Source organism: Epinephelus moara, chromosome 6, assembly GCF_006386435.1.
Source record: "Epinephelus moara isolate mb chromosome 6, YSFRI_EMoa_1.0, whole genome shotgun sequence".
Classification (NCBI taxonomy): domain Eukaryota; kingdom Metazoa; phylum Chordata; class Actinopteri; order Perciformes; family Serranidae; genus Epinephelus; species Epinephelus moara.
The window spans coordinates 17,390,468-17,534,646 of record NC_065511.1 but is presented as its reverse complement, the minus strand read 5'-3'; the positions used below and the strand labels follow the sequence as shown (position 1 = coordinate 17,534,646).

The window sequence follows — 144,179 nt, the reverse complement described above, 5'->3', positions numbered from 1 at the left end:
TTGGGTACTGTATCTACATAAACTTGTATAGTATTCATTAGTTGTCAGTTGACTTTTCAAACTGTCTCTTAGAAAATGTATTCATATACTTGTAATTTGCAAAACAAAATACAAGTGTAACGCTGTCTGGTTTATGTTATTTCAGAGGGTAATGTCGACAGGTCAATTCCCTATAGCTCTGTTTAAGTACTGTACTTTACCTCCATGTGGTAACTGTATATCTGAGTTTCAAGTTTCTATGTTTTCACAATCTAATTGCATATAATAGTGAAATCATTGTTTCCGAATCACCAAAAATATATATATTGCTACTAAAATTACATTTTTAAAAAAAAAAAAAAAAATAGTAAATCCCTGTGCACAGCAGCGCAGTGCTTCTTCTAGGTGCCAGCTGGTGCAGGATAAATCACAGTCAAAAGTTCAAAAACTTCCGGCGCACACTAGAATATCAGGATTGACACAGAGTTTATTCAAAAATGTTTAAAAACAAAAAGGAGCGAACAACGCGTTTCGCATGTTGCTTCATCAGATTCGCTTTTGATTGTCATCAGGTGTGTGCTTAAATAGTCAGGGCAAGTAACAACCAGACAATCAACCAGACAATCAATCAATCAATCAATCAATCAATGAGAAACAAATACAAAATACATAACCTAGCTGTAATATTAAAGGGAGAGTTCATACAATATAAACAGAAATAGATATCAAAACAGTGATACAAGAAAATACTTTACAATTGCACAGTTCATCATCTGACAAGCCTCAACTCTAATTTTGAGGTAGAGTGTGAACCATATAAATAGTATAGATCAAAAAGGAAGAAAAAATGTTTTTACATACTAGTTAAGACCCATTGCAATAATGAGATATAAAAATGCAAAATACATAATCTGGCTGTACCAACTCATATAAACAGGGGAGAGTGAGTACAGTATAAATAGTCAAATAGTCAAAAAAATTGTTATTATTTTTTTTATTTACATTTTTTTAGTTGGTTTACACTCACAATATTTTTGTCTTACTTTGTGATGCTTACTCTTCCCTGTCAAGATCAATTCTTCACTGTCTGACAGCCTGAAGGAATCAGGTAAGTTAAAAAAAAATCCTATCTGCCCACCAGTGATGGCAAGTACTGTAAGCTCACTGTAGTGTGGCAGGTCAGATTCATGTTTTGTGTTAGTTTTGGCGTTGTTCCCTCTGAGGGGGAAACTGAACCTCTGTCAAAGTGTCACATTCAGGCAACACTTGTCTTGATCAAAGCTGGCACCCGCCTGGCCCAGATGGTTCGGATGCGCACACACACGTACACACACAGAGTACGTGATTAGTGCATGTACACAGATGTACATACAGTACATCCTGCAAAACATAAAAGCACATACACATACATGCACAGCAGACAGCAGGCGAGGACATTAGCACAGGCTTCACCAAACACGCTCACATGCACAAGTTTGCACCGACAGACACATACTGTATAGGCCATATATATCTAAATATACATGCATGAACACACAGACACACACACTGAGAGAGGAATACCTTTTGGGAGAAGAAAAAAGGGAAGCCTCTCCTCAGCATGTTAATCCCCTTTGTTGTTATCGATGTTAATTGAAAGAATGAGCTCTATAATATGGCTCCCTGCTGGGTCATTACTTACCCCAAGCATAGCCTGGCACGATTCATAAACACTTCCAGGAAAAACTGAATTACAGCCATTCCCTGAACTATCACTTTTAATAAGGTTGCAAACCCCCCCTGTTTCATTTGGGAGACCATGTTTATTTGAAGACACTGATCTGTTCAGCTGCAGGTCTTCTGTCATTTGAGAAACAAGAGATTTTAGAGCAACAGAAAGACAGAGAAAAGGAGTGAAACAGGGAGAGGAGAGGAAACAGAGCGACTGACCTCTCTCTTGGATTGACCCATATTCTCACTGGCTTCTGGGTCAAGTAGAGTTCAGTGACCGTTTACACGCAGTGTCAGTTGACCCCTGAAGTAAAAGTCATCCAAGGTCTGTGTAATTTTTGTAGTCCTTACACCCTCTCAGGTCTTATAGGACATATGGCTGGAACTTCCCCAGGCAATGCAAACACAGCTGTAGGTCCAGTTTCTACTTTTGGAATGTTCTCCAACTGGTCCAAACAATTTGATCTCATACTAGAGATATCTATACTAGTTTGCCCACTAGGTATATATATGAAGATGGATACTATTATAATAAAACAAATGAATGAAATGTATGCATTTCATTTCTGTGTATCAGTAAAAATGTTGGAGAACTCTCAAATTTAGAATTTAGAGTAAAAACAAAAATCAACTAGGAAAGATTATGGTAAGGCAGCCAAGAGACTCAACAATTCTCGTGATTCCAGCAGACGCAGTGCAGCGTGTTTCAGAAGTGTCAGAAGTTAATAAAAAAACGGAAAAAAGCCAGAAATCTTTGATCTATTTCATTCATAACTGGACTTATAACTTTGTCTGTAGGCTACAGTTCAACAAAATAAGAAATAATAACAATAAGCACAATTAAAACAGACAAAAAAAGAAACCATTTAGCCTACGTACGTACTTATGTACCAAATCAACAAAGTCTGGCGGGTGAAGCGCTCTGCTTCTGAAACGCTCCTAGTGTGGCGACACCGTAGACAATACCGGTTTGCAGGCGTGGCAGCTGAAGCGCAGCACAGTGGAATTGTCCCTCCCAGCTCCCATACAGTAAAGATGGTGGTAAAGATAACAAAAATTGGGATTTATTCATCTCTTACCATGCTTAACTGTAGTGGAGCATAACATGATAGGTATGGAATTATTCTGCAGATGATTCAAACAAGACCAAACTTTTCTACCAATGTCAGTTTCTGAGCCACGACAAAGGCTAAAATGTGGCCTGTAACAGACTAGATAAGTCTTATTGTTTTTAGCCAAGACAATTTGCAAAAAAACTTGAGGCTCTTACTGGTCAGCTGAGAAGACAATCGACGAAACAGATTTTCACAACTGTGAGTCAAAACAACCACAATAGGTCCTTGAGTTATTAATGAGCACACAAAATATTTGGCTGATTGGTCCAGTATTGTGAGATTAACTGCAGACAGTCAGAAACACACACTCACACAAGCACACGTACACACAAACACAACCACAACCAAATACATGATCACCTCCAGAGGTGAAGATGATGAAAGTAAAAGTGTGAACTTGACAAACAAAAACTTGTGGTAATGTAAAGTGTTTTGTGTGTGAAAAAGCACCAAAGGAAAAAAAAACCTGTTTTGAGCAATTTGAGGAAATAAGTAAAGATTGATGACTATTTCTATCACTGATTGAACTTTGTAAAGGAGCTTCCTTGGCATGCGATGACTGGTGTACAGAAGTGGCAGTGCAATTGTGTACATATTTCAAACTTTAATGACCTGAGAAAGATTGCACCGATATCCGTTATGAGGCTTATATTTCTGTGGATGCAGCTTTATGTGCACCCACAGGGAGCCTTATGTGGCTCCAGGGGGCTCTCAATGTAAGAACAACCCCTGACCAGCTGTTCACAGGATCTATAGCAGAAATGGAAGGCATCTTCCGCTGCAATTTTCACCTCATGGACTGAGCATGTGTCACACACAGGGAGAACGGTGCAGGGATTTCCCCCCATTCAGCTCAAATTGTTTTCTGGATTTCTCCTGCTTCCTTGGGGGAGTTTGATATTACCAACACATTAACCCCCCCCCCGCCCACTGTGAACAGTGAATAAAACCGCTGCTACGTGCTACAGGGGAATAGATACCGCCCTGGCAGTAACCAATCAAATGTACTGAAGAAATACCAGAGCTTAAATAACCTCAACACAAGTGGATTTTAATGTTTAAAATAGGGGAATTGAGGATCATCACACAGATAATCACATACTGTAGGTCCTGCTGTAATGAAATAAATGTTTAACCTAAAGAAGTACAATTTGGAACAGCAAAGGCTTTCAAATGCCAGCAACAACTGTAAACATCATTCAGGAATAATTCATTCTCAGCATTTACTGTAGGTGTTTACGCCCTCTGGTGGCCAGATGGTGTACAGCTACAAGACTCTACAGGGATATAAGTATATATTATCACAGATAGACACACATAAGCAAAAGCACAGTACAGAATGCACGCACAAACTGCTAATGTGTGACTGATGATTGACTTGCCCTCAATTTGGCTCAAATATCAAAACCTCATCAATACTGCACAGATTTAAATGCCAAAGTGGAAATGTTTTAACAGATAAGTTTACACCAAGGGCTTGTTGCATGCATTATCACTAATCTCGAAACTGCACATGCAAATGATATGCATACACTGTGCACACATGCTTGACATCTAAGCAGGTGCAGGTCATTCATCTTGTCAGTCTTTTTTAAGTACAGCAGCTCTAATTATGCTACAATCACAGAACAATATTTTCTCCTTTGAAAACAAAATTACAGCCCGTCTCTCGTTTTCAGTCATTATGGAATGCGGCCTTGGCTCTTTGAGTGTGTGTGTGTGTGTGTGTGTGTGTGTGTGTGTGTGTGTGTGTGTGCGTGCGTGCGTGTGCGTGCGCGTGTGTGTGTGTGTGTACGTGTGTACATGCCTTATACTGTATGACCGAGCACAGAAAGAGAGGCTGTCAGTCTTCAAACATTTGGCGCAGGCCCTAGATATGTTACCATCCTAATTAGGTTGATTGAAATGCACCCTTGGATTATCACGTAAAGGTTTCCATTCATTAGACAGAGGTTGTTTGTTGCAGAATGAAAGCATGAAATGTGGTTCTTCCATCCTAGTTTCCATTCAGTCTCTCTACAGCACGGGAGGTAGAGGAACTGCGTACTTCTTTCACTCATTTACCCTTTTTGTAAAATAGGAAATCTAACTGCAGGAAAAATATCTATACACATGATACAATATAACGTAGCCCTACATTTCTTGTAATTATATTATATAAATGTCCATAACTTTGTCTGGGAGTTGTATTCATAGTTGCTAATGATTACCCAAAAAATAAATACCACCTATCTGCTTACAGTCTAGTTTTGACTTGTTTCCTTTCTTACAGCACACATTTTCATACTACAATCTAATACGACATTTATACATCATGTGGAAGCTATTGTAATTTCCATCCTCAGACTAGTAATTACCATTCCTGTGCCGTTCTACTGGAAAATATGACTATTTGATATTCCTTTCATTGGTTTTACAAGTCTGGAGATATCCAGATGATGGTAGCCCACCATGCAAGGTAACCAAATCTTTACTTTCTGTTTCAGTTTCATTTAAGGATATTGTATTAAAGTTTTGTGATGTTTGTTAAGTAAAATTAGAAGACGAGTTGCAAATGCTCTAACCTGTGGTCAACATGTCAAGGCAGACAAAGCTCATACTCGTCAGCTCCAACATTAAGCCTATACTATCAAAAACGTGGAGGACAACAAAGACCACAACAACAAAAGTACTAACATTCATCAACAACTGCCTGAGGCAGATCTTGAGAATCCACCGGCCAGACACCATCAGCAGCAATGATGTCTGGCAGAAAATGGGCCAACAACCTGTGGAAGAGGACATCAAGAGAAGTCAATGGGGATGGATCGGCCACATGCACTGGAAACCCAATGCCAGCATCACCAGGCAGGCCCTTGGATGGAGCCCCCAGGAACCAAGACAGAGAGGCCAGCTCTAAAACACCTGACGCAATGATCTCAAGACAGACATCAAGCAGAGCGGGATAACATTGAAACAGCTGGAAAGGAAAGCCCAGGACAGAAGACTCTGACGAAGTTTGGTCAACGGCCTGTGCTCCATGAAAAAGGAGCAATAACGAAAGTAAGTAAGTTGCCAACACAGAAATGGAGCATAGCAACCTATTTTAGTACACTCATGTTTGTGCTAAAGTTTAATGAAGCAAGTATTTTTGCTTGCATGCTGCACATTCATAAACAACATTTTATGTTAAAATAGTGAAATCAATAGTTTCTGTTGGCTATGAACTGACTTTGAAGCCTGCATTGTCCTTGCTAGCAGTGTTGTTGCCTAGTCCGTCAGGAGCTCCACGTCTGTTGGCATTAGGCTAATTGGTAAATGACTGTGATATCACCACTACTAACTACTGTTGCTTTTCAAATAGTTTATGCTTAACTGACCAGTGCAGATAATCTGTTTGCCACAATACCAATGCACTGAAAAAATCCTGGCCGTGGGCAGCTGTATCCTAACAAACTGCGTTTCATGTAGTAAAGTTCAAAGCCTCGGCTACTGGGGAATGACTGGATTAAAACATGCAAAAGCCTACCTCAGACAACCTTTCCTGATTTGTAATCAGCTTAGTCTAATGATGTTTTCAATAATGACTAATGAGCTGTAACAGCTCTGAAAGTCACTGATTGATGTGTCTGAGTGGGCAGCTTTTTATAGTAAGGGAAGAAGGGTGGGTACCTAAACAATGTAAGAGTGATTGACGAGATGTTTTGAATACCATTTGAGCCCAGTTGGTCCTCAGCATCTCTTTATTTCTCCGTTTCACACTCTCTTCTCTTTTTTCCTCTCTCTGGGTCATTAAGTTACTTTCCATGGGGGATCTCCAACGCCCTGTCCAGTCACACAATAGTATGCCTAAACCAGGACTTTCGCTCTTTCCCGATACTCTCACACAAACAAGAATAACTCTAACGCACTTTTCTCCCATCAATCCACCCTCACAGTGCCACTTCCCACAACCTGCCAGTCATTGAGGAGCCTTGGTCCTGACAATGCCAGCCTTTGTCTGATAGTTGAGGTTAATGAAACCTGGCACAGGTGAGCAATTCCAGTGGGCGCCAATGGAATAAGACTGAAAAGCATGATAGTGTGAGCCTGTACAGGGGTCATTTAGAGGCAATAAAGTGGAATTAGGAGAAAAATTTGATGCAACGTGCCACTTACCAAGACAGACTGTGCTAAAAGAGGGAATGTTGGGGAATGTAGAGTGTCTCTCATGTATGTGTTTGGTATGTGATAAAGCCAGCAATCAACAAAGGCTTGGTTTCTTGGACAAACAAATGGATTTTTCATTTATTTAATGAGTGAATTAAAACCTTTTCTGTACATTTCAATGCAGACAGCTATCATCTCATCAATTGCATAATGATAGGTCTCCAGCAAAAAAAGTTCAAATTTGGAACTGACTGAACATTAAGTGCAGCAGCAAAATGTGAAGTCCAAGCAGCATGCAACACCAAACATAGCGCTGCTGCAAAGTTAGGGTTGATTTTAACTTACTGGTTACATGTAGATAACCATCACAAAAAACACCTTGCATTCATAATCTAACAAAAGACTAAACGACCATCATGTATGTAACCAGACAGTAAATGCATAAATATAATATAATAATAATAATAATAGGTTCTGCCGTAGGTGCTGACTTCGGACAGCAGGGTGCGTAGTTTCACCGTCTCTCAGAGCAGTGTGCTTGTTGAGAAGTTTATTTTGCCGAGAATGGCTGTTGTTGGCAACAGGTTGCTGATGCTCGTTATCCGTATCCTTTTTATTTGAAAAATACCTGCTTATTTTTGTAAATTGAAAACCAACTCCTTCAGTGGAAGCCAAGCTTTACTTTAACCAGTATTTGAAGTCTTGTGTGAGATTGATACTGGCTTCACCTATAAAGGCCAAGACACACCAAATCGCTCTCAAAGAACTAGCAGCAACATAGGTCGGCTGCTGCATCGCTCGACTGCACCTTTGTCTTGGCCAAGAAACTGCACCTGAGCACATCACAAAGACATCATTCAACGCCCAAGTAGCGCCTATGTGCAGCGTCTGCATAAGAGGAAATAACTCTCCATACCAGCAGGCAGAGGTAATCCGACTTCATCGTTCAAAAAGGGAAACCAGTAGACCGACAGGATAAATTCAAGAAGCTAGTTAGCCATTCAGCAGATTAACCACACAACCTGATGTTAAAACAGAACAAAGGATATTTAGCGTGCACTAGCAAACAACAACACAGAGCATTACAAACCATTTCTGCACAAGGTGAAATTATTTTACCTCATATAACAAGTTTGTTTTGATCTCCCGCCCTCTTGACTTCAGCTGTTTTTTTGAATTCTTCACTTCCATTTCTCTCCTCAAGCACTGAGTTGAACTGCCAATCTGAGATCCACCATCTCTGATGTCAATTCAACATGCTGAATCAGGCAAAAAAGGGACAACAAAGTCAACAATTTTCCACAGTGTGGGAAACACTACCAAAACTGGGGGGACAGATGCTCACAGCCTGCCACTTAACAATGGCCAGAGCCGTTGGCTTGGTTTGCCAACGCCCTATGATTTTTTGACTGAAGCCAGGTCTCACTTTCGGAGCGTAATATGGGCTCTGCAAACTCATTGAAAAAGTAAAGACATGGGGTAACATATTTCAAGACTCAGTCTGTTTGTGGGTAAACTTAACTTGTTCAAAAATCCTCACAGTATCATAATAGAGGTGAGACAATGTCAGAGTGGATGGAATAAAAAGAAAGGTTAGGAGGGTGGAGATGACAGCATTTAAAGTAAGCACTGTGGAAAAATGGGAGACTTGAAATGTCTGTTCATGCCATCTGATGAATGAATAATAGGTGGCTACAGCTTTACCCCCTGAGATCTTGGTAATAGTGATATGGGTTCAAGTACAAGGTTCTGGCTGGTGTACAAATCACCCACTGTTCCACAGCCACCAATCATCTCCTAAAACATCTGAAATTATCATTTATGTTTCTGAGCAAACTCAACATCGGACACATCTTATAGAGAAATCTCCATGCCTGATAAATCAACATTCTGAGCATCAACAGGAATAAGAAAAATTTGAGCAAACACCTGTTAAGACAAAAGATTCCTTTTGATAACTGTCGAGTGGCTTTAGTCGTCATAACAGGTGTCTTTTGTCCAAAACCTTTTCACATGGCTCGGCTCTTCTCCCAAAGAAATGTAATGGGGAAATTCAGACACTTGCTAAAAAACAACTGGTGAGAAAGCGCACGTCATTTGGTAAGTGAAGTGTGAATCAAGTGTGACATACATCAGAGAGAAACCCATTCCTTCCTGAGTACATCAGTCGAACTGATGCCCATATCAAATCTACAACCCACCATCCAGGACGGAAGCAAAGCCACTTTGTAGTGACAACTGCGCTCTTGAAAATACGACTGACGTAATACAGGATGCTGGAAAGTACAACAATGATCCCTAAAGACATTTCTTTAACACAAAAACAGCAGGGGTATCGATGGAAGACAACTAGCTGTGCAAAATACACCATTTGTTTGCCTATGAGTAAATCATCATTATTATTATTATTATAACAAATAATGAAGAACGGGCAGAATATTGTTGACTGTGGCTCATCATTTTAAGACTCTTCATCTGATGATAACAGCTCTACTTTCTCATTATCTCGTGGAAATTCTTAATAAAATTGGGACATAAATGCTATAGCCTTTAACCCTTTGCTTTTGTGTACCCTTGTACAAAATGGAATCTGCTTATCCGCACAGACTATTTTTAATGTCACATGCCAACCAGAATATCAGCCAAAGTATGTCACAGTGCTTCCTGCAGTGAGACTACATGGTGGAAGTGAACGTGAGATGAAAATTATCTGTTTATAGACACGCAGTAATTCTTTGGAGATGAAGACATTGCAACTTAAAAAAATCCTCTAGGTATGGTGACAGGTTGTGCTTTGCATTAATCTTCAAATTAACAAGCCTCAGCCTCTGTCCTCATGGAAACTCATTTGTTAATGTCATAACATGGCAACTGAATAATTTTATAATCATTATCACCACAACAGCATATAGTAAGACAAGGAGCGCAGCTCCAGAAATGACTAAATCGTGTCTTTGTTGACCTCTGTTTATTTGGCTTTAGCTAGCTCTGCATTCAGCATACTTATGTGCTCATGACAAAGTAATATCTGACTCCAAATTGGAATGGACGAGTGCTAACGTGCCTCTGCTGCAACGTAGTCAGGGCAGCTGCTACCAAGGAGGCTGTTTCCAATGAGAGGGATTAGTGAAAACCAGTTGTCAGTGGATAAATGAGAGCCATGGGAGCAAAAGGGTCTCCCCGAAACAGTGAAAGAAAAAAAAAAGGAAAAAAAAAAAAAAAAGACATACACAAAATTTACATGAGCACATGCTGGCACCATGGAACAGAAGCATATGTTTAACAAGAGACCACATACATGCACACAGAGTATTTTTTTGACTTGGTAGAGAACAGTGCCATAACTTCCAATATGGACTTACAGTATTTTAATCACAGTTAACATTTTATTCTTACTGTCAGGCCAAATGCAGGGACAAAAATCTAAAAATTTACAATGTCCATGCAATATTACAATGTGCTTTACAAGTGAATGGAGCATCTAGTCCTCCTACACAGAACACAGGAGTTTTCAGTCCTCTGTTTTTTTGTTATAAATAACTGTTGGTGGAAAACCACAAAAATATCTACAAAAATGTTTAACTTTAGGGGAAGTACCGATAGCCAAATACCATTTTGTGACCCAGGACTGAATCGACCTTTGCAGAACATGCAGTTGCGTGACAGCAGATCAGACAAATGTCAGTGACAATGGCTGTGCTGTCATGCACACTCTACTGAAACGCAACATCCATGATCACAGTTGGCCCATTATCATTGCTCACATTGGGGAGAACTGATCTATTGGAAAATCTGTGGGCTGTCTCTGTGAATGTAACCATTGAGATGGCATAGAGTTACAATGCATTCAGGAGTAAATCGTCTCTTTGATCATGAGGACAAACATCTCTATTCCTGAGCTTTGGTCACGGAGTTTTCCAATTAAATACTTTATTTTGCCCATAGATTCTACAGTGTAGTGGAGCATTTTATCATCACTGTGATTTGTCACAGACCTAAACACAGGACAGATTTATTCTCAGTGTCTTTTTCCCCCCTCCCCCTTTTTTCCACCCATGTTAAAGGTCTCATTTTTCTCCACTTCTCACATTGCTGAATCTGCAGGCTTCCTTTATGTGAGATCTGCAGTGAAAGGCTCTTCATGCCAAGAGACTAATGGTCTGCCATTTTCAGATAATGGGCTTTTAGTTGTCTCAGCTATATGGACAGAGTGACAACTACTTGGGGACTGCCCTCACAAAAATCCTCTGCCTTTCACGCGAGGACAAGCTTGTGGGAGAGCAAATTGTTTGGGGACTGCTTTGGTTGACTGACTGACTGACTGTCTGGGTCTTGTCTGGTTAGACTCTTTGTGTTGAAGTTTGCATTGTGTCACTTTTAGTGAATGCAATATTGGATTAGACAAATGCTCACACAAACAGTACTGTAAGCAAAACAACAGAGGCCTGACATCTTGATACACAGATGAAATAATAGGGGGTTACTTGAAGTGAACAAGATGTAATTCTTTCACTGGTGAAGGGTCGATGATTGAGACACACCTGGTCCCCCAAAGCAGTTTGGGATTAGGACTACAGCTAGCAAAAAAATGAATGAACAAATGATATCTACTACTAAATGTTTTCTTCTAAGACTACAAAATAGGCTACCTCCTGCTTACTGAATTGCCTTTATATATTCCCAAACTAATTGCCAGTGACTGAAAGGTAAGTATTACAACCTTGACAGGTATACAAACTCAGTTAGGACTGTGTGGGTGACACTTTTACTCCTCAGGGCATATCATAGCTGTATACACCTGCTGCTGAGACTGATCAGCACAACAGTGTCCTCAATTAAACCTGACACCAGTCTGCTACTGTTGAAAAGTCCTGTACAGGCTGAACTGTTATCCCAAAGTATACAGAAGATGACACATAGGAACTCCGAGGTTCATCAGAATCGGTTAGAACCCCCAATTCTTGTTAAAGCCTGTGACTTCCTGTGGATTTACAGGTCTACAGATCTACAAAATGGACACAGAGGTAGCTCAGTCTGTAGAGACTTGGCCTGATAACTAGAGAGTGGCGGGTTAAAGTCCAGAAGTACAGCACGCAACACGTTACAGAGTGTGGACAGGGAGCTGGAGAGGTGACAGTTCACCTTCTAGGCAATGCCAAATTGTCTATGAACAGTAAAGTCAATGTGATGGCCTGTGCCAACATACCATCATATCTTACCTTAAGTAAAAGTAACTTTCTTCTTCGTGTGTGGTGTCTAAAAGGGTGTCTTATTTCCCCAACGAGGAATTAACAGTGTGAAAGAATATTATTGCAACAATACTGATCCAAGCTGATTAGATAGAAGCAAACAGATGATAGTTGTAACACAGCAGCTGTGACAGGTAGAAGGAAAGATAGATAACACAGAGAGTTCTCTCAACCAGCTGGTCCTGAGACTCACCTCCACTAACTGTACAAGGCCTGAGGACAACCCTCACACAATCCAGCCCAACCAAATTAGAGCTAAAGAAAAAGAAAACTGCATCAATTATTGGACATCGACCACAAAAACCGAAAACAAACTTGTGTGACTGTTATTATTTATTAAACTGTTATTTGGCCCTAAACAGAAAGTACACAAAGGCAAACTATTGGTCTACTGTGACAGATAAGAAACTGAGAAAGACACTGACTATGTACAGACTCAATGATCACAGCCTGGCCATAGAGACTAGCAGACACAGGCAGACCTGGCTGTCCAGACAAGACAGGCTGTGTTAGCTCTGTCCTCAGAGACAGGTGGAGACAGAGCAACATTTCCTGCTACGATGTAGCACATATGAAGACATCAGGAAGTTCTTTACCAAAAATTAAAATTAAATTCTAATCACTTTTTGACCAGACTAAATGCAACATGTACTTAGAGAAAACAGTGTCAGTGCCATAGAAGCAGCAAGATATGTCAGTGCACGTCACAGGCTAAGAGACAACCAACACAACAGCATATAGCCCATCTCATCACAGATAGATATAGATAGGTAGTGAGATGAGGCATTGATAGCGTCAGAAGGACGGGCGATAGGTAGAGATATGGCACAGCGGCCAGGTAGGTGGGCATGGCAGTCAACCAAGAACACAATACATTTAAAGGAAACCAAAATGACACTTAGCTCTCACATGAGAGATAGAGAGACAGATAAAGAGATGAGCGATAGACAGAGAGATGAGGGATAGAGAAATAGTAAGATAATCATTGCACAGCGGCCATGATAGATGATCAAACACAATGGTAGGCATCGTGGCCAACCAAAAATCCAACACATTTAAAGACAATAAAACTGATACTTATCTCTCACACTGCATAAATAGTGAGAGGAGGGACATAAAGACATATGACAGAGATAGAGAGATGGTCATGGCACAGCAGCTATAAAAGATAATCAAACAGACAGGCAGGCACGGCGGCCAAACAGCAACACAACACAGATTCAAAGAAAACCAAAATGACACTTATTGAGATGGATAGGGCTAAAGAGAGGGGTAGAAAGACAAACAGAGAGATGGGGGGTAGTTAGATAAACGAGGAATAGATAAGAGAAATGACACTTACTTTTTGCAGATCCAGCTGGGGCAGCGTTTGCTCAGTCTGTTGGAAATTGCCATGCCAGGTTCAAGTCCAGACGTCAGGCACGGACCATAAGTGTGGACTGGTAGCTGCAGAGGTGCCAGTTAACCTCTGCGGAGGGGCCCTTGAGCAAGGCACTGAGGCCCTAACTACTAGGAGCACTGACAGCCCCATTACTATGGCATTTCTCTTCATCTAATGTATGTCTACAGGTCCTTTGTGTGCATGTGTGTATTTCAGGCGTGTGTGTGTGTGTGTGTGTGTGTGTGTGTGTGCGTGTGCGTGTGCGTGTGCGTGTGCACCAAATAATATAAAACAAAGTGTTAAAACTGTATTTCCCCAAAAAGGGATTATTAAAGTAAAAGAATATATTATTGCACCAATATTAATCCAAGCTGATTAGATAGATTAGCAGTCATGGCACAGCAGCCATGAGAGATGGAAAGAGGAATAATGAAATGTGGGATAAAGAGAGAGACAGATGAGAGATAGATACAGAAGCAGTAATAGCACAGCGGCCATGATATACAATCAAAGAGATAGATGGGCACGGCGGCCAACCAAAAACACAACACAGGTTCAAATAAAACAAAAATCACACTTAAACAGGGAGGGACAGAGATAGAGAGATGAGGGATTGATGGAGAGGTGAGGAATGGAAAGATAGCGAGATAGTCATGGCACGGCGGCCATGACACATTAACAAACAGACAGGTAGGCTCGGCGGCCATTCAAGAACACAACACAGACTTTAAGAAAATAAAAATAACACTTACTAGGCCCTATTTGTAGATCTAGCTGGGGCTGCACTTCCCCAGTTTGTAGGCAGTTGCTGTGGGAACCAAAGGGTGGTGGTTCAAGTCCAGAAGTCCAGCACAGACCAAGTTAGGGAGTGCGATTGGTAGCTGGAGAGGTGACGGGTAATAAAAAATAATAATTTTTTTTTTTTTCAATCTTAAATACAAATTGCTATGCAGATTAAAAGATTTACGGAATAAAAATAAAACATTAGAAATACATGTAAACCCCCTATAACACACAAAAACTAAGAAAATGAGAGCACATATATCAAACAGCACCAAACCCATACATAAACAGATTAAGTAAAATGTGGATAAGAGAAATAAACTCATTAAGCAGGTAAAATTTAAGTACAGGACATAACCATGTACATAGACAGACAAGAAACAAATACAAGAGATGGTCTCACATAAAGCAGACAGGATGTCAATAAAAACACAAACTATTGTATTTAAAACTGATAACAGTACAAAATATATGGAAGTGCATATAAAATAGTGACATGATGAAACAGAAACAAGCACTCTTTAAATTTGTAATGACAATAAAGTGAAACACCAATAAATAATGTTAGGAGCAGGCCTTATTGGAAATGTGATTTTTGAGGAGGCAGTGAAACAGATGGGTAAAAGATAGACATGGCGGCCGTGATAGGTAGAAAGACGGAGAGACAGACTGTTAAAAAGATGAGATAGAGAGAAGGTCATGGCACAGCAGCTTACCAAACACAACACAATATCTTTATCCAAAGGCCACAACTACGCTAATATACACACCTGCTGTGTTTACTCATTCGACATATCGTTAAAAAGCTAAGACTCTGATTTAATTGATGAAAGCTATTTCAAGATACAGCGAGCACGGCAGGTGCAATTACCACCTGCGTCAGACCACCAACAAACAATTACAGCTCACCTTGGAAGCCTCAGTGTAATCCACCGATTGATAATTTTCGGAAAAAAACCGCCCTGATACTTTGGCAACGGTCCAAACGATCCAAATCCGGTAAAATACTCACTCCACATCAATAATTACATCTGTAAACAACCACACACTGCTGCTGCATCATCATATTAAATGTTCCTCTCCACATAATCTTAACTCCCGCTGCACTCAGGTATTTTGAGTGACACCGCATCTTACCCAATAGGAGCTCCCATGTCCTGTCCATGGACAAGGAAGTGCCCGCCCCTCTTTCTTTGGGTAAGCCAATAATTGGTTGGCAGCCAATAGCAACCTGTAGTACCAATTATTGACACTTCTTGTAGCCAATAAAATGTAGATATAAACAGGCATGAGGGCCTAGATTTCAACAGAAATATACATAGGCCAGATGTATATATATATATATATATATACACTTGATATATCCACTTTTTTAGTGATCATCAAGTGTCTTCTATAGTGGAATTTACATCATATTATGCATGCACACTCTTATCGTTATGGCCCACCAGCAGATGGAGACGTGATAGAATGCTTATCAGTGTATGTAATATTCATTCATTGTGCAAGAAGTAAAAGCATGTTGGCCGACTGTGATAGTTCATTTTAAAGCCAACATCACCCAATACCGGTAACGACCCAATACCAATATTATCGTACATCGCATTCCCTATATATACATACATATATGAAATGTCCAATCAAATGTATGTATACATATATTTAGATATATTTACAGTTTTAGAGCATATGCTATATATTTAGTTCTAGATTAGTTCTATGCTAAGTCTGTGAGTTTTACTGTTTGTACTTTGTCAATTTGTTGTTGTAATAGTCAGACATAGCTCATAGACTTGACATACAAACATCAGTTTGTTGCAGGTGTCCATGTTTTCCTGAGCAGATGCGCTGGGATGCATTTAGATCAGATACTGTATGTGTATTGGTGAAATCCTGCACAGGTAGTCTCTGGCCTATAAAACCATGGGACTAAAAGTCGAGCCAATAAAACTATGTAAAACATTTTCAAAAGTCTGTCTTTGCTATCTCATTGGTTGCCTCACATTTAAACCCTGTAACAAGCGAGGATGACCCTTGTCCCATCACCACACTCACAGGCTCATGAACTTTAAGGTGCGTTCCTGACAAGTGCATTAGGGCTTGGGCTTGTCCCACTGTCAAACTGTCAAGTGCATGTGGGCTCTACCGCAGACATTTTGAGCCTTTTAACTTTCCACAAGTCTGCATCTCTACAGGTTTTGCCTGAGGGAATTATCTACACATCATGTAGCGCTGTGACGTTACAACACTGCGTTACCAGGGGAAGCCCTAACATGTATTTAATTTTTTTAAAAAAAAATCTGTAAACACAGTAGACTGGCACATGGATTTTCGGCCTGGCATATCAGATTTACACAGAAACACTACATTAACATACATACTTAAAATTGTCCATAAAAACACATGAAATCAGAAGAATTCAACCACACGCTGTGTTTTTAAGCATTTCTTTTGATTTTGCATATGATGCTGTTTTGACAAAAACAAACACCTCTTGTCCATTCTGTCAGGCAAGAGCCTGGAAGATGTTCAAACCAGAAACCAAACCGTGAAGAGCATTGGACGTGAAGAAAGTGCAACACATAACATTTCTCGCACTCAGACATTTACCAGGTGCAACAGTTAAGTCCCTGAGGGTTCAGGGCTTAAGGCCTTAGGGGGGACATTGGGGATTGGGCCGATACCATTTCATCAGGCCTCTGACGAGCGCTTGCTTGGGTACCCTGGTGGCTTCGGGGTTTAAGGTGTTGACCCTGAACTGCAAGGTTCACGGTTCAAGTTGTTGCATGTCAGTTTCTGTTATTTGTCATCTTGCAGAAACAGGTGAAAGCTTGCCTTCCAAACAAATGGAAAGAACAGCAGAACTCTGTTGTCACAGTTGATTTGAGACTAAAAACTAGATTTCCAACAAATGCCCCAAATGTGGAGACTGCATTAAGCCTAGCTGAGGTAATGAAGCATGCAGCTGCAGCAGTTATAGCTGCTGTATGTATAGAGACATAAAGGTATCACTGGGTCCATGTAAAATCTCCACAAACTTAGCACCATACATGATGCTAATAAGGCTGCTAAATTAGCTGATTGTAACGCAGCTGTGAACTAAACAAATATGACCTCTGGACATCTGATCCAGATATAATTGTAAGCGGAATTGGAGCGCAGACAATCCAATCTAATTAATTTCCTTTATATGTTTCTACAAGTGTAAGCAATTTTTACATCCCACAGCATTTACCCAGATATCTGAGGTCTGCATATTTTTGCCCCAGCTGGTGATAGAAAGTGACCCCTCTGTTTACTGTCTCCTTTTGTCTCCAGAGAAGTGTCTTACTGAGTGCTCCTAATGTCCACCAAATGAAGAAGGTCAATATGTGATTATGGGTGACTTTCACAGTCCATTTCCATGAATAAATGCTCTTGTCAATTTGCCTGGTTAAATATTATCTAATACATTAAGTCAGTATAAATGCTTAAGCGCAGTGGATGCATTTTCTGCAGTGAGAGGCACTTTCTACAGATTTTATTTCACTGATTTCAACATTTTAGCTTAATCTGTCTGCCTGGATCTTAAAAAATAATGTGCCATGATCACTCCAAGTTGCATTATGTTTACAAGTGGAAAAACAGCCTTTATCACCATTTCTTTTCTCTGTTGTCCAGAGAAAACATAGAGACTGAGCTTTTGATGCTTTTAGTAAACAGAATAATGGTTGATCTGTTTTACAGAATTGTTGTGACCTAAGGCGGATTATGAGACAATGGGCCCCTGGGCTCAGAGACATTAAAAGCCCCACCATCTCTACCACACAGGAGCAAAACAAAGACTTTTTGTTGTTTGTGTGTGTTTATAGTCATCACACATCTTTTTGTGATCAGTTTGTGTCCCCCTGAGGTAAGATTGCATCTGTTTTGGTTGTTTTGTGTCTCTTTGTGGTTGTTTTTGCCTTTTTTTTGTAGTTATTTTGTGTCTCTTTGCAGTTGCTTTGCATCTTTTTGTGATCATTTTGAGTCTCTTTCTGGTCAGGACCTACTTATTTAGGTGACATTTTGCATGTGAAGCCCAGGGTCGCCCCTGAAACTTGGGGACCCTGGACCTGTTCCCGGTAGGCCCAATCAGTAATCCATCCATGGATGTGACTTGGAATAACTGTGGAGAGTTTTTGTTACTGGACAGCCACCAGAATGTTCAGCAGCTTACTTACCATTAGGGTTTGACAAAGCTCCTATGTCTAAAAGAAACTGAAGCTATAGTTATTGAATGCAGGCAAGTATGTGTTAAATAGCGAGGATCTTAAATTTTACAAGCCGTAGCAGGGCAGATACCCACTGAGAGCAGTTTCAAAAAGATAAAAGACTCCCTCTGTGCAAATTGTGTGACAGAGGCCAACAAAACAAAAGCTTGCCTGAAAGAGGGACAGGCCTTCAGATATCTATGACATCATGTCATTATGTCACCGGCAGCAGTCAACTTTGTGGCTGCCTATCAACAGCAGGAGGATGCCTCCAGCACTTCTTCTTATGCAGGAACCTCTAAATCAAGACAGAGCAGTGCACTTCACATTTAATGCCCAAAATGCGCTTCCTGTGTGACTGTGCGTCAAAACAACATACATTAAATGTTCCCAACAGAAATTAGAGTTAAGGTGGATATAAACAGTGGTTGGAAATCAACTAAAGAAAGGACTAGTTCAAGAAAGCACAGATCGAGAGTTGGTGCAATAAATTAGTTGACATCTGTGTGTCATAATGTATGGTTATATTTTATTGTGTAGTTTTTTTTCCACCGGCCGTCCAAAAGAAATGTTGTCTCTGACCGTCAGATCTGACTCGCCTGTCAGCATCAGATCTCTTGCATGTTTTATCTTTGACCCAGATCGAAGGTAGGAATGCGGTTTTTACTAGTGGAGACATGGATACGCAAACTCCCTGCACTACGGGGTCAGAGGGCACGAAACATTCCAAAGAAAGCCCTTTTTTAAAGTCATACTTGTGACAGCAGAAACATATTCATGAAGAATTTATGGCCAAGGGTTTTATTTCTTATTGTTATGCTGAAAAAAATTAACTACTTTTGAAGCATTTCAAAAGGGAGATTTTATAGTTTATGGAAATACCAATTTATTTATGAGGTTTGGTGGGTATGTTTTTCTTTCCTTCCAAAGCTGTTTGGTTGCACTTCATAACCCTGCATGTATTTATTTCCCTAATATGTTGAGTTTCAAGTAAATAAATTAAAAATAAATAAATACACTGAGAAGAACAAATGGTGCAAACTAATCCACCCTTTAATGTAACGACTAAGCAGACATATTTTCTACAACCATAGTTTTCACCAGTGGGTTTCTCTCAGTGTTTGATGGTTCCAAACAAATATTTTCAGGTTCAGTGACACAGCCACTCTGGCAGCCATGACAGCTTCTGTCAACTTGCATCTCAGGACCTCTGACCTCACAACCAAAATAAAGCTTTGCTCCAGCTACAGGTGGTCACCTATTCTGTCAGTGACGCGGACACATGCTGACGGAGGTGGTGACCTGTGATGAATTGTCCGGTTGCATGTAGAGTGTTGTTGTTGTTGTTGTTGTTGTTGTTGTTGTTGTTTGTGTGAGTGCATGTGTGATAAGTGACCCAAAGGAGGTTACTGTTAGAGACTGGATGAGCCACTGGGATGAAGGTGTCTTCAAATGCCTTCTTTCCACTCATGTTTTTAAAATGTGACTATGTGCAAACACACACAGACAAACACTTATTGTTTTTTCTTTCCTTTATAAAAAACCAGGGTAATGTCTGTTCTCTTTTACACACATTCACACCTGGAAGCTGCTCAGTACAACAGGTAAGGATTACGTGGGTCAAGGGCACCTTAGTTCTGCTCTGTCACTTTCCTAGCACAGATTTATCCTAACAATTTGAGGATTGAGCCTGTAACCTTCCAGTCATAAGCTTGCAAGACATACATGAGGACACTGGCCACTCATGTCTCATAAAATTCATTTTAACTTTAGCATCGAAATGAGCCTTGTTTAACTGCAACACTAGTAAAACGGTAAATTCTGTCAATGGAGCTTTGCAGGACTTTATATTTTAATTTATTTTTTTTTAATTTTATATACTTTATTAATCCCCGAGGGGAAATTCAATTTTTCACTCTGTTTGTCAATTACACACAGGTCCGAATACATACATGCACAAACTGGACCTATACATGCACTAAGTGGAGAGATGTCAGAGTGGGCTGCCCATGAACAGGCGCTCTGAGCGGTTGGGGGGTTCGGTGCCTTGGCACCTTACCTGTATTCACATTTAAAATGATATTCAATTGTCCTGCTCAACACTCATCAGTTATCTTAAATACCAAATAACTATAAGTTTTCACAGTGTCAGTAGCTCAGTAGCATGCATCAATGCATGACCTCTCTTGATGTTTTATTTATTTTCACCTCTCTTAATTAATGATCCTCCTTCGCGGCCTTATACATCACCTGCTGTAACTCTTAGTGCCTCATTCACGGACACTAATTCATTGCTGTGAGTAAACCTCAGCTTGAATGCCCATTAGTATAATGCTGTTCAGCTTGTCTGCACTTTGAAGAAATTAAGCATTACTAAAAAAGAACAAAGCAGGCCCTTCATAGGGGAAGGTGGAGGGTTCCTGTGACCACACAAGGCAGTCCCCTCAGCCATGGCTGAAAATTTGCTGTGGATGGGAGCCATGGCTTAAGAGTTTAAAAACACAGGCTTGGCATCTTTGTGGACGGTATTTTTACTGTCAATTAAGCAATTGTGCCACCCAGCAGACTCCTATGTGTGTACAGTGTGTGTGTGTGCATGTGTAAAAGTGTGATGAAACTTTCATATTCCCCACCATTACTCTCATATTTTAGTCTGGAGCTGTTGCTAATTTCTCAAGACTTTGTGGAAAAATACAACTTCACATTCAATCTGCTTCTGCACCATGCAGTGCCCGTGTGTGTGTGTGTGTGTGTGTATTCATGGGTGGTCTGTGAGATTTCCATACTTTGATTATCCTGGGGGGTAAGACGTGTTGTTGGTTTGGTGACTGGCGGTGAATTACAGTTTGTCAGCATTATATGCCAACGAAGGAAAATTTTAATCCATATCAGCCAGTTCAGCAAGTGCAGCCTTGAGGCATGCTGTGGTGCAGCTCATTTGTTCAAATACATGGTGCACAAACATAGTCACTTAGATCAGGTGAGTAACACATGTGAAGTATGCCGGCACAATGTGGTTAGTATCCAGGAGCTGATTTACCCATCGATGTCTTGACCCTTTGTTTGGAACTGAGCTGTTAATACTGAGTCAGTTGGCCCTTTTCATACTTTGGCTGACCCACATTGGTACCTGGAAACTCCAGGGGTTCGGTGGAAGTTACTGTGGAAGCTACTGTATGAGCCCACACACACTGTGCTTGTATTTTTTCTCTGGGAAGTGAATCAACTGTAAAGTAGTGCTGAATAAGTGCAGCAAATGTCTATTAAGTATGTAGACAGATGGTTATCTGATTCAATTCTTAATGGAGATTCTCCATTGAGTTTAAGGGGAGAGGTCAGAGGTCAAGTTTTTGTTAAATGCCCCTTTTTATGTGTGAAATCTAGATTTTAATACCATTAAACAATAAACCCCTTGCAGCACATTTCTTTGCATAATCTACTATATGCTAATAGATATATTGTCAGGTTTTATTAATTCTACTTGAGCCAAGAGGAATAATTTTGCAGTATGAACATTTAGTTATAGCCTACATCTAAATGAGGGCTGCTGTTCTGTGCCTCATCTCCCTGCCAGCAGGTTCAGTTTGACACCACACTATATGGACACTGGTGGGTTGTGTGGATCAGACTCTTGGCCAGACATCGATTCCCACAGGGTGAAACCCCACATGCAAATGTCTGAGTGGCGAGAGAGAAACACTTTCCTATGGGTCTGGCAGTGTAAAATAGAGCTACTGTACGTGCAGAAGTTGAGACTGGCAGTGTTACTGAAACTGGCATCTCAATTTTCTGAGCTTTGTGCAAGATTCAGGGAAAGTTCCTAGAGATGGAGGCTTTTTATGAGAATGATTAAGTCAAATTTACAGCACATCCTACACATGTATTACTCATGGAAGGATGCTGCAAGTCATATCCAACAAAAAAGCCTTCAAACAGGCTTTACAGTCTGCCAAGATGAAGGCAGTTATTATTACAGGACTGCTTACACAATACAGAGGTGGTGAACTTTAGCAGGCCCTCACCCCTGCAGAGTGTCATAAGACTAGCCACTTTGTTTTTAGGTTTCACCCCTCCAGAGATGCTCTTTCTGCCCCAGCGATCACATACAGCTGACTACCAATAATTAGCGCAATTCTTCAGCCCTTCATTTTGGGCTTTCAACCTAAGAGAGAGGTGCTGTAAGGGCTTCACAGAATACAGACGCAGTAAAGTATACAACTATAAACAGAAAGAAGACATAAACAAATACAGATAACACAAAGTGTGTTAGCAAACTGTGTTAGCAAAACTGTGTTAGCATATTGCTAATATTGCCTCTAAAGTTAATGTAAGGGAGCACCTTGTAAAAAGAAAAGAAGTAAAGTTGCAGTTATGGGTTTCAGTGGTTTGTCTCATAAAATAAAAGTGAGCATAATTATCTTAATAACTTACAAGGCAAAATCTGTGACCTAAAACATTAACTCTGCTAGCGCACTAATTAAACAACTTCACGCACTCAAAGCGTAACCAATGTTTTGATAGGACACTTGTTGCCGAAAATAATGTACAACTGATTGGATTAATAGCCTAAACCACTACTTGGACAGCAATAGAACAACATGATGATTACCACTATAAATCAGATTAATCAGCAATATGTCAGCTTCATCCAGTATCGTGTCCCAGTGTGAACCGTTACTGCTCACATGATCAAACAGAGTCAGACCAAGACCTCCCACACTGCAACACTTCGCGGGCCAACTGATGCAGAGCACTGACATCAGCACAATAACTTCACTAATCACTGGTTATTATGAAGAATAATGCTTGCGTCGCTCAGCCATGTCCAATATATTATCTAGTTCAGTGGAAGCTATTTGAAAGGGAGGGGTGAGGCAGTACAGTAACGTATTCCAAATGCAACTTTTCCACTGGAGTGCTGGTGAACCTGCCGAACCAACAGTCTGCTGTTTTGTGCTAAATCATTGAAACTACCGAGCCTTCATGATGTTACTGATTGCTGTTGTGACCCACAAATAAAACTGACCTAATTTTAAAGTGAGCCAGAGAAACACTTCCACAGTACGATTGTTTCTTGAGACCTAAAGGAGCTGTGTTATTCAGCGGCATCTTGCTGTGAGTATTGCAGATTGCAACAAGATGAAACTTCTCACACGTACCAATCTGAACTTCTGGTTAGGATTCCTTCAGTGTACATTGTTCAGGAGGGTTTTACCAGGAACCAGATTATCCACAGAGGTCTCTTCCTCTCCAAAACAAGCGGAGCAGGTGATTTAAACCAATAAAAACACTGATTAAAGCAGTTTCACAATACAAATCAGTGTTTCTCCGATGCTGTTCGGCTTGACGCAGACAGGCCGCTAGCCAAGCACCTGCTAATATGTGCTCACCTTTTTTGTCTGAAAACTAAGATTCAGGTGTTCAGGAGGTTTTTACAAGGAGACGAATTATCCACAGAGGTCTCTTCCTCTCCAAAACAAATGGACCCGGAGATTTAAACCAGTAAAAACACTGAATAAAGTAGTTTCATGTAAAAATCAGTGTTTTTTTCAATGCTGTTCTGCTAGTTGTGGAGGGGCTGCTAACTATGGTGGCCGACATGAAAACACAAATGGCCCTATCTAGAGCCAGTGTTTGGTTTGTCCATTCTGGGCTACTGTAAAAACATGGTGTTGCAACATGGCCGACTCCGTGGACAAGGACCCACTCACTTGTAGATATAAACAGCTCATTCTGAGGTAACAAAAACATGACAATTCTTATTTTCGGGTGATTATACCCAAAAGAAAACATACTAATTATATTATATTCCATTTGTGCCAGTATGCCCCCCCCATACTGGAAAAAACAAGTTATTTAGTACTTAAAAGAAGCAGACAATGTGGCAGCCTGTGTTCAGCCCGTCACATACAGTAAGATATGTTGTTGAAGAACAATATGCATGAACATTTTTAGTCATTCTTCTGAAGGAAAACTGTTGTCATCATTTACAGATTCAAAAATTTAGTTCAAGTTTCAAGGACAGAGATTGTCTTGTCCTTTGTGTTCCTTCACACATCTGAATGCACAACGCTCATATGTATCCAGTATCCAGTTTGGCTGCAGTCACACTGCTAAAGACAAACCATATGTAGGGAAGCACAAGGCTTTGCTGAGACAATGCAGATGACAGGAAACACTGTGTATCTTTGTTTGTGGGCGCTACAGTAGGTGATGTGAGGATAGGGCCGTCATCGTATTAAGAATCTGAGAACTGTTACTGGTGAAAATGTACTGCTGACAAGTAGGGCTGGCACAATATCAGATTTTCAGTACATAGTTATGGTGTCCATCAGTCAAGTTCATCTTTAAGTTTGTTTATTGTGCATTTTGTCTCTTTTTTGGCAAATTAATTACACTCAAAATCTGAGAGGAGGGAGGCAGAGAGCAAAAAGAGCAACTACACTTAATGGGTAGTGAAAAGGCAGCCAGATGGCGTCATGGGAGGGAGACAAAACAAGAACATAAAGAAACAGAAATCATTTAAGAGGCACATTATCAATTACATAATATTATTATATGTGTATTAATAACAAAATATCAATAAGTATTACAGTAATCATCAATACTGATAAATTACAACACCCCTACTGCCAAATTATCCTGAAATGACAATAAGTTAGTGGAACAAATTCAAATAAAGCACTGTAGGACATTCACATGCAAGTTTCCCAGTATTGCTCATGAACCCGAGCATATCATTGAACCATTATTTTAAATGCTACTGATTGTTCAATTGTCTTTCAAGTTGATTGCATCCTCAAAAATGAGAGGACTTTATGGGCTCTGATTTATTTTAATAACACTTTTATATAGTGGATTTCTCATTTTGGAAGGCAGCTTATATTGGAAGTTTTGCCATCCCACCAGCATCCAAACCACCTAATCTGTCACTCCTTGTATTTCCTACAGTGAGGATTCCTGTTCAGTGCACTGCTTGCTTTTCCAAAGTAGAAATTATAGGGCTGAAAGTAAGTCTTCCACTGTTCCCTCCACTTACTCATCTGAGCCACTTTGGCACAAAGCAGCCAAAACTGGCACTACCCAAGCTCTTATTGCATACATGGAAATGCATCCTCTCTGCTAATATTATGTCAGAATGTGAAAACTTTATGTTATAATCTTTTGTCCAACTCATACAAAACAAAACTGGAATAGGTGTACCTTAAATAATTTCAAGGTTTTATTTCTAAATTGTAAATTTGTGAAATGTTCCAAACACACTGTTGTTTGAAAGTAGTTTACATAAGTTGCAATTTGAAAAAAAGTAAGTATTATTCCTCTAAAATATAAAGTAAGATTGATAAATGGATAACTGGGAATAGGTCCAGCAGTGGCCAAAAGCCAGCTCAGCACCATCTGCAAATATTTAGGGGAAACAGTTGTTTTACTCTGAGCTGATACATCCAAGGTGTATAGGTTACACTCGATAAGGTCAAGACAATAACAGTAAAGGCATCAGTATTCTTCGACAGCAGTACTGAATTTCTGCAAAGCCTGACTAAACCTTCAATCATCAAACTGGCTGGCAAGCACCGTCTCCCCGTGCTCCAAACTCACCTTCATCTTCCTCTCCCACCTCCCTCCACTCTTGCTCCCTGTCAGCTCCCATCAGCCTCCCCTCTGTGATGCTCAGAGAGGAATTTTACAGCCTTACTATTCATACACACACATAAGGACCAAAACACACATGCACACGCACAGATGCATGTACAAGTTCATACCCTCACAAACGCACAAAGACGCGTGTAAATAACATAAGAGATTGTGCACACCAGCTCACGTATGCTCACCACAAGCATACACTCTTGTGCACTCTCACACACATGTTGCCCTGATGACAGTTTTAGAGAGCTAATTAAATTAGACCATGGAGTGAAAACTACCTGGAGAGACTGAAACTTTAGAGCAGACCTATTATGCTTTTCTTCATTTTCTTTCAATGCTACAATGTCAGATGGTCATATTAAATGTGTCCATGGTTTCAAATAATGTAAAAAACATATGTAAACATAATCCCTGTGAGCGAAATCTTCAGGCTTCAGACCGTTCTGAATACTCTGCCTCCAACATCTTTTTTTTTCTACTTTCAAGACAACTTGACGTCAGCACATGATGGATTTCTGCATATGGTCACCTGCTTCAGGCACCTTACTGCAAGTGTTTACATTACATACCCCATACTGCTACATGTAGCTACATGCTAATGTCATGTAATCTTGATTGTCGGTGTTGTTAATTTCAGAATCAGAATCGGAATTAAACTAACAACATTGACAATCAAGCTGACATGTTTTCATGACATTAGCATGTAGCTACATGTAGCCCTGTAGTTTAGTAGCAGTAGCAGTGTATTTCTCCCTGATTTTGGATACAATTCCTGGTGGAACATGTCTGGTTTGGTTTAAAAACTTTAATTGGTGATTTTTTTTTAGGGTAGATAGTGACACTATACTTTATGACAGTTGTTCTCCTGACTGCAAGTGCACTGCTACATGTAGCTACATGCTAACATAAGGGAAAGACGTAACCTTGGTTGCCATTGTTGCTAATTTCTCCCCAATTTCATATGATATTCCCACTGGAACATGTCCCGTTGTAAAGATTTTGGTTTACAGTCTTTTCTCCAGCTGCAAGCAGCCTACACTGTGACATGTAGCTACATGCTAACATCAGGGAAACATGTTATTGTAGTTGGCGATGTTAATGTGCTCCCAAGTTTGTATCAGATTCCCTTCAAAAACTAAAATATGAAAATGGAAAATTTGCCATTTTAATGCCAAATTACAGTATGTCTTGGCTGGGTCCAGCAACCTGTGGATACTCCAGTTACTGACATTTTTACACCACACATTTTGGTGGGGATTAAACAAACATATGTAATTAGTGAGCTTTAGAGATGCTGATAGAGGCAAATGTTGCAACCTCTGGATAGAGCCAAGCTGGCTGTTTCCACCCATTTCTAGCCTATGTGCTAAGCTAAGATACCCAGCTCCTGGCAATAGCTTCATTCTTAGTGTATAAACACAAGAGTGGTATCAATCTGCTCATCTAACTCAGCAAGAAGGCAAATAAGTCTATTCCCAAAATGTTGAACTTTTCCCTTAAAATCCCCTTGCTCCTACAGCAGCAGCCAGAAAGTTACACAAAGATTTAAATTCTTGCAGATGTCTGTAAAAAAAAAAGATAATTGTTTTACTGCATGTATTGTTTTTGACCAGTATGCAGATCAAACTCCTGTAGTGAACAATAAACTCGTATGAATGTTTGCATCTTTCCTAATGTAAACTGATATACTGTATCAGTGTGTGTGGAAATGCATGTGATGGAATAAGCTTCCTCCATGTGCCAGCTATTTGCTTTTGCACATCTGCAGATGACACTGAAGACAGTCAGACAGTCAGACAGACAAACAAGCAGTCACACAGGCAGCCAGACTGAGAGGCACACAGGAGCTCGGGGCTTCAGAGGTCAAATCATTCATTGCAGCCAGCTCAGTTCTGACTTCTCCCAATCCAATCCAATACAGCATCTTCTCTTTACTTCTCAGTCAACTGTACCTGCACACCCCCCACAATGTAGCACACTACAGTCAGACTGTTCCATAGTCTTAGAATGCAACACAGTCAGGCTGTTTCAGAGTTTGAAAACTTTCCAATCAGCTGTGTGCATTTGCTGAACAAATATAGAAAACTGACTCGCACAGAAATATGCGAGCAGTATGTTTTCAGGTGCAGAGTGAGTATTGTGTTGCAGTGTGTGCACACATTTGTACAAGTCAGGGTAGTGTGTGTGTGTGTGTGTGTGTGTGTGTGTGTGTGTGTGGGTAAATGCATGAGGAGAAGGAGGGGCAATATAACTTCAGCAGCAGCTGACACTAAAGATTTCCCGAGCCTCCAAACATATGGTAGGAATTGTCTTCATGATGGCATTTTATCACTGATTGAATCCAGAATTGGCGAACTTCGGCAGAAATCTGGAAGTCAGTTGTGTATATGTATCAGTTTTATAGGCTTAGAGCATAATACTCTCAGGATGACAATGTTCTTACATCTACTTTTGCCCACTTCTTATCTGTGGGGGAGCTGCTTTTAGGAGACAGTTGGTCATTCTGTTGTCTCATTTATTCCCTCCCTGTCTTTGACAACAAATGAATCCTTCATGTGTGACACTATCGCTAACCAAACAAAATAGAGCGTTTGGAAGATGCTTCAAACTCAGGACAGTGTCATAAAGAGCTGAAGTCCTGTCCCACTTTTTCACTTAGTGTAATTTATCAAAGAGGTCTTCTTTCATCACTCTCCCTAAAATGCTGAAACATGATACTAGGGTTTGCTTTCCTTATCTCAACCTAATGGCTATTTGTTAGCGTTCTGAACACCTGAATGTGTGGCTAAGACCTGTCATATGCTCAACTGTAATTCAATTTTTCTATTAATCTTAAGATAAAGACATAAACCCGTATGTTTCAGCTGTGTAGAAATAAAAGAAACCTATAAAAAACCTGCTGCAGACAGACACTTGTGGAACAGTCTACATCTTACAATCACCTCTGATTCCTCTCTCTCAGATCCAGATATTCTGACTTAGTGCCAAAACAGATCACACCGTAAACCGTCACACATTTATTTCTCCTGCAGCACAGCAGAAAACTCATCTGGTTTTCTTTTGGGGAGGATGAAATGCTCCAGAATATGAAACAAGCGCTCCCCGATCTTTTGGCTCCCACACTCCGAAGCACTTCCATGAATGATTGTGGGGAGTTTAGAAATGTTGGCACGCTGCCTATCAGTGCAGCTGCGGAATACGGGAGAGATGGGAGAATGACGAGCGGATTAAACAGGGTCAAAGGTCAAATTTCAGACCTAAATCCATCACAAATTACTGATTACCTGCTTCGGGGTGTAGCCTAATCTCCTGATCACATTTGGGTAACAAAACCCAGACTACTGAATTCAAATAAATATTTTCTGTTTTATGCTTTGAAAAGGCTCATCAATTTCAAACTACCTGATGTGGAACAGACATAACAAACACTTGTTATTGCAGTCTCCTTACAGGGCATGTAATAGGGAAATGTAATTACTTCATTACCCTGGAAGCAAACAGAGCACAGGTTTCTTCTGACTCTGTCCTACATCCTCCTGCAACCTGAGAGATGGACACAAACCCCATCTCTCAGCGCAGGTGTCAAATGTGATTGGCTACAGGCTGCACTTACCACCCCCACCCCCACTCACCCACCCACACCCACTCCTCAAAACACACAGTATACTCAGCAGCTTTGCTTTCAGTGCTCCCTCGGTAGGCTCCCGGGGGGGAACAGATTCGGACTCAGTGCGACTTTCATAGAAGTCTGCTATTGCCAAGACGAGACGCAGCCTATTTAAGACAATCACATGATTTCACTGGGAGTCAAAATGGTCCGCGGGGGTCACTGGGTAGAGAGAGAGACAGCGGCAGAGTGAGTGTGTGTGTTAAAGAGAAAGGGGGAGAGAGGAAGAGGGAGACTTTGGATACTGGTCGGACTGTCTGAGTGGAAAAAAAGAAAATGACTTGCCGGGAGAGAGGACTTGAGCTGAAGCGATTTGCCGCATCGGAATACTGCGCTTGGAAATGAATGGAAACCAAAGTGGCACAAGTGAAGAAGGCTGCATCTGAAACTCGTTGATGCCTCATTCAGCACAAGTTCTGCAGAGCTGCAGCGGCTGGTTGGAGTGCTTCACTGGAGCTCTTTAGATTGCTGGCAAGCGGCCGTGTGATTTAGGCTTCAGGTTTTGCGTAAAGGTGACCCACGGAGATGGCTTTTTTGAGGATTTGCGCGGAGTGGAGAACCTGGACGCGGCTCGTTTTCTATTTCTTTTGCCTTTTCACTCTGAGCAAAGTAAGTCAGTTGTGTTACCTCCGCTGCGCCTGTACGCACATGCATGCAGAGCTCATAAAGTTGTCAACACTTCAAATGACAAAGTGCCGAGTTATTTTCCGTGTTATTTTGCAGGATGCGCAGCCCAAGTCATATTTGCATGTCTTTCATTACAGAGCGTGCTTTTGAATAATGGTGCTGAGTCTCATCAGGAGGCATCTGCTGTGCTCCGATCCCTCAATTTACCTCAACATACAGGTAAGTGTTAAACAAGACGTCTTGCAGATTCAATCAATGTTTCTGCGACTTTGATGACATTTTTGAGTGTGGGGAAAGTGCATTATAATCCATTATGATTCATGTTTTGCTTTTTGGCACTGTAAGATTAAAAGCATAGTCATCCACTGCATCCCTCAAACGGCCAGCAGCATCAAAAAGCGCTCACCTGCGCTGTGTGTTGCCTCTCTTCACCGCTGGGGGGCGACCTGCACCCTGACACAGAGCCATCAGTGTCTGCTGCAGCAGTGGAGCTCAAATTGGGATCCAGAGCAGAATAAGAAATAGTTTACTTTTGTAAAAGCTGATTTCATGAGTTACTCGAAAGGGAACCCTAAATTCTGATCAATCAGCATTAATAGAAAAGCATCAGTATGTGACATTAATCTAATTGCTGACTAGATCAATGGTCCCCTTTTATTAGCACACACTGGGGAGTCACCAAAAGCTTTCAATGAAGTGCTGCAATAGCGGCTTAGTCAATGCAGTAATTAGTGCAAGCAGTTAGTGCACGACTTTCATCTGTTCTTTGTTTTGTAGATCTAACCCCATGTGGTGTGCTGAGTCAGCAACTGCGTTGGCTGTGCATTCTCCCTCAGATCCTTTGTTGTTTTTTTTTTAGTTACCATGAAAAGCAGACAACAAATAAACATCAAAACTCCTTTCACCGAGCACATGTGGTGATGATCTGAAACAGAAGTTAGGGGAAGCCCTTACTTCTGTTTCATATCATCTCGCAGCCAACACGACTATTGCTCAGTGTTAATGTGTTTAACATCCATACAGCTATGTCAGAGCGGCTCAGGGAAGAGTTCGTATGTTCAATCTTTTGTTAAGTTTAAGCCCAGGCACCCATTGGTCAGACTCCCTATCAGTACTAATGGCACTCAGGAGCCACTAAACCAACAAACTAACCACCGCAGGATTTTGTCTCAGTCCATCAGACAAGATGTGTGTGTTTGTGTGTGTGCATGTGCTCTGTTCCCGCAGACTCTTTGTTTGTATACTGTCAGACACGGGTCACTGCAGCTGGTTTTTGAGTTAAGGCGGAACAAACACAGTCGACTAGGTGTAAAAGTGTGTGTGTTGGGGGGTAGGTGGTCAAAACACCAAAGATAGAGAAGTCCATTTTCTGGTTGGTTCCTAAGTGCTTTGGTGTCTGCACAGAAAATGTCTGAGACTTGAAGTATGTGTTTGCTCTTTGCGGTCCTGTAACTCTCTGAGTAGATCTCGGTTGTAACACTTCAACGGTTGGAGGTTTGCTTCCCACTCTGACCACCCAAGCCAAAACGTATGCAGTCATGGTAATGCAAGGTGCTTTAAATAAATGCATCCACTAATAAGCGTATGTCATGTTGTGGGTAGGGGCTTTAAGTCCGCCTCAAGATGCACCAAATAGCCAAGTTCAAACCTCAGGCATTCACACTGCCAGTGATGACACACTGTCTGTCACCCTGCATGCTTCTCCCACTGCCAAAACATGTCTGTCTCTGTGCTATATTTACTCATTATTCGGGCTTGCTAAAGCAGGTCATACTGTACAGTAACTGAGACTGGCTCTTGTTGACTGTAAGTCCAAGGTTGCTGTTATTTCTGTGCACTTTAAACTGATAAAGTCACCATGTATTGCTTTCCCATGGCAGGACTAAACACATTTGCTATGAGCATTACGACACTGCAACAAAATCAACAATGGCACTGTTTTATTTGTTTGCTTGGTGGTTACTCATAGACACTAAGTGTATCAGGCACATAATGTTTCAATGTGTGTGTGATGGCTTTAAGCACCAGGAACTTTCTATTACGACAAAGACTGCACCACAGTAACAAAGGCTAATATAAAACCCTGTAAAGTTTATCCCACAGTTAAAGGCAGAGGTATGGACTTAAGTCACATGACCAGGAACCGGGTCAGATTACGTCACAGATTTGATGGGTTTAGACTCGACTTCACGAAATCACAAAAGACTTGCAACTTGATTTTAACAAGAAATTCCACAGCAGTGACTTGTGATTTCAATCGTACTTGAGCTTTTTGACTTAAAATACTTAATACCCTCTCCCAAGACCAAAGATTAAAAAGTATGTAAGTGTGCCATGCTATTTAATGCTATTTTGTTCCGGCGAGTCTACAATTAATTTCCCAGATCCACTTCAAACCAATCTGACAGCATCCAATCAAGTTGCAAGAATGGTAAATGGACTGCATTTGTATAGCGCCTTTCTAATCTTCTGACCACTCAAAATGCTTTTTACACTACGTCACATTTACCCGTTAACTCATTCACACACTGGTGGCTGATCCACCTGCTACTCAGTAAGCATTCACACGCTCTCACACACCAATGGAACAGCCATCAGGAGCTGTTTGGGGTTCAGTATCTTGCCCAAGGATACCTTGACATGCGGACTGGAGGTGCTGGAGTTCGAACCGCTTCCGATTAGTGGACGACCTGCTCTAACCTCTGAGCCACAGCCACCCCGTAAGAGAAAACTAATTAAAAACTAATGAAATGTTACTGAGTGCCAACTGGAAAAATATACTAAAGATAATTTTGTTTGTGTACAAAAACCATGCGATGGTCAACAATAAAGTGCATTATGCAAAACGTGCAGGTTATGAATTCCAGACACAGACGTATCGACTTCTAACCTCATTGGGAAGGTAAGTCAAGGCTACAATTATGATAGCAAGCTAATGCTTAGCTAACATTATTACTCTGTTGTTCTTGAAATGGCATCACATATAACACATATATATACTCAGCATTTGCCTATCTTGACCTGGGACTTGAGTGCAAAGACTTGAGGCTTACTTATGACTTGCAAAAAAAATGACTTCATCCCACCTTTGGTTAAAGTGCAGGATTTTCCTGGAAAAAAATGTGTAGACTGATACAAAATTAAACCATTTAAGACCCCTTATGTCTCTGTGTTTGGGATATTCCTGGGCTCAGCATGCAGGTGAGATCTGGATGTAATAAAAAGGTGTTAATCATGTAGTAGCAGCATGCATCCAAGAGGAGGCTCCGAAAATTGCTGACACAGCTCCGAAAATCCATATATAGTGAGTCTGGGGTTGGCTTTCAATTTCACTGGTGATACAACAGTCCTGCATAGTTTACATATTAACAGAAAAAAATCCACACTTTCATAACATTTGTGCATGCAACAGGCACAGTCTCCAAAACCCTGTATCCCTGTATCCAAATCCTTGAAGAAGATGACATGCTTCATCCCTCACACAGGATGCTTTGCTTTAGTAGGTCAAGCTATTCTTACTCACAGGATGGACAGAAAAGGCATCTACTGTCATGATTTCCTTTTGGAAAACCAATTTCAGTGCGTCTGAAAGAGTCAGCTACTCTGACTTGACCTTTGGAGGAGAGCCCGTTAGTTTCAGTGGCCACTGCGCCATTAGATATTTAACTGGTCTAAGAGGCCAGGCCAGTGACCTGCCACCATCTCCCTTTATGACCTGCAGTTATTCAGACTGAGCTGTAGTAAAAACTGTAGTAAAACACTAGGTCAAACGTGATTCACTCTCTGCTGAAGGGTCTGTGTTGGAATTGTCTAAAACCCTTCCTCTTCTTGTAACTCTTTCTTGACCCTGCCAGCAAAAGTATATGAGGCAGGTCAAGGAAAATTTACAAAACAGGGGAAAAGGTTGTAGCTTTTATTCAGTCTGTGATGTAACCAAGGTAGCAGCTGACACAGCATGCGCTGTATCACAGTAAATCATGCTGACAGACCAAATTAGTCATGGACTGACCAGAATGACCACAAGGACAATGTATTTAATTTTTGTTAGGTTGCATCTCTAAGGTATAGTTTATGACATCATAGCTCTTTCTCGGCAATCTCTCCCACCACTTGATCCCATGACATCTGTGTTAATCTAATATATCAAAAGAGTATATTTTCTCTCTGTATTTGTTCTCGTTGCATTAAAATTCAGTGTTTCACCCAAAAGTCTCCTCATTTTCAATTTATCTCTGTCTTTCTTTATCTCTCATCCAGAGTATGAGATTGTATCTCCCTACGAGGTCAACCACCAAGGCGTTTACATCTCTCACGAAGTGGCCCACCACCAGCGCAGAAGGCGACGCAGATCCCTGACCCTAGATGCAGGCTCATCAGACACTGACGGCAGCAGCGAAACAATCCACTTCCGGCTTAGCGGCTTGGGGCAGGACTTCCACATGGAGCTGAGGGAGGCTTCGGAGAGCCTGATTGCACCTGGCTTCACCATCCAGGTCCTGGGAAAGAACGGCACCAAGAGCCTGAGGGCTTACCACCAGGACGACCTCTGCTTTTACCAGGGGTCGCTGAGGTCAAGGGTCAACTCCTCGGTGGCACTGTCCACATGTACGGGGATGGTGAGTCTGAACATGCACAGAGTCGGGTTGCGGGAGGTTTTGGATGATAACGGGGGGAATAGATGAGTCTGATGAGTTGGAGTGTGTTTTCATCAGTGAAAAGGACTCCAGGGTCAGTTAATTTGAAGTATGTGTCTTGGACATTTTTATTGTATTTTAATTTTGGCAGCATTTGGATTGATCTACCAAGTGAGTATTGTAATTACACTCAGTGACCTAGAAGAAATTGAGCCTTTGAGCCAAATTTAAGAAATTTAGCTCATCCTGGGACCACTGATAATATAAACACAGCGTGAGTGTTCTTGTCATGCTGATTAGTGTGGAGACCAATTGGAAGTAAATGGCTGAAGCAATACATTGTAATTTTGGGTTAGAAGATATTAGACAGTAGATGCCAGTCATGGACCTAAAGGAAAGAGTAAGAGGGGAATTCAGTATGAAAAAAGGAGAAAAATCTGATAACAGCCAGCCAGTAAATCTAGATAAAACCTTTTTTCTTTCTTTGTAGGGCACTGTCCTTTTCTTTGACACACACACAGTCATCAAGCAGTCCTTTCAGTATGCTTCTGTGAAGCTGCCTTTCACACAGCACTAGAGTCAGTGCACTGTCTGGTCTGGTCTGGTCTGGTCAGAAAACCAACTTGTGCTTGACTGAAAACCCAGTGTCTAAGTTGGCAAGTCATGCACACAAGTTTCTTCCTCCAGTCTGCCGCGCATCATTTGCCCTAGCTCATTCCTTGTCCATGACACTTTTGCCTAAATCAGCTAATGAATAACTAATGAATGGAAAAGTCAAGTCTGTGAACACCAAAGACTGTTTGGTCAGTTGGCCAGGAAAATCCCCAAAACACGTTCGTGCCAAACATGCCAAAACAATGTTTTGGTGGTATTTCATAGTTTAATTTAGCATGCAGTATACTGTTTCATTAGCTTTCATGGTCAGCACATGCAGTACATCTCACGGTTATAAATGTTTATTTTGTATTTATTAACCTTGAGTGCCATCTTTTGCATGGATTTTATTAGGTTCTCAACTCATGGGCAATAGTTTTTGCAGATCTGAGACAGCTGGCACCATTGGCAGGGAACTGTCTGCGTGCAAATTGCAAAATACAGTATATGGAAAATTTAATGAATGTGAATTGTGTTGTTTAGAAGGGTGGGGTGCAACTTGGTAGCAAGCATACTTGTTGGTAATGTTCATATTAGCATGAAATACAACACACTGAAAGCTACACCATGAATAAGCTGGTATCCAAATCCAAAATTAATCAGATTTATGATGCTGAATGATCGGTTCATAACAGAGGTACATGGTGTTTTTGTGTGTGAACCAAAGACGAGCTCTGCATTTGTTATGGGGGTGTTGCGGGGTAATTTCAGTTTTGTTTTATGGATATTTTGCTAAATGTACAAATGCTTGTTGGTACGCTTGGACTTGTTTGTGTTCTGTGGAGAACTTTGTCTGAATTTCAGTGCTTGCCTTGGTGGTCCTCCTCTTCTGCTTGAACATAAAGGAAACATTACTGTAAGAATGACATTAAGTAAGCCTGAGTGAAGTAGTTCCACCCCAGTAAGACCCCAAGTGTTATACTTGCCCCTCTTAACAGTCTGGACTGGAGAACAAAGGACTTTATGAATACTCACTAATCCTCTCAGTCTTGAGCTCACATACAGACATATTCATTTAGAACTAAACAATCACTGGAGCCACAGTGCGGCAATTTGGCTGTGGTCAGAGAGACTCCTGTAATGTTAATTATTTGTCCTTAAATGTGAGAAAGGGGACCGAGTCTTGAAAGCATTCGAGCTTGCGGTCATATTACTTCTGGAGGACCTTGTTACAGCAGAAAGGAAAATGAAATATTGCCATTAGAATTTGCTGTCTTTTCACAGTTTTAACCGAAAAAATGCCTTAAAAAGTAATATGACCACAAATCATCTCTGCATGGCTTTTTGGTTTTTTAAAAATATAATAAATTCCTGGTCTGTCTGTGCTAGTTTGTTGTTTATATTTCCATTGTAGAGGTCTACTGCTGTGTCTGAGAATCGCCCTCTGAAACTAAAGTCAGAGAATGGCCAGAGAATGGCACATCTCCAGGGATGCTTCTTCTTCCCTGTGTGTGTGTGTGTGTGTGTGTGTGTGTGTGTGTGTGTGTGTGTGTGTGCGCCCGTGTCTGCATTACAGACCAGATCCCAATAAAAGATTCAGCCAAAAGGTCCGGGGTTGCTCAGACTGTAAATGTGGTTCTCACGACTGAGGCTGGCCAGGACGGACTGGGTCAGTGCATCAATGAGAAGTTGACATTTTTCTTGTGTGAATTAGGGAGTTGCATGCAAAACTACATCAGCAGACTAAGTTATTTAGACTCCTGGGGAACACTAAATATAGATCAAAAGTGCTGAACTGCATTTTACAACATGACCTGAATGCTTAATGTAAGAGGAAGCTTTACATTTATTCCAACATTCAAACATAATAACGTTGGTGTTACATATATCTATCTTTGATGTAGTGTAATACTCAAACTCATCTACCCGTGTTGTGTATGTGTGTACCCACAGTCGTTTACACATACTGTGTTTTGTTTGCTCCAGATGTTCTAGTTTATATGCCGACAACTGGTCAGAACTTGGTAACAAAGTTCACTGGGCCACCTGAGGGGAGACCTTGCACTTTGGCCAAGCTCTTATTTGGCAGGAGGGAGGTAAATATTGACCATAGCAACATAGATCAATAGCTGTATCAGAGAGAGGCCTCCAACTGCAGCATGATAACACTTAGATGAGATCATTCTATCACCCTTATTTGCTCTGTCATTGTTTGGGAAAATTTACTTGACAAGGAAATTATTTTCTGAATTGAACCTGACTTAGAAATTACATAGCAGAATCTAAAAGGACAGCTCCTTTCAATACAAGCCATGTTTTTCCTCCCACTTTGCATGTGTGGCACAAATGCGGGAGTGTGATGACCATTTTGGTGTTTAGTGTCAAAATTCATCTGGAATAGTCTGGCCTGTTCATTTTGTTAATGTATGTTGTCATTATGTTTATATATGCAGCATGGGTTGTTTGTGTTGAGTGTGATTGTGTTGTAATAAGTCTCTGCAAACAAAGGAGGAAATGACTCATTTTGCTGTTCATTTACATTGCTATCAGCCATTTTGTATTTACATTCATCAAGATAGTTAGAACTCACTGAGATAATGTAAACATACATTCTGTGCATTGTCACTGTTGGTCATTTGCGATAACTGCTTTGGTTGCTGTAAATAAGGGAAGCTTTTAATATTACAAAATGTTAGTGTTTTCTCAGGCTTGGCGGCAGAGATAGATAAAGAAACAAAGACAGAGATGCGGCATAGATGAAGGCCATAAGGCTCATTGTTCCCTCCCTGGCATTTTGAAGTGCTGAAAACCCCCTTGTAAGGAGTGTTACGTTGTAAAGCTTATATATAAGTTGCCTTTTCAACTCTCCTCTTCTGGCAGCCCATATAGTGGTTAGCCTGGCTTTGATGACAGTAGGGAGTTCAACCATAAAAATCTCGTCCTTACAAGCAAGGAATTGGTGGAATAAAAGAAGCAGGCCAATCCCACTGACTCTGTTCACCTGCCAAATGGTTCGAGACTCTGCGCAGTGACACACATGTGGAAGAGAGGATCATAAAGCAGGTCCCTCTCTGTGTCGACTTTATGCTGCGGCGTAATCCTCTTTAGTCTGGATTTTATGGGGGTGAGGGAGTTGAGGGGTGAGGAGGGTGCCATGCAGGCATTGTTTAACTCTGACACGATGAATCATTATTTTTTCCCCCCATATATGACATATTGAGTGATTTTCAGCCATGCTAGCAGTATGGCTCTGGGGATGGCCTTATTGGTCCGTCAGTTCACTGCTTTGGTCTAGACAGAAATATCAACATCTAGTGGACGGATTGGAACTAACTTTTGAACAGACATTCCTAGTCCCCAGATGATAAAGTCTACTGACTTTGGTGATCCCTCAACTACTTACTTATTTAGCGAAATAGTCAGGTCAGAATTTCAATTTGTATACTTTTGTATGACTTTTACTTGCAGACATTCACCTCAGCCTCAACTGTTTTGTTTAGTGCTAATCAAGGCTATTGAATTAAGACTGGGACCGTATGGGAGCTATGTGGTATTACACATGCACGATGTAATTGGTGCTGTGGTGTTGGAGGGTTACAGCAGAAGATGCTAGAAATAAAGGGATGGTGACCACTCAGGTGCTCTCTGGATGTGCTCTTTTTAGCCTCTGTGGGTGCACTGGGTGCGCGAAAGAACTTTTTGGGTAGGCTCCAATGGGTGGCGGCTGAAATGCTGTAAGCTGCAATAGAACTTTTACATGGAGAGCATTTCATGATTGTCTTTTATTAAGGACCTTTTCGGTAATTGCAGAATTGTAACTCTAAACCATATATATATATATATTTCTTTCCGTATAAAATACTGAACTGTCGTCAACTGAGGACGCCTCAGTAACACAAATCAATCAACCCCGTGTTCTATGATAGTGTACCAGCTATTGAGCCTTTTGACAAGTGCAGACCAGATTTTACCGTGCATGTGTTGTACAAGTGGTCGAAATGAGTGTCCTCTGTGGGGTGGCTGGGCTTAGCCTTAGCTCGGACATCCAGAGGGTCAGTTGAGGTAGTTTGGGCATCTGATTAGGATGCCTCCTGGGCGTCTCTTGCTAGAGGTGTTCTGGGCACGTATCACTGGCAGGGGGGGCCCGGGATAGACCCAGAACACGCTTGAGGGACTACATATCTCATCTGGCCTGGGTACACCTTGGGGTTCCCCCAAGAGGAGCTAGAAAGCATTGCCGGGGAAAGGGATGTCTGTGGTGCATTGCTTGGCCTGCTGCCCCTAGATAATCAGATGAAAATGATGGATGGATGGATGGATGGATGGATGGATGGATGGATGTGCTGTACCCCAAATACATGATGCAATATGACACTGTGACTTCTCCTCTTGTCAACCTTCTTGGTGCTATTTAGCAAATGTTGCTAGATGGTGAACATGGTAAACATTATGCCTCCTTAACTTCAGCATAGGATCATCTTTGTGAGCATGCTATCATGCTGACATTAGCATTTAGCTCAAAACATCACTGTGCTTACAGTAAGTACAGCCTCACAGAGCTGTACACAGCTGTAAATTCTCAGTCTTGTTAAAATGGAGTAGTCTGCCGTGCTACCGCAAACTGGAAACAGTTACTTGCTTTAATTACTCAATAGACTAGTAAACATTATTTAAGAGCATCTCAAACTTTAATTTGGTCTGTTTTTGCCTGTAAATGTACATCATTGTTCTTTACACTGAGCTTCACATCAGTATCTGTTTATCTAATTTTACCCAGACTTCTAATGCACACCTTTCTTTTGTACCAAAGGAATATGCTAAACGTCCTCCCACTACAAATCACTCTGAGATCATGTGTTTTCCTCTTGTAAAAGGGCGGGTGTGTTTCTTGCCTTGGGCCTTGTAGTAGTCTTTATAATAGAATGTTGCACACTCGTCCCACCTCTGGGATTTCCAAGAATATATGAGGGATGGTCATTGATGTGACGATGCTTTGAAAAGCAGGCAGTGTGGTCTTGGCAGGTTGCTATAATCAATTTTCCAAACATGCAGTGAGATCAGTCAAATGATCTTAAAGGATTGTTACTTGTTTTATCATTTGCTAACATCACTCATGGTTTTCTCAGCTGTACAAAGTAGGTTGGGTACTCAGCCATGTGTCACAGAGACTGGGATTGAGCCAGTTTGGAAGGTTTGTTGTTTCCAAATTGATAGAAATCCCGTTGGTGTAATGGGCTCTGGACAGCTCGCCAACAAATGACTAAGGTACAGCTTGAAGTGAAATCGCTAATTGATTAAGAAATGGTGTCTGGTACTGAAGTGCAACGTCAGAGTATCATTCCCAATTTTCCAATAAACCCTGTCAACATTGAGCCAATGCTTGAATCCATGCCCTCAACTGCTAGAAATGTAGCCATCATGGAACCAGTTTGCACACACCAAACACAGCAAAGACTTTTTGTTGCACATTGATCTGCCAAAAGAAAGGTTGTTTGGAAATTTGCTTTTGAAGAATAGATTTGTGATGCCAGCTTTTCTTTATTTCATTTACTTTTTTTCCCCCGTAAATTCTTGGGTTGCTGTTTTTGCTTGGTTGTGTGTTTTGTGTGACAATACAAAAACTAAGGATACTTAATAAGTCAATCTGATTATTACTCTTAGATACTGTATTAAAATGTCTAAGCTCTCAAATGTATGTACTTCTCATATGCTTGGACTTAAGTAATAAATATGAACTTTTAGTTAAGTACAGCAGTAGGGTTTTGGTCTCTTTCGGGCACTATCAGAGAGAGCAACTTAAAGAGAGGTAGACAGAGTGAAGGAGAGAACCATATACTACACACCGTCAGGTGCACCTTGTAATGCACTGAATGCTTCCGTTCCGCTTTCCAACCCATACCCCCCTTTTCCTGTCGGTGCATGTCTGGATGCGTCTGACTCCAAAGGGTCCAGCTGTTTGCGCCCTCCCAAGTAGTGTTTCAGCATTTTATGACTGCTATTTGCACCTCGTAGAGCACAGCGTGTAATCTGATGACTTTGGCTATTTAGGAAAGGCAGTAGTTGACCTAATCTCTTAACATAGTGACTCGCATACACACATACGCTGAGGAAGCAGCAGATTCATGTTGTTTTTTGTGATGCCAAGTTTAGAGACTGTGCAGAGTTTACAGGCTGAAGACATCATAAGAAGATTATCTGTGGGGTATGTTGGCTGACAAAGCGGACGCATGTTGCTTTGTTGAAGACAGTAACATTTTGAATTCATTGTACAGACAGTACACAGCCATTACATATGAGTTTCTGTACAATTTCTAGTCTGGGTTCTGCATACAAATAAAACAGCTTGTTCTACGCTCTAGATATAAAATTTCCATCCTTTTGAAGAACAGAGAACCTACCAACACAAGTTAAAAGTTAAACACAACATTAACATCTGGAGTGAATATCTTATGCACAGGACAAAAAGCATAAAGACAAAAAAAGAGGCACTGATGTATCTTAAGGGGAAACATTCTATCCAGAAAGTGTGACAGCAGATGTAGATGGGAGGAACTGAAGCGATGTGTGGAGACTCGTGCTTCTCCTTATGATGGAGCCTCAAACATAAGCCATACCAGTAGCTCATCCCTGAGCATGAAAACCCTTAATTTGACAACAACTTTAACAAGTAACCAAGATTTGAGAAGACAGGGGTTGTTAGAAACAAATTTGAAGTTGTATAGAAATACACATTACTGCTGGGAGCGTGGAATCACAGATCTACTTAGATTTCAATACATGCAGTACATCCATATGTTGGCAGTATGCGGTTGAAAATAAGCTCGCATAGTGATCTCCATAAATCCCTTAATTTGCTGAGGGATCCTGGAATTGGAGCCACAGAAACTGTAGATGTAACATATGCTTGCGGTGCTGTTAAGAGACAGAAGTGGTCGTCAGAGAGTGAACATGGTCACCATGAAACGCAGTCATAGCCATCATGACTTTCGTGGTTGTTGACATGCCTCATGTGAATAGTTACAAGGCTTTGGCTAAGGTTGCAGCATGTTTTTAATTACTACCTCTGCCTGATTCTCCTTTGAATTATTTTCCACATACATGCATATATAGTGTATCTGCATACCGCTCTGAATAGTTCAGTGTCGCATGCAGATATAAACAACAGTGAAAGCAAAGCCACGTTTGGGAATTTCGTAGCACGTGAGTCAGGTGGAGTTGGCAGTATGCGGTTGAAAATAAGCCTACTGTAAGTAATACAGCTCGGCGCATATCTCCACAGTAAATACATAGTTCTTTAGACTGAATGTCAGCCAGATGACCCTGTCAACTCCAGACTACTCTTTGATATATATCAGAACATGGCAGTTTCTAAAACAACTCCTTGCTAAACAGTCCAGGCTGCAGGTGTATGTCCTATGATGTTGTCTTTCCATCGTGGATTTCCTCTTCTTTATCTTTCCCATCTCCTTTTACTGCCATTGGAACGGATGGACCAAAAATAACCCCTCATGACAAAAACATTTTATTTCCCATCCTCTAAAAGCTTCAACCAAATCACCATAAACCTTTCTCATAAAAAAGTATTTCACTGCTGGAAAGATGGTCTTTTCATAAAACTAGGCTGTCTGTGCAGAAGAAAGATGCAAATACTTTTGAAATTTATGCTACATGACCAGAGGGAAAAAAGGAATAGAAAAAAACCCTACAACTACCAGCATGCACTGCGACACAACGGACCAATAAACGCTCCCAGTGGTGGGTGGCGTAATATGCGCCTGGCTGTTTTTCCATTGTTTTCCACAGGAAACAATATGGCAGCTAGTTGGTAATAAACAAACTCGAATTACAGTTGAACAGTAAGCTAAAATGTGTTCCTTAAAACATTTGAGGCAAGAAATAACAAAATATTGGTTCATATTCAATTAGCACTGCATTGCCATTTGATCTCAGTGTTTTCAGCCTCTGTTTTTACAATACAGTATGGCTCCCACTTCATCTTTACAAGTTCTCAAATTACAGCCAAACAGTGCACTAAGATATGTTTCTGAAGACATTCTAGGCAAATAGGAGGCCATACAGTAGCAGAATCTTGGTTTGTATTTGATCACCACTACCTAATTTGCCTTTTGGCCAGTTTGATCTGAGACTAAGAGAGGTGGGGGTCATTTAAAAATAAGGAAGTAATGATCTAAAGAGCCAGTGAATCTGCTGGATGACGAAGAGGGGAGTTTATAAATGGTTCATTTATATATACTACCCATATTGTTATGATACAAAGCTTCTTGAAAATCAGCAAAGTATGCCTTAAACTATCACATGGCATCCATTTAGCTGCTTTACTCACACACTAATGCCCTAATTCTCAACCACCCACCCAGACAGAGCAAATACTTAGCATGTGAAATTTTGAAGGTTGACAGCAGCTCAGTTCAGGTCAGAGGCCTCACCGAAACTTGGATCCAAATTATGACAATCGCCTATGATTACACAGCGCCGAAGTGGGTGCCATGCGTATGACAGGATCATGCGCAGGTTGTCACATGTGATTGTAGCCAACGATCCTGGCGAGGGCTCCCGGCGAGGATTATTTCTTGACCGCTGGCAAGCAAGCCACAGTGGAAGGTGGTAACGCATTAGCAAACCTCTCTCTTCTGTCTTTCTCTTTTTCTCAATAATTGATCCCACACCCTTTTGTATATCAAGGTCAGTTGTTTCATAGAATTGGTTGCAACACAGTCTTGATTGAAACCACAGCTGTGGTTTCGGGGGGGTTTTAACGCAGAATAGAAATGACAGTGCTGGTGAGTTGCTGATATAGCAAAACATGCACACTGTCTGAAACTTTAGGACTTGACTGTGAAGCTTTTGTTTTGTTTTTTAATGGGCCTAAAAGATTGTTATCATCTCAGTAAGTACTGGGCCAAAAAGCATGTTTCCGGCTGTAAATATGTCTGCAAATATATTTCTGTGTCGCTGTTTCTGGTTATCATTTGTCTGGCAAATACCAGTTTCTGTACAGTGGGAAATGATCATTATCTGACACAGAGACACCTGTAAACACATGTGCGCTGACTTGCGGTAAGGGCATAAAAGTTAACAATTGGATTTGAGGACGCGTTCCCCACATGGTAGCCTGCATTTGACAATAAGCTGCTTTGAAATCTTTCAGGAATCATACAGATGCATGTGTACTTTTAAATAAGTCCTTGTTTTTTTCTTTGCTGTCAAATTATGCAACGTTTGGCCATTAATATTTTATAGCAGTTCAGAGACTAAGCCAGTTTGGCTGCCGTCGAGCCAATAGTATATAATATTTATAAGATAAATGCATGATAACTTATATTATGTGATGACAGCTGTAAACTCTGCAGCCATTGCGGTCACAGCTTACACATCTGTGCTGGCTTGTATTCACAAAGTTCATCATTTTCAACTTGTGCTTAATACAGTCACAGTATTTTCCAGGGACTCTGTTCCACTGGTTTCCTGATCTGTGGTTGAAAGGCTGGCTGAGGCAGAGGCCCGGGGTAGTAAGTGATGATGAAATGGGGAAAATCGGTTGCGGAGATCATTATAGCAACATCAAACACATCACATAAAGAGGTCTGCTCCTGCAAGACTGACTGATGGCAACAAGAGACACTCCCTCTTGAGTGCACACAGGTACACACACATCTTTACACATTGGCACAGGCAGACATTCAGTTGGACATGTATCATTTCTGTCCTCCCAGCTTCCACGCTCACCCTTCTTTGTCCGACATGCACACATCCACCTTGTTTGCCGCTGAGGCTGTCATACACACACACACATATATGCGTACACGCTCACCCTGGGCCAGCCACGGCCTCACAACTGCCACTGTGTCAGCCTGTTTCTGTCAGCCAAGGACCTCACACTCCACTCGCAGCGAAAGAAAAAAAAAGGGTCAATTAAACGTATTTTAGGGAAACTGCTATTTCTGCCAAGAACAGTTACAGTCCAAACACTCTGTGCCAGTTGACTGTCAACACAGATGTGGTGCGTGTTTGGAGAGACTAAGAGAGACAAAGAGAGAGGCCGAGAGCAAGAGAAAGTAACCTCCAAGTGTCTGAATCGGCTGTGTTGATAGAAGTTATTTGAGAATGGAATATGAAAACTGGAAATGGCTCTGTCTCTTTGGGAAAGAGACAGACAGACAGAGAAAGAGAGAGAGAGAAAAAGGTCAACTGGAGCAAACCTGTGTTGGACCTTTAAAAATGTATAATGGGCTTTCCCATAACCTGCACCCTAAAATCAAAAGCATAAGGCAGTGGTACTTGAAGTGAGGCTTTTCCTAATAGCAGTTTCAAAGAGTGAGGAGAATCCATAACATCTGCATTGTAAAAAAGGATTTGTTACATATTATATTCAGATGACACTCTTTCTAATACATCTCTAATACATGTGAATACTAAAGTAGGTATGTGCCTAAAGCTTGAGAACCATGAGTGTGTACATTGTTTGCAAGCGAGATGCCAACTCCTTTCATCCTCACACTAGCACTTTTGTTTGAACCTCTTCTTTTCGACCGAGTCTTATTTAGATTTTGCTGAGATAATGTCTGACCCTGAACAGCAAAACAGATGTTGAACATGAAGAAACACTGCCAGTAATTGAGCCTCGCAGAGGTTTGGGGGGTCAGGTTCGCAATGACCTGTGAGTCAAATCTTGACTAATTGCTGACAGAGACAGTTTGGGAAGTTAAACGAATAACTGGAGAAAGGTACTCTTTTGTTCATGGCCCTATAGGCTACTTTTTGAGTGGAAGATAATGTGTCAGCTGTTGAGGTGTTAGACACCAAGAATTATTACTCTGCAGGTGACTTTTAAATATTTTAGCTCTTGAAAGGCTGAGTAAGTACATCTAAAAATGAATGTCAAAAATTCTACTGCATCTTTTTTTCCAAGCAAAATAGATCTACAAGCCAGTGCTTAAAAGCTCATAGGACTTTCTGTTTTGCCTCTAGTCAGGTTTGATCAGAACACAGGATGCAGACTACTTTCTGAGACCCGTGTCCCACAGCCTTGCCCAGAGAGAGAACTTCACAGCACCCTCCAGTCACCAGCCACACATCCTCTACAAGAGCAAGCGAGAATCCCGGACAGAGCAGAGAGGTCATGACCCCCGGGAGCTTCAGAAGAGATCCCCAGACTCAACTCATCACAAATCACACAGACACTTTGTCACCAAGAGATCCACAAACTCACAGACGGACTCCACATACAACAGAGTGCATGAAAATCAGCACCATGGCGATGACAACAACGGTCATGGTGACCAGATGGAACACAGTGACGGCAGCCATCACCCACACAGCCATCTCCACGAAAACAACTACAGACATGGGGAGAGGCAGAGGCAACACTTCTGCGGGAGACGGAAGAAATGTATGTAAGGGCAATTTCTCATTCTAATCCACATGCAGCGTTATTATAAACTGCACTTTCGTTTACCACCTCCTCATGCTGAGATGCATTAATAAACATAACTGCTTCTCATGCATATATTAAGTAAACACAGAGACAGTAACACAAATTTCTTTAGTTCTCTGTTTACATTACCACAAATCAAAGCACACACTTAAGACATGGAGAGACGTAAAACAGCATGAATCTTTCCTGCACTGATGATACAATATCCTCCTGAGACTCTGCGTCCTCATATGAGGACATCAAATTTTGGGTTTGCTGCACCTTATACTCCATTCTGCTTAACTTAGACCTGTTGTCCTCATTTGTAGACACTCTTTTTCTGTCATCTAGTGCTAGCAAAGGCACATACAAATACATTAATACATGGAAAAACAAGATGGCAGCCATCTCTGCCAAGTCAGTCTGTAGCTGATCCTGACACAAAAGTGGACAAGGTACAAAACCTGAACAAATCTGAAGAAATTTTATGGTTGAAACTTGTTTATAATAATGTTTGTAGTTTAATATTGCATACACATTTGACCAATTTTTGCAGCAATAAAAAGCTAAGACACTGTTAATTAGGAAGTATTTGAAGACATTGGGACCTTATTATCATCATGTCTGTGGACATTGGGACTACATTACTGCAGCATTTCACACAGGCCAATTGGGAGTGACAGACAAAAAGGACATTCCTAGCTTGGAGTATGGAGCAAGGAAAATTCATGCAGAGTTACAAAATGAATAATGTTTATGCCCAATGTTCCCCTATGAGGACATCATTTAGTTCAAAAACTACTTCCTTTTCAAAGACAATGTTTAGTTTGTTATACTTATCAGATACTACTGATTCGAAATAGCTAAGAGAGATTAAAAATGCATACCAAACAAAAGCTTGGGTCCCATGAGGATATGTCTTTTCAAATGATTCAGCAACTCAAGAAGAGAATAAGGTCTGTCTTATTCACCTATATTTTTCTACCTAAGGGATATTTGCCTTTGGATTTATTTATTTTTTACTTTAACTCACAAAATTAGATTATGTGACATATTTTTCTCTGAAAATATCATGTTGTCATTTTTGCCCTTTTCAGTTCCTCAGTTTAAAATAGTTAACATTTGACACCTAAATAAGAATGTTCCCACCTCGACATACATCTCACATTGCACATTCAAGACACTGTCATAACATTCTCAAATTTCCAGATTTAACTAAATTAGTGGTTTGAACTCAAAGCCACGTTTTGAAGAATTATTATTACATCACTTAACAGTGTCACAGAGGAAAGAAAAAAGATTGACATATGATAATAAGTTAATTTGTTGACATGTCCGGTTAACTGTGTGAACAGTCAACCTCCCAGGGCTGTGGTTGGCTGGTGTGAGGAGACCACAGAGACTATGCAGCGCTAACATTAATATGTTCCTATATTAATGTTAGCGCAATATTTAAGGGTACTTGCAGTACTAATGTGGTACAGACAATACATGATTCATTATTTGTAATACTACACTAAAAGTAACTCATTTTTTGCTAACATGTGATGTCATTAAACATCATTAGACAGAGATTGTGTGTTTTAGTGACTTAACAAGAGAGTTATAATCCCTGACTTTTTGTCTCATCAGTCTAATTTAACGGAGGAGATCGTGTAACCCTTGAACATAATCGCAAATCAACATGTTTGGTAAATTTCCTTGTAAAATGACCCTGAAGCCGGGAAGCTTTCAGGGGCGGTTTTGATTTGTTTTTCACGTGATGACAAATGATTCCTCAGAGGAATATTATCTCAATCTACATGGATATTTTGGTGACATTAGTGACATGACCTGTGAAAGGTTAAGGGAAGTGTTTTATATATTCACTTCACACTGTGACAAATGTTTGCTCTCAAGAAATTACCACAAGATCAGTTAACATTGCTGGTGTCACGGGGGTCATTCGACAAAGAGGGTCACAGGCATTGGACTGGTACCACCACCATTACCCTGCAGAACCCCAGCTGTCTGTCCCCTGTGAAAACACACTGATGTTTACATTCCCATAGGATGACATCACTGAACACCTGTGCCTTGTTTTAGTCAAAAAGGCACTTTGGTCGCTCACCTGCTGTCTGCCTATGTAAGCAAACTTTCTAGCCTTTATAGTTTATCATCACCAAGCAGTGATAGGTAAAGGGTTTTGATAACCTAGAAACATGCAAGTGCAGATTTGAGGCGATAACGTCACAGGCCACATTAATTTTAGGCTGTGCTTTGCTGTGACTTGTATGTACTATTGACCTCATGTGAAGAAGTGAGAAAGGATGTGAGGCGTGTTTCCCAAAGGCGACCCAGCATCAAACGCAGAGTTAAAAACAGGGCATTGGGCATTTGATGTTAAAATTAAGTGTGTTTTGTGAGATCACATGCTCACTTTAACAAAGTGCTGATAAGTTTCCACAATGAGCTTGTATTGTGAATTCATTGCAATTTACGTCATCATTTTTACAGCTTTCCTTTACAGACAGAAAATCTTATCTATAAAACACTGACTTAATGTTGGGCGCCATTCTAATTTACTTTTATTAACAAAGTTTGCAAGTGGATTAAAACAGAGATAGGTTCATACATACATTTGCCTTTTGTAATGAATCAAGAAACGGCCTTTGTCCATCATCATATAGCATTGTGTTATGAATATCAGAGGTCTCTGTGGTGACCACACTGACAGCAAAATGGATTTGCTTTTAGTAATGTCAATGTAAAGCTTTCATAGAACATATATGAGAAAATTTGACTTGCTGTAGTTGCTGCAAATGTACAGCCACATACTGTGGTTTCACACTTTACTTAAGCATAACACTGAGAGTGCCAGGGTCAACATCAGAAAAAAATATCAGTTTGCAGTTAATGCATGACATCAGCTCATGAAAGTAAGAGTATAGTTAATCATCCAAAATGGTTGTCAGCTACTTGCCAGAATAGCTGGTTAACACTCACAGTCAAAGTTGGCCATTCGGCTATAGGTTCATTTCAAGTAATGCACTAACATAATCTGTGGGAAGGAAGGGTTGTATATTTGTAATGGACGCCATAGCTGCTATTAACTTGCTATTATATGCATGATTGTTTTTTCTTTCATCAGTCACTTACAACCCACTTTACTGTGCAATAGTCATGTTCACTCTGCAGCCACAGTGTGTTTCATAAAGACTCATTCAGTTTGTTCTGTATTTGCTGTATATGTTTTCATTCAAAACAATTAATTAGTTTTTAAATTTTCACCTCCTTTATCCTGTTTTATTCAGACATGCCCAAACCTCCAGGAGAGGATGTCTTTATCCTTCCAGATGAGTACAAGTTCATCCCGAGGAACAAAAGAGCTGTGTTAATGAAGAGCCACGGCAATCAGAAGCTGAACGTGGAGACACTGGTGGTGGTGGACAGGAAGATGATGGATAACCACGGCCATGAGAACATTACCACATATGTTCTTACTGTGCTTAATATGGTGAGGGAAACCTGATTATAAGTACAGTGATGAATGTCATAGGAGCTGTTCAGTATTAATTAGCAAATGTTAGCATGCTAACATGCTAGACAAAGATGGGGAGCATGGTCAACATTATACCTGCCAAACAAAAGCATGTAAACATTGTCATTGTGAACATTTAGCTCAAAAGACCTCAAAGAGCAGCTAGCGTTGCTGACTCCCAGTCTTATTTTTATGAGTAACAAATGAGATGTAGAATGTTTTCCTCATAGACTGTGTAAAGTAATAGACATAGCCAATGTGATATCACCCATTGGCGTTTTGGCTGTCGCCATCTTGTTTTTTGGAACCAGAAGTGACCATATACAACCAAAAGCTGAACAAGTATTTTAGGTGACCAAAATTTTACAATTAATTTCTATGAATTGAAAAAACTCTGAAATTGTGACAGCTATGGCTTTCCTTTGTGAATCTGGGGTTACGCCATGGTTAAGGTGTAAATTAGCTACAGAGACCAACATTGTTTTGTCTGTCCTAGGCTGTCAACATGTTTATTTCTGGTGTAAGGATGGGAAGTTTAATGTGGGTGTCTATGGGCACTGACCATAGTCTGAAAAAATAATAGATGTAGCTACTATGACATCACCCATCGGTTTGTGGACTCCTGTTTTGAGGCCTTGAATTTGGCATTTTCGGCTTTCACCATCTTTGGTTTTTTTTGGAGCCAGAAGTGACCATATTTAGGCGAGAGGCTGGAGCTGTGAAGGAATGAGGAGTGGATCTGACTGAGAAGCTGAGAGCACTATCGGCAGACAGCCTGTCACATAAGCAGCTTGCCTTAGTTATGTGTAGCTGACTTATATGAAAATTCAGTCCCCATACTGTTGTCATGAAAGGGGAAATTAGCTATAGATACCAAAACCAGTCTGTAAACATGTTCATTTCTGCTGTAAAATTGGGTAACTGAACATGGGGCTCTATGCGGGTTAACTGGCTTCTAGAGCCAGCCTCGAGTGGCCATTTGAGGAACTGCAGTTTTTGGCACTTCCATGTTAGCTTCAGCCCTGGAGGTTGCCGCATGGGATTGACTTACTCTTGGAGCCAGCCTTAAGTGGCCAGTTGATGAACTGGCATTTCTGCATTGGCTTCTTTTCCAGCACTGGAGTTTGCTGCTTGGTTTTTCTACTTGTAACGCCATGTGTTTCAACTTTATTTAAGGAAGGAGAGTCTTGCAGTGCATCAGCTTACAAAAACATCGTTCCATGTGGATTTAACAGCAGTGCAACAAAGACTATCAGTTAGTGGTGACATATTTCCTCTCATCACATGAAGTTTTGGCATGTTATACACTTGCCAAACCTAAGCCTGACCTCACAGTTGTCATTATGTAGCATGTAAAGGGCATGCATCAGCAGAGACTGATTTAGAAGCCATTCATAAATTAATATGATGTTTGCCATGGCTCAGGGTTTAGTGACTTGAAACCCCTGTCCTCCATTCTTACTTATCAGAGAGAGCATATCTAAAAACATGAAACCGATACCTGGCTGAGATCATCGCTGCAACGCTCACAGTGTCCCCCCGTCCCTCTCAGCTGATCTGCAAGCAAATTCCGTCATGCTCGTTTTGCTACTTAATGACTGACTGACAAATCCAAAGATAATCCATCTATTTTGAAAACATAGTTCCCTCTAGTAGAAACCAAGTTGGAGCAGTCACAGCCCGCCTCAGAGGAGTCACCTAAATACAGTATGGAGTTTCACAGAAAACATCCAACCCCCTACCCCACCTGCCAGCTCTCATGGGTCTCAGAAGGGTTATTTAATATTTGTTAAAAGTTAAATTTGATATGCCGTCCCAGCATTTACGTAGATTTATGTTTTCTTCAAGGCAGAGTGGAAAGACTTCAAAAGCGTTAATTACGCCACAAATTACAAATTAAAAAAACACAGTGTACATTATGTACCACAAAACACTGAAGCTCTATGGATACCAGTGATTGTTTTTTTCTATGAGGCACTGAAAACGCAGTGAATCACTGTATCTGTTAAACTCTGCAAATCTGGAGCTCTGTCAGACACTGGTGTTCCAGGAGATCTTACTTTAAGAAAGTGGTTTTGATTGCCTCTCTGACCTCTGAGTTCTGCTCGAATTTGGTAACAAACCACAGCCATGTGTCTTCTCATGAGTCAGTGCAGAGAAAGACTAAACATCAGGATCATAAGGAAAGAATAAGGGTGTTCCAAGGGTGGGGGAAAGGCTTAGTGAGTGGCACCTGAAGTATTCACAGGGCCCGAGAGAAAGACAGAGGGAACAACAGCAAAAGATTAGGGGTCCACTTTCAAAGCCTAAAGTGTTGTGATTGATGGTCAGATATCCGTGTGAGAAAGAGAAGCCGAACTGAAAACAGCAGTTGCGGCTGTCAAACCTCACCGATACCATCAAAAGGGGTTTGTGCTTTATTTCTGCAGCAATGTCGCGAGGTGTGTTGTCTCATATACTTGACACAGACTTCTCTATTCTATATGTCTACATGGAACAAGAACGCATGGATCATAAGTATAACAGTATCAACATTTAGCATATCCTTATACAACAGTTCATATGATTTCTAACAAATTAGCACCCCACAAATGGTGTCATCGTGTTATGTACTTAATGTAAAGTTACATACTGAACTTAAAGTTACTTAGGTTAGATTTCGCCAAGTAAAGTTACGTAGGTTAGACAGAAAAACAAAAACAAAAAAAACAATGGTGACGATGTACCTCAAAATAATTAACAGGTCACTTGGTTTCACACACGAACACCAGTCTCCAGGAAGTCCTGTGTTTGTTTGACCAATCTACCACTCAACCTGCCTCCTTACACAGCTTTCAGTCTTTATACTACTTCCTCCTTTACTCCCGTAAGCACATTTGTCACGCGATTGCAGCCTGATCTTGATTACGTGGGATTACTTTTCATACATATATGTACTAACAATGCGTGAGAACAGCCTGCAATATAGTGTTAGTAAGCTTCACCCATGGATAAAAATATCCATGACTCTCTCACTGTGTAGGCCAGATATTTTTTGAAGAAGTACTTTATCCTGAAATTGAATATTTTAAAGACTGATCTTGCATGTCTGAAGACGGAATAACACTTCAAATGTCACTTCACTGACCTAATCCATCCACCCAAAGTTCTCTAAAAACAAACACATGTTCAAAACTCATGCTCACCTCCCCCACTCCAGACTACAGTAGGTTTAACTGGATAGCAGTGCCTGTGTTCAGGAAGAATCCCTGACTGTCTTGCAACCAAAACTGACAAAACTTTAACTATTGTCAAAGTTGATTTTGAGAAGGTATCCTTTGACACCAAGGTATACACATTGTTATTGTAACCTGACTTTGATAGGGTGGTTGTAGACAGATCATTTTTTTTGTAAGCAGTATTTTAATAGGATGTGATAAGGTTTGTTTGTGTGCCTTCTAGGTCTCCAGTCTCTTCAAAGATGGCACGATAGGAGGGAACATCAACATTGTGATAGTTGGCCTCGTGCTTCTGGATGAAGAGCAGGTGAGCATCCCAAAACCTGTAAGCACTGTCAGGTGAAAACCAACAGGTGCCCAGAAATCCAACCTCTCATTCAGCAAACACTGTGATTGATGTCTGCATTTTAAAATGGGTTTGTAAATTTCTCACAAAAAGTGCTTTGTATTCATACGCCCAAAGGGACTTCAAGAATACCAGTAACTGTGTGTCCTTCTGTGTGAGCTCTACAAATCATGGCGCTACAGACACCAAGGGAGTGCAAAACTCCAAAAAACAGACCATTCGTTTGTTTATTTGTTTGTGTGCCTGAAGGTCCAGACCTCTTAGGACTCTCAGAGATTTTCCCGGGGTCGTCCTAACTACTAAGGACTTTTACAGTGGTTAATTATAGGGTGTACATTCCCTTGGATCTTTGCCAGATTTAGGAGGGAAATTCTCGTGGAGTGCGGGAGATGGAAGGACAGCTTGAGTACAAGAGAAAAAAAGAGGGAGAGGGACAGAGGCAGAGAGAAACAGGTGGGGCACTGTCAGAGAAAAAGAGTCAAGCAGACCGAGGAGAACGGATTCTGGTTTCCATCCACCTGTGATGTTAATAGATTTCAATCTTCCTTAAGAGGCAATTATCAGTGGGAGGAATGTGAAAAATGGCAAAAATGTCCCAGAGGTTCATCCTCCAAGCAGCAACCTTTTTTTATCAGTGTCCCTTCCCACATATTTATGTTGCCTTTAACATACATATTTCTAAAGAGCTCAGTAACTGATTGTTAGGACCAGGAATTGATATTTGTCAAAGCAGAGGGAGGGTAATGTTATTTAATTTGACTGACGTTTTTCTTGTTTAAACTCATAACACTTTGTGCTCACAGCCTCCTACCATAAAGACAATATTGTCCTCTGTTATCTGCTTAATCTCACAGGATGGCTTGGTGATCAACCACCATGCAGACCACACACTGAACAGCTTCTGCCACTGGCAATCTACTCTGGGAGGCAGAGAGGGCCGACACCACGACCACGCCATCCTCCTCACAGGACTCGACATCTGCTCTTGGAAGAATGAACCCTGTGACACTCTTGGTACATCTCAAGCATTTAGAAGTAGATCCTGCAGTTACAAAATGCCTTAAAGTTACAATATGCCAGAAAATGCAAGTGCCAGAGGAAATAGTGATCCAAATTTTTAACTAATGAAGTAAGAGTATTTTTCATGGCACTCACTCAAATGCCATCTGTCCCTATTTTGTATTTGGTTCCTACTTGTGATGGAAATATGTCATTCTCTGTTGCTGTCTGTCTTTCTCTGGGAAGGTGTCCCTGTTCTCTGTCACACGATGTGACCGAGAGTCACATCAGCTAAACCAGATGTCGAAAAATTCTGCAGCTTTCAGATCTTTACAGCCCCATAGTATCACACACTGTATATGAGGAAAAACAAGTTTACAGCAAGAAAAATAGTAACTATTATGAGCACAAAAAGCATGATCAGAAGGGCAAATCTGAAACCTATTCATGGCTGTGTTATTGCATTTAAGTTCAGAAAATGAGACACACTAATTGTGTTTTCACTTAAATCACAGAACATCCAAAAAGTGCTCCTTAGCTGTTATCCGTACAAAACAACCTTGTCTACTTTAAACATACACTCAGTCATCGTGAGTGTAAGCCATCTAACAAACTAACCACAGCTTGTTTGTGGTAATGACCATGCAAACACATTGTTGTCTTCCGCACTGTGAGAAAAAACTTCAATTGTGTGTCCCAGAGAAACACAGTCACACTCAAACACACACACACACACACACACGTACAAGAAAACACACACTCCCTTCAAACCTCAGGCTTATGTTTTGACTTCAAAGTGTTGAGGCTAGCATTAGCCCTAATCGTTGCTATGAAAGCCCAGTTCAAAGGTCTGTGTGTTTGTGCGTGTGTATGTGTAGTCAGAAAAGAGTTAGTTCTGACCAGTTCCCAAAGGAGCAAAGCAAAATGACCATTATTGCTACCAGTCAGTATAAAACACAGTTTATTTGCATTACAGTTACAGCCCTATCCCGCAGTGTTTTCCTCCATATTTCAAAATCAGTATAAAACATCAATGATCTACCTCTTTCCTGACACAAAAAAGGAACTAAATGGCAGTTCTCACAGTCAATCTGCCTTCTTGTGTTAAATATCATTATTCACATTAGCCATGTACATGAGAACATTACTTTAGGGGTTTTGCACTCTATGGTGAATGACTTAGTGCTGTAAAATAACAAAACACAAGGCTAAATTCTCCCTGAGACACCGAGACGAAAACATTAAGGGAGGCCCCCATGGGTATTATCCTTTTTGATTCCGAGCCAGGGGTGCTGTGTGTGCATGTGTATGTGTGGAGGAGAGACAGAAGGAGAATGGACGGAGAGAGGCATAAAAGGAAGCTGAATAGTAAAAGGGAGTTTAATAGAGAATGAGAGATATGAGAAAAAAGTGAAGACAGAGAAAGAATGTTAAAGTGACATGAAATGTAGCGGGGGATCTAGGAATGTTTCCACAGAGACCCATATTTTAACATGTGGAGGGGTTTTAACCTAGTTATGGGGTGTTTGATAGGCCTATGTCTTATGCCTGCAGCCCACAGCTAGCTCAGACTCAGGTTTTCTGCTTTGAGAGAATCCTTCTGGTTTTGCCCTGCTAATGCATCGCAACATTAAAAGGTCCAATTTTTTGTAAAGTAGGAGTATTATAGTTTTATAATCAATCAAGTACAGTCTGTGGTAGATGACTGAGTTACTACTGATGTAAAATTTAATCACTGCTTTTTCAGGTTTTGCTCCAATTAGTGGGATGTGCAGCAAGTACCGGAGCTGTACCGTTAATGAGGACACAGGCTTGGGTCTGGCATTCACCATCGCCCATGAATCTGGACACAAGTAAGGGTTTCCATCACTCATGGTCGCGTGATGACAAAATTTTAAAGAGTGCTGGAAATGATGTCGGGTGGCGGAGGTAAAGCCTCGACCATAACCACAGCATCCGGCCACAAGCCTTTCTTGCATGTCATTTTACATGTCTCCCCCTTGTTTTCTGTCATCTCTGTACTGCCTTTCCATTAGAGGCATAAAATGAACTAAAAAAATAATTCTACAAAATGGATGTGTGCGTCTAAGAATGTTTTGAAAAATGAAGTATGGTGTGTTTAGTAGGTGCCACAGTAAACTAATAGAAAATATGTGTGTATTCTATTTGTGACAGAGCTGCGGCATGTTGCACAGAGCAGATTGAGTTCTTCAGCAAAATTGTGATTTGTGATATTGGGCTTTATAAATAAAATTGAATTGAATTGAATTGAACAGGCCCTGCATGTGAAATATAGAAACCAAATGATTATGAGCATAAATGTATTTCTGTCATGTAGCGCGGTGGTTCCCAACTGGCGACCCACATTTGGACCAAAAAGAGACCAAATTTTTTTTTATGGATGTCAGTTTTTGAGCCAGGACAAATGCTTATTCCTAAGTGATTTTGTTGATTACTTGCGGCCCCCACCGGCCAGTTAAGAGGAATGAGGAGTCATTAGTTAATGACGGTATAAAACAGGGTAGTCAGTAATACTGAATTTTCATGTATTGTGATCACCACAACCACGAGAGGTCCTTGGCGTACAGTTATAAATGCGAACAAAAAATATTCGGCTGATGGGTCCAGTAGTATGTGGCATTAGCTACGGACAGACAAATGGACTGATACACACATATATGCACATGCACAACCAAATGCATCATCCCCTTCAAGCAACAGGCGTAGATAATAAACCAGTAGAAAAATAAATGCTGTCTTCTTCTGATACACATATGGATAACGTGAACCACAAAAGATGTGTTCAAGCATTTTTTAATCTCCATGTGCAAAAATTCCCAGAGTAATGCAACACTGTTGCTCACCCTTGCTACAGTCAAATTTACACGATATGGCCAGTTGTCTTCAACTGTTGAATTAAACAGTATGGATCCAAGTTTGTGAAACACTGTCAACATAACTTTCATACAGAAAACATTTTATACCTTTTCTCACTCGCCAGTTTTGGAATGGTCCATGATGGTGAAGGCAACGTCTGTAAGAAGTCAGAAGGCAACATCATGTCTCCTACATTAGCCGGTCACAATGGCATATTCTCTTGGTCTGCCTGCAGCCGCCAGTACCTCAGCCGCTTCCTCAAGTAAGCACATTTCTATTACTGCTATGCTTTTGTTGTGGTGCTAAAACAATGCCAAAAGGATTGATTTAAGAAGCACTTATTGTTAATAATGACGTTTATGGGTATCACTGCTTGAAGAGTCTCATTAACTTTTCACAACATAAGAGCTACATCATATCCATATGGCATATTGATGAGTAACGAGTAAGTCCTCATGCAAGCTTTTGTTAAGAGCTCATGCAACAAAGGCATAAAGCACTGTATTAGTTTATAAAATAGAATTATTAAAGCTTGAGTCCCCTGGCAATGGCCATTTTTAACATGTATTGTGTTTATATTATTCAACATGTGTTACTGATAGATGAACATGTGTTGAAGGAAAAACAGATATATCAATTTTAAACGCTGATCCAAGGAGTTCCAAGCAAAAACTGCACTCATGTTATAACTATTATGGGACTTGCTTTGTTCTGCAAAAGCAAGGACAAGCAGGCCCACTGTATGTGTGTGTGAGAGGCTGAAACATATAGCTGACATAGCAACTAAGTGATATGTGGTGCTGCTATTCTCCTGTAAGTGTTGTTTTACAGACTGCACACTGTATGTGTTATGTGTCAAGGAACATGTGAGTGAAAGTGTGCGAGAGAGGTAGTCATGTCTGTGTTTGTGCAATAGCTGCATTTTCATGCATGCGGCCTGCTCATCCAAGCGAGCAAAACAAGCATCACAGACATAGCGTCCATGTGTCTGGTCGTGTTTCTATGTGTCTGTGCATGTGTGTGTGCTTGAAACCAGATAGCTCAGAGCCAGTGCCCGCCACTAAATTTACCAGTGTGTTAACTGAACTGTCAGGTCTCCCCACTCAGAGTGGTGGAGACAGACAGTGTATTTCCTCGCTGAGTTATTAGAGCTGGGGTGACCTCACCCTTGTTAGGCCTGTCAGCCTTATATTAAACTCCCATCACCCCCTGAGGCCACGTGGAGGCGATCTGTGCACCGCTGAAACAACCAAGGGTCGTCTTCCTGTATAATCACTGAATGATAAAAATGCTGAAATGCTGTACGTTTTCCTAATTGCAATCAACAGAATGTTATGATATTTAACTGTTTTTGGCTAAATGTGTCTGGTCGAGTTAACTGAGGCTCCTAAATGTCTCTACCTTCATCTGCTATGGAGGGGGAGTGTTGTGTCAGCCAACAAAGTTTACATCACACTCACTCTAAATCTGCCTCTCCTCAGTCGGCTGTGACAGAGAGGTCTGTACCAATGCTGTATGTATAGTCAGACGCTTTATCTGAGCTCTTTGTCATGCCTAAAATGGATGGACAACTTTCATGGCGGGGAGAAGCAAAATCCCCTTCGAAGTACTTGAAATTGTTTTTGTTTGTATGAGGATTGGAGAAATCCATCTGAAAGTCAGTGATACATGAAAGTTACAAGATTCTCTTGAGGTCCCATTTCTTTTCTCAGGGTCAGACAGGCCCCAAAGGGCACATTGTGGCCCATTGGTCAACATATAGCAAACATCTGAGGAGACATCTATGTGTCTCCTGTAGATGCTCTTGTCTTGTGACATTTTGGGAAATATGCTTATTTGTGTTCTTGCCAAGAGTTGCATGAGAAGATCAATGCTGCTCTCAAGTCTCTGTGAAAAGTATGTAGCTGGAGCCAGCACATAGTTAGCTTAGCTTTGCACGAAGATTGGAAACTGGAGGAAACAGCTGGCCTGGCTGTGTACAAAGGTAGCAAAAATGATGTTAATCAGTGACCTCTAAAGCTCACAGAATAGCACATTATATTATGCTTTTGAACGAAATCCATACAAAAACCGAAGCATAAAAACGTCAATTTGCCGTTTTATGGAGGTTTATGTGCCAGACTACCTCTTGGCCTGAACCGGTAACTTTCTGGCAACTAACCAGACAACTTTACAACAGTTTTTGTACATATTAAACTATCAAGAAACAGTGTGTTAGTCAGTGTGGTGCTGATAGGTAGATTTTGTTACCTTCATGCAGACACAGCCAGGCTAGCTGTTTCCCCATATTTATGATGAACTAAGTCAACTGGCTGCCTTAGATCAGAATCCACCTGTGATCACTGTTCTTCTTGCCAGTGTCGTGACTGACATATGTCATCAAGTACTTTGGGACTTTTGCACTTGCCACCTAACATCATTTTGTTGTCTTTGTGTTTACTAAAGCAACAAACCATGGTGAATAAAAACAATGCCCAACAGTTTTTATCTGGAAGAGATGAGTCAGGAGATCTGCAGGGAATCCTAGAAAAGAATGGCTGCTTTTTTTTCCATTTATTTTATTTTATTTTTTGCTTTTATCTTTTTTTTTTATCCCCAGCTGATGATCTCGTGGCAAACAGTGTTTACAGATTAAATTTTGGGAAAACATTTTGTCCTCAGCCTCTCACAGTGCCATCAGGGAAAACTCCTCTTAAGGGGATCCTGCAAATGAGCTACTTTGGACTTGTAATTTCATTAGTGAGTGACTGCCTGAGAGCGTGCACGCTTGCCTACGGGTCCTGCTTGTGCGCCTGCTGATGTGCGTACACTGTAAATGTAATGTATTTTTCAGAAACCTTATTATGTGAATAATGTAGGATATCAGAATATTGCACTTGCAGAACAGACATTGTTCTCAGACACATAGGACCTATAAAGCAATAGAAGATCTCTCACACACACACACACACTCTCTCACACACACACAAATGTACTCTGCTAAAGCAATCATGACCACTCACTTGCACGATGAAACTTTCCAACATATTTTGCCTTTTCATGCTCTTTCCACCATATTTTTGTATTATATTCCCCCTGACTGCAGTGTGTAAGCTGTAAAACATCTCTGTATGGTAACCAGTGATATCAGTTGACATTGGAAACCCCCTGCTGGTGTTAGGATATGAGCGATATGGGCAAGTTTTGTTTTTTTATGTCTGTCAGAATTGAGCCTCTGATGTATTAAAACTGTTACTCTCAGGGTAGGAGTTTGGCAACTTGTTATGTTACCATAGCAACACTTTATGGTAATCCCCAAAGTGGGAAACAATGGAGCATCATGGACTAGTGTTCCCTGTTTTGGAGAATTTCTGTGTGCACAGCATGGTGCCTTATATACCAGCTTCATTACATTGGCAAAGCAATGAATCACAATGTCTGTTTAACTGTTCATGTCTGCGTGCCTGTTGTTTATCACCAAAGTCGTTAAAAGATGATTAATTCGTCTCCTTTTACTTATTCGCTATTTCCTTTCCTTCTTCTGTCCTCTGCTGACCTATTCACCTCCACTCTCCTCCCCTTGTCCTCTCTTTTCTTTTTATCTCTCATTTTCTTTACCTACTTTTCCATTACTTCCTCTTTTCTTCTCCTCTCCTTTCCTCCAGTTCTGCCCAGGCTTTGTGCTTATCAGATGAACCCAGAGCCATCGAGGAGTATCGGTACCCTGAGAAGCTGCCTGGAGAGCTATATGATGCAGACACGCAGTGTAAATGGCAGTTTGGGGAGAAGGCCAAACTGTGCACCCTCGACTTTAAGAAGGTAAAATTGTTTTTTCTCAATAATGCCATCTGAAGCAAATTTTAGAAATTAGTTAAAACCCCATGCCATGCTGCAATTGTCTCTGGGGTTTTCTCAGCACACACACGCAAACTTGAGTGTTTAATTAGTTTAAAACAATGTGGTGGCAATTGTTCCTTCAGAAAAAACAGAGAAAGACATTGAGAGCAGGATGGGGCAGTGAGGTAGACACACACACACACACACACACACACACACACACACACACACAAAATAAACAGGGAGAGTTATAATTCTGCCCATGAAATACTCACTGGGATGGATGACTAAATATACACTGGAGCGTTGCCAATGGGAATCTCTCCTTGTTGCTCTCCCATTGTCTCATTATTGCTGATGTTACTGTTTGAGATACCATGCCTGACTCCAGATAGGGTTTAGAGTACTTGAGTGTTCAATGGCACTGTAAAGGCATTTTAGTGTTCTTGCATCTGGACTAGAGATCTTCATGGGTCCAAACATGGTACCCCACCTGATTCTCACCCTGAAGATGCACCTACCCTTCAGAAAAATAGGAATCAATGGACATTTTGTTTTGTTTAGTTTTTTTGAGTCAGTAGTTTATTTGCGAGTCATTCTGACACAGCTCAGATTTGCAAATTTGACCAATAGCCCCTTGCAGGTTAGTCTGGCCCTGCACACTGCGTGCATACATGGACCACTGTCGAATAGTCAGAAAAATTACATCCTATGTCTTTTCCTAAATGCTTGCCTTAACCTTTATGAAAAATGTCATGAAGTCAGAGAAATCCAACTGCACTTACACTAGTCTACGTAATTAGGCGACAGCGTATGTTACTGGCATGGGTGTGCCGTGGTGAAACTACTATGTTCTGCAAATGGAAGTGCACCTTGGATAATTCATCCTGTGTGTTTGTACCATGTTCTTTTTAATGCAGGTTATAAACATGAACAACCCAGTGAAAAACATCACTTCATTAGGGTTTAAATTCTAAAATGAATACAGGCTACACATCACAAAAGTGTAATGAAATGGTTGTCACATTGAGAATTGGTTGCTCACTCTCACCCTCCTGTCCGCTCATATTTATCCATATGACTCCCAGTTAGTATGCTTGTATAAAAACTATTGTTAAATGTATGCAAGGTAAGCAAGATAGGCAAAGGATGGTATAGTGTATCCTATTCTAAGGAAGTTAAGAAAGGAAGCATTGAAGCCCCTTTCCTTATCATTTAGAGAATTTGACCAACTGTTATCATGGATGCCACTCAGATACTTCCAGGTCATTTCACTCAGGAACCTTCCTATGCAGCAAAGACTATTTGACTGCAGCCATGGACTCTGTCAGCAAACTAATTAACCCCAAAATGAATTGGCCACCATGTTGACCTGCATGCAGACAGAAATCTTAAACTGTCAGACTAAAGTATTTGGCCAGTTACTGGAAGACGTAAAGTTACTGGTGCAATGTTGCACAATGACCTGAAATGCTAAAATATAACATTTCTCAAAAGTAATTCAGGCCTGTGCGCCATGTGTACACCACATTTTTATCCAGTTTATTTAATCTGACAATGGTTCAACCAGTGATGTTCCTGTAGCACACTGAAAGGGACAAACTTTTTCTGAATGATGCCACTCGTGACTTGTCCCTTAGTATTTCTTTTACTCTGCCTTCATATGCTGCTTAAAAACATCAGCACTTGACATGGGATGAAGATTTAATGCTTCTTAATGCAATTACTGACTTTCCCCCCTGGATGGAATGGAGTTTTGGGACTGGCAACAAGACAAAGACAAGAAAAGTCTTTGTTTTCTTTTTTTCTCTCTAAGATTACTTTTGAGGGTTTTCTGTTTTATTGAAGAGCGTGGTGGAAAAGATCTGGGAAAAAGGCTTCAAAATGCCACAAAGATTATTAGCTGGATTTGAACCCATGGTATCAGCACATGGTGTCCCACTTATCCCGGTCATTTAAACATCAAAACATCCACTTCAGCTATAAGATATCTGAGAATTGCTCTCTCATGGTGTAAGGGGTGGTACTCATACTGTAGCGCTGTTGTCGGATGGTAACGTCAATCATCCACAGGCAAACAGGAACCAAGGATGTGGAAGCAGGTCTCGTGGTTGGGACCAGAAAGCAGGTCAGAGGTAGGCAGGGTCAGCAACAAGAAATCAATGCAGAATAAAGTGCTGAGGAGTCTTGAATGAGTGACGAGGAACAATCTGGCAAGGAGTGACTGCAAGGCCAGGTATATATACTGGCTTTGAGTAATGAGGAACAGGTGAACTGAGTTGCCTTGATGAGGTGGGTGTGACTTGTGCTGAGGCGGAGAATACCAGTGTGAATGTGAAAATATTGACTGGGAACTGGGTGACTGGGCATACATAAAAGAGCAGAGGACCAGGAATGCAGAACTGTGACACATGGTGTTGTTTTTGGTCTTGTATTGTCTTTGCTCATGCACCTGGTAGCGGCAAGGTGCACAGGACCCAAAACTCCCCAAGCAGCACTCATGCTCACTGTCTTTCCAGACACTTGTTGCTCATAAAAACACTACAAGAATCGGCCTCAGCGGTACTATTCATTGTGTAATGAACTCATAATTCATGAAATTTTTTGGCGGGTGTTGTCAAGATAAGGCACCGCTGGAGGAGCCAAATGATACTCTCTGAGGTGTGTGTGGTTAGATAGAGCTGGGTTACCTTAGCAAAAAAGCAAAATAATATGTATGGGTGTTTTCCCCTTTTTCTCTTTTGAGGTTCTGTTTCACTCTGTCTATCAGCTCTTTCTGTCTTTTCCTTCCATCACTTACTTACTCTTTCTCCAGTCTCACTCTGCCATTTTTACTGCTACAAAAGGCCTGAGCAAGCAAAACAGCTGGACAAATAGGCCTTGGGATGAATTCCATGGTGGCTCTTGGCAGCAACAAGCTGAGGCAGAGGTGCCTGTCAACATCTGCACTGAGTTGTCAAAATCTGATATAGTCATTCAGATAGTAATAGAGTGGACATGTTAAAAAGTAGCAGTCCATGTTTCTCAGGCAATGTGAGCAGGGAAACCACCCGGTGCTCCCATCTGAGTCTTTCAGATCACTGCTGAGAAACCATCAAGCCAAACCAGTCATGACATCATACATGGTTGTTAAGTCAATTGTGCCCTGTTAATGCACGTAATTGCATTGCATTATCTCTGTGTTTAAATCTGTAGATTATGTGACTGAAGGTGTACTGTTTGTTAGCCAAACAAAATGTATGAAAATACTGATTGCAGCTTTTTTTAAACAATGTATTTAATTATTTTTTTCATTCTGTTGCACAAACAATGGATGTGCATTTTTTATTTTCACTGATGCATTGCCTGTGGGACCATGCTTTTTTTTCCGGAAATGTTGTTATCCTAGCTACTGAAGCCTAAATATTTTGGAGATACAAGGTTGCTGTGCACTGATAGCTTGCCAGAAGATCATTATTCAGACAATCTCTATGTCAGCGGGTTTCCATCAACATGTTTTAATGGCTCCCTCGTGGCAAAATAACGATGTGATGGTAATTTATCGTCCATCCCATAGCAAGCATTGTTTACAGCTGTTGTGCAAAGGATAGTGATTGTCCCAGTTCTGAAAGTTGGAGCACATTAACAGTGTCATGGAACTTACTCTTTGCATTTCTTCTATGTTGTTCCAGGATATCTGCAAGGCTCTGTGGTGCCACCGTGTTGGGAGGAAATGTGAGACCAAGTTCATGCCAGCTGCTGAAGGCTCTGCCTGTGGCCCTGATATGGTGACTTAACACGTGCATTTGTATGTTTGTATGTGTGTGTTCTTGTACGTGCTACATAGTGAGGACCGAAACACATAACCAACACAGTGAGGACAGATTGTCTCAGACTCTCAACATCCCCTTCATGTTGAGTTTCAGATGGTTTCCTCAGGGCGGAGGTTTTGCCTCCCTAAATGTAGCACTAAGCGTTACAGATCATGCTTTGTTATGTTTGCTATCGCTTTTCTCAACCAGCGGTGACCACTAATTGTCCATGATTTATCCCTGACAGTGTGTGATCCTGGATTCTGTGTGTTGTGTATTGTACTGACTGTTTTGTTTTAATTATGACTATTGTCCCAAAGTCCCCCAGGGACAGTTGTGATGGTTAAGGTAATGGTAAAGGGCAAGGAAATCCATTATGTCAATGAGAGTCCTCACAAGGATAGAAGCACAAGAATGTGTGCGTGTGTGTGAGAGAGGTGGAGGGGGATGCAAGATTTTTCTCACGAGCTTTGTCACCTCAAGAGTGGCATCACATGACTGGCATGGGAACCCGTTCATTTCTATTGGACTTTTTCATCCATTGCCTTTGAGGCAATTCAAGCGGTCGTACCAAAGACATTACCAGGAGCTAGCAGGGACATGCAGCTTGCTGCTTTCTTCAGGATGTCATTAATCATGTCTTTGTTGCACCATCCATTCAGGGGGTAGAGTTACCCTTTAATCCTACCATCACTGAGATAACCTCTGTTTCATTTTAGCCAAAGGAGCCAAAATGATTTTTGCAGTTGATACGCCTGTTTTGTCAGATGAGGACAGCATGTTTTTTTCTTCTGTTGCCAGCACACTGCTCCATGGCAACATCTTGCCAAATAAATCCACAAATGAAAGGCACCAAACAAGAGACTCTCACAAACATTTATTTGCACTTTTGGTGAAAAAAAAAACCATGCACAACAACACAATAAAGACAAGAACATTGGAAGTGACAGCTCTCAGATTCCCTGCACAGTATTAACAGAATCAACTACGCAAGACCAATAAAATAAGTGAATTAAATTTCAGAGTGGATTTTCCCTTTAAGGCATCCATTGACCCAGCATTTTTTTTCAGTGTGCTGCTTAGTATTATCAACTGTGTGACATTTAGCTTACAAGGGCTAGTGCTTGTAAAGGGATGTCTAACACATGCATAGATTCCTCCCCCAAGGGATACCACTGACCTCTGAATGAGTAAATTGCATTGGACAAAGAGTGATTTTATAGGGTGAACAGGCAGAATTGATGGAGATACTATTATAAAAGTAACATTTATTGAGTGTTTTAGTGTTATGTAGTGCACTCAGTTTGGCCATTTCAAGACAAAAGGCCTTGAGCTGAGTGACACTGCACTTCTTTTAATGGTGTCTTTTTACACACCACTGTCTCTTTCCCAGTGCAGACTAATAACTCAACCTATATGCAAAGAGTTTGGACTGACTTTATTGTGTTTTAAATTTAGGTTCATTTGAGTGCAGTGTCAATAAAATATCTCTTTTTGATAGAGGTACCACACTCCCTCCATTATTTTACCTCAGGGAGCAGCTGCAATTGGTTTGTTGCTGACGTGGCAAAAATATGCCATTGGGCTCGGGCCAAAAAGCAATCTGTGCTCTTTATTTATTCTTTGTTTTTTTCCTTGCTTCTTTTAAGATGATTCTCCCCCAAGGCTTGTTCTCTCTCTTAACCCTCTCTCCCCTGACAGCCCCTCATCCACATTTGCTTCTCAATATATTGAACTTGATGGTTTAATCCCGCCCTCTCCCTCCACAGGACAATTAACTGAACACAAACAATGACAGACTCACTTAGGAATCCGTGGCACTCAGCCGCAGGGGGAAAACTAAGGGGAAATCAGCTGTTCTAGTTCTTAGTCAAGGACCGCGAGATTAGTTAGAGGGGTGTGTGTGTGTGTGTGTGTTCTAGTTTGTGTCTCGTGGCAGGCATGAACACATATTAAGAACAAGAACAGCTGAATATATGCCCCTCTATCAATCCTAATGCATGAGTGATGTGCACATAGTGTGTGTGTGTGTGTGTTTGTGTGTGTGTGTGTGTGTGTGTGTGTGTGTGTGTGTTTGTGTGTGTGTGTGCTTGCAAAAGCTTTTGAGATCACTCCAGAGTGAGAAATTGAGTATATTGTGACTGATGTCAACTCAACATGCACAAATCCATTTCAGTCCTGTGCCAGGGAACAGCCCGTGACATAATGTTACTTTAAGTGAATCTAGATTCCACAAAGTATTCTCACATTACATTTAGGGATTTTTAGTGAAGTACTGCTCGTTTGTTGGAAAACATGATTGGTTGGTTAATGACTCAGCATTTTTTGAGGCACATTCAGTAAATAACTTGATTCAGGAGTATGAGACATGAGCTTCCTGCAGCGCCTCCATCATCTCATGCAAACTGTATTCACAAAACTTGCCATTTAGTTTAATATTCCTCTCCTGGTTGCCTCATGGAACACATTTGGGAATGTTCATGGGTGGAAAGTCACTTGGTCAGAGTGGTTCCTGTGCAGACGGGTGGTGGTATCTGGGGAGGTAATTGTGAACCCCACTGAAGCTCCTCTCTGTAGGGTAAAAAGAAGCAGCTGGTGACTTCATGTGTGTACACGGCTCTCTGCACGCTCCCCAGGCCAGATTGTGAGGGGGGAATTTGCATCTCCAAATTGGGAGAAGATGGGCAAAACTTTAAAAAATAAGTAGTAGAAATCTGCCTGTTCTGGTTCACTTCTTTCAAAACTGAGGCAGACACCAGATATGAACACAAATAAACAAGTCACAAAAAGGCTGATATCCCTGTCTTACACTGGATTTGCACTGGAAAGAAGTTGAACTGTCTCATTGCTTTGGCAGATATTTATTCATTTTATTCAAACGATCTTTTTCAGCACTAAATAAACATTATTATATTGACTTATGCACTTATTTCAACCTGTTTTCATGTTTTTATAGTTACTTATCTTGTTTGTCTATCTCTTTCTTGCTTAATAAATTAAAAAAGGGGAATTTAGGGTAAATAAAACAAACATTATATACAGTGTACGGCAACATTTGACAGACTATCACAGTAGGAGAATATCCTTGTCAGGTATGAGACAGTTTTTCCACATTTCAGTTGTGTTTGGCTTAGCTCTGTTAATTCTAGCTGATGACAGCTCAAGGTAGAGGCTGTCCAAAAAGCAGCACAACTGGAGTTTCACTGATAGATTGTGAGTATGTAACCAGGACTGGACCAAGACCTTTTCTGACAGCAGTTAAACTTGAAAGCTATATCATACAGTGCTCTTCTATGGCTTGACAGGCAGTCATCATAAAGATGATGAAGGGCAGGGTTGGTTGGAAAGTCTGTATGCTTTTGACACTTTTAGGACACTTTGCTCTGTGCCTGTGTGTGCCTCCCTTATTCTGCCTCCCTCTCTCCCACTTATAATTCATCTCTCTCTCTCTCTCTCCAGTGGTGTCGTAGGGGTCAGTGTGTGAAGCAAGGTGATGAGGGCCCGAGGCCTCAACATGGCCAGTGGTCAGAGTGGTCGTCCTGGTCTGCCTGCTCACGAAGCTGCGAGAGCGGAGTCACCTATCGAGAGAGGCAGTGCAACAACCCCAGGTAGAGATATACACAGTGATAGTCCCTAACAAACAAGGGGGGCATCCCTATGTTCCTAGGGTTCTATGTTTCAAGGGCCTGGTCTAGCCTTGTGTTGAGTTTTGAGCATGTGTCTCTTGATATAAACCAACATGAACAATAAGGAGCTCCGACCAAGCAATCTGACTGGTCAAGACATTTAGAATGTGCGCAAATCAGCAGAACAGCACGCCTTTCTCATCACTAAAAATACTACCCCGCCATTTTCATGGCAACGTTGTAACTGCCAGAGCTGGAGCAGAAATCAGAAGGCTACAAAACTGCTACAAAAATGGATCATTTTGTTGTTAATTTGGATTTATATGGCAGACTTAGTTTGGGTGAATGGTTTGAAGAGGATGAGGAGAACATGAAACAAAAAACGAGAGATATGTCACATTGTCGGATCAAGAGCTCAATCAATTAGAGAGATCAAGGAATGAGGTCAGTACGTCCCAGTCAGCGTCTTTATAGCCAGCTGTTTCAACAACTGTACTTTTAATGGCAGTATGCAACTCAATTTCTATAAATAGCTTAGGTCTCACCAGAAATACTTCAGCACCGCAAACATCTGGCTGCTGCTGCTGTTGCTTTGTTACATACTTGACACACACATGCTTTGTATGTGTTCACATATATGGGCTAAAATCTATAGAAAAACTTGTTACAATCCCGAAAATATAAAGCCTAATATGTAAATCAATATTTATAAGCACACTGGAAGTCAGTATTTATTAAACTAATAAATCTTAAGTATTTTTTGTCCTTTATTTTAAATGACCTGAAAAATGATTAGCAAAAAGCCACGTAAAAATGGGTTGTTGGGATATCTTATAAACAAATACTCTAGCAAATGCTCATGATAGGTTGTTTATTGCAGTAACATTTATAGAATAATTCACTTAAAAGAACAATTTGAGAACTTGAACTCAACATCCGTATTTGCAGAAATTCTCCAACATGCTGAGTGATTCATTGGATTAAGTGAGTAAATCTTATTCTTTTATGTCTCCCTAGAGTGCAGCAAATCGGAGTGTGACCGCAGTGAAAAAGTTGTTCTTGAAAGGCTAAGTGCTGTCAGATATAGACAAAGAAGCAGAATATTTTGTTAGACAAAACATGTTACGAATTTTGGAAATGATTACACCGAACTTCATCTTCCATGAAGATAAATTCATTTTGATTTATTGGCATCTTCTGGTGTCCTCCATCAGCCGTGCTGGTGACACGGCGCTATACCAGCTTAAAAATGCATGGGACGTTTGTGGATGTAGTAGCTAAATCTGTATATGTAAAAAAAAAAAAAAAAAAGAAAAAAAAAAAGTCAACAGAGATCTTTGTCATAACAAGACTGACCTAGCTAAACAATTTTATGTGTTTATCAGGGTGTTTATTTAGTTTGGGAAACTCCACAATCTCTGGAAAGCATTAAGTTCAAATTGTCTAGCGGACTCAACAGGGAATAGAAAATGGGTCTGTAGGTCATTACTGAGGTTCCACCTACCTGCTGGGGTAGTTAACAAGGTTTCATTACATATAGGAGTCTACTGACATGACTGATTGTTTTCCAGTTATTAGTCAGACCCCATGTGTTTCCATTGAAAATGAGACAACAGTCACAAAAACTTTTTTTTATTGCCCCTTTGACATTAATATATTTTAATGAAATATTTTATTTTGCTGGTAATAGGTAATAGTACAATCGCAATATTACACTTGGGGGTGTGCTTTAACATCATTTGTGGCACAGCAGCGATGTGGTCAAGACTGATATGCTTGCTAGCGTGTGTAACACATTGTTTCTAGTCAGCAACATCCAGGAACAGTGACTGCTGCTCCTCAAATTATGTCAACTTAGAGCTCAAAACAAAGGTGAAACCAGGCCTAAAACTGTTCATCATTTTGTTGTTGCCTACCTGAGCAAAACTATTTGATACACCATTTCCTACTGTAATTTTCAAGACACAAGATTTATCAAGTGGCCATGCTTTGGAACGGACTCAGTTGCTTGACTCAAGGCCAAGAGTATATTAAGACACGTGATTAAAATAGTGAGGATCCCTCACATGGGTCTGTCGCTTCATCACTTATCTGCTCACTTAGTCCCCCTACTCATCAGTCACTCAGGATTATTTGCTCTGCCAGTCAGTAAGGGAGGCCCTATCCTAATGCCGGGGCCTCCTCTTGATCATCTCATGCCAAGATCCTGACAAGTGGCGGGCTATATTAGACAGAGAGTGACGAGGAGAAAGAGAGAGAAGGTGGGGGGGAGGAAAGATGGTGGGTAAGGGAGACAAATACAGAAAAGAAGAAGGGATTAAAAAAGCGGAAGATGAAATGCAGGGATATATTCAGAAAGAATCTGAGAGCGTTAGAGAGATAAGTGACAATGTGATTAGAGGGCTTACACAGGGTGTAATTGTCCCATGGAAGGGATTTTAAGGAACGTAGCCTGGGGACATACACCTGTGATTGGAGAAGCCCTCACAAAGGCACACACACACACTGCCAAATATACGGGCAAGCATACTCACATATGTCATGCCAGTACACAGAATTACAATGAAATTCAATGTGATATGTAATTCAAGACATTTTTTGCTCACTCAGATCAAATGCAACAAAAGTGTTTTCCTCCTCAGAATTTCATGTTAATACATTGCAACCCAATTTATACAAGCTAACAATACCTGCTAGTGTTACATATCATGTCACACACACATGAGAGGAAATCAGGGTATCATGTTATTCTAGTGAAATACTGAATATCAAACATACAGTATTGTGCAACAAATGGAGATATATTTTTCAATCCTTTTCTGTAGACCTGCATATGGAGGGAAATACTGCGAGGGCTCCTCCAGGTCGTACAAGCTTTGCAACATTGAAGATTGTCCCCCCAACACCACTGACTACAGAGCGCAGCAGTGTTCCGAGTTCAACAGCAAACAGTTCAGAGGATGGTACTACAGCTGGAGGCCATACACTCGAGTGGATGGTGAGACAACTGCTCCAATCATTTTCAAAATTACTCAGGAGTAAAATGTTTGAAATGATAAAAGAGACATTTACCAACGAGCCATGTCATGGTGTAAACTATTTGCCTGTTGCCTCTGGGCCCTGTGGTTTTTTTCTTTCCTCCCAGATCAAGATGTATGTAAGCTGTACTGCTTTGCTGAAGGCTATGACTTCTTCTTTGCCCTGGCCAGCAAAGTTAAAGATGGGACACTGTGCTCTCAGGATAGCTCTAATGTCTGTATTGACGGACTGTGTGAGGTAATACTTTTAAATGTCAAACATAAGGCAGTAACAATAACAGTAACAGTGTCTGACTGAAGAATGATGATTTTAACGTGTTTGGGGTTAATGCTAGATGATATCATAAGTATAATCTTTGAAGTTGAGCTGTAAATTTTAAGAGTGGATTTAGCAGTAGGAGAACATCAACAAACGCCCTCGCTGTGTTGTTACACTACTACATTAAATGTCGTTAAAAAGAGATGTTGACCTGTCACCACATAAAGAATAAATGATGGTCATTTCAGCAGATGTCATTTATTTTCTATCATGTTGTATTTTATGTGTATAAACTATTTTTTGTCAAAGCAGTGATTTTTTCCTCCCACAGAGAGTGGGCTGTGACCGTGTTCTGGGCTCCTCAGCTGTGCCTGATGCTTGTGGGGTGTGTAAAGGAGACAACTCCACCTGCAAGGTCTACAAAGGACAGTACACCAAGCAACATTATACCAACCGTAAGTTAGAGGAGTCACACTGTTTAGTTCATTGTTTTTTTATGACTCCGCCCCAGCGATAGCCGTAGCCGGTGGCATTATGTTTTTGGGTTGTCCATCTGTACGTCTTTCTGTCCATCCCATATTATTCTCTTAAACGCAATATCTCAATAATGCCTTGAGGGAATTTCTCCAAATTTAGCACAAATATCCACTTGGATTCAATTAACTGGTTAGATTTTGGTGGTCATAGGTCAAAGGTCAAGATCAATGTGACCTTGCATCCATCTCATTCTCATGAACACCAAAACTCATGTACACCTTGAGGGAATTTCTTCAAATTTGGCAAAAAAATGTCCACTCTGACTCAACAATGAACTCAATTAGATCTTCAATAGATTTTGGTGGTCAAAGGTCAAGGTCACTGTGACCTTGCATCCATCTCATTCTGGTGAATGGGACATCTCCAGAACACCTCAAGGGAATTTCCTCAAAATTGACACAAACTTCCACTTGAACTGAACTGATTAAAATTTGGTGGTCGAAGGTCAAGGGTCAAGGTTCAAGGTCAGTATGACCTCACAAAACATTTATTGGCCATAACTCAAGAATTCATACACTAATTATGACAAAACTTAATACAAATGTCTAATAGGATACAGTGATGAAGTGATGGCATTTTATATCCAAAAGGTGAAAGGTCAGCTTCATTGTGGCATCATCATTATGTTTTGCATAAAACACTTTACTGGACATTATTTAACATCATATCTCAGGAACAGAAAGGGAGACATTTGGTCAGATACTGAATTGGTGACACTAATCTTGGGTGTACTCCTTGAAACTGTGCTGATTGTATAGATCCTCTGTGTTGGGGGATTTCGTGTAGTTGGGGATTTCATTTATGACATTTTAAAGGTTTTAAAGCAGTGTATTTGTTTTTTAGCCCAAATACTGAAGGTGCATTTTATTGCTTATACACAGTTTAAAAAATAAGTGACTGACCTTTATTGGCATGATACTCAGGTACAATGACATCCCATAAGGCTTCTCTCAGTAATTAAAATTTGATAAAGCAATAAAATAAAATCAGTAAAAAAAAAGCAGTAATAGCAACACAGGAAGACTTGTGCAAGTACAGCTTTAGAAATAGAATAAAATACACTGCAATAGTTAAAATGATTTTATATTAAATTTACACATTTACAAATTTACAGATTCAGATTCAGATTCAGAATACTTTATTAATCCCCGGGGGGAAATTGTTTGTTTACAGAGGTTGTTATTCATAAATTGTTGTTAAATCTGTGTGTAATGTGCACTGTTTAATATTTTTACTCTTTCTCAGAGTACTATGGGGTGGTAACCATCCCAGCAGGAGCTCGGAGCATTCGTGTAATGGAACTGAACACGTCCAGCTCCTACCTGTCTGTAAGGGACACCCAGAGACGCTACTACCTGAATGGGCACTGGACAGTGGACTGGCCAGGCAGACACCCCATTGCTGGAGCTATTTTTGAGTACAAGAGACCCTACAATCGACCAGAGAGCCTCATATCAACTGGCCCCACTAATGAGACACTCGTCATAGAGGTAAGGGGTCCTTGGACACATAAACTTATATTACATTTTTAATATATCAATCTATGTTTATGTGTGTGGGTTCTTCTGTCTTTTATTCCAGCAACTTACTTTCTTTACTTCCCATGATTCTACATCTATATATTTGTTCTACATGTTGTTTATCCTTTGTCTTATCGCTCTTACCACACACTCTCTCCTGTAGATATTGTTGCAAGGCTGGAACCCAGGCGTACGCTGGGAATACACTCTTAAGAAAGCTGATGAGAAGAGGAATTCCATTAAACACAATTATACATGGGCCATCATACGCTCCCAGTGCTCAGCAACATGTGCCAGAGGTAAGTGGAAACAAGAATGACAAAAAAAACTTTTTTTAAGTTGCATTATTACATGACACTGAAAATTAGAGTTGGTTGGTGGTAAATACCATACAACAGTAGAAATGTTTCCACAGGTAGAGATTTGCCAATACTGTTTAGGACTGGATTGTTACGGGATCTCGCATGATCTTGCCAATCCAACTGTCCAGCAAGGTAATGTGATTTGGGCAGACATGGTGAAGGAGAGTTGTAAATACACAAACCTGCAATATTTGACATTATTGTTCTCAGGGACCTTAACGGCTCCATTTTAAAAGAATTTTAGTTTAACTGCTTTTTATTTTAAATAATTTATTAACTAATTTAATCTACAGAACAATTACTGTATTGTGAAAAAAATTTGGTATAATTTCATTACTGTGATAGAAGATTTTGGCAATATTGTCCAACCTTACTGAAAGTTTAATCTAAATGTGTTTTTCCAAGTTGTGATAATAGATCTCTCTTGTCATGTCAGATTTGTTCTGCGTTTTAAACAGTGCAATACTTTTTTGTGGTTTTTAACGAAGCTATAACTCTAAAATTATTTCAAAGTCTATTGCCTTGATGAAAAAGGAGAGATCGTCCTCAGATCTTCAATGAAGGCCAGCATCTGAAGCTGAGTCTGACCTCTCTGATCTGTAATAAGGCTTTTAGCTGCAGGTTAAATGGGGAAGGGAGCGTTCCCATCATTACTGAGGGGATATTAGTAGCTCTTGTTTGGGACTGGTGAGACCTCTTCTTGTTCTACTGGAGACCTGCTATTACATACACAAACACACAAACACACAAGCACACAGGCGCACACATGCATGACTTTGACCAGTGGCCTTTGTCCCACAAGCACACACACATGCACACGCAGAAACACATGTGAAGACTGTTTTAATGACCTGGGCAGACCCAGGCGTGGTTATTTGAGGCTGGAGATTAGTAGACAAAAGTTGATATGTGTGTGTGTGTGTGTGTGTGTGTGTGTGTGTGTGTGTGTGTGAGAGAGTGTGCGTGTGTGTTTTTTCATACACATTTTTCTTTGTGTGTGTTTGTATGTGCATGGGTGTATGTGTGAGAGTGTGAGTTTATGTGTGTGTGTGCCCTTGCTAGCCTTCATGAGTGTGAACAAAGCCCCCAGTGTAGAGTTCCTATTGATTGACACTGCAGGTTAAAGTTCCCCACCCTGGTCTGTTGCTTTCCACCCTAACCACCTCCATCTCTTTGTGTCCTGATTGTAGGCCATGATGGGTTGGGGGTCGTTTGCTTTATTAAAGAGTGTGACTGACTAACTGGCCTGAATGAGTTAGGATGTGCAGATTGACCACGCCTGGGGCCAAATACCAGCCAGAGGATCTGTGGGACTGGGATTCAAGTTTCTCATTAATCAGACAGCACTGTCAGATCTGCATTTGAACTCACCGATACAAAAGTCAGAGCATGTAAAATGTGTAGAAGCCTCTGAGAATGTTAATAATAGATACTAAAATATCTGTTGAAGTGTTGTTTTTATGTGTTACAGAGATACTGTATTTTCTGTACACCACAGATGCTACCTAGAAGGTATTGTGAATGTCAGCGTGAAACCAGTAACATGTTTTCATATTACTCAACAGGTCTCACATATTGCAGGTATATTATGTGCAAACATTTGATCCATCCGGACAAGCAGCTTGACGCACTATAACTTACACAACAATGCTGTTGTGTTCCAGTTTTTTTTTGTTGTCAAGCTGCTGTTTCCAAGGTCAAAAGAGAACCTTCAAGCTCAATAACACCTGTGTTTTTATTCATCTGTGCCAATAAAACCCCTCTCCACAGCTATTTAATCCATCACTGTAAATATGAGCCTGCCGTTTTGTATTACTGATATTTTATAGTAGCCAGGTGGCAGACAGAAGCGGGTGTAAGTCAAATTGAAAATGATATTCTCCTTTCATGATGAGGTGCCTGAACTTATTGACATATCACCCATACAGGCCAGATGAACACCAAGTCAGCGTGCTACAAAGACTTGAGAGTGCAGGTGAATACGTCCTACTGCAATCCTAGATCAAGACCAGCCACTGGATTGATAGCCTGCAACACCCAACCATGTCCCGCCAGGTCAGACTCTCTGCTCTTTTGTATGTTAGTGTTGTGTTTGCCAGTATTAGCAAATGAATTCACTCAGTGACTTCAGTTTTCATAGAATTAACAGGTTTAGCCATGGCTCTAGGAATGGCAATGTCAGTCTGTGTGCCGGTCCACCATTTTGGACTTAAATATCTAACTAACTGTAGGAATGACATACAGTTTTGAACAAGTATTCTTTGTCCACGGAGGCATGCCACAACACTGGAAATTTATTATGTCAATACCACCCAGCTGGCATTCTAATGTTTATTCACTTTCAAATCAACGTCACACACCAAGGTTGGATCACTGTTGAATTATGCTTTGATTTTGAAAGATAAATCAACTTTGATTTTGCTATGTTGTTTCATAAACTGTAAGTGTTGTTTCAAAATTATTTAAAGTTTATGAAACAGATTTTCTGAAATTTTGTTCCTATTTTTTACTGATGGTTGTTTTTACAACCATCAGAAATATGGAAGAATTGCAATCCTGTACCTATTGGAGAAAAATGAGTACTGTCATGTTTTCATAATTTTGGCATCAACTTGGTACCGGATCAGTTCTTGTGACATCCCTAGAAAGACTCCTATAGGGACTTTGGTGATATCTTGATGCTTTCTCTAACACCATTATGAGGTTCTCATTTTTGATTTTTAGTAAACTTTCTCAACATAATTGAAAGGATTGACATGAAATTCGGTACATAGTTCTATGTTTTCATACATAATATCATCATCAGGTCAAAATTAGTGAATAAAGACTTTGTCCAGTGCTTCAGTTTATAACCAAGTACCTGCAAAACTATTGACATTCTTGCCTGCCTTAACTAAGCTTTGTGTATAGTGATAATTAGGAAAAGTTAGTATGCTAACATGCTAAACTAAGATGGTGGACATGCTGCTCAAAAGCAGTACATTAGTTTTGTGAGCATGTTAACATGCTGACATTAGCTCAAGCACCGCTGAGCCAAAGCACAGTTTCACAGAGCAGTTAGCCTAGCTGTAGACTCTTGTTGTTAAGATTAGAGTTTATGTGATTTAAACATCATAACTCATTCAACTCAGACCTTAGTAATGTCATGTAATTTGTGGCCTCAAATGTTATGACCTCACCAATATATCTGCACTCTGGCTCTTAATCTGGACATCATTAAAAAATGGTATTTGAACGATGCAGACATTTCCTCATATTTTCCTGATAATACTTTGGATGGAAAACGACAGAATAGTTGGCCCATCTAGACTTCCAGACTTCAGGCTATGTCAATTATTCAATTGTTCAATTGCGTACTCTGGAAGGGCTGTTTGGTGTACTGTAGGCTATGTGACAGCCAAAAACATTGTTGGCTGTAACAGCTCAACATTCTATACATGCACGTTCATGTTTGGAACCTGAGGAGGCAGCTTTAGGGGCCACCAGCCAAATAGGTTGATATAGTTATTCACCACGCTTGTGAAGATATTATCTTGTGGACAGCATTTTAAGTATTCTCTTTACTTTGTCTCAATATCCTTTCTTTTGTGTCTTTTCTTCCTGCACGTCTCATCTTACTTCACCATATGGGGTTCAGTCTTTTGACTTCCTACCTTCTGTCCTTTTCACCTTCCTCCTCCCTCAATTCTCCTGACCGCCATGTGCTATTGGTCTACAACACCTACACATCTGCTCTGTAATTTCTTGACATGCAGTGTCAGAAGGAGCTGTTTATTGGTTGAGTCAACTCTTCCGAACTCCCCACACTATCTCCTCATAATACAGCGAATAAAGGGTGTCAGGCAGCACTGACTCTATTCTCCACCCTTTCCCAGCCCAGTAAAGCACCTGTTCTGTGATGATGACATTTTCCTCTCGTGTAATGAAAAATAACTTACATTTTGGCCAAAACATGTGTGTGAGACACGAGGAAGAATGAGAAGTTCCACTGGATATTCTCTTCGTGTCTTTGTCCAGTTCAGCACGATACCTCACCAGCTGTCAGGAATAGTTAGCTTCTGTGTTTGTTTAATACGGCAGGCCAAGGACTTGTAAACCTTTTCACATGTATCATCACTGTGGGACCAAAGCTCATAACAAAACACCAGTTCTCTGGCCCTATCAAGGCCCACCAGAGACTTCATTTTGAATGTGTAGTTTAAGAAACACTTCTGTGTGCAAAATACACTGCTAGCTGAATTGATGGGGCATGTTGATTCATCCAAACACTGCTGATCCTCAGAATTTTCTTCCCACAAGGGTGCACCAGAAACAAACTCATGATTGATTTGCAGTTGGGCACCGAAATAGGAAATGTTATCACACGTTGAGGTTCACTTCCATGCCGCTGTGGCCAAGAGGGCTTTTCTCGATGTTGTAAAATGTCACTGCTGTCATTCAGAGTGGCATGAACAAATTTTCTGTGATGTATGATGATAGCAGACAGAGAAAGAGTGGGAGCAAGACCCGCTAATGGTTCTGTGGTTTCAGGGTGTGGTTTTCTTTGGGATCTTGGCTCAGTTCAGTTGGTTCGGTCACTGTCTATACCCCTGACACACAGAGCCAAAGGCAGAGGATCAAAGATCAGTCAACGTAGTGCGATGCTGCGGACATCATAGGGAGTGGTGCGCCCGTTGACAGGGAGGACATGTATGAACACACACATAAAGACGTGCACAGGGGAAATGTCCCTCCCTTGTCTGTGCTGCTCTGGACAGTGTCATAAAGGGTAAAAGACTGGCCAGAAAACAAATCAGTGAAAGGAACTCTTGGGATAACACTGGCTTTAATGAGAGGGGAGATTTTGTTGATGAAAATGGGATTTTTTTTCTACAGCCACATAACGCTGTCTAAGGTTCCTACTGTGGGTAGTAAGTGAGTTAGCCACACATGCGACTGTTTGCAGCTAAGTAAGAGCAGACAAATACATTCTTTACACTGTTGCTTTTGTATTTTTGGTCTTAAAAAGAAAAGACACCACCCTCCAAACTTTTATAGAAGAAATATTTATTCATTTATTTTTTACTACAGCCTCATGCAAAGTGCTTCAATGTGTGGAGAAATAAAAGGCTTGCAGGCCTTTCTTGGTCACAGTTGCTAAGCTGTAATTGGACAATCGATGTTTGGGAGAAGCAAACAGTCAATTAGCCTTTTCTAAGTCCCGCCCCTTTTTGTGCTGAGCTCCAATAGCAGTTGAGCAAGCTTGGAACTTGGCAGAACCTCAGTCAACATTCCCCTTTCCTGTTATATTAGATAGACTATGTGCTAAGTTCATCTATGTTGAAAAGAAAATCAGATTTTGAAGATGGTTTAAAGATGTGGCTGAGGGACTGTCACAATCTTCTCGCACACATTACATTGTATATAGTCACATCCTAAGATAGCTACTGCTGGTTGGTTGCTTACATTGTTTTATCATGACATGAATTGGGGTTAGCCAGAAAAGATCAATGCTAACATTCCTTTGCCTATATTTTTCTGTAAGGTTACGTGCAGGCCCAAAGTAACTTTCTAAAGTAAGGAGAGACTTACATTAAGTCAGCACTAAGCTCTGTAGTCAGTGGTTTGACTGTTTGACTGCCAGACGGTCGTGGTGAAGAGGGAGCAGAGCCGGAGGGCAAAGCTTTCAATTTACTGGTCCGTTGACGTCCCAACCCTTACCTATGGTCATGAGCTATGGATAATGACCAAAAGAATGATGTCGTGAACACAAGCGGCCAAAAAGGGTTTCCTCAGAGGGGTAGCTGGGGTCAGCCTTAGAGATAGGATAAGGAGCTCGGAGTAGAGCCGCTGCTCCTTTGCAGCGATAGGGATCAGTTGAGGTGGTATAAGCATCTGATCAGGATGCCTCTAGAGGTATACCAGGCATGTCCCACTGGTAGAAGGCCCCACGGCAGACCCAGAACACCTGGAGGGATTACATATCTCATCTGGTCTAGGAACGCCTCGGGGTCCCTCAGAAGGAGCTGGAAAGAGTTGCTGGGGAGAGGGACGTCTAGAATGCTTTGCTCGGCCTGCTGCCCCTGCAACTGGACTTTTACTAATCCCCAGAAGGGGTAAAGGGGACACATGCTTGGCAATGCCAGAGCAATGTTGACTGATTTCTTGATTGAGATCAGACACCTCAATTTGTGTCACTTTGCCTTGTTCATAACAGTTAACATGGTTCATCACATACTTTAGTTCTTGCTGTTTCATCACATACTGTGGTCATTGCTGGCTGCTTCTTAGAGCTATATTGCTTGACTCCCAGAGGCACCCGTCAAGCAAGCAGAACCGGCATAACTTCCTATGTACTTGTGTAGATCACTGTTTGCAATAACTATCCACGGCCCAAAACATAGTACAACCTAAACAGAGTATGCGTAGAACTCCCAGCCTTTATCAGGACAACAACTGCAAAGATAAAGCAGGAGAGTTCCAGAGTATTCTAGATGCCGGTCTCCCAAGAAATAACAAGAGCATTTATCTCGAGGCTTTTGACAGCTGCTGTTGAGGCGTCAATTCCTCTGTGTCTCTATTCTGAGCATTCCCACATACACTCTTAGCAATGGTCTGAAATATCAGCCAGATTCTTGCAAATGAAGTGGACACTGATGACAAGTTGCGCCTTGATTTACGAGCAGAGAATGGTTTAGCTGAGACACTGACCTCATCTTGGTCACTGTTGCATGTGGATGTCTAGAAAAATTCTGTTGTTGTGTGTCCAAATGCGACTTTGTCCCCCTGAGTGTAAAACTGTTTGGTTATATTGTGGCCAAGTGAGGCCTTTTAAAATATTTTAAGAAGTCTCATTATTTTTTTAGTATTTGAAGGCCTTGCCAGAGAAAAACACAATGAGGCCTTGTTGCATCTTTGCTCTTGGACATCAGTCCCACTAATGCTGTGACTCACTTAAGCTGTGAGTGTTTGCTAAATGCCTAAAATGGTATATTTAATGTGACAATATAGGAGTTATTTTCAATGTTTAAGAAGCAATGAAATACAACATCAGTGATGGGTGGACCAGTTCTTTTCATGGACTTGTTTCCTTCAAGTTGATACATATATATGTATCCAACTTTTTGAACCTTTCAAGTTTTGATACTTGTTGCAAAATATGTTGTCAGGTTCTCTGGGGCACTCGATTATAGTACATGCATGTTTGACAGCTTGTGCTACCTGCCCCACAATACTTCTCTTCAATGCATGTACAGTCATTATGTGTATTTTTACATTAATAAACATCAAATATTAATTTTAATACATTGATTTAGCATCACATTTGTATGCAGGTAGGCTATGTAATTTCAATATGATGTTACAGAAATGTCACTGACCAACAACCTGTTGTTCTTTGGGGGAAGTAGCAGATGTCCCATTTACCTCTGCACCCTTGTGCTGCATTCCATGTGGTGTCGGAATAATCTGACAAATGAGTTGCAGATCATATTTTATGGCTCAGCTGATCCATTTCCTGTGCTCTTTATTAGCAACATGTTGTTTGAATGCTCTGAGCAATAAAAACACATTGTTGTCGAAGCGTCCATGTTGTGTCCTCGTTCACTCAAAGTAACAGGCAGCGTAAACAGTACCATACGATAACAGTGAGTGGGAAAGTCAGACACTAGAAAAAGTTGCTCAGATAGATATGTTTGTGAATTTTCCCCCATCACTATAAAAAATTACTGTAGAGAAATGAAGACAAGCAGAGGAACATTAAACGAGTGTTAGAGATTCTGTGCTGCAGGTTTTTGTTGTAGGCTGTTTGCACAACCTGGTCTCACTCCGACGTCGTCGAAATCTGCCACCTGGACAGTGACTTGAAGCCGTCATAGCTGACGTTAAACGACGGTCGCCGTTATAGTTTAACGGCACTTACCGGCGTCAGGGGAAAACGTGCCAGGGCAAGAACAAAAGTTAAGGTAGCGAAAGTCCAAGTAGGCCGGGCAGGAGAGGTGGTCAATGGGTCCAACAAACACAGATTTTCACCCTGGAGAGCTGTGTTTGTGTCCCGTAAGATTCTAAAGCCAAACCCTGTTCTTTTTCCCAAAACCAACCATGTGTTTTTCTTGCCTAAACCCAACCATGTGCGTTGGTTGTTGAAGGAAAAAAAACATCTATTCGTGGTGTTGTACCAACGTAGTGCATTTATTTTAGAGACTGTATATAAACAGTCAATTTCCTGTAAAAAACAGAAGTGTATTTTGAAAGAAGACAATGCACGTAACAGGCAGAACTTGACACAGTGTCCCAGAACGTCAACAACCAACGCATCCACAGTACTTAAATATAAATGATATGTGTCGAGGTCGGAGTGAGAATGTCTTATGCATATGCATAAAATAACATACAGGATACATGCAGTTATCGTGTATGATGCTGTTGTTGTTGCCAGCATGTTGCGAAGAGCAGAATGACTGGTCATCAGCTGCTGTCTGGCACACACACACACACACACACACACACACACACACACACAGAAAGAAGACAGGGCAGGGCAGGAGAGGAGCAGTGGTGGTGTTTGGTTACGATGAAGCTCACTCCCACCCAAACTCTCTCACCCTTTCATCAAGACTCCCGAGGAACAATTTTCTCTACAACACCCCACCCAATGAACACTGCAGTCCAAAATCTAAAACTACAACAAAACCTATTACATGAACACTGATGCACCCATTTCCAGAGGTACATTCATCCTCAGTCTCTCTCTGTTGGTGTGGTGCTTTTCTCTGAAATCTCCCCTCTTGCTTATGAAGTCATCGCGTCCTTAATCTGCATACGATTGGTGGTGTCCCAACACCTGCTGAAAAAATCGCTGTTTCAGAAAGAGTTTCTCAGGGATACAGACGGTATTATACAGGGCACCAATATTATGTAATCAGCACTGAAATCATGGAATCCCAGTTACGTTACCATTTATCTCATGTTTTATAGTAACCAACAGCTGTTCTAGAGGGGATTTTTCCTCTGCATAGCTGTGTCAGTACCTTCTTTTTTCCCTTCTTGCTCATTTTGTGTCTGTCTCCGTTTTGGAACAGGTATCCAGGGAAAATCCTGCATGATGACCACAGAGCTGTCTCATATTCAATGACATAAAGTAACAAAAGTGTTGACAGAAAATATATATATAAAGTCGTCAGAAAAGGGGACCGTGTCCTCCAGAGCTTTGTTAGGTCAGACGTTTTAAGTAATAATGGCATGTTTGTGGTTCATTGTGTCATCATGTGTAGTAATGGGCTGTATATTATGCAGTCATTCCTGCTTTGTTTTTACCGTTGCATTCAAGGAAAACTGGTACTGTGAGTACAGCGCACCACTGCCAGCTTTATAGATTATTCCCACCCAGGCTAAAAATGTCTGCACTCATAGAGTTGTCAGGCACTTTGGATAAAAGAGATCACCAAATGTTATGTTAGGATGGCTACCACTGTACTCCACCTACAGTCTGCATTATTAACTATGGGTTCTTTTGGGGTAATTACTGTTACCAAGGATTTTTTTTACAAAACAACACAATGTTTTAGTTACTTTATAATGTCGAATTAAAGCTGAGTAAAGAAAACACATTTAACCACTAGGAAGCTTCACCACTAACTGTCAACTGACAAGATGACATAAGTGCAGTAAAATGCTTCTTTGTGTAAATATATGAGCTCAGTGTTTAGATGATCAAAATTCATAAATGCAGTCTGATACTTGTGCTGAAAGGCAACAAGAAAACTCAATACAAGGCCTGATTTGTTGTTTCTGAAACTTTCAACCACATTTTCACACAGCAGATGGAGTTGCTTAGTTGTCACGGAGATGGTTTAGTTATCGCATGACCTTGATGTTGAATTTCAGTCAACAACATAATAAAAATAGCAGGTGATAAATGCTAAAAGAGAAAATGTAAAGTGTACCACAATGGTTATTTTTATATGCTCTGTTTCAAAAGATTTATCAATATACACTGATTCAACCTGGTCTCACCCCCAGCTCATCAAAAACCAAGGCTTGGTCAGCAGCCCTCGGCCTGCCAACGCACAAAGGGAACCTTTAGGGTATGAGACACACCGGGCAGAGGTATTTGTTGATGCTCAGAACTACTGCCATAGCATTAAGAGCAAGAAAGTCTGCAAAGGGCAGATGGGTGCGGGGGTGTATAAGTCAAACCAACTCCTGACTTTCCCCCGGGGGCCTCTGTTTGTCTCCCATGTGAAACCAAAAGTCTACCAAATTATATTAATAGCAACTTAGTGTGCTTCTATTTGCAGCATACTATGCTAGTGATGGATGTCACGTGACGTCATTAAATTATGTTTTAAACAAACTTACTTATCTTTAGCCAAACCATGATGTTTTTTTCTAACCAAATACTAAAGAATTAAACCTGAAAACTTAATTTTCATCGAAAAGACACAATGCATGAAATGAGCTAATTGACAGGCTGTCTCTGAGCACCAAGCATCTGTAGCCTATTTGATGAGTTTGGAGTGAGAATGTGTGGGTTGATTAGAGCTTTTTGACATTTTCATCTGTAAAAACACAGTTGTAACTGCTAATACTTTTATTTGCTGCATTGCATTGATTTTCAACAGAGCCGTCGTTAATGTCATTAGCTCCTGTGCTTTTCCTGCTGTGACAAGTCAAGTTGTCTGTTGTGACTGGGGTGCTTTCAGACCTCTAGTTTGCTTGCTTTGGTCTGAATCAGGGACTCATTTCGTTGCAAAGTTGCAAAATTGCCTAGAGTTGGTTTATGTTCTCACGTCAGCATTTACAAGCGGACCAGATAATATGCCTTGCGCAAGAAAGCTGCTCTTGATTGATCCAAATTTCCATCCAGGAAGTAAAGCCAAGTACACTTGCAAGATAAATGCGACACTTTCTAATGTCACAATGGAGGAACAACTACACGGGTTGATTTCAGCGCTGGTCATCGTGGACTATATTGCTGTCATTGTTCACTTTAGTCAAACCATACACTTTGAAAACGAGGCGCGGCTCCAACTAGAAAACAATGTTGTGATGCATTGGATGCGCCGATTGTGCATATTAAGGCAGTACAGGAGGAGGTGCACATTAATAATCCTCCAGGACTGTAACATGCTCATGCTTGTTTAACCCAGACAATGCGTAATGCGGTTGGAACACCACAAACGAACCTCACAAGAGTTCGTTTGTAACCACACCAAGACAACCTCTTCAAGGTTTCAAGGTCTCAGTCCAGTTGTTTTGGTGGGCACTTGTTTTTTTCCCCGTTAAAGGTTTTTTTGGGGAGTTTTTCCTTATCTGCTGCGAGGGTCCAAAGGACAGAGGGATGTCGTATGCTGTAAAGCCCTGTGAGGCAAATTGTGATTTGTGATATTGGGCTTATAAATAAAATTGATTGATTGATTGATTGATTGAATACGATTGTTGTGTTCACACCTGCCCAAACGAACAAACTTGAGTGTGATTGAACCGAACCAAACAGGCACCCTGAAGGTGAGAAACATAAAAAAATTGTTAAGAAACTGTCAAAATAGCCTTGTATTTTTTCATGAGTGAAAAAAACTGGGAGTTTAAGCAGAGTTAACTTGCATTTTTCACTTCCTGCACACAACAGAAACCAATTAGAAACTTGGCTTTTTTAGTTACAAGTTTCCTCAGCATTGACATTTTTTCGGCCTCTAAAGGAGTCATGACAGAAAAAAAGTTTTGGCAAGCAAAAGTTCAGTAAAAGCTAATATTTCACCATAAAATATTTCATACAGAACTGTAATACCTCATTATATTCACTCTAAAATGTCAGTATTGTGAAACAAGACTGACTGAATGGACTCAACTAGATTTGTCAGTTATACCACTGTAGAAATCAAATAACACAAAGGGACATGTAAGTGTATACATATATGTAGTGTATTATGTTTCTCAGCCACGCTTACAGTGGAAAATTGAATTATATTCCTATTGGTAAATGGATCGTAGTGGAGTCTGACATTTCAGGAGAGAGGAAGGCAAGGAAGGAAACTCTTGCTAACAGTGTTTGTGGGTTTATACAGAGAGGCCAAACAATGCAAGCTTTATCTGTACATTTACAGTGTGTGATCACTCTGTCATTATCTGGTAGTCTGAGACAGTGACTGTTTCACTTCCATATGTTTCAGTCAGTACTTAACTGCTTACTCATCTCTCAGGATACTGAAGGTACAACAGATGCTTAATTTCCCTTCAACCTCTAGACACACACACACACACACACACACACACACACACACACACACACACACACACCACTTGCCTGCAAGGGGCATGGCCTCTCTCTGTCCCTTTTCCCCCTCACTTTCTGCCTGCCCCACCGTCTGACTCTGTTTCCCTCTGTCTCTCACACACACACACACACACACAGCAGAGTTTGGTTGTAAGATCTCAGTGATTGCAGTGTCTGTTACCTGGGTGGCTTCAGGCTCAGCTATAAACATGTCCCTAATGGCCTGGACACTTTGATGTGACGTCTTTTTTTTCTCTGTGACCTGTCCGACCCTGTCCTACCACACACAGACACACACAGACAACACACACACGGATTCCACCAAGCAGCCAGCCAAGGATAGCTGTCACTCAAACTGTGTTGCGCTCGGGTCGCAGCACTTTCAATCTCTCAGCAGGGATTTGTGGGGCTGTGGCTTTATGACAAACATACACACTCTGTCTGCTTGTCTGTCTGCTTGTCTGTCTGCTTGTCTGTCCCACTGCATCTTTTAAAAGTCACCTATAAATAATATTAGATGCTGATGCTCCTCTCTGATTTCTCTTGGTTCCACTTTGCTTTCTTTTCTCCCCCTTCCCTTCTCTCTATCTCTCACACTCTACCACTTAACAAAGTTACACACACCACCCCTATCAGCATTTACTCACTAATGGATTTATGTGTTTACACTGAGTTGAGAAAGCAGAGATAATGGCGGCTGTAAAGTCATCTCACAACTGTTAACACTCATCTCCTTATCCTTCATTATCTACAGCTGGGGCTGCTTAGGTGTTTGCCTGTGTGTTTGCACGTAAAGGAGGTTTTAGCTGAAGTAATGATTCAATATTATAACCACAATGTAACGCCAACAGTGTTGATTTGATTTGATTTTATGTATTAGAGATGAAACGTTTTAAATTGAGAATACACAATCACTCAGTTTATTGCACTTTATCAGTGACTGTTTGCTTTATTTTGAAAAATCATTTTATCTCTTAGAAATGAATAATTGTTACGGAGATGTTATTTAAGTATCCGGCATTATTTTCATCACTTTGTGAATCCTTAGTGCATTCAAGACCCATCAAGCTATGTAAAGCTTTCTAACAACGCATGCTGTCAGACTTTATTCAAATGCAAACATTGACAGCATCAGAGTTTATGTTACAGCAGGTGATAATATTAGGTAATCTATCTTTTTCCTGTTGGTTGCAGTCTAAACCTTCAGGCTTTAGTTCCATGGTTTCACACTGATTTCAGTTATTTGCAGCATTGTGGTGTGTCATATACAGATGTCACATTACATATTAAATGTTCATAACACGCATGTCATATAGTTACAGTGTTGCTGTAGTGTTTAGGTTTCTGATGATCACATTAATTTGTGTATCCTACTATATTAGAGTCCCGTGTCATGGTTTAATCAACCAGAACTGATTTCACGCCTGGTGTAGTATAGAACATTTTTGTTGAACTAAATTGAAACATATTGTCCTTGTATATGTGCATATGTTTTCGTCTCCACTGCCTCATTAAAAAACAGTGCATAGGATCCACACAAAAGTGTACATGTGGACAAAAGCCAAAAATGGCAAATAATCAGATTTTTAGAAATGTGTATATGCCTGCCAGTGGATATTTTCCTTTAATAAATCCCAAATCTACTTGGAATTGTCCGCATGTGGATCCAGCTCATATCCTACCTTCTACAGGCCCACATTCAAACATAAATGGTCAGTGTAAAGCACCTCATGAATGTCGTTGAGCCTGCATATCAGTGGGTTTTTACAGTGAATCATAGCAACAACTGAGTGTCACTGCAGTATTTATATGTTCACAGCAATCGGGCTGATTGCCTCACATTTTGCCAAAATGATCACAATAATCAATCTATTCACTTATGTTTGTTATGGCGCTCTTGGCCTGCCATATGATGAAGACTCATAGTGAGGGTCTGGAGTTTAATAATTGTGCGAGAGCTGTTCCTGGCTTTATTTCCAGACTTTACTAATGTACAATATCCATATGTGCAGGTGGGGAAGATGCATGTAAGGTGACTGGAGAGGGCAAAGTACTGTATGTGTGGCAGTCACTGCAGTGTCTTCTGTGTGCACACTGTTGTGTCCACTGGAGTGATTTTACACCCAAAAACTGTATGAAAACTGAAATCGTGCTTGGTGAGATGTATTTACAGTAGTGGCAGATATTATTGGAAACTGATGATGTTCTGTTTTGCAATTATTCAGTGTTATTTGATGTGCGCGCCACAGCTGACCACGAGTGTCAGCAGCATATAGTCCAGCCCTATCGTCTGCCCTCCAGGGGTGGGAATGTGATGGTGAGACAGCACTGAGTGATTGTAGTTGGCTCATAGTTTCTAGAACTGAAAGGTGCTTATCGAAATGTTATGGCTCTCTTGCAAAAGCACAAATAAAACAGCTGAACTGAATCTTTATTATAAGTTGGATCTATAAGTGACTTGTGATACAAAGTGAAATTTAATGTGTGAGAACCATCGTTACACCTATAGTGATGTCACAGTTAATTTCTACAGTCTGGCTTCAATTCACCACCTCACCATCTGTGCCACAAATTTCCCTTGTCTCCAAATTGTTCATACGCATAGGTCAGAGTTTCCATACAGGTGTGCGCATTTTCCTGTCAAGTTTGTCTTTATAGATTACAACTTTTGCATGGTAAGTTGCCTCTTTCTGACCTCATTTTTTGTGTATGCAGTTGTTATAACTGAGACCCCAGGACAAGTTTTTCAAAGTGCATCTTACAGTTTTTGGCCCTCCTCGTGAATAAACTGTGAGCGGAGACAAAATATGTGCTGCACTGACCAAAGCATGCACACTAGACTAGACAAGCTATCTGTGGTCATCAGTCCATCTCTGCAGGTCATACTATTCTGAGGCCCTACAGTTATTTCATTTTGCTGTGTCTGCACCAAGTAAGTTTGACTGCACAGGCATTACATCATGGAAAAAGGTTTCCGATGCCCGCTCACATTTAGAGCATGATATCATTCTCTCTCACAGTGTGGACGCACACTGATGTAAGCAGAGAAACACCCACACACTGAAATGCATACTTGAAAGCTCAAACACATGCACAGTGGCACAGCCATAAACACTGGTCAGAAGTTATTTAATGCCTCTGGTGAGCATCTAGACAGCGTCATTTAGACCACAGGGGTTATCTGACTCTCTGTCCACAGGACATCTGATCCCCTCGTGCTTCTGTCCAGACACAGTGATGCTTACTCATCCTCAAACGTCCCCACTCACAAATAACAGTCAAGGCAAAGATCACGTTGGTCTAAAATTTGATATGGCATTAATCAGTGTATTATACCAACGGCCATGCCAGTGGGGTCACCAAGGTGATAAATTCATGGTATAATTAAATGCCCTTCAGTATTAATTAGAGCGCTAATATATCACCTTTATCATCTACCACATTCAACACCAGATGACTGTATTCTACTTTTCTGTGCAGAAACCGACATCTGAGATGAAACTAAGTGATGTAAGAGAGTCAAAATAAGATTTAATAAAGTATACCAGTATGATGTTATCCTGTAGCAAGTAGGTAAATGTTCTTACATAATAAATCCTTGATATCAGCTAACCACTACAAGCTTGTTACATCATAGAAATCCTGTACAGTTTAAAAGTAGGCCTACAGTTGGTAACTTTCATAGATATAACTTTTCGTCATACTTACTGAAACTCTCTCTATATCCTGACAGAAGTACAAGAGACAGAAGCCCCTTTTAAACTGCCTGTTCAATGTAGGATTTTCGCGCCATAAGTCCGCCCCACAGTTCTGTATAAAATAGGGGGAATGGTTTCACCTTTAAGCCAGCAGAGGTAGTAACAGCACCTAATCAATGTCTGTGGATGGACCATTGACGAGAAGGCAATGACATTTTGACTTTGTGTTATGTGTGCAACCTACCACCGGGAGATATAAAGAGCTGCCAGGAGCAGTTAGCAGCTAACTCAAAGGAGGAGAACAGCAACTAAAAATGTCAGCATGTTTGGGAGAAAAAGAGGTCCAGGAGCAGAGGTGGAGATCGGCCCACATATAACAGGGATGGTACATGATTGCTATTGCCATGTTATACCATTGTTAGAAAGTGCTGCCCAATGCGTATGTTATATGTCATGCTAGAAGCCGACTCTGTTGTCTTACACGTCACACCCATCACACTTCTCTTGTTTCCTGAATGCCAGCATGCTTACTTAAATCACACACTGGGGCGGCATTACACCAACATTTTTTTGGTTCTCCTAAAAAGCAAAGCTGGGGGTCTTTGTTGCTACCTTATCACAGGATATCTGGGTAAAAGTGGCTAGTTAATCTTTGAAAAAAATCATGTTCTCCTCCTCATCCTACTACTTCTAATGGTATTTGCTAAAATCCACGGCAACTGAAAGAAAACAACCAATCAGAGTGTGCTGTTTAGCTGGAAAATGGGAAAGTTTGCTTTGGCTGGTGGGTGGGGCTTGTTTTTGCCAACATTGTTTTCAACATAGTGGCCAAGTCACAAACTTTCTCATTTTACAGCTAAACAGTACACTAAAATATGTTCCTGAAAACATTTGAGGTGAGAAATAGGTAGTAACAGAATCATGATTCATATTTGATCAGAGCTGCCTAGTTTGACAATTTGACCACAGTTCAGAAAGTGACTGACATGACTGACAGCTGTGTAAAAGACTCCTCAGCACTGATTGGTTGTTTTTGTTCAGCAGATGCTATTGGAAACACTAGGAGTAGGTAGATGAACATGATGTTTCTCACAGATTATCTGTCCAATGTACTTCTGTCAGGCTATATTGAGAGTTTCAGCAAACATGACTAACATTTTTTTAATAAAAGTGACCACCTGTAGCTATAAGTATCAAAATATTTATGGAGAAATACAAAATAAACATAGGTGTACTGAATTTCCTTTGTTACAGTGTAAGTGTAGTGTGTCTAAATATGTCTTAGCTCTTGAAAGACACAATGTCACTCTAAAAATTGCTGGTCTCCTCCTCCTTCCATTTATTTATGTATTCAATAACACCATGAGGATTTTGCTCCTATTTCTGTGCCAAGGGCCAATTTATATCATGTCAGCATGTTAAATATGTTACATGTATGTGTTGTCCACTCGGTAAAATCTTTAAAGTAAACAGCTGAATAGACATGTTCATCTCTACATTCTCCTCCTCTTCCCTTAAATCATCCTTTGATGATAATACAGCATGTCTCTTCTTCCTGACAAACCATAACATATATAAAACCAGATGGAATTCCTCCATCCATATTTATTTAGATTCGATAGTGCATGCATAATGCCCTTTAGAGCTAAGCTCTTCTCATCCTCTCTATACAACATTCCAAGCAAGTGATGTACCAAATTACCACAAATAAAGTTTAGATGTTAATATATACAACTCTATGTGCTGACAGTTATGTTTTTGGGTTGTTTGGGGTAGATCTTAGGCGGCTGGATGGGTACACTGGGGTGAAGTTAGCGAGAGGTTGACAGAGTGTGTGATGAGGGATTGAGCTGCCTGCACCTTGGGGTCACTTGGGATAGATACAATGAAGGTTTTAGGAAGAGTGAAAAAATAGGAGGCTCTGGGATTAGGCGACTTAGACATGTGGTCTGCCTGGGTGCTGCAGTGTTGAAGAAAAATTCCTTAAAAATAAATAAACTATAATGTCCTAAACCAAGCACTCATCAGGGTTAAAGGATTGTGTGTCTCAGATGAATTAAAACAAAGGATGCTTAATAAATATCTACAAAAGGCCTCTTTTTTGTAATTCCCAACATGTGTATTTGTTAGGCGTGTACAGTACAAATGGAGGTAATTATGAAAGACATATGTGGTGATATTTAGTTTTAGTGGTGATGAGGGCTGAGTTTAGGCAAGGAGGGGGGTTTAAACCATGCAGTGGGGTTTAGGTTACAGTTTAAAAGCCTGGTGTTTCCAATGTTCTGACGTGCTCTGAAGCCAGTCAGCCATGAACAAATGTCTTACACCCCAAAGAGTTCGGCCTGCAACACTCCAACAAGTTCAACAATATGTATGAACACGGCTGTGTAGTCACAGAAGACGGACATTCCTATCTTTTTGTTATGATCGTACTCTTGTGTGCCAGTGAGTTACGTCCTCTGTGAAAAGGCGTTTTACAACTGAAAATAAGTTAAAGCAATAATCTTGAAGATTTTCATTAAAATAAATGTCTGTTAAGTCACTATTAACTGCCGAATGAGGTTGATGTATTTATATATTTGCAGTATTATGAACTGGGTGTAGAGGGTGAACATTTCTGTAATAAAAAGCTGTATTAAGTTACTGCTAATGCAATCTGAACATTTCTTACTGCTGCAGCTTTATATTAAAAGCACTGAACTGGCAAAACACATGTTGACTTTTATTATGAAGTAGTTACAGGAAATGCAATGTGTTTTTCAGTGAGCTTAGCAGATACCACCATTGTTTATCAAAAATGTATTCACAATACAAGGCAACAAGTCTTTTTTTTTTTCTTTTTTTTGACACCAGATGGGTTTGAAATATTGCAGGGTATGTGGAACAAGAACATCAGCCCCAGTGAGCTGTTTGATAATATTTCAACATGATTTAGTGTCTCTGCCCAGGAAGAGATAGTCTTTCCATTGGCGCCATGAGTTTTGGCTACAGAGAGATTCATATTAATTTTTGATGAAGAGCTGCAGGTGACAGGCTGCACACCAACTGAGCAGGATAGCTAACCATAGACTGTATGAATAAAATGGACTTAGCCATCACCCGTTTGTGGATTCATGTTTTGAAGCTTTGAGTAGGCGATTTTACACGTGCGTCGCATTTGTGGAGCTAAGATTTGGAGGGAATTTAGTCACAGAGACCAAAGCAGTTTTTGTACCAGGCTAAACATATTTATCCCTGCTGTAAAGTTGGGCATTCGACATGGGGATCTATGGGGATTGACTCACTTTTGGAGCAAGCCTCAAGTGGCCATTTGCTGAACTGCAGTTTTTGGCTGAACTTTCGCATTGGCTTCATTTCTCAGCCCCAGATGTTACCAAGTCCTCTTACTATGCCCTGCTATTTGCAGGCTCATGCCACATGCAGGATAAAATCAGGTCACAGCTGCTCACATGATGAAAAAAGATCAATTACTGACCGACTTCTTTATTAAACTGACAGTGGTTTGTTTTGCTGCCCTCAGAACTCTGTGACCTGTCGTATTTGATTTTAAATCGTATTAAACTGCACCAGTAACTACAGGTGTTACCAAATAAACCTCGACTGAAATCTTCAAGATTGCCACTTTAAGAGCTATTCAAGCTTTTGTTGCAACTACAGTTACTTCTGGGTTTTACAGTTCCTTATTTCTGAAGAAGAAGAAGCTGCAGAGGCCACTGGAGAAGAGAATTGGTTTCAATACAACACAGAGAGTCTCCTACAGTCACTTTAACTGTGCAGTCATCATGTCATTTGTGAATTCCCGCAGGCCTGTCTGTATAAGTGATTGAGAGCTCTGCATGTTGACTCAGTGGCCTTGTGTTGTGTTGTCCCAGCTGGTCTGTAGGAGAGTGGGGGGTGTGCAGCCGGAGCTGTGGAGGAGGGGAGCAGACGCGGCAGATCCAGTGCGTCCAGAGAACCAGCCAGACTATAGTAGACACCCTGGCCGACTCTCACTGTGCCCAGCCCACACCTGCCAGGAAGCAAGCCTGCAACACACACAGCTGTCCACCGGTTTGGACCAGTGGACCATGGTCACAGGTGAGCGTGTGTGACAGTGAAAGATGAGAATTCTCGAGGCATGCTGCTGCAGTAATGCAACACTTTCATTCACACCAGGAAAAACGCACATTTTAAAGTTGCACACTTGCAATCCAGCCTAAAAAGCTCTACACACTGTGTTTTCAGTGAACCCTCGCCTTGATGGCTTCACCACATTTTATAACAGTGATCTCAGTGGCTTTAAACTATGAATGTGCCTGCTGAGACCGCCCTGTTTTGTTCTCTGTCCAATTCCTAGACATTGTGTGTGGTGATTTGTGTCACTCTTCAACTTTTTTAACTGCCATTTTACCCCCAAATATCCTTAACTACCTGCCACAAATGGTATCCAGTTTACTTCCTCTCTGGTTCTTCCATAGCACTGCGTCACTGCCCCCCTTCTCTCTTGGATGTAGTGAAACACTTTCAAGAGTTTGATTGAGGCCGTGCCATAAGATGTGTGCATAGGTTCAGAATGAACATTGGGGGGATTTTTGGAATACGTCAGAGGAAGTATTAGGAAGTAGAGCACATTAAGTCACTGTGTAGAGAATGTGAATATATAGCAGCCATGCTTAAATACTTTGTGTGCATAGTTGGCCTGTGACCATTTTTCTATGGTGAACTCATGTAATAGCTACATTATGTCAAATCTTGAATTAATTTAGATAAATCCTTACTTTTATTATCTTGAAAGCATTTAAGGACATCAGATTTTAGCCTTATCGTGTTTCTATGTATTTGGCAGTGCTCTCGTAAGTGTGGCAACGGCTTGAGGAAGAGGACAGTGCTGTGTACGAGCGCCAGCCCAGATGCCCGGACACACACACTGCCAGACAGTTTGTGTGCGGGCCTGCCGAAACCCACCAGTCAAGAATCCTGTTTCATCAAACGTTGCCAGAAACAACGCAAAGTCCAGTGGTTTGTCTCCACGTGGCAAGAGGTAATTCAAGAGGAGTTACAAAGACTGATGAAAAATATCCAGCTAAAATAAATACAGCATTAGTAATGCAGTATGTAAAATTATAATGTTTCAGCTAATGTAAATATGCTCTCTCTCAATCCATTTCTTTGTTCCTGTCCTTCTTTGATTGTCCAGTGTTCAGTAACGTGTGGTCGTGGCTATCAGGCACGCTTCATCAAGTGTGCAGAGAAGGTGTGTATTACCTGTGTCATGATGTTTGCTCAAATATAGCACTCTGTTGACTCCTACTTATTAAACTAGTACCTTGAAATATTAATTTTGACATTTCACTACATCAAATTCTCATCTCCTTAAATGCCTTTCTCATTATTAAAGTTTTCAGTTTCTTTCTTTACTGTTTTTTATGACGTACATACAGTGCTATAGATTTTCTTAGTTTTCTCAAGGGTTTCACATCACACAATGGCATCTTGTAGCTTACACGAGTATTTTTGGTTTCCATAAAACAGGACACTGCAGGAAAATACAGAGAACTCGCTGCCAAGAAGTGCCACCATGTCCCCAAGCCCACAGTAGAGCTCCAGAGACCCTGCATCCTGGCTGAGTGCCCCATCCGCACTACTCCACCAGTCCACCGATGGAGCACGCATCATCGCACCTATCCACCTCAACCCCTCCCTCAACCTCCTCCTCGAGCAGAATGGCACTCATCTCCTTGGTCTCAGGTACATTGACTCATGCCACATTTCACTGCATGGTTTGGAACCACTCAACTCACATTTAGCACCAGGAACTTTTCTCATTTTCATTTTCCATTGCAGATAGTACCATGTCAATGTAGGTGGGATTTTTAGCTGATCGTCATAGCGACACCTAGTTAAACTGCCATGACATCATCTTCAATGAGAAACCATGCATGTTGCTCAATCTGTTGCTCTCCATGGATCCTTTTATTAGCAACCAAACAGATTAACATCTGCACTTCATCAACTGACTGGGGATGACATGACAAGACTCTTGTTTTGTCATCCTCGGTTTCTACTTCTCCCTTTTTCAATGAGATTTTCAATGTATCATTGCATCACAAACTGTAGTATGCTGTTGCTTCTTTAAGCAATATTGCCTGACACAGAGACGCTATCTAATAAACACTTCAGCATTCAGCTCAGCAGAACAGGCAATGCCATGTTTCTTTTTATCAAACTGTCCAACTTAGTAACAGTAATTAAGGGGGATCAAGTAACTAAATCTGGGTTGAGTGAATAAAACAAATTGCGGTCACTATTGATGGTAGCTTGGCTATTTAAAATGGTGGATCTGAGCAGGATGTCCGATGTTGTGCCATAGATGATTTTATCGAAACAATCAGTGGTGCACAGTATTATAATTTCACCTTTTAGTATTGGCTCGGCTCATTGAAAATTCAATCAAGTTGGTATTATAACAGGTACCAGGTACTATCCAAGAAAAAAAATGTTCCAAGCAAGTCGAGTCGAGCCGTGCCATACCATGGAGTTGAAATGAGGCTTCAAGCCACAAGAGCAGGATTCCTTGGCTGTGTCGCACATTGGCGCTCCTGGTAGCGCCACCCCGTGGCACTTCACATCACTGTCCAATTTCCAGTCTCGCCACCCTCAGAACTAACTGCACTTTTCTCCCACTTGCTCTCTGCTCGTACATAGCAGCTCCCATAGAAGCTCTTTTTCTCGACGCCTTTCCTCACTAATGACGTATAAAGAGAACTCTGTAGCTGGTGATGTGTGACATGTGTGACAAAGAAAAGATGAGGAAAGACTCATTGTTGAGATTGAGAAATATCTGTGGGAGTTAAATGACCCACAATCCTGTCATTATAAAGACAATGGCAAAAAAGATATTGCCTGGCGAGTCATAGCTCTAGAGATCTGCAGTTTAGTTGAGAAATGAAATTTAATTAGGGGCTGTCCACACATGATTTTACTCTAATGTATAGATGGAGGAATTGTAGATCTTTCAGTAAAAGTATTAATAAATTTGCGTGGTCATCTGTTGACGAGCTGCAGCACAATGCGTCCAGTGTGTGCTAAAGGGGGAACTTGACGCATGTCACATGATGCACTGCGCTGCAGCGGCACCGATGTATTTTCAGCTTAAGGAGCACTGCATTACATGTTATATCTGCAGAGTTTTTGCTTTGTTAATGGTTGCTTTGTGAGCTCATCAACATTTGGTGATTGACAAGAGAGGAGGAATTAAGTGTGTAATACTGTGGTTCATGACATTGATTGTTTCCATCATCAAGGTTTTGTTTCTCTGTACTCCACAGTGCACAGTGACATGCGGAGGAGGTGTGCAGGCCAGGACAGTCCAATGTCTGGTCCAGGGGAAGCCCTCTCCTGGCTGTGCCCTCCATCTTAAACCCTCAATGTCTCAGGCCTGCAACACCAACTTCTGCCCACAACCTGAGAAGAAAGGTACCTAACATAATAGAGTGCTACTTGGATACAAAGTCTTGTAATCTGTAGTCTGAACAGAGTTATCTTAAAATACCCTGTCAGAATAGAAAAAAAGGTCCTCATCATTTTTTCCCCCATTTTTTCCACAGACCTTGCATGCCGGGATTACTTCAACTGGTGTTACCTGGTGCCCCAGCATGGCGTCTGCAACCACAAGTTTTATGGCAAGCAGTGCTGCCAATCCTGTTCAAATTCAAACCTATAATCATACGGAGTGACTCTGTTTGTGACACAGACAGATAGGTGGTTAGGTAGACAAAAGACTACATTTGACGTCCATGCTTGAAAAGACAGTGTTTTTTGCTTGAAGCGTGTGGCGAGCACTGAAAAACGAATGACACTTCAATGGAAGTGCAAGAGAGTTGCCCTTTCTTCTCCCTGCGATGCCGGACATCTGGATACAAGAACTTGATTCACTACACAGGAATGTGATCAGGACAGTACAAATAAAGGGGAGAATTATGAGGAGGAACTTGCAAAATGGGAATCTTGATTAAAGCGAATAGGACTGACATACCCAAAAGAAACTGAAAACCTGAAAAATCCCAGCTTTGTTTATAGACTGTATGTGATTGAACAGATCTGTACCCAGGACACCCAACATCTCCCAGTCAACCAAAGGCAATGATGGCAGGCCAACAGAGAAAAAACAGCTGACGAGGTTTCAGGCACTGCCACGAAACAACATGATATGCCCTGGTCTGCACTGCAATTCTTGATCAATTGGAAATTTGGGGTCTGATAATGAAAAGGGATGCTTCAAAGACGCAAGTAAGAAAGCATAATTTTACTCTTCGGCTTGATAAAAAGCAGACTGGGAATAATCAAAGTGGGCTTCCTCGATAGTTGGACAATAGCAGGAAGCTTTGTGTTGTCATGTTAAAGAAAAAAAGCAAAGAACAAAATGAAATGCATCATACATGAGAACTATTGTGAGATGGGTCTAGGCTGCGTGAACTGGCTTTCATTCTCAGCGGTGCTATAACGTTGTCTTCTGTCACCAAGTCAATGTGAAATCCTCAAGTTTCAGGAAAGAACAAATGAATTGTGTGACCCATGTACATTATTGTTTGTTTATTTATTGGCTTTACAATACAGCGTTGCTGGAAGACTGTATTAATAAGCAGTATAAATGTGTCATTTTATTACTCTACCCTATGCCCATTACCTTTATATTTTGTATTATGTTTCATAGGATTTCATGCTGACAAACTGCACCTTTTTTTTTAAATTCAAAATGTTTATTTTATTTTTTGTGGGAAAGACAAGATATCAAAAGTCCATTTCAGTAATATCAACATTGATTAGTGATCATTTACAACAGATGTCGAGTGGAAATCTTTATTAAGGGTATGAACGTATTGTTTGAAGAGTCTCTCCATCTTTCCGTTGCATTGTCCTACATTATTACACAAGTCATGTATTGCATGCATTGTTATGGCACAAAAAATAATGCATTACATATCTGTTATTGTTGAAAGCACTGATAGACAGGTGATGGCTATTTCAATATGATTTTTACAGTGTAAATAAAATAAACAAATGTGTGTCATGTCAGCATCTCAGCTGTGGCATGTGTCCTGATTTCATTCTTTTCAGCTGTGGGTTGTTCCTTTCAGTCATATTTTTTTGATTTAAGTCATCAGCTGGATATGATATTGTCCTTAAACAAACTGTCTTTCAACTAAGTGCAAACGACGAATTGCACTATATCACCTCAATGCAGAAAAGTAGTGCAGTTGAGTCTTCGCGTAGCCTCAGCTATGTTTAAAACGTTTAGAAATTGTTAGACCTGCATGTACATTTCTTGGCCACTTGGGGGCAGTGTTACAATGACATTATCTTTAAAAGTTGCTATAGCAAGCATGTTAGCAAACAGTTACCTATTTACACCATGGCTGTATAAAGAGAACTGGATACAGCGTTGGAGGAGGAACCATTAAAGTTGCTCAGTGCCACTAGAGTGCCAAGCAGCTAACTTCCTGTTCAGCCCTCTGCTAACCCGAATGGGGATATATATGATTTAATCTTTTGCCTCTTTAGGCTTTGAAATGTTAAGTGACCAAATGGATAAAATCCCAATAATGAAATGGGTCATTTTGCGGGGGTTGTGACATTTAAAAAATGTATTCACTGATTTACAGATGTATCGTTCATAATGTTAGTCTGTGGGAAAGAGTCTGTTTTTCCCCCCCAGTGTCATCATGTGATGGATTCAGACATTGTAATTGCACGTTTGGCCACTATGTAAAATTGGCTTTAGAGCCCACCACTGTTCTTGATTTGCACATAAAGCAAACAGGGACCAGCATTAGCATTCATTTGAAGTTGTGTCTCTGGCCACCAGATGAATGTGAGTCCAATACTCACTCACTTCTCAGCTCTGTTTTTGGTCTTACCAACTACTGAAGGACATATCTTGGTCTTTAGCAGCTACATGCACCATATCATGGGCACCGAGAAGTTTGCCAAGAGGGCTTTCTGTCAGAAAATAATTCCTTGGTTGTGGTTTGGGTTCAAATGAAAAAAATAAATAAAAATCTGTCAGAAAGGTTTTTTTGGAGAAAGCCTTCTCGATTGGTCCACAAAAATCTCCCCACCCTTTGGCAGCCATAGCTTTTGCCCTGAGAGGCTGAAATTTTGCATGGAGGTTGCAGCTATTGCAAATTTGCGCTTGTTTTTAAAACTATTTTGTCGAAAACCAAAACAATGGGTGAAAAGGCTGAAGTGCTCCATGGAGCTGAGGGGAGCAAAACGCTGATTTTTCAAATGCAACTGCTTTATTCAGTGTTTTTACTGGTTTAAACCACCTGCTCCATTTGTTTTGAAGAGGAAGAGATCACTGTGGATAATTTGGCTTCCACTGAAAACCTCCTGAACAATGAATATTGAAGGAATTCTAACCAGGCGCCATTTTAGCTGGCTGCAATCTGCAATCCCCCCACTAGGCGTCACTAAATCCCCCTAAATCTTACACACTGCTCCTTTAATATAAAAATATAGCTCACAGCAAGTGGATATAGATCATGTGTCCAGCAGTTATGGTCCTCCAACAGGACTTCTTGCTATGTCTATTCTTTCGATGAATGCAGTGTTCTAAAGCTAGGCTAAGCATTAAGGCATTATAGGTGTCACAGTTCTACATTACTAGTCACCTGCTCACTTCTGCCTGCTCAGTCACCCAGCTCAGTAGTTTTCCATTTACCCTGGATTCCTCGCACTTCTGCATCAGTCACGCCCACCTCATCAAAGCAACTCCTTTCACCTGTTCCTGATTACACACAGCCAGTATATATACCTCAGCCTCAGACACACGCTTTGCCAGGTTGTTCTTCATCACTCATGGAAGAGTCTCCAGCACTTTTTTCCAGACTGATTTCTCTTTGCCAACCCTGCCTGCCTCTGACCTGCCTGTCTCGTCTGATTCCCAATAAATATACCAGCCTGAAAATGGGCTTCTGTGTCCATCACTCCTGTTTGCCTGTGACTGTTTGGCATCACCATCCATCTGCTAACCTGTGGTTTCTTGCAGTTCAGAGACTTTCACTGTGTTGCCACACTCGCCATTGTGTGTGTGTCCTGTGAATACTTACCTGCTTGCTTTTTGATCTTCTGCCTGACCTCAACCTACCTTCTGTCTGTCCCTTACTGGGTCGTCTGCTTGGACTGTGTACTTAGCCTATTCTGGATCTTCAGCCTCCACAACTACGTCTCCTGCCTGCTCCTACGCGCTACTGTTGCCTGTTATTGAACTGAATGGTGTGTGTGTTTGGGCAAACGTCACCGCCCACTCACCTGCTTCCCGGCCCAGATCGGCCTGCCGAATCAGCCAGGCTGCCAGAGACTTTGTGGAGAGACTTTGCTGAAGGGTTGAACTGCACTGTGAAAACTTGCCCTGCCCTGAAAACTTGCCCTGCCCTGAACCTGCTAAGCTGCAGCATTAAACGTTATTGCTAACTGTTCCTGGTTTCCTGTGTGCTGCATTTGGGTCCTAACACAACCCGTACAATAGGTTTATGTGATACTGAGGTATCCAAGTAAACCTGACTTGTGTTACAATAACAAACACCTTGTTTTCTGTTTTTTATCAAGTGTAATTTCTCAGGCTGAGCCATATTCAACAATTCTTTTGAAACCTTTTTATTGTGTGGTTGACGCAGCACCACCACACCATAGACTGGCATTATGCTGTATCATACCATGATTAATCAAAGAGAAATACGATTTCAGAAATGACCCCGTAGCCCAATTCTAAGCTCCCGTCCTCAGTCTGTAATGGAGTGCAGCGCATACGCCAGCACCCACGCTAACAGCAACGCCAATATGGTATTAGCCATTTCAACACCTATGACATCTTGTGTCTGGGCTTTACTCTTAAGTCATTTCTCAACAAGTCAAGTAGACACAGATGCCCAAAACAAATTCACCATTGTCATAATCCACGGGGCACAGCCCTAAGGCCTTTAGAGAGAGAGAGGGAGGGAGGAGAGGAGAAGAAGAATGTGAGAAGACAGAGAGAAACAGAGTTGAAAGAAGGGAGGAGGGAGGGCATCTATGTATTTGGTGCTGTCATAGAAAAATGCTTTGAGAAGGAGAGAGAGTGAGCCAGAGGGAGAGGTGGGTATAGGGAGAAAAAGGGGGTTTCCTCCCTGTCAAGCACCTCTCTGTAGTTGATTTATAGTTGGTCAGCTGTGGGCACTGTCTGTATGTGTGCTTTTGTGTGAGTAGACACTGTATTACTGAATAAATGTAGGCCAGGGCAGCAGTTGGGGGGGGGGTTCACAAGCAAAAGACGTTCAGAGATGCAGAACAGTTTTATTAATTAATGCCAGTTTGCTGACAAAAGCAACACTACACACACACTCAGACACACACAGAGAGTCAGATTTCTCTGACACCACCCCCCTCCAATGTTTCTGGAATGTACTGTCATCAGGCACACACCCTGTCAAGTTAAAACTCAATCAGAGAAGAGAAGAGAAATATGTATAAAATATGTTATATGTTCAAAATATTTCAATTATATAACAGTGAAAAAAGTTTTCTCTGTAAAATACTGAAATAATTAAGTATCGTATTGTGAAAAATACACCCATAAACCTGTGTAAATCTGTTTTTAAATGCCATATGTTATACAGTGTGTCTGGAGTTTGCACAGTTTCCTGCTGTCTGTTTGGGTTTCCTCCTGCTGTTCAAAGACATGTATCTCTGGTGCATTAGAAACTCCAAACTGCTGTAGGTGTCAGTGCATATGTACATGTGTTTTTCTGTCAATGTGTGTAAGCCCTGTGATTGGCTGGTGATAAGTTTATGTATTGCTCTTCAAAGATTGCTCCTCGGATGGTCCGTGTGCCCAAATTGGGAAGTCTTTCTTCTGACTTTGGTGTGTTTGTGAGCTATAAATAAGACGTTTTGTATTTTTTTGCCCAGAGCATTTAAAAAACATGTGACGCTATAAATTATTGATTTTGTCCCGGACTTGTTTCTGCACCAGTACATTCTCTAAACCACGAAAATATTGCTTTACGTGAGGGTTAATGCTAATTAATAACGTTTCTAACCAATCTAGGTCACTTTACATGGACAGTAAGTAGCAGTTACACCCTAAAGCCTCCTACAGACTGTGAGATTTTCACAATCTTATAAGTTAAATGCAGCTTCACTGTGCGATATGTATCTAATAAACTTGGGTCCAACATCAAGTTTGACGTAAGCAGACTGTATGAAGACAGCACCTACTGAATCGCAGGCTATGGCATATGATGCAATAGCTTCCCATTGCTGCACAGGTTATTACTTCTTCAACTGTGAAGCTCAACATACTGCGGCGTGTCTGTGTTTGCTAGCTGCTAGGTTGCTCACCTTCCATGCTTTGTCCTTCTTTATGCGATCATAGTAAGACCTGGAGGACACATCATACAGGCAAGGCTCCTGCTGCCACAACTCCACAAGTTTTTCCTCTTTGCTGAAATCCCACGCATTTCTTTTAGTGTGTTTTGCCTCCATGGCGAACTGCTATCCGTCTGTTTGTTTGGGTTAAGCGTCAGTGCGTCATTTCGTGCTGCATTTCTATTAGTTGCTTAGTAGATGTAGGTCATAACAGCAGTCACTCACACAGTGAGATAATCATCCCAAATTTCTGACACTGTCAGAGTTTAATCTTAAGCTGTCTTTGATCGGAGAACCATGACAACGGCCATCCTTGAACCTCTCTCACTATGTGATGTAGGACCGCTGTTTTGGAGCCACAACCAAAGATATCACCACGTATCTTTCACGTTAGTCATCTTTCATCTGGGACAGCCCAAAATCGCCCAGTGTATACCGGGCTTAATACCATATTACAAATTACATGTGAGCAAAAAATTTACACGCAATACATGAATTAATAAAACATTTCTTACCATCATCCAAACATTTATTTTCGTCCACCATGTTCCTGTGTAGTATGACTCCAACTCCAGCAAGTCATGTACCAACATTTTCACTGACTTTCCAACTTGTTGTTACGACTTTCATGCGAATTTTCCCTGTTGGGAACTAATTTTTTCGGTTATTCCAACACCACATGAATAGGGTAATATCTTACTTCAGTAATTAGGCTATTAGAAAGATTAATTTATTGCCTGACTTATACTTTGACTTTCGTTAGACTGCAAATGTATTTCCACTTCACTCTGTATAATTTGTGAGGCTTAACAAAGAAAAAAAAGAAGAGGAAAAGGTCCAACCACACAACAAGGAAGGGATTAAGAGGATGAAGCATTTTGTTTATACAAAGAGTGATCAGACAAAGGCTTCCTGTAGATAACAAAAGTGATCGAGACAAATCTGGCAACATCCAAAGTGTTACCTAACCCATGTCAGGTAACAGAGGAGATAATCTGTCAGGGAGAGACAGGAAGAGAGAAAGCATGCCCAACACTCCCCTTTCCACTTTAAAGAAACTATGCTATCTCTGACTGCATCTGTTTGGAGAGATTTGGCTCTTTAGCCTCGAGGCTACACTCGGAAGGTTCATCTGAAGTTACAGGGTTATTATCTTTCCATCAGGATGCACCTACAGCAATCCCAGCACCCTTAGTTGTTTCCTCTGAGCTATTAGAATCACCAGGCCGGAGACGCACTGCTGCTCAGTAATAAGGACTATTGTGGAGCACAATAAACTGGGGCACTTATCTCCAAAGAAGTCTCCGTTTATTTGTTGTAACAGCTTTTCAAATATGTGACCAAATGACCTCCAAAGTGTCACTTTGAAAACTTTTGTTGTCATTCTAGTTTGTGTAGAAACTCCTTGACTTTGTATGTGGACCTTGATCTTTCCAGTTCTTATGTTTTGGGAAGCAGTTTTTTTAGCTATTCATTCCAGTATTCCTGTGTTTGATGTGAGAGTGTGTGTGTGTGTGTGTGTGTGTGTGTGTGTGTGTGCGTGCATGAGTGAGTGTCTTTGTGTGTGTGAGAGAGAGGGACAAGGGAAACAAAGATAGTGATTGGGAACATTAACACTGTTATCTGTACAACAGTACCCTCTACTGACTGTACACAGAATTTTAACTGAAAATGCAAATATTGAACCAAACCATCTGTGAATCACTTTCTACAAATACACTACAAATGCTGGAGGTATGCGACAGGCAACTTCAATTAAACAGCTTACCTATCCAAGTAATATAAGAACTCTCATCGAAATTCAAAAGGTCGTTCCCTGACCGGGAATCGAACCCGGGCCGCGGCGGTGAGAGCGCCGAATCCTAACCACTAGACCACCAGGGACGGTGTTGAAATATGTGAAAGCATTTGTTTTTATCAAGGTCCTGAAGCGAAAATGTGGGGACATCTGGTAGATAATCTGTTTAGAACTTGGTGAATGTTTGACTCACTTAAGTATGCCATGCCGAGTCTTTGCGGTATTTCCCGAACACATAAAGTAGACGACAGTAAGTCACAGCAGGTATCCACCATAGGCTGAGAAAATATCCAGTTTAAGTATCCACTCTAAACCGGACGGTTAGCATTACACTGCCCCTACTGGTCAGTACACGTTATAGCACATATATGAAACGCCCCCATAAGCCATAACGAACTGCCTGATTCAAATTCCGGATTTCCGGGAACATCATATTTCGGTCAACAAAAAATCTAATATACAGCGCAACATGTATCTTATCCATATTCAAATCAATAGATACAATAATTTGTAAGTGGTTACAATCAAGAGAGAGATATTAAAAAATTCTAAACCGGCATTTTACGAAGCCCCTCTGTGGGGTCCTAATTGGGTCCTTTGTCAACGTGGGAGACGCGAAAATGTGAAGTTTATTTTGAACCTGTCTGGAATTTGTATCACCGGGACAAGGTCTCCAGTTCATGGAATATTAAGTAACGGCTGTGAGGGGTTTGGTGAAACCTGTCTTACCATGATGCCAGGGGACAGCCAGTCCAAAACGGCTGCCATCGCCGCGGACGCGACGGTTGGAAACTGTCAAAACTGCTCTGTTTTGCATCAGGTCAGATCATCTCTCCATGACACAGGAGTTGATTAAAAAGTTGTTTCTCGTCTTTGTAAACTGAGCATTAAGTCTCCAACTGGTGTTACACGATCTGTGTGTTTTTATCTTAGCAGTTAATGTGAATGTTGTTGGTAATTATGAATTATGACAATATTCGGTCTTTGTTTTGTTTCGTTTCTCTGTGTCTCTCATTACAGAGCCTGACAGAATATGTGTCGTCATTTCTGGCACTCAAACAGAAGATATCAGTTTCTGAGTAAGTATGATAATTACCATGGTGGTGAAATTACTGAGATAGCTAGCTAAGTTGGACATTAGAAATACATTGTCTTTTGAAATAAGTTAAAATATTCAGGAAACAAACACATTTTGAAATGAGATTTGATTTTACGGAGCCCTGGGCAAGTATCAGGTGTGACTTTAACTACCTAAATTTAATATGAGCTAATAATCTGTGCTTACTGAATATGAATTTCCTCCCTGATGTTTCTTAATGTGTGTTGTCTATGGGACGTTGTCTAAGTAAAACGCTAAACACTGACTTAATGGGAAAAGTTTGACTTTTTATTTTAGAGTTTTTTCTGATTTAGAGTTTGTTTAATAAGAAAAATGTAGTCACACATCACCAACGATTATTGTGTAACTATGCTAACGTCAATCATTTCCCAACAAGCCAATGTTAATGGTATATAGCTACCTAAACATTAGTTTTAGCTTTTTGTCTGTTTGCTTTTTTCAATTATCTGTTAGTGTTTTCTTTGACAACTTCAAAATCTCCAAAGATATCATGTGTGAATTTACTTTTTTTTCTAACGCTCCATATACATTTTACAAATAAGAATTAGTTAAAGAAAAGAAAATCTTAGATTTTGATAATAAAGTCGTAGATCTATGAGAATAAAGACAACAAACATCACAAGATTAAAGTGGTAAAACTACGAGAACACAGGTGTAGATCTACGAGAATAACAGCTAAATATTATGAGATTAAACTTTACATTAAAAAAAAAAGTCACAGATTAGGACCGGAATGATGTACGATCAATGATGGCAGCCTATAATGTAGTCTGTAATCTGACACAACCTTCATGGGATGTTATGTCTAGTGGCGCACTGGTGGAGCAGTGTGGATCAGTGTGGATTAATGAAAAATAAAAACAATGAACAGTTTTCAGGTGGTAACGTGTTACATGACATTATAAATGAAATAATATCATCCAAAATATTGTTGGTAATTCATTATATTACTTTGGTGCTGCTAAAATGTATATTACTGTCACCCCCAACACTGTTTGCACACACTGTGTGGTCTTTATACCATGTGACCCAACTTTCCAGTCTTAATCTATGTACTTTTTTCCTCCTAAAATTACGAGTTTAATCTTGAAATATTTTATTCTCATAGATTTACGACTTCTATGTACGGCTTTATTCTTGAAATCTAAGCTTTTTTTAGTTAACATGGCCCTAATCCTCCTTTGTAACATGTTTATAATGGCAGCATCAATGAAAAAAATCTGATCCTTGTGTTGTAGTTTGTAAATGATTGGAAAAAAATCTTAATTGGAGAGGAGACTAACTCGGGGTTAAAAAAGAGTAACTCCTTCATGCTAAATTGCTTAAAGAATCTCAATATTCATCTTCCCTTGTAGTTCATGAAGACTAAATCATACAGGCGATGTGTTCTTTCTCGTTTCATGCAACAGTTCTTAATATGTTTTTTTGTAGTGACACGATCAGGCTTCAACAACAGCTGGAGGAGCTGCAGATCAGATTGGTTACTCTGGAGAAAAAGACGGCAGATTATGAATCTATGCAAGAAGAACTGAAGGAAAAGAAGGTATGCCCTCTCTCTGCAGAAGCTCATTTAAAGGCTGTTTCTGCTGATATTTATAATGAATCTGTCTCTTAATATTTGTGCTACAACATAAATTCTGCCTGGCCCACTTTGGTGTCTTTTGTTTGATTGTTTTTCTGCCATCATGCTGATATCCACACTGATTATTTTTCATAGGCTGCTCTTAAGGCCTATGTTCTGATGTCTGAAGAGATGGAAGAACTGAAGCAGCAAAACAGCAGGCTGGTGGCAGAGTAAGAGATAATTACGTCATAATTATGACAGTGCAGATAATGATAGTATATTATCTTTGTGGTAAAATGCTCACTCTTATTTCTCACTTCCTTTAGGAATAAGAAGCTTGAAGAGCGGCTCAAGGATTTGAAAGGTACTAGAATTCACATGCTGTAACTTTTATCAGTAAAGAGTTGCATATATTTTAAATACAGTTGTACTAATTTTTTTAAAAATGTATGAACAGCACCCCTGATTTTTTGTTACATTGTTTTTCAAACTCTTAGAATTGACAGAAACACACTTACTTGAAAATGCACAGCTGAAGAGGGAAAAGGCCGTGGTAGAAAATGATTTGCTGCTAACACAGGTAAGCAAAAAGTGCTCTACAAATACACTAAAGCCTTTGAATTTGCCGTTATCTTGAGAACCATCGTTCTTAGGAGCTTTTTATGCAGAATATATAGGCTAAATTAGATCAGTAAACTTCATAACCTTTGTCATTTTTAATTTTCACCTCTTCAGACATCTTTGAAGAAATCTCAGGCAAAAGCAGAACAAGTTGAAAAATTGATAGAGGAGAACGCCAGGACAACAAGCATGTAAGAACTTACACTTGGTTTCCAGATATGGTTTCTTAAATAGGACATCAATGAGTGTCATGTCTGTCTCTCTCCTGATGTGTTTCTTGTGTTATTTGTTATGAAACTTTGGTTAATTTTATGTTACATTCTGATTATCTATGGTTTGAGAAAATGATTTAAAACTACCGTAACTGTGCTAAAAGATCTCATGTTTTCTCATCAACAGAAAGAACAACCTTGAAAATAAAGTTAGACTGCTTGAAGGTTGGTATTGAAAATTTGGTTTCACACAATATAAAGAATGATATCATGTTCATAAGGATTCCTTGAATCCCTGTTGATAGGACAAAAATTGTTTGGTGGTTGAGCTGTACACGTTTTTGTGCTTATTTCAGACTCAGTTTGCGAACAGAATAATCAAATATCCCAGCTGACCGAAGTGAAGATCCTTCTAGAGAGAAATATTTATGACCTCCAGGTGCAGTAATGACCTTTTAATAAATAACAAATTGGTGGAAGTATTTTTCAGTAATATTGAACTGACCTTTTTTTGTGTATGACTTCAATTCATTTGCAGTTGAGACTGAGGAAACTGGAAAGAGAGCAGAGTAAAGGTAAACATCTAACAACTTTATGTACAAACACAGTGGTGCAAGGAATGCTTTTTTGTGGTCAGGTCCTGTTTCTTTTTGCAACAGCAGCATCTTTTCTGACTTAAAATTACAATTAAGTAAAATGTAAGCAATATCTGAATTATTTCTCGACAGATTATAGGAGCACATCAACTCAAGCAAGTGTACCTGAGGAGCCTAAAGTTGACAAAGGTATCCAGTCAGCTTCTCTTATTATTAATTACATTCATTTGAGGAACATGCTTGCATTAAATCTAAAAGCACATTGTTGTAATTTTTACTTTTGCTGTATGTGATTGTTTGTGTCTGTTTACCAGAAAAGATCCAGATGCTGCTACAGAGTTTGTGGGCATGTGTGGAACCTCAGCAGCAGCACTCTGCAAACCTGTTGCACTTACCTGGTAAGGCATCATTAAGCTGTCTTGTATATCTGTGCATTATCACTGACACAACTTTTGAATACTTTTGTTTTTTCAGTCGTCTTCAACCTTTTATCTTTTACTTCAACTTTTATTCCCTTATTTCAGAGACCAGGTCCAAGCAAGTTCTACCCTCCTCCCCACAAAAAAGACGGCACTCTCATCTGAGTCACGTGTCCCCGTCTGCTTCTCACAAGATCAGTGATGACAGTTACCCCATGCAGAGAAAAGCCAGTTCTACACAGTTAAAACCCTCTCCTCATGAGCAGAAAGCCATCGAGCAGCAACCATCTCTGCCGTCAACAGGTGCCAAGAAGCAAACTCCCAAAAAGACCAAGCGATTGTCCAAGGAACACAAAACTGAGGACTCATCTACTGACTTGGGCAGCTCTGAAATATCTGTTGGAGAGATAATGGCATTGTTCAAACCAATGCCTGCCTGCATTTCACCACTAGCAGATTTGGTGAGAATTCAGATGTGTTTCTTTTGAATGCTTTTTTAAAAATTACAGACTAATGTGTTTTTATTTACAATGTTAAGATGTGCAAGTTAGTGTGTTGAGATCTCGTCATGGAAGAGATGCACAATGCAAGAATTTTTAACATTATCACAATGAACGAACAAGCAAATGTAAAGGAAGCCACAGACAATAGAATGTAAAACCACTTCCTGTTAACAACCACTTCAAGACGTGTTAGTTTATTCTACAATATTTAAAATCTTCATTTGATCGTATTTTTGAATGACATTGTATTTGTATGTTATTGCAAATTACATCCGTGTTTTCTTTTTCTTTCTTTTGTTCAGGACACAGAGATGGAATCTATGGAGACAAATGATGGAGAAAAGGAAACTCCCAAAATGTCTGATGACTCTGTTCATCATCAACAAGATGAGTCCTTACCAGTCACAACATCGGTAACAAGCCACTGTCCACAATCATGTACAACATCAGAGGAAGAGGTGGTCTTGCCAGTGGTCGCAACACAGGAATTGGAACATATTTCCAATAAAGACGTGGGACAAAATGAGTTGAGTGGCATTACTGAAATGAAGGGCAAAAACAGCACTGATGCTGAGGAAATGCCTCTTCAAAAAGACACGCAGACCAAGCAGAAGCCAGCAACTGTGTGTTTAGTATCAGCAACTTCTTCTACTTCTTCTTCACCATCAGACATAACTTTGTTGGTTGAGGTTGTCTCGTTAACGACTGAAAGTCAGGAGCCATCCTGTGGTGTAAATCCCAGTAGCAGTGATGCCAAAAGCATCTCTCAAAGTGAAAATGCTGTAGGAACGGCAAAGGATGATCAGTCAGAGACAGCTTCAAAGATGGATGTAGACACAAGCGCTGGTGATGTATGCCCTGGTGGTGGAGAGTCACCTGGAGGATGTGATACAACTGTAATCTCTGAAGAAACTGGAGATGTACAACCAGTTACTTCCTCAACATTCACCGACTCTGTGAGAGACCCTGAGGATACAGTTGGTTCAGAAATGAAAGAAAGTCATCAGGGCTCTTGTGGTCTAGGACAGGGCAGTCAAGATGCCACAGTCTTTAAACCCCAGGAGAATACTGGCTGTCTTGGCAAGGACACAGATGTGCAAGACGATAAGCTCTATTTGTTAAGCAGCAGTGATGGCATCAGTAGTGTCTCAAATAAAATTGTTGAAGAGAGGGCTGAAAGTGACTCATCCATAAAACCTCTTGGTGAGGAAGAGGGGAATAAAGTGCAAGGAACTGGAGGAGTTGATGTTGCAGCTTCTACCTCAGAGTCAAATGGTGATAGTCAGCCTCAGTCTGCTCACAAGTCTTCACTGTTAAAAACGGAAGATGAAGAGTCCCATGCTGACCAGGAAGCTGCTCAAGCAAATGTTGAAACTCATTCAAAGAAGGATGTGGACATAGAGACAATTGATGGTGAAATACTAGCAGATCATGGGCCTTCCCTTTCTGACTCACAAGAGACTGTTAAATGTGAATCTGTGAAAGAAAATATACATTCTGTGTGCAGGCAGTTGAGTCCTTCGTGCCTGTTACCTAATGTAGAATTGCAGGCTCTGGAAACTCACCAAAGCCCAGAAAAATTAGATGTCGGGGTTAACATTGACCCCGTTTCAGAAAACACAAAAACTCCACAGGGTGTTTCCGATCTAAAAGAAGAAGGTGTCATTGAAAAAGCTATTGTCAAAGACTTGCCTCAGGATAGCATAGACGCAAGTAACCATAAAGTGAGCAGATATAACTTGCGCTCTGTTAGGTCCACTACCTCATCAAAGAGTTCTGCTGCCACAAATGGACAAAATAAATGTACAGAAATGCTTGAAAAACAAACCCCACATATGATAAGAGAGGGAATACCTAACTCAGTGGCAGGTTCAACTACCACTCAACCACCAGAATGGATCTGCGACGTTCGCTCCGAATTTGGCCCTCCACTCCCTCGTCTCCTAACGCCCGTAAGTACACCTCCGAAGGCGGGCAAGTCAATCAATCCAAGGCAGGCTATTGGTAAACTTTCATTTCCCTCGCCCATGGATAGAGTGGCTTCTCCTACCACTCCTGCCAAGGCCCACTCGACTCCAAACAGCCAGCAGCTGAATTCCTCATCTCTAAACAGTCCACTCCCTCCAAACGGAGTCCCCTCGTCACCACTTCAGTTCGGCTCTGCCACTCCAAAACATGCCGTGCCGGTTCCAGGTCGCTTGCCCTTGACGGCGATGCATTCTTCACCGTCATCTTCCTCCAGTCCCTCTCAGGAAAACTCCATGAGGATCCTTGACACCATGTACCCAGATCTCTCTGCGCATGCCCGAACTCTGAGCATTCTCAGAGGGAACGTCGGTCTCAGCATTTGTTCATCGGACAGTGGTACAGTCCCCACAACAACCGATAGTCAGATGTCGTGCTTTAAAACTATAAACTCCACTTCAACTGCCTTTACCAAGACTGAAATGAGAGCAGGAAAAAGACAGGCCATGAATATGCCTCAACCTAAAAGCAGCAAATGTCTCAGGCTAGATAACTGCTCTCCTAAGGTCAGTCGCGAGGTGGTGCCTGGTGAGGAAACCACCTCACCAGAGAAACCCGGGCTCAGTCTGCTTAAAAAAGAGACCACCGCTCCATCCATGGAATGTGGAGAACCTGCAGAGAAAAATCTTACAGGCAACTTTTTAAAGAAGATCGAAAACCAGTGTTTTGATCTGTTGCCTGTGATCCAGAGCCACCTGTTTGTTGGTAACTTGCCCAAGAAGCCTGTCCTGAGAGACGAGGAGAAGGAGGTGATCTCTGAGATTTGCCAAAGCAGCTTGGTGAGTATACTGGTTTATTAGGTTTATGTGTTGCATTTTTTCTCTCGTCATTTATCTACTGACTTAATATTGAGCCTCTGGTTCAGGCGATTTCTGTGAGTTTATTTGGTACTTGATTTTTAAATGCCTCATCTGCATAACTGAATCAAAGAAATAAGATCTTATCAGGCTTCATACAAGATTCTGTATGCAACATTCAGAGCATTAATATAGCAGCAAATCACTATTTGCTATGTAAAGATACAGTGGAGCAAGGGGCTCTACACATGTTGCGTTTTTTGCGCCCTCAAAATCATTGTTTTTAATGAAGACATGCAGCAGGCGGGTTCAAACGACGGAGCAATGCTGTCGCCGGCATGCATGCTTTCCTAAATGCCTATTTTTCAGGGTGCGACAGCTGCGCCCTGAGAAACTGAGTTCAACTTTTGGAGCAGAGCAGCACGCACCACATGTCATGACAGGGAACAACCAGCCACAGCCGATACACATCTTTCCCTTCTTCTGTAAATATCAGTCTGTGATAAATATGGAGAAGTTGATCATTTTAGTGCAGAGCTGCCAGAGCTTTACGTCTGTCCCATGGACAATAGACCTACACACAAACAGCACCTGGATGAAGATAAGCTCTGCACTTAGAATTTCAGGTAAATAGGCTATGATACGGTGCTTGTTACGGTTGCTCAGCAACACTAGACACAACCGGCTGCCACACTCTTGAAAGCTGGCACTTGACAAAAGACGAGAGAAGCTCCCAGTGCCCAACCTCGCGTTTTCGAGCCGGTTAAAGACGCATGTGTATGGCCCCTAATGGCGTCCTGAACAGAGAATAAAGTCCCACTACCTGTGTATGTGTGTTTTTATCCAAGCTTCTGTGAGGTTAGTTGTGTGCATGTGTGTATTCTGCTGGCTAGCTCCTTGCTGCCGCTTCGCACTTCACTCTCTCTGGTGTCCCCCTGGTTAACACCAATAGCTCTGTTAGCATTGTTGCTGTTGTTTAGAGCTGTATGTAGAGTTAGCACAGTTAGCTGCTAGCCCCTGGCTCCAATAACTCATATACTCTCAAAAACGCATAGAAACCCTTTAATAATATAATAATGACTTTATTAAGGAACATGAGAAAGATCCATGGTGTATTAAAACAAAATTGTATTGCTACAATAATTTTCGCTAAAAAATGTATTCTCATTTACAGAATTGGCTCTTTTCAATCCGTGCGTTAGTTCTGAACACCCCCTTTTTTGGTAAATTGCTTATGGTTTAATACAGACCAAGAAAGAGCCATGTGTCAGCAGTGTTTGTATGAAGGAAGTAAAGATATGAATGTAACAAGAGTAGTTCAAATAAAGCAAGCAAGTGGCTCCTCCGTAGCCTCCTGACAAAAAGTTTATATTTACAAAAACAAATGCTTGCCAGTAGCTCATAAAATGAAGTGTGTTGTTTTTGAAATCTCTGTCTGTGTGAAATTCATTTGTGTGCATGTTTTCTGACTTTCTCTTCATCTTAAGGCTGATGATATGATTTTGGCCATCCTGAATAAGCTGAAAGCAGAGAAACGAGATCTCAGCAGTAACTACATGCAGGCCCTCTGTAGAGTCCACACAGGGATCTGTAGACAGAAGAGAGACTGGGGGAAGGCTCTCATCCTGGCCCACAGCCTTCTCACAGAAGGTTAGCAATTTGTGTCATACTATAAGCCCTCACACACACTTGATACACCTGCACAGATACTTAAACATATTGTGGCCAACTAAGCTTTTTCTCTCAACTGTGAAGACTGTCTTTGTTGCACCCAGATGGTTTTTTTTCCATTTAAAGCCATTATACTTGTGACCTAAGGCACCACATTTAATGTTTTTTCTTAATTGTGTCTTCCCTACTGCAGATTTTCCAGACTCTGCTAAGCTGATTTTGTTCATGGCAACAACATGGCCCAGTGTTCTCTCCCACGGTGGTTTTCTATGCCAGGCAATACATACCGTCACAAAACTGAAAGCACCAGAAAACCTCCTCAGTTGCCTTTCAGCGTTCCTTGGTTGGGTGAAGGTGAAGTATTTGTAGAGATGGGGTTCTACGTTTGTCATGTTGTGTATATTTTACTTAAATGTAGCTTGTGTGATGTTTGTCCTCTGACTTTCAAAGGGAGTGACTGGGCAGGACGTTGCCATTTTATTTATTTACTTTAAATTTCAGATACTTTTGAGGGCATTTTTGCTTTATAGAGTGATGATTTCGAATTTGTGTCTTCGAAATGTTACTGTCTTTTTCACATCATCTTCTCCATCTGTTCTCTGTCAAATTAAGTTATGAGCACTCTAAAACATTATCTCTCTGTCCTGCTGCAGAATCCTCCCTGTGACATCGACATGCTGATCTCCAGAACACTATCTGACATGCGACCAGGGTCAAGCCTGGCTTTCATTAAACACAGTCGGTACGGGCATGACCTGGGGGCTGAGGCCTGGGAGCATGTCCTAGCACTGCAACTTCTTTGCACACACAAGAAGTGGAAGTGGACCTATGATAACCTATTGGGGTATGTTATTTCCATCGAACTGAAGCTATGGTGCCGAATGATTTTGAATTCATTCACAGTTTTCTTCCAAACAACATAAAATGTTTTTAGCAATAATAATATGTATTCTGTGCTAATGTGTTACTTTTGCTTTGACAGGAAGGAGTTGTGGCCACTAATGAACACTTGGGTGTCACAGCCCAGAGATCAAAAAGCACCCATCTCTGATGCGACTGTTGCCACTGTGCTCCGACTCATAGGTCAGTTGCTTTGCTAATTTACCTGTGCATTAACTATAACCTTATTTGTACTTAAATAATCACCATGCTGAGAATTTCATAGTCTTTTTGTTTTAAACAGGATACCTCGGTCAACTGGGAATCAAAGAGAAGTGTGTTCCCTCTGTGGTGACTGTCGCCAATGTCATCAACACGTTTGGTAGGCAGGGACAGACTGAAGGTATGAAATATGAAAACTTTGATTCAGTTTGGTTGTAACTAATACACAGTCTCTGTTGTGTGCTGAGTGCTGCCGGTTTCCCCCAGACATGTCATTCATTCATCATGATTTTTGAAACACAAATCTGATGTTTATCTTGTTCACATGTGGACACACAGCTACCTTCCTGTGTGTATTTAAAGGGGACCTATTATGCTCATTTGCTGGTTCATACTTGTATTTTGGGTTTTTACTTGAAAATGTTCATATGCTTTAATGTTCAAAAAACACATTTTCCTCATACCGTCTGTGCTGGAACATCTGTATTTAGCAGAGGTGGGGGACTTGAGTTACATGACTTGACTGGAGTCAGAATCAAAGTGCAAATTCGAGGAAGTGAAGCTTGCTCGACTAACACTGATGAAAGGCTCAACTTTGACTTGGCATTCATGACTTTAGACTTGAGATAGATGACTTGAAAAGACTTGGCTTTCCTTATTAAATATTTGTATTTTTCTATATATCAGGAAGTTCCATTTTGTTTTTGAAATATGACGACACATGTAGTATGTCGCAGCGGGGGAGGACCTTTCGGCTGATATTCATGCCCACTAAATGAGAGCTCTCTCCTCCTGCACAGCTCTCCTTGGAAGAATGGCAGTATTGCCCCATTTCCACCAAACACTGTCGGTATGGTACCTTTGAAACCAGAAGTAACCCTTCAGACATGGTACCTAGACTCTAGCGTTTCCACTACAAACCATACCCTTAAATGTGGGCAGGGTTGTTGTCACTCACTGCTCCAGCACTCGCTGTATTTCCTCCATTATCAGTCTGTACCTCGTTTATCATCCACAGAACAAGATTTCACGCCTATTTTAGAACAAATCAATACAGGCTGCAGTGAGAGTCTCTCTCCGTGGGATATTAAAAAATAGCAGCTTTGTGCATTTAGTCCTTCTCAGGCAGCTTGTGCATTGAGTAACATTATAAGTTAATGTTCCATCTTAAATATCCCGGCAGTCAGCCCAGTGATTTAGCCATTTTAATGCCAGGGCACGCCTCCATATCTGCAAATAATCCACTAAAACAAGTTCCCTTTTGACACTATTTTGCAAGGGCACAGTCGCTGCATCCTGAGCTTAGTGCTGCCTAGGATGATTATGATTCTGTGGTTTAGAGAAATACCAGCCACAAGCACCTTTCTTGCTTATCGCAGAATTATGATGGGTTTAGTCAGACCTTTCTCCAGCACTGGCACAGCGTGAGATAGGTGTGGTTATGCAAAACTATGTGTGCATACATACACCCTATTATTTGAAACTTTGGCCATGTTTAATACTGACATCAAACATTGTAAAATTAAATATGTGACAGAAAAATAAGGAAATGCATAATAGGTCCCCTTTAAGTAGATTCCAGTATTTATATCTCTACCTGGCATTTTAAAGAGTGTCAAGTGTGCCAAATACATTCAAGAATAAATGTAATGCTCTGACATCCTAATTTGAAAGAGAAAAGGCCATCCAGTGGATGTATTTTCATGAATCATATTGTCTTCTTTCCCCAGGTGTACCATGGGAGGTCCAGTTAGCAGCCGTCTACTGCATCTACGACCTGTCTCCCTGCAACCCCAAACAAGCCCTGGATGCCCTGGCAGAATGGAGAGGAGAAACATCTCAGAACGTCCCGCCTGCTGTCACTAGCTGCATTAACCAGTTAGCTTCTCTCTGCAGACAGGTAACGAGCTGAGAGAGATGCACATGCTGTACAAATCCACATTAGCATACATGTCAGTCTGTACCTATTTTAAACACGGGGTAAAAGAAAATCCCACGATGCACCTCAATGTTCATTTTAACTTTAACAGCCTACCTTGGGTGTGCACTCTAAGCTAGACTACACCCCATTTTGGTCACTTTCTAACACTGGTTTAAAGTAAGTTTTGTATTTGAATGTACTGTCAAAGACAGAAAATTTAGTTTTTTTGTTTGTTTTGTTTGTTGTTCGAATTAAAAGTTGTTCATATTGAACCAAATCATGTTGGCTTTGGTTCATTCTCTCCTCACCTGCCTCAGTGTAATATACTATAAAGCCATGAAATTGCTCTCTGTGGTTAAGATTTTCATATATTGACCTAATATGCATCTTCAACATTATGTGCGAATAACTTATGTACATCCTACACTTCTTGGAAAAAAACAGACTGCTGTTCATTGACACTCACGTTTAAAAAATGGTGAAAAGGGCAGCAATGGGGCTAATGATCCAGTCAAGTCACTACAACTATCAGGTTTTATTCTGCCCGCTCTGATCTGTGAAGAGAGGGGAAACACATATGAGCCATGATTTCCAGGGCTTGCCTTCAAAATAAAAGCCCCAAACCACATTTGAAACATTTTTGAAGTATTCTACCTAATACCAGTGTCAAGAAAACATGTAAGGGTCGTATCACTGAAATGTAAAATGATTGAATAGGACATTATTTTGATTTAAAAAGACAATATTTAAAAAATAAATCCTGGAGGAGAAAATGGTTTTAGGTAAGATTTAGACAGGAGTTTGGAGTTGTTTGCATGAGATGCACTTTTTTGCAACAACTTGTATTATTAAAAAAGTAAATAAATATTGCTAACTTTTTATACTGAAAAAATGGGAGGTACTTTTATTATTTTTTCTTCAGTTGAGATTAGGCCTATGTAAAAATCTTTTTGTTGTTTATTTTTTTAATATTTGCAATAAATTGTATTCAATCTAAAATGAGATGTTAGTGGTTATTGATCATGACAGGATCTAGCAAGATACCAGTGGTGCTAAGCTGTGTTCAAGAGAATAATGTGCATCATGTAAAAATATGATTTTGTGAATATTGTAAATATATTTGTGTAAATAAATTTACATTCCTTTGTAACTTTGTCTTCGGCGTGTTGTTTGATATGACAGGCTACTTAAGGAAATAAATAAAATAAAATGAAAAATGAAAGCAATAGTTTCCGGATTTCCGGTCTGAACGGTTACCTTGTTAACTTGACCCATGTTTGAGTCTCGAGGGGTGTGTTCAAAGATTTAAATCCCTCGCACATGCGCAGATGTTGATCCGTGCTGCTGGGTGCGCCATATTGGCTGGCTTACATGGGGAGTGGAGTTGGACAAGCCGCTCGAAAAACTAAACCAGTTTCTGAACATGAAGCATTTCGAGGATAACAAGTAAATTAGCACGGTAGGATTTATTTGTTTCCTCGAGTGCAAAGTGTTTAATTTGCCAAACTGCGCGCTCATTTCCCCGCGAAGAGGTGGTCGACAAACTCGAGTCCAATGGATCCCAGGACCGCTTGGATCCAGCCGGAGCAGAAGGGACCTGCCAGCTCTCTGTGGATGCACATTTGGGAAACCCCTCAGGGATTTGGAGCAAACTCCGGCATCGACAACCACCTCCACCACCAGCGCAACTTTGCGGCGCATAATGCGAACTCCACGGAGTCAAACGGCGAGTATGTGACAAATGCAGCGCTGCCGCCGGGGTGTGTGTTTGGGAAACTGCCGAAGCGAGACGGCGGCGGGGAGAGGGGGAATGTCCGGAGGAAGGGCTCCTTGTCACCGTCCTCGTCCTCTCTGGACTCGGAGGCCGAGAGCTCTTCGCCTTCCGGCTCGTCTCTGCAAATCGATAATTTGAACGTCGCAGAAGAGACCAGCCGGTTTTTACACTACGGCGAGCACGAGTTGAACGAGAACAATCTCAGACGGCAACATCCCCCTCCGCCTTTTCACACTGTTCAGCAACACTGTCGCAGCATGCAACAATCTGGCGGCCACACCCCCACCGGGATGAAAAATCAGCATGGGAACAAGCACCACCACTATCAGTCACACTCAGCCGGCCGCAGGAGGCATCTGAACCGGGCGAACACTTTCCACGGCATCAACCCGCTCCTGTCCTACGGCAGCAATGGACACCATGTAGACTCTTCGTGTAGCCTGTGGAAGACCAGGCGGTACAGCCCGGGTATCAATGGGTAAGGACATGAGGAGAGGTGTTTTTTTTTTTTTTTTAAAGGAGGGACTCTTACAGAAAGGTCAGGGGTTTGCAAAGGAATCCCACCAGGTCACCCAGCATAAGAGCAGAGGTATATGCACATTGTTTTCATGGATTAAAGGGGCATACTTTCAATAATCCTTTTCTCTGCATACATTGTAATTTACATGTGCATCTAGTTTTTAATTATCCGTTAGTCCTTCCAACAAAACTATGGCTGCATTTGATCAAAAATGTCTACTTTAATTGATTTAATGAGCATGTCAGTCATATTTATTTCATTTTATGTATTTATTTATTAGCAGTTTAAGTAGTTTTAAAATGCTTAAAGGTCTAGAGTGTAGGATTAGTGGCATCTAGTGGTGAAGTAGCAGAACTGCAACTTCTCCTTTATGCCAAGTGTGTAGGTACACGATGAAGCGAAAACACAAATAGACCTGTCTAGCGCCAGTTTTTGGTTTGTTGATTCTGGGCTACTGTAGAACAACATGGCAAACTCGGTGGAGAGGACCTGCTCTGTATATAGATATAAAGGGCAAATTCTAAGGTAAAGCAGATGCATTCTTTTCATTTCAGGTGATTATACACAAATTAAAACCTACCATTTCTGCCAATATATACCCCTAAATTCTACTCACTGTAAATATAAGTTAACTTGTAAGTGTCATTTTTAATTTTAGGCAAAAATCCATTTTCACATTATGTTCCAGTGCTCCAAACATTTCCCTTTGTGTATAACCAGCAGTATATAGTCTCCATAGGCCCAGGCTTAATACTTTCCATGCTTTACTTTTCTCAAACACATCAAGCAGTACTGCTTTCCCTCTTGTATACTGGTCCATGATCCCAGATGTCCTGTCTCCCTTGATTCCTTACAGTCTTCATGAAGAAATAGTGGACTTTTTCAACTTCATGTCGCCGCGACCGGAGGAGGAGGCCATGAGGAGAGATGTCGTGAACAGAATAGAAAATGTTATCAAGGACTTGTGGCCCACAGCACGGGTGAGTGTTTGTAGGCATGGAGAGCTGACTCAAGCTGTGAGTCCTGTCTGTGGGAGCAGTAATCCCTCTGACCTACACATAATGGGCGACCGTGACCTGTCTTTAGGTTTTTAATGAATTACTGGAGGTGTACGACAGTGCTTGGTTCATGAGGCCATGCTATCCGTTAGCCCTTTGCCCCATTCAGTAACATTGTTCAGATGTGCTGCTAATCATCCTGCAGCTTCCTGCTGCATCAAGAATTAAACTCAAAACCTTTTACATTAAAATTAAAATTGCAGTTGAAATTCACAAGTTCTCCATAGTAATACAAGTTCTCTCAGCATCATTACAATAGATGATTCAGACATTTAAATCAGTTTAAAAACGTGAGTGCTGATATTGTGTCAGAGATGATGAGTCAACCCTGGTCACTTTTAAGGTAAGTGGTAGTGTTGAGATGTGTAATGTGTCAGCTCAAGGCCCAGACACATCACACCAACATCAAAGAACAAGTGGTGACAAAGGTCGACTACTGCATTGCCTCAAGTCGCTTGTCTCGGCCAAAAAGTTGCACTTGAACGCACCGCAAAGACTACAGCCAAGGGCCATCTAGCACGTACGTTCAGCACCTGCGTGAGAGGAAATAACTCACCATACCAGCAGGCGGCAGTGGTCTGTATTCTTCTTTCAAAAAGGTTAACCTGGAATACTTAAAAAACGGATTCAAGACACTAGTTAGCCTGTTAGCACATTACCAACACAACTCAATGCTGAAGGAGTAAAGGGTATTTAGTGTGCACTAGCAAACAATAACACATAAAATGTACAAACCATTTTTTAAAGATTTTTTTTTAAGAATTGGCAGACAAGGGCTGAGTGGGCCAACAGTGGTGGACACACCGCAGAAACTAGAGTGGCAGACGCTTACCGATGGTACACTGTGGCTCACAAGGGCCTTGACAGTTGGCCAAGACAATACACATGAAAGCAGGCTCCACACATTTTACTTTAAAACACATCAGAATGCATTTCTACATCAGGATTATTCATTTCTACATCACGATTATTCATAAAGTTTTATTTATTATTAGCATATTCCATTTGATTTGCAGCTTCTGACATTATGTAATGTTGGTTTTTAATACACCATTTTAATTCTTCTTGTATTGACTTGAGTTTATTGCTTTGCAAAGCTGCCACGGGCTGTTTAAATCAATGTTATTGTCTCATATACTCGGCCGTCAGTGTGTCCTGAGGTTTACTGCACTTCACGTATCCTGTTTGGCCACGCTGTAGGCAGTCAACAGCCTAGTTTACACTGCATGTCCAAACACAGTTGGCCAGATGTAATCATTATTCATGTCGCTTGCACTCCCAAAGTAACATTAGTGAATTATTTTCCATCGAATGTTGCCAACAGGACGTTAGACAGAGTGTACTTTGTAACAAATAGCATTTTCTGTGAACATTGTAAACATTTTGAGCTAATCATAGCCCAGTGAAGTCCCACTGGGTCTCACTTTTCTCTGAAGACCAATTTGTGTTAGTAGCAGAAATGTTTAATTTTTTGTGGGCTTTGGTCCCTGACCAGAAAAAGTTTATTTAACTTTCAAGCTGTCATGAGACTACAGTCAGTATTAATATTTAATACCACTTTACAGAAATAAAACTGCACATGTTCCACAAAGACCGGCGTGTCATATTTGACCCAACAAGGCTTTTCATTGTGTTTAAAAGACTTCACACTAATGTGCAGAAGGATGTGCACACACATCTAAACTCAGAATTGACCTTGACAATTCAGTCTCAGTATGACAAACATATTTGTTTTGCCTTTGACACCATCTGCAGCATTTAATCTGTAGTTTTTGTATTGTTTTGAGAACTACTTGTGAAGATGGTACTAACACCTACTGCAGCTATTTGCTTGTTGCTAATAAGAGAAGACTGTTATCAAATTTATTATTACTCAAGTTTGTCTGTACAGGTCATGATGAGTCTACAAGTTTCACAAGAACCATAGTATGAAAGGATTACTGAACACTTCTATCTTTATTCTCTCCTGACCCGTTGCTCTGGTAGAAGAAAGCACAGAAACACAGCAGGCAGTAAACTTGCAGTATCAGTTTATTTAGTTTGATCCTACTCTCATTTGCAGTTAAAGCAATAATGTATAAGGCATAAAACACATTCAGGAGGGAGCTAGTCGAGCCAAAATGCCAACACACAAAGGTCAAACCAGCTAGACATGAGCTATTATATTAATAATGTGTTACAGCTTAAATCAGGCTTGTATTAATGTGTCTTGTGCTCTGCAGGTGGAGATATTTGGCAGCTTCAGTACAGGACTTTATCTTCCAACAAGGTAACATTTGTTTGTGTGTCTCGCACAGTCCGACCTTATATGGGCGAGTTTTGAAATGTCTCATTGACGTGCTAGTTTTTAGGAAGTTGGGGCATTATTTTAGGTGGAGTGTGTTCATGTTTATTTTTGTCTGAGAGCTTCAGTATTATAATACCTTGCAGTATTCAGTGTTGCTGCTCAGTGGTGAAATTACAACCCCATTTCTGAAAATGTATATTTTACTTTTCGTCATGGTGTTTTGTATACGGTGTTTCTGAAGGTCTTGTGGTTAAGAGGATTGCTGGAGGCAGGGCAAAAAGTTGATTTCAGTGTATTTGTTGTGCAAAGTAATAGCAGCAGTTAAATCATTTCCAAATGAAGCTGTTGGACTAATTTATCAGTCTAGCAATAATTACAGGGATCAGAGTGGGGGAAATAAGGCAGCTGTTTAATGTTATGATTAGCACTTATTCACTTAATACTCATTCATTTGGCCTCCATGATCAGCAACACTGATTATGAATTAGGACCACGTCTTAAAGATGACGACATCGTGAACGTATTCCCTGAAATGACTGCTTCCTCTTATGTTAATTCATCAGTGCACTTTGTATAATTACAGTCTGTGGGAAGAAACTTCATTGAGAAGTCGCCATGAAGCTTTTTTTCCAGTTGAAAAGACAGAAATATTGCTTCCCTGCAGCCTGCAGCTACTTTACCATTTCTTTTTTGTTTTATCTTGTTCTTCCAAAAGTCTTTATCTGTCAAATTGTCTCATTGTGCTTGCCTGAATTAGTTACACAACCTAAAACTAGCCCCCAATCTGATGTTTATAGTGACCTCTGCAACATTTTGCACTGTGTGTAGACAGAATATTTGGGAAATAAACTTTTCAAGATACCAAGTACTTTGTGTTTTTGTCCTCAGTGACATTGACTTGGTGGTGTTTGGAAAGTGGGACCATCCCCCACTGCAAGAACTGGAACAAGCCCTGAAGAAACACAACGTGGCGGGCCCATATCCCATCAAGGTCCTTGACAAAGCTACAGTAGGTCATCAGGAGAGAGCTGAGTGTCTTTTTACTTTGGCAACCCACACAGTTGGGTTTACAATATTAGATCCTCGTCAATGACATAACAGAAGAGGTTGTGTCAGTGTGTTATTGTGAATGATGAAATGTTGATCGGTTCACCTCCTTTTGGATTGATTCCCAATTGACTCTTTGACCTGTCCTCAGGTGCCAATCATTAAGCTTACTGACCATGAAACAGAGGTGAAAGTGGATATCAGCTTCAATGTAGAGACTGCTGTTAAAGCAGCACAGTTCATCAAAAGCTATCTCAAGGTAAACACTTGACATGAACACAAATGTTGCCTTTTTGTTTGTTTCTCATGTTTGTCATTTTGCTTGTTTTTAATGTTTGTCTTTTCTATCTTGTAGAAGTACACTGTTCTGCCACCTCTGATCTTCGTCCTGAAGCAGTTCCTGCTGCAGAGGGATCTGAATGAAGTCTTCACCGGAGGCATAAGCTCTTACAGCCTTATACTGATGGCCATCAGCTTCCTGCAGGTACATATATATCTACAAACAAGGCTTTTTTGTGTGTTAAACACTGCAAATTTTGTCAATATAATTATGACCGTTGTGTCAAGCTCCCCATATTAGGATTGTGTTACAGTCATTCCTCAAATTGCCACATCTGTGCACACAATTATAGAAAAGTATTAATATATTTAGCGATTTATAATTGAAATGGCATTGAAATACAGTGGAGACCATTTTAAGTAATCACAGTTACAGTGATCAACAGCTTATATGGATCATGGTCATTCCTAAACAAGTACTGTCTAAATGATTTGCCTGTAGTAATGAAGTTGTACCTTCAGTGTTCATTTGTGTCTTTTAATACATGACTACAAAGGCAAAAACTATTTCAAACTACGGTATTCCTATTTATTCATTTATATACTCCACTCCTATGGTACTTGCTTTGCAGTGAGTAACCTGTCTGCTTCCAGCTGGCTGTGTGCACATTAAAGTCATGATGGGAAAATGAGTCATTTTCTCTCCATGAAAAACGTCGTCTTCTCGAGGCTTATTACAAAATGAGAAACTGTCACGGCTGCGAGTGATAGATAAAGGAAACGAATGCCCACAGGGAAAGCACCTGTGGTTGAAGGTGTCCTTGCCAAGTTGGTTAATAATGGCCGGTCATGAAACGTCTCTGTGATGAAACGGCCTTTGATGAAATTCTGTGAATGTACAAATATCAATTAGGTGGTAATCTACATGAGAAATTGAAATAAAAGAAACATGATTATAATAATCATCCACTAAAAGCAAACAGTTTGACAGACAGACCGACGTTTTAAGAGGCTTCCACTGTAATTGCGATTTATAGCAGATTATGGATTTTGTGCTGCTTTTGTAAATGTACCACATAATTACATTCCCATTGTACTTTTGTTGAAAAAATTTCAGTTTTAAAAACAAAGGTTAGTGTTTTTATATAACTCTTCAGCATCTGAATGAATAACTTCAGTAGATCCACCAGTAGTTAATATTATTGATTGTCCAAGAGGCCAGTGGCACCGTATTAACATGTAATTTGGATGTGTGTGACAGAAGATCATTTTTATTTGTGGTGCACCGTTGTTTTATGCGTTCAGGATGCTGAAATTTCATTGTTTTAAACAAAATTTTGTGAGTGTGATGCATCAGATCATGTTCCATGTTATCGGCAAAATGCAGTGTCACTTGATACTTTAACAAATTATTACAAGTTTTAATGTTCCTGTTGTGCTGTCCATCAGGGAACTGATTTAACCTGGTTGAATTTGGTTACAAAGTTGGGTAGCTCTGTAGATAATGACTTCTCCTTGTTCTGCTAATCACAGTTACACCCTCGCATCGATACCCGACGTGCCAACATCAACCTGGGCATCCTCCTGATAGAGTTCTTTGAGCTGTATGGCCGCGATTTCAACTACATGAAGACCGGCATGCGGGTGAAGAATGGAGGGGCATACCTGTGCAAGGAGGAAATGCTCAAAGCCATGGGGAGTGGAAACAGGCCGTCCATGCTCTGCATAGAGGACCCCATACAGCCAGGTCAGATTGGAATTTGAATTAATGAATAAATGGAGAGTGACATGATCAATTCACCCATACATATAGAGAACAGAGAACCTGTTCTAGTTGTCTTATCCATCTGAATCATAAGCCTCCAAGCTTATCAATTCTTTTTATCAATGCTGGCATGTTTTTTCTGACAGCTGCGTAAAACAGTGAGTTAAAATTATGTGGCTATGCTGTGGAAACATGCAACAACAAAGCGTCCAAACTGACTTCATTTCACAAAGAAAGACAACAGTCTTGTTTCATGGCTTTGCAGTGCAGCAAACTAGGTGTCACATGCTATGCAGAAATGGGTCCTTGCGATGAATGAATTTACTACAGTAGCACTCCGGCAATAACAGCTTTGCGGCGCCTGCTTGTGCGTGTCTGAGACAGAGCTGCTTGTTTGTATGAGCTGAGCGTTTGTGTGTGAGGTGAATTGATGGCTCACACTAGGTAGTTGTAGTCTATCGTGAGACGGTGCCTGGGAGCAGGTGATGGATATGTTTTATGAGATGCACCACTGAGGACACAGACATTTCTTACACCAGGCATGTATAACATAGACCTGCTGATGTATAATCAAACTACGCTGGACCCATTTATGAGTCAGCTGTCACGTCTGCAGTGAAAGTCATGCACTTAACTGATAATTAGAGAATGGTATAATAACATTAGGCTTCATGATTAATGAAAGTCTCTCTCTGTCTGTCTCTAATGTCCTATGTTATAAGAACAGTATGGCTACACAGGCAGACTGAGCAGATATCTTTCTTAGACCAAGAAAAACTGAATAAAAATCTCTGTAGACCTACTTTTTTCCACACTGCAACTTGATCAGGAATTAATGAGGGAATCGCTGAAGAATCAGACTGATGGGAAGAATTTATAGTGGCATTGGTATCAATAAAATTTTATAAATTGCCACCCCTAGTGCAACATAGTAGCAAAGATTTATCATCCTCCCATTTGCATGGTAAAGCATGACAATTGGTTTTAAGATGGCAAAGAGCAAGGACTTATCAAAGTAGGTAAAAAGAAGCAAATGGATCACTGTAATTCAGTGAGACCGTTTTAAGTTCTTCTTTCAAACGTAGATGCATAGTTGCCAGTTTGTCATTATGTCACATTTGTGAGTAAAATTATCCCCATTTTATCTTGATTTGACTGACAAATCCTGCTCTGAATTTTTCACAGGGAACGACGTGGGCAGGAGTTCATACGGTGTCCTGCAAGTCAAGCAGGTGTTTGACTTTGCCTACATGGTGCTGAGTCATGGAGTGTCTCCGCTTGCACGTGCTTACCCCAACAAAGAGTACGACAGGTTGGTTTCTTCATGAAATAATTTCTTTGTTTTTGTTAAGTTTTTTTTTTTTTGTCAGCATTTGTTTTAGTTTATCTGCTAGATGGCGTCATAGACAACATCTCTTTGTGTTGCAGTACTTTAGGACGCATCATCAAAGTGAGCCCAGAGGTGCTGGCCTACAGGGACTGGACAATAAAGAAGTGGGGAGCCAAGCAGTATGCCAAGCTGGAGAACCATGGTAACTTTGTGGGAAGCTTTGTGGGTTTGCATCTACTTTGTAATATTTAGACTAGAGTTGTGTTTTGCGATGGCTCCAGACAAAGTGACAAAATGTTAGAATCAACTTTATGTGGTGAATATGCTGTCAAATGAGTTACAGTAGTATTCTGTTTGGTTCTAGATGTTGAGACCTGTGAGCAGGACCTCGCCAGGCTGATGCTGGTTTCTGTGGAGGATCAGAGAGACACTTCCTCCCCACTCAGTGCTGACTCCCCCTCACCTTCTCCAGTCTTCCTCCCCAGCCCTCAACACCACTCGTCATCATCATCGTCTGCATGTTCGCTCTCTTCCTCCTCCTCTGGAAGTGATATAGTAAGACCAAAGGATATTTTGGCCATTCAAACATTTACTAGATCAGTGACTCATTAGTTCACTGTGGTTCACAACCATTGTGGCAACACATGGGAAGAAAACTATTCCATACACAGGTGAAGTAACACTGTGTGTCTGTCTGTCTTTTACCAGGAGTCGGATTCCCCCCCGAGCAGTAATGCTGCTATCCAGCTCCACCCCCTCACCTTAGCCTCAGTCCATTCAGTAATCCAGATGGCTGCTGACCTGAGGGCCACACACCCAGCAGGCTTCATCCACACCACACCTCAGGTATGATTCAGAAAAGACATGAACTTGAACTAACATATTCTCAATTCAAACAGTTTAAAACCTATTAACTCTTTGAAAACAGACATCCTGCGGATCATTGTTTGTATGATCCGGTTTACAGTGATCTAAAATAAAAACCATAATAGTTAGGGAATTCATTATATTTGCAGCAGAAAGCTAAGGCTTCTGTCTTCCCGGTCATCACGTTACTTACTTGACCTTACATTCAGTGCAAACACGGTGACAACACATGGTGGCACCGGTATTTCTCCATTATGGCCTCAGGAGATCGTTGCTTGTATGATCCTGTTTAAATCGATCTAAAATTAAAACCATAGTAGCTAGAGAATTCATTATTTTTGCAGCAGAAAGCTAAGGCTTCTGTCTTCCCCATCATCACATTACGTTGCTTCACCTTAACCTTACATGCAGTGCAAATGTGACAATTCATGGTGGCACTGGTATTTCCCCTTAATGGCCACAGGAGATCATTGTTCACATAATCCAGTATATACATGTCAATCTAAAATAAAAACCATGATAGCTAGAACAGCAGAAAGCTAAGGCTTCTGTCTTCCATTTCATCATGTTGACGTTATAACATCACATGCAGTGCAAAACTGCGCTGTGGTGCCAAAGGAATGAATGATGAAACGTGATCAAAACGCCCTTGCATTCTGTTCATAAAAGTGAGCATATCTCAAAAACTAAATGTTCAAATAACTTATGGAGTGTTTGAAAATACAATGGTCTTGTTTCTGCATTTAAGAATGAATTAAGTCATTTATTTTGTAAAAATTTGATTAAATAAACATGTCTGATTTTGTGTATTTGTTTTAAACAATTGTTATATATGACATAATTTTAATACTTGTATCGATTTATTATGGATTTTTGACTAACCTAACCTTATCAGCTTAGGTATAGATTTTAGAGATACGAAGATGTTCCAAGAGATGGCATCAAAATAAGCAAAAATACCAATGGGGGCACTGGTGTAAGCTTTCTGTAGCAGAGGTCAAAGAGTTAACTTGGTACACAGATGTTTAATGTGGGCTTGGAAACTATGGCATTTCCCTTTTATCTTAAATATTTAAATGAAATTAAATTTGACAGGGAGGTCTGATTTTAATTCCCTCTGTTTCAAAAATTTACTCATGGTAGAATTCTCATTTATGTTCTGCTTGTTTTGTTTTCTAGGTCCAGATGTCTCTCCCAGAGAACCTAACCATCCCCTCGCTCTCTGATTGCCAGTTCTATCATGAAAATTCACCTTCAATCGGTGTTGTGCACCGCCACATGTCGCAAGCTGCACACATCTCCCAGCACACTAACTCCACAAGCCCTCTCCCCAGCCCCCTCCACCAGCTCCACCACCCTCAGATGGAAGGGCTGCATAGCCACACTTACACCATGAGATCCAATTCCCACGGCTCACTTGAGCCGCACAAACTTGGCTTCAAGCACAACCAAGGCGGCTGCCTCCGAGGTCAAAATCACTCTCAAGGTAACTTCAGTCCCCAGCGGCAGTTTGTTCCCCAGGGTCACAACACGACGCCGGGTTTCAGGAACCAGCAGCAGTACAACCGTAACACCTGGCGGCGCCGCAAGAGAGACAATCTTCCTGCTCTTAATCAGAGCAGATGAAAGACATGCATGACTTAACTGGCATTGTTTTTTTTCGAAGACCACACTGAGCTCATCATGAGTCTTGGTGTTGAGGAGCCTTTAAGGATTCATGATACACCCGTTTTTTAATTGGAGGCTCTTAGAAAGGCACCGACTGTGTGCTGGAATTCACGAGTCAATTTGTCTCCCCAAGGTGTCGAATGATTTATTTCTGCTAGCGAAGTGAAGCTACAAGGCTCTCGCACGTCAAGGAGCAATGTCAAAGGCCTAAGTCTTAACTGCTTGTTTTGTCACATTGGTCTGACAGTCAGAGGCCCTTCCTCTAAATTTGATGCACACCAGCACAGACTTTGAGTTGATCATCGTGATTCCCGGACTGGGTCGTCTCACGAGTGTCACTTTCCAACAGCTAAAGACAGGCTGGTTGGCTGAAGAGTTCGGTCAAGTATCGAGTCTCCATGCAACTTGAACACCTTCGAAAGCAGCATCATGTGCCATAGTACTGAACTGGTTTATCAAACCTGGTCTCTCGAAGTTTTGACTCTTACTGGGCCTTTCTGATCAGGTTTCGGGCTCATCTGGCCTTCTGAATGCAACTCCCTGTTGGCTCCGCTCTTGATTCAGAGCTCTCACAGCTTGGACTATCAACTACAAATTGTACTGTGGAGCGAAGCGAAGCACTACCTTTCTACCTATGCAGCGCAACGCTGACTTGATGTTTTTGGTGTGACGGCACAAACCGGACCTTGTCTTAAAGTGCTTAAACTGTGACGACTTGTATGAATGTACCAAGTGTTTCTTTTTTGTATGTTGGTCATATGTTCTCTTTTTTTGTCACTGAGGGCTTTTTTTTTGTTCACATTGGCACTACTATGTTTTGTTTTTGTAAACATTGCCACCTTATTTTGTTGTTTTTTTTGTTCATGTGCAATAATTGCTTTTATTTAATTTATTTCACATTTTAGTTTTATTTTAGGGGTTCTCCCCGTCATACGGTTGCTTTTTTTTAATTTCTAGACAACATCAATCTGTGCAATAGATGGATTTAAGGGCCTTGAAGGTGTGTGTGTGTGTGTGTGTGTGTGTGTGTGTGTGTGTGTGTGTGTGTGTGTGTGTGTGTGCACTCAGCTTTCCAGCAGACAGGAGAGCTATGGTAAAGCAACATGAGAAATGTGCCAAAAACGACATGAGGCCAACATTTTACATATTTAATTTACCATTTCATTATGATCACTTGAAATTTTTGCCAACTGCCTGTCCAAATGTTTTTCCACCATGACTCATATCACTCTGGTCAGTAGTTTGACTTTTATTTGGGTGCGTTTCCTCTCAATAGACTGTAGGCTGTACTGAAGAAATGCGCCCTTACATAGAGTTTACTCATGTCATTTCAAAAATAGTTGGTGCTACTTATTACCAGCAAAGTGCTTTTTTTCTGCCTTATATCTCCTTTGATTCTGTTAAAGCAACAGGTTAACTGCCTTCTTAAATGACCAAATTTGCCCTTTTTCCAGTACAAAGCCAGCTTTCTGTTTATTTCTACGAGCACTGCCAGGTTTACTTGGCTTTTATTTTTACACCCAGCTTCTAGATGTACGCTCCAGGAGTTGACTCCTACTGCAGCCAATGATTGTTAACATTAACATCATGTCACTTTTTTTTCAGAGGTCATAATTATAAAAGGCAAGAGGTTGTTACATTTCACAGGGATTCTCCTCTTCTATATTTAAAGTCAGTATTTCTACATCTTGTAAGACAAGGTTTCAAAGCTACATAATTTACACAGCAATCCGAAAGAAGACTTGAGCGTGGAATGTCACAGATTCACCATTACTGGAGTTTTGGTAGAGCCATTCACAAAACCAAAATTTGGTAGAGGTTGTATGTTTTAAAAGTCTGTCCTTACTGTAACACTCTGCACACCAGTCTAATTGAATTAACACGATACTGTAAGCATTGCACCCTCGTTTTCAGTGCCGCTTTTATTAAGCTGTTTAGAGGACGATCATTGGGTTGTTACATCGCATAGCCACGAACCAAATTCCCAGCTCAGATGTGTGTAATTAAGGATGGGTTATGTGTAAATGACTGACATATAGATGTATACCTTGTTTTTTTTATGTAAGTTTTTCTATTTTTTTAATAAACATTTTAAAACTCCACTTACAGTTTAGTGTGTATGTTTATATGTGTTTTTAATGTGCTCAGTCTACTCTAATGTTGGCCAGTACATTGTGGCCTGAAGGAATACCTCACCCATAAAATAATCATTTGTGTATCAATTACTCACCCTGGGTTACATTGAAGTTGTGAAGAAAACTTCTTGCATGCTTTTACAGTGAACGAAGAATCCAAAAATGTTCTTTCTTGCTGAATTGAAGTCATAGGTGTCTGTGATTAACAACAAAATGATATCAAACATCCATTTACAAGCTCTCACACAATTTCTGTAGTATAAGACAAGGCTCATTTACTCAGTTGTATGCTGAGATCTTCCCAAACACACATTTTCGTAAAAGATTACTACTTAATACTGAAGTGAAAGTGAAACTTTGCTATGCTCTCTTTAAAGCCAGACTCCACTATCAAAAACAGTAACAATACTGTGTTATGGAAGTACTGAGCATACGACTGGATAACTGAGACTTGGATTATACGAGTTGTGTGAGAGTTTGTTAACAGATTTTTTTTATATAGTTTTGCTGTTAAACATGGTCCCCTTTGACCAAATTTAATTTTTTCAGTTTTTGGATTCTTCGTCCACAGTGGGAGAAAGCGAGATAAACAAAGCTTTCCTCACAAATTCAGTGTATCACAGGGTCAGTATTCTATAAATGATGAAAAGGAAATTTTTATGTGGCAAAACACAAAAGATGTATTTGACGTGATTTCACTTTATTGTCAAAGAAATTCTAAAATAATTGTGTTGAGGCCCAGGATGTACACTATTTCATATTAATACACATAAATACAAAACTACAGAACAACATTTAACCAAACAACAGAAGCACACTACAAACGCCACAGATCATCCACGATACATTGTGGAACTAACAGTACCATGGGAGGCTGCAGTTGGGGAAGCTTATGAACGCAAAAGCCGTGGCTGGCGTACCCAGGTGCTCCCTGTAGAGTTTGGGTGTAGAGAATTTGTAGCCACATCATCAACCAGGCTTATGAAGAGTATGGGGGTTCGAGGGCAGGCCTTCTGACAAGCCATCAAGTCACTATCAGAGGCTGCTGAGCAAAGCAGCAATTGGCTTTGGATGAAGAGGAAGGACCCCAATCCATCTGCAACATGAGGGGTAAAAGCGGAGGGGGGCACACCTGGGACGCCAGATGTCACCGCTGAGCCCCCTGTAGGTGTCGTGGGCCTATTCACGAAACACCAATGAAGGAGGGTGCCCTTCTGATGATCCCTGATCACCCCACTCAAGACACAAGACACCAGGCAAGTGCTGATTAATCTTAGGGACTGTAACAAGTCCTATAAGCTCAACTAAAATTTGTGCTGAGTCCCAGGATATAAACTATTTCATACAAAAATACAGAACATTTAACTAAACAATGAAACCACACTAGAAACGCCACAGATTACATCAGTTTTCACGAAAAGTGAATGCAGTGCGACAAATTGATCTTTCCTGTTGCGCTCAGCATTCAACGCAGGTACACTGAAGCTACTTAGAAGCCATGCTTTGATTTAATAGGTTGACACAGTGAGGATCAAGAGTTCCTCAATCTCTTTAATCGAGTCTATGGGACTCTAAATCTGTTGTGTGATGGCAAAAGCTAATATTCTTCAAATAATGTGAGAAGGGTCGGCAATAACGTTGCTATTGTTCCGAAGTTTCTCAAGAGTGGAACTTTCTGCTTGTGTTCTTTGATGATACAGTTTGAGGATAGGATCTATTAACATCTTTTACAGTATGACAAGTTTTTCTAATTCAACAACCCCAAGTCCCAGGTTCTGGAGTAGTACAATACAGCTACCAACATTTTCGGAGCACCTCATTCTCGATCATGCTATACTCTTGGTTCAACAATCAGGGACACTGAGGAGCGCCATCACTCTTCTGGTGTGTTGTAATTCCTCATGGTCTCTGATGGGGGCACTGGTGGATCACTGCTCAGTCTAGCTGCATCCAATCCATTACCTTCCAGACTGTCAGCAGGGTGCAGGGAAGTAGAACGTGCGAGAGGAGAGGGCTTCGACAAAATCACTCCTCCTAAAGGTTCAATCATCGAAGGGTTACTGGCTGGAACGGTTGTCATTTTATTCCAATTAAAACCAAGGGGAGAAAAGTGCCCTCACTGAGACCCCTTTTAGCCTTTCTTGACTCAAACTAGCTGACTAAGGCACTAGGAAATTAGATCCAGCCTCCATGTCGTCATCCACTCTCACAGATCTGTCTTCATTGATGATTAAATAGAAGTGATACTTTGGTGTAGGCTATTGTTCTTAATGTTGTTAAAAGCTGGCTCTTTGTTCTTGAGGGATATATTAACCAGATTAGACTGGCAAGGAAGCATTGATACTGTATTGAAAATCTGCACACACACACACACACACACACACACCCACAACCACACAGAGTTCTTCACCTGGGGACCAGTATTGTCAGTGTTAAGATGAGAAATCCAGCAGCAGTCGCCTGTGCAGCTCTAAATAACAACATGGCGTGTGTATATTTTAATGCATGTCTCCACACGGAAACACGCGGTCTTCAGGGACAAAAAAAGCAGCCTCTTCCTGAGATCTGCGGTTAGTAAAGAGGACACTTTTTGTACAAGAGGCTCACACGAGGCCTTGATTCGCACTAGAACACAAAATCAAATATGAGCTGTTTAGCAAGGAAAATGATACCAAGTGTTAAAAATCTGAACTTCAATGTGTTGTTTCTCTCCTAAACAAGTCAGGACATCTCTCTGTAGGTGACTCTTGTCTTCAACCCGGCTGCAGTGGGAACAAAGATAAACTTTTCATAACTTCTTCCATTCCAATCAATACAGCATAAATGTGAGAACACCAGGCGAACTGAAGTAAACAGAGGAAGTGCTTTGAAAATACCTTTCTTCCAAATCCCACTTGTATGAAAAAATAAAGTTCTCCTAAGAGAAGGTTAGTAGTTATACCTTCAGGCTGTTTGTGGCTGTCAGTGTCTTGACAGTAGAAAATTTGCATCTCTTCCTGTGCCAGTCCCACGCACTGGCCCTCTGCAGCGTGATGCAAATTGGCATGTGGATGTAATTAGTGTTTGCAAACAACATTGTTCAAATGACAAGTCAGTGAATGCCATGACAAAGGACATGTCAGTTAAGTCTGGAGTGTTATGCTGTCAGGAGACTCCATTAATGTATTCAGACTGACAGACACTTTTGTAAATAAATGTCGTTTCTCAGTGTCCTTGGTTTCTTCCTCAGGCCATGATAGGACTGAATATTTATGCACATGGTTGTCATAATTGTAATAATTCCTCTGTTATTGGATGAGAACAGCTCTGCATGTGTAGGATAATACGGAAGGTGTAGGTGTAGACACAAAACACATGGATTATGGTTAAGAAAACATAATGTTGTGGCTTGAAATACCCGGTTGTTGTTGCCACAACTACTGCTGGAAATGTAGACTTCCACGACATCAGATGAATTAGGGGAGGATGGATACGGAAGTAGGGTGTGTCAGTGGGAGGTGCTTAGGTTAGAAAAGGCCAAGCTAGAAGTGTGTAGGCCTCTTTGTCTTTCACCTTTTGTTTGAGGCACTCTCTGAGATTCAGGGTAAGAGGCACGCAGTCATTTGATTTTCAAGTGTCATATGTAAAATCAGACAGGAAATGTACATCTTTGCACTCCTCTTAGGAAAGCTGATTTAACACAGCCAGTACCGACCTGAGGTATAGGCAGTATAGGTGAACGCTAAGGGCGCCGTCATCCATAGGGGGCGCCACAAATGGGTGAAGAAAAAATAAAGTTTATGTTTTACTTTTTTTTACTACCATTATTACCACTATTATTTTTTAAATATTACATAAGGCCACAACAACATAACTCCATAGCAAAGCCTTCTTAATAATAGAGAGGCCTTTTTTTTCTAGGTTCCTGCTGCAACCACCCCAGCTCGTTACCAGGAGGAGGCTCGTTACCAGTGCCTGCCCTTGCACATTTGGTGTGTGCAAGGGCAGGCACTGAACACATCCCTTCCCACTCAAACAACACATTCTTACTCTGACCTCGTCACATATCAACGTTTGGTCATGGAATTTCCATGCGAAGATACAATGTGCAAGGTACCCTGGGTGCGTTGGTTGTTGAGATTCTGGGACGCTGTGTCAACCTTTGCCTGTTACATGCATTGTCTGTTTCCAAAATACGCCTCTGTTTTCACAGGAAATGTACAGTTTGCATACAGTCTCTTTCAAAATAGACAATTTTTTCCTTCAACAACAAAAGCACGTGGTTGGGTTTAGGAAAAAACAACCAGGTTTGGCTTTACAGTCTTACAAGAAGCAAACACCGACCCCTGGGTAAAAATGTCAGTGGTTGTTGGACCCATACACCACCCCTTCCATCTGCCCTACTCAGACTTCCGCCACCTTGACTTTTATTGTTGTCCCACCACATTTCCCCCTGGCGCCATGTACCGTTAAACAACAATAGCGACCGGCTGCATGTCATGCCAATGTAAAAGGACGGCTTTTTTCATTGGTGTCTGACGCCACAAGTCACTGACCAAGCACCAGTTTTGATGACTTTGGAGTGAGACTGGATTGACGTAAATACACAGCTGTGTTAATTCAAAGTACTCAAAGTCATTATTTAATACTAATGTTAGTCAGTAAAATGTCATGACGATTGTTTTGTTTCTCTTGTTGTATAGGGACTGGTAAACCTGAGCTGGTCCTGAAGGACACACACCCTTATGGCTGCCTGGTTTGTGAGAACTTTAATTACAGTGATTCCTGAAAGTGTCTATTAATCAAAGAGGATGTAAAACTAAGATCTTTTTACATTCATTATGGGCTCCAGATAATTTGTCTTTGTCTTTTAAATCCAGTCAAGTGCAGATTATTATCCATTTGATTGTATTGTTTGTTAATGCTGCCGAGTTTTTAAATCTTTTTTAAGAACACTAACTCTGGTCCTTCTGTCCCACTGTGGGGTTTCCTGGTGGCAGCCAGTAGGTGCACAGGTGACAGTTCTGTGGTGTAGCACCTGGGTTTGTATTGAAGTGGTGTGTGGTGGTTGTTGGCTGTGGCCACCTTTATAATGGGTGAGTGGTGTATTGTGGTTGTAGCGATTATTCTGGTACTATCTGTCTTGGGTGCCACATTGTGCTTCCCCCTCTGACTGCCTTCTCTCCCCTCAGCCTCTCTTTTAAGGACCAGTAGATAGATTATTGATTTTATGGCAAAAAACACCCCTGCTTGTACCAGTGCGTGAGCTGGATATTTTGACTGCTGTGTTTATTCATAACTAGATGGAGCTGTGTTCATTGTCACCAGTCTCAGGCTACCTGGCTGTTGTTGCCACAACCACTGCTGAAAATGTGCAGACACTGCCTTGTAAAATACCTGGTTGATGTCCCAACAACTACCTGTGGAAATGTGGCAATGTTGCCTTAGAAATACCTGGTTGATGTAAACAATTTAGAAAAACTGTATGATCAGAGGTCATCACGGTCGAGTCCAAGTCATGTCTTATGTTAATAAAAGTTGCATTAAAGTCTGAAGTCAATTTATGTGCCTGTTGTGCTCCTTAGGTAGCCTACTCAAGTGCAAATCTGATTCTATAATAATAACTTCATTTATATATCACCTTTAAAAACAATGTTACAAAGTGCTTAAAAGGCACCGCAAATGTGTTGTCTGGTTTTTGTTATTACCATGAGGATGCTCAGGCCACATGTAGAAAAAAGTCCTGTCAATTACTCTTCAGGTCGGCCCTTTTTCTCTTCCTCTCCTTTTGTATATTTCTCAAATACAGAGTGAGAGAGATGTGATCAAAGCATCTGCCTTAACTGCTGACTGGCTCTGTTTGTTGTCCTCTCAGGATGTATGGAAGACATATTTCTGCTATTATGCTATTTACAGCATGGAGCCACCCAGAGACAGATGAGATCACAAAGCGTACAAAATGGAGGTGGTAATGACACACATGCTTTTACTTCTCACTAGAATGAAGAAGAAATGATATAAAAGAGAGCCAAAAAAATGGAAGAAAAAATATCCTCCACACCGTGAGTCTAGTCTTATGGACTTATATCTTGTGTCATCTGTGTTCATACATCACGTGCAGCATTTTCATTACCCTAACGCCTACTGAGAGACAATCATGTCCTTCCACAGTTCTCTGATACAAATATAGTATCACTGCTGTAAAATAATGATGGCATTTGCGACATCTGTCACACTTCACTTGTTAGGCGATTCCATCTCTCTTCCTTTGGTGAGTCATAAGAACATGCCTGTCGCACTAATGATGAATGCTACCTGTCACATATCATATGCCCCCTTGTTTTACATGATCAGAGTAAATATCTAACAGTTTTACCTGTAACGAGGATCATTTTGAAAGTAGTGTTTTGATTTGTACAATTTGTGACATGTGCATGTCATTAGATATGAATTATTGGATGTAGTTTAGTTTGTTCTATTTAAATACATTGAAAGGTCCAATGAGTGGGATTTAGGGGGATGGATTGACAGAAATGGAATAAAATAAAACACTGATTTTTTTTAACGTGAAACTGCTTTATTCTGTTTTTTTTTGTTTTTTTTTACCAGTTTAAATTACCTGATCCATTTGTTTTAGGGAGGAAGAGACTTCTGCAGAGAATTTCGGCTTCCGTAAAAACCTCTTGAACGTCTCTTAAATTGTCAGAGAAAAAGCTCAGCACAGATTAGCAGATGCTAGGCTAGCAGGCCATCTCCAACATGCCAAACAGTGTGAGAGAAACATTGATTTGTAACATGAAACTGCTTTATTGAGGGTTTTTACTGGCTTAAATCACTGGATCTGTTTGTTTGGATATTTCGGCTCCCAGTAAAAACCTCCTGAACAATGAACACTGAAAGAACTCTAACCAGGAGAAGTTCAAGCTGGCTGCTGTCTGTAATCCTCACTGCTAGGTGCCACTAAATCCCCCTAAATCTTACACACAGGACCTTTTAACACCTGTCTTGCCTTAAAATGTTGCCGGTAAATCATTGGTTTAAGCCTGCTTTTTAATGTGGGTAAGTGTATAGTACATCATCAATGTGTTTTTGGGATCCCAGAGCTTAATGCTGAGCGCCCTGGATATGCCAACCATCCCTCCTCTCTCTAAAACCAAACATATAGCTCTAGCTTACAAGGGTCAGCTATTAAAATGTGTCTAAAATCAGAGTCCATTAAAACCAGGCCTGTGTGTCCTCATGAAACCATGTTCACTCATATCTCATTCACACTGCAATTATTACAGGGCTTGTCTCCCTCATTTGTTTCTGGAGTCAAAGCATATGACTGTTTGCTAAAATCCATAGCCTCTTGGCCTAGATATCTTCACTTACCTTGATTTCATGCTCATTCACAGTTTGAATCACAGTGTGTTCACTTGAGACATCCTTTCTTCTCTGACTCAAAAAGGCCTGATGGATTCTGTGTTCTGTATTCTGCCTGGAAAAATAGCTCCATTCAGCCTCTCTCCAGTTTAAAGATCACTAATGACCCATGCAACGCCACTATTCAGGTACTTCGCACAAAACCTATTTTTCTGGGAATAATGGAACCCCTTTTTTTCTGCGGCTTTAAGAAACATATTTTGCCTCGAAAGACTCTAGACCATAGTTACATCTGTATTTGCAGCTCATTACTTTTTTGGTATTTCTCCTTTTCATCATATACAGGGAAAATAGGATGTGCTGTAAGTGCCAGCAAACATGAACAGCAACACCACTGAGGCATGGCCTTCATCGACCGGCCACAAATTAAGCCTGCTTGTTAGCCGATGTTGTTCGGGGAGGGGTAGTAAGTTGAAGAAATATTGTAGGCTAAATGTATTAAAGTCACAGTTTGAGACTAATTTCTATAGTAGATGTCATTTGGCCGGCAACAATTTGATGGGATCTGATTTTCAAGAAAAAATATTTGGTGCTGGTCATATAGCCCTGTGGGTTCATTTGAATGTTTTTTGTGTATGTTTGTTTGTTTGCAGAAAACAGCGTTAATGAGAGCTGTGAGACTAAACCAAAACAGGCTCTGTCTTGAAAACCAAAACAGTTAGCTGAAAGTTGCTAAAATGCTCTGTAGAGATGATTGGAACTGCGGAAAAGGCTGGTAATTCTTTGTACTGTGGCTTTACCAGTACGATCGACACACATTTCCCCTACTGCTAATTTAGATTTTTTTAATAAGTGCAGCTTTAAATGATTGATTTGTGAGTGGACTAGTTTTTACTAATATCAACAAATTCACCATATAACATGTAGGGGTGTAACAATACACATATTTGTACTGAATCAATTGGTACAAGGCATTTGGTTCAGTACGCATTACGATTCCTCAACTTGATCATACTACAGTTGAAAAAAAAAATATTCAGCTTAAATTGTGTGAAACATAGTGTTCTCAATGTCCCTGTGCTCAATACATCAGCCTACATGACATAACAGGCAACATGCTGTCTGCCCCTCACTGGGAGGCATGCTATGCTAAGCTAGCTCATTGCAATATGGTTAGTAACGCCATTACCACACCAGAACAGAAGATCCTTTGATGACATACACATCTGGCACTGGGAACCACTTTGGTTTTGCTTTGAATTATGAGGACGATGGCGAGGGAATGGGGGATTAAAAAGACAAGGGTATGTTGCATCTGCTGCACGACAGTAAGTTACATCAGCAGCAAATACTTCATACATAGATAGATAGATAGATAGATAACTTTATTGTCCACCTCAGTGTTCCCTGATACAGTCATTTTGTGTTCATTGCCTGCATGGCATAGGGAATAAGTGACTTCATATATATTCCAACTGGTTCTTCGGACCCTAAATCGATGCTCAGATAGGAGCAGCTCAAACTCTGAGCGCATTGGCAATTATATATTTGGCCTTCCTGCATTCAGCACTGTCATATATATTAAACATGTTGACTCATTTACACTGACATCACCCCAGTGTGTCGATAGGTGAAACTAGACGAACACAAGGCGCAACACAAGCTACAAGCTAACGTTATCCCCATAGCATTTAGGCAGCCATTCCTGACTGACTCAAACAAGAAAAAAGAAATTTCCATGGTGATTATTAACATTACATTTATAGCCACAGATATGAGACCATAGAATCTATATGTAATGAACGTAGCTTCTGTGATGTCACTGGTTTTTTGGACTGCTGTTTTGAAGTCTCAAATTCAGCATTTTGGCTGTCACCAGCTTGGTTTTTAGAACTAGAAGTGACCATATGGGGCAAAAGGTTGGAGCTGTGGAGGAGTCAAGTCAAGGACACTATTCGCAGACAGTCTGTCACTTAAGCAGCCAGCAGCTTGAATATGCATAACTTTGGGCCTCAGTAGAAATAGAGACCAAAACGGTTTTTTGAACCAGGCTGTAAACATGTTTATTTCTGCTGCTAAGTTTAACATTTTAACATGGGTGTCTATGGGGATTTGCACTGTTTTGGAGCCAGCCTCAAGTGGCTGTTTAAGGAACTGCAGTTTTTTGCACTTTCACATTGGCTTCATTTTTAAGCCCTGGAGGTTGATGCTTGTATGAGACCCTACTCTGTAATGGAAAACATAGTCTTTACAAACATGTTTAATATGTTGGACCCCTGTTCAGAATTATATACATCTAAAACAAAAAAACAAAACAAAACAAAAAAAAAAACCTAAATTTCCTAAACAGAATTGTTTCTTTTATTTGTATTTGTGTATAACTAGAATACTATATTTTATGTTTTAGAAGGAGCTGTTTATGTTTTATTATGCTGCTAAGAAGACACTTTATGATGTTTATAAAAAATGTTGAAAATCAAGGGAATTTGTCATTAATACTTTTTTGCTGTATTGAAAATGTTCCACCCTGTGTCCAACCTAGCCTTGAATTTTGTGAACTGTTTGACCCCTAATAACATAAAGACAGCTGTACTTCTCTTGCTTGCCCTAGTCATATTTTTCGAAGCTTCTGATGCTTGTTTTTTTTTTACAGAAACATGAAGCTTCAAAAAATATTTCCCATTATTTTCATTCCAGCTGTCCTCTTGATGTTTTTTATCTTGATCTCTTTAGAAGCATTTTTTTCCTCAACATTTGACATTTCTATCATTAATATGCATGATGATTACTACTGATAAAGTCAACATATTACATGCAGGTATGCATAATGTAATATGTTGTGCATGGGTCATTCATTTCAAAGAGTGCTTGTACACACAGATGGACACAGACACACACATGCACACAATTCACATCTCACCAAAACTCCATAACAGTCCCTGGTGCCTGACAAAACAAATAAAAGGCAGGGGGCTCAGTCTGTATGAATAAACTTTTAGCCATATTGATTTTTTATTCATACAGAAAAATGTGTTTTCCCAAAGTGAGGTTCATCGAATGTAAACACTGAATATGAATTTAGAGAGCAAGTGCATGTTTTAGGCAAGATGAAATGATAAGTGCATCTTTGGTGTATTAAATATACCTCAGTTTAAGGCTGTATTCAAACAGCCATACAGATTTAAAAGCCCAATGCCTTTCATCACTATATATCTGAAGCTTGTAACCTGCTTATGCGTAGCCTTGTACAAGGGTTGTTCATTTATTAAAATCTTTTTCCAATTATCCAGATCAACCAAACTGTTACTGCACTCAGGCTGCGCTCATGCAC

The 144,179-nt window shown here is 40.7% G+C and overlaps 3 protein-coding genes and 1 non-coding gene across 4 annotated transcripts; 3 read left to right on the top strand and 1 right to left on the bottom strand.

Annotated features, from left to right (window-relative positions):
• The first annotated feature begins 29,903 nt into the window (after nt 1-29,903).
• Nucleotides 29,904-100,191, top strand: LOC126392274 (A disintegrin and metalloproteinase with thrombospondin motifs 16). Its single transcript, XM_050047597.1, has 24 exons — nt 29,904-30,500; nt 30,656-30,737; nt 34,776-35,134; nt 46,736-47,156; nt 50,474-50,676; nt 54,142-54,225; nt 55,119-55,278; nt 57,011-57,116; nt 58,265-58,402; nt 61,785-61,938; nt 65,628-65,723; nt 69,207-69,355; nt 72,199-72,371; nt 72,519-72,649; nt 73,002-73,125; nt 74,453-74,697; nt 74,891-75,026; nt 77,018-77,144; nt 94,913-95,117; nt 95,866-96,060; nt 96,217-96,273; nt 96,552-96,767; nt 98,348-98,495; nt 98,627-100,191. Exons 1-24 carry the CDS (start codon nt 30,417-30,419, stop codon nt 98,740-98,742), a joined length of 3,909 nt encoding a protein of 1,302 aa, XP_049903554.1. The 5' UTR covers nt 29,904-30,416; the 3' UTR covers nt 98,743-100,191.
• Nucleotides 100,192-106,238: 6,047 nt separating this feature from the next.
• Nucleotides 106,239-106,310, bottom strand: trnae-cuc (transfer RNA glutamic acid (anticodon CUC)). Its single transcript has one exon. It is a non-coding gene; the product is annotated as a tRNA-Glu (tRNA).
• A 533-nt stretch (nt 106,311-106,843) lies between these two features.
• On the top strand, nt 106,844-119,889 carry ice1 (KIAA0947-like (H. sapiens)). The gene is made up of 20 exons (XM_050047580.1): nt 106,844-107,044; nt 107,245-107,303; nt 108,776-108,887; nt 109,062-109,138; nt 109,235-109,272; nt 109,406-109,488; nt 109,644-109,720; nt 109,929-109,966; nt 110,098-110,180; nt 110,280-110,316; nt 110,470-110,526; nt 110,652-110,735; nt 110,862-111,217; nt 111,562-114,063; nt 115,569-115,731; nt 115,946-116,106; nt 116,406-116,596; nt 116,735-116,835; nt 116,936-117,034; nt 118,584-119,889. The coding sequence occupies exons 1-20, from the start codon at nt 106,955-106,957 to the stop codon at nt 118,763-118,765; spliced, it is 4,590 nt and encodes a 1,529-aa protein (XP_049903537.1). The 5' UTR covers nt 106,844-106,954; the 3' UTR covers nt 118,766-119,889.
• Nucleotides 119,890-120,125: 236 nt separating this feature from the next.
• Nucleotides 120,126-132,430, top strand: LOC126392275 (terminal nucleotidyltransferase 4A-like). Its single transcript, XM_050047598.1, has 12 exons — nt 120,126-121,026; nt 121,925-122,048; nt 124,349-124,395; nt 125,302-125,422; nt 125,612-125,719; nt 125,816-125,944; nt 127,273-127,486; nt 128,690-128,816; nt 128,933-129,036; nt 129,199-129,389; nt 129,543-129,680; nt 130,881-132,430. Exons 1-12 carry the CDS (start codon nt 120,329-120,331, stop codon nt 131,325-131,327), a joined length of 2,448 nt encoding a protein of 815 aa, XP_049903555.1. The 5' UTR covers nt 120,126-120,328; the 3' UTR covers nt 131,328-132,430.
• The last annotated feature ends 11,749 nt before the right edge of the window (nt 132,431-144,179 follow it).

Coding starts and splice junctions, on each gene's coding strand:
- LOC126392274 (XM_050047597.1), top strand. CDS start 30,417: ATGGCTTTTTTGAGGATTTGCGCGGAGTGGAGAACCTGGACGCGGCTC. Junction 57,117..58,264: donor GCCCATGAATCTGGACACAA/GTAAGGGTTTCC, acceptor CTCACTCGCCAG/TTTTGGAATGGTCCATGATG. Junction 65,724..69,206: donor CTGCCTGTGGCCCTGATATG/GTGACTTAACAC, acceptor CTCTCTCTCCAG/TGGTGTCGTAGGGGTCAGTG.
- ice1 (XM_050047580.1), top strand. CDS start 106,955: ATGATGCCAGGGGACAGCCAGTCCAAAACGGCTGCCATCGCCGCGGAC. Junction 110,736..110,861: donor AAACCTGTTGCACTTACCTG/GTAAGGCATCAT, acceptor CCCTTATTTCAG/AGACCAGGTCCAAGCAAGTT. Junction 117,035..118,583: donor TAGGCAGGGACAGACTGAAG/GTATGAAATATG, acceptor TTCTTTCCCCAG/GTGTACCATGGGAGGTCCAG.
- LOC126392275 (XM_050047598.1), top strand. CDS start 120,329: ATGGATCCCAGGACCGCTTGGATCCAGCCGGAGCAGAAGGGACCTGCC. Junction 128,817..128,932: donor CCCAACAAAGAGTACGACAG/GTTGGTTTCTTC, acceptor TTTGTGTTGCAG/TACTTTAGGACGCATCATCA. Junction 129,681..130,880: donor TCATCCACACCACACCTCAG/GTATGATTCAGA, acceptor TTTGTTTTCTAG/GTCCAGATGTCTCTCCCAGA.